This window comes from Diabrotica virgifera, chromosome 2 (genome assembly GCF_917563875.1).
Source record: "Diabrotica virgifera virgifera chromosome 2, PGI_DIABVI_V3a".
Classification (NCBI taxonomy): domain Eukaryota; kingdom Metazoa; phylum Arthropoda; class Insecta; order Coleoptera; family Chrysomelidae; genus Diabrotica; species Diabrotica virgifera.
The window spans coordinates 52,387,775-52,531,953 of NC_065444.1; positions in this window are offsets into that span (position 1 = coordinate 52,387,775).

Here is a 144,179-nt window from a genome sequence, read left to right on the forward strand (position 1 = left end):
GGCGAGGATCAGCGACAGTGGCTTGCCACGGTCGCTCGTGTGGAATGGCACGTTTAATTTACATAAGAATTTACGGGTAATCATCGGAAGCCACTTTGTGGATCCGCAGAGTAATGCTGCAGATAGTGCAGTCACTAAAGGTGGATCTGAGCTATTACCTCCGATTTCGTTCAACCTCCATCGATTTGCATGAAAATTAGTTAGTGGTTAGAGGATATCTCAAGGAACAAAGGTGATATGGTGCCAACTTGCGCTTTACCCTGAGGTTGGATGTCACCCCTTCTCGGGGGTGAAAATTATTCTATTAAAAATAACCCCATAGTTAGATAGGGGGACAAATTCTAAGCAAAATTTGTTATATGAAGTTATTAAAATAAATCAAAACTTTTTGAGTTATTAAAGATCAAAGATTTTAATTTTTCGTGAAAAAAATGCATGTTTTTAACCGATTTTTCATAAATAACTCAAAAACTATAAGTTTTTACAAAAAAGTTATTATTACCAAAATTGAAGGTAATAAAAAACGAAATAAATTTCTTGTTAACAAAACCTTTGAATGTAACTAAAAGTGAGTTATAGGTAATTGAATGTATATGTTTTTCGACGAGTACCCAAATCTAGGTATTCAAGCTTAAATTACGGGAAAATGATGCATTTTATAACAAAAACTAATTAAACATTTGTGAAAGTACTTAGAAATATCTATCAAATGAGATTCCGAATAAGTTAGATAGAATTAAAATTTATGCTCCTTTTAAAAAATTTTCAAAAAAATGTTATCGTTTTTTTTTAAATAACTCCGTTAATTTTTATGATAGCAGGTTCACCTAAAAACGATTTGAAAGATAATTCCAGGGGCTATTAAAACACGTTAAATTTATTCTTTCAAACCCATTACTTTTTTAAAAATCAAAGGTTAAATGGCCACGGTTGCATGGTTCTCGCAGCAAAATTTAAGCTTTAAACGTTTCTATCTCGGTTATTTTTCACCCTATATAAATAGTAAAAGTTAAAATATTTAGTATAGAAAAAACCAAAATTTGGTTATATATCAAGTAAAAAGTATATTGAGTATTTTTGGAGTGACTATCGAAAGAAAATTAAAATGACGATAATTTTAAAAATTATGATTTTTTTAAATTACATCTTTTTTGAAAACCGGCGAAAATTGTTAAAATCATTACATATGCTAATATAAAGAAATTTTTGTAAGGATTACTATAAATTTTAATTTTTGTGGAAATTTATAAAAAATTCGAAGAGGTTCTCTTATTTTCATCATATCTTGCTTAATTTTAATGCTATTAACTTCTTCTGGAGCTCATTTGATAGGTATACCGAATGACAAGTATTTAGCAAGTAATTTTTTTTTAAATGCATCGTTTTCCCGTTATTTAAGCTTGAATAGTTAGATTTGAGTACTCGTCGAAAAAAATATACACTCGATTACCCATAACTCACTTTGAATTAACATTAGTTTAGTTCTTTAAGTGAAGAGTGTATTTAATTTTTTATTATCTTCAATTTTGGTAATAATAACTTTTTTGTAAAAGCTCATAGTTTTTGAGTTATACGTGAAGAATAGCTTTAAAACATGCATTTTATACGAAAAAAATAAAATTTTTGTCTTTTTTACCTCAAAAAGTATTGATTTATGTTAATAACTTTATACAGTGCGGTGGAATTAGTGTGCCCCCCCCCCCCCCCGTCTGTTAACTTGTTTATTTTAAGAATATAAGCAAAACGCTCGGACAGGTCGATTTTTAAACTAACCATAGTATATTATAGCATCAACGTTTCGAACTTTACGCGATCCATCTTCAGGTGACAGGCATAACTTTGATTTGTTTAAATAGTAAAGTACATCCTGTGACACCTCATTTAACAGCTTTTAAAATACTGATTTCAAAAATGTATAATACTTTAATCCTTTTTGAGATCGCAGGCCCAAAATTTCGGTCTAACTCTTTTTAAACGCATTTATTTTTTCGAATTCTGAGAAAACTAATAAGTATTTTTAAAAAATTTAAACGCAGAATGAAAGATTAGATTATTAGCGAGGGCTGACAGTCCCTGAGAATAAAGAAAAAGTTTCTTTTGAATGATATATTTGAAATTAAAAATCACACTAAATTTTCTCTTTTTTCCACCACTGTGACTTATTAAAATAAACATTATAGGAGTTCTCAGGGACTTTGGACCATCGAGAATACTGTAATATTTCATTCTGTGTTTAAATTTTTCAAAAATATTTTTTGTTTTTTTCAGGATTCGAAAAAAATGATTGCATTTAGAAAGAATTCGACCGAAATTTTTCGCCTACGCTCTCAAACAGGATTAAAGTATTATGTATTATACATTCTTAAACTCAGTATTTTAAGAGCTTTTAAATAAGGTGTCACATGATGTATTTTCCCATTTAAAAAAATCAAAGTTATGGCTGTCACCTGAAGAGGGATCGCGTAAAGTTCGAAACGTTGATGCTATAATATACTATGGTTAGTTTAAAAATCGACCTGTCCAAGCGTGTTGCTTATATTCTTAAAATAAACAAGTTAACGGGGGGGGGGCAACACTTATTCCACCCCAATGTATAACAAATTTTGATTAGAATTTGTCCCTCTATCGATTTATGGTATTATTTTTAATAAAATAATGGTGGCATCCACCCCAAAGGTAAAAGCGCAAGTTAGCATCATGTCACCTTTGTTCCTTGAGGTATCCCCTAACTGCTCATCAATTTTCATGAAAATCGATGGAGGTTGAACGAAATCGGAGGTGAAAACCTTCAGTAACTGCACTAAGAGTGGTTCGTCTATTTTGAACCTTATAGATGTAAATAACGGAGATAAATATTTGACATAATATATAAACTGTAGGGTTTTTCCATCTAGTTTCATATTTTATCTTTTCTTGCCTAAAAGCCCCGGTTTTGGGCCAGCTGACACATCATTTGTTAATAAGCTTTGGAACACCTAACTAAGAAAAACAGCCATGCTAAAATGCTCCGGTCAAATTTGACACTACCTCCCGGGCTATAATGATCACCAACAAATTTTGTTCTTTCTAAATAAAAAAAAATGAGAATAATATAAAGATCATATATGTCTCTATACCTTATCTTAGGAATGAGCGTAGTATAATAATAGATTTAACTTTCTTCCCACCTTACAACGTATGCTGCACCAATTTACATAACCGCCAGAAACTTTAACATGTTAATTTCCTCAAAAAAGACAAAATGCATGGTTATAACAGCAGATCCAATAAGATGTAAATTGGAGCTAGAAGGTCAGATAATAGAACAAGTGATGGAGTTTAAATACCTAGGCATCACACTATCTAACTACGGAAGGCTCGAAACAGAAGTGGAAGATCAAATGAACAGAGCAAATAGAGCCGCAGGTTGCCTGAATGACACAAAATGGAGAAAAAAAAATATCGGAAAAGAAAAGAAAGGCAGAAGTTACAAAACAGTCATCAGACCAATTATGACATACGCGACAGAAACACGACCCGACACAGAGAGGACAAAAAGATTGCTCGAGATGAAAACCCTTCGAAAAATCGATGGTAAGACTCTATGGGACGGAGCTAGAAGTACAGATATACGACGGATATGCAAGGTGGATAACATTAATAACTGAGTAAGAAACAGAAGTAAGATAACAGTTATTCAGTGCTATGCTCCTACGAACACATCTCTCCACGAAGATAAAGACATTTTCTACGAACAACTAGAACAAACGACCCAACAAGTAAACAAAGGCGATATCCTAATAATGATGGGCGATATGAACGCTAAAGTTGGAGAAGACAATATTAATTTAGAAACCGTAATGGGCAAACATGGCCTGGGAGTGATGAATGAAAATGGAGAGCGCTTTACAAATTTTTGCTCCAATCATCGTTTAGTTATTGGTGGAACCATCCTCTCATATAAAAATATTCACAAGGTAACATGGACTGCACCTGGTCATACAAGAGAAAATCAAATAGACCACATCGCCATATCAAAAAGATGGAGATCATCTCTACTTGGTGTACGTAATAAAAGAGGAGCAGACATCGCAAGTGACCACCATCTCTTAATTGGTACCATTAAAATTAAGATGGCGAAAAACAAAATCACAAGAAACACCAACAGCCCCATATATAATCTAAACAAATTAAAAACGCTCCCAGGAAAACACATGTTAGGGAGGAGCTTCAAGTAAAAACAAGAGAACATGAAGTATGTAAATAGCTGGGAAGATTTGGCAGATGTTTTGACAGAAATAGTTGAAGACAAACTGGGTAGAAAAGAGAAAGATAGAAAGGAATGGATATCAGATGAAATCTGAAATCTTATCGAGGAAAAAAACAACGAAAAAAAGATGCTCCGGTCAAATTTGACACTACCTCCCGGGGCTATTACTAATTTTCTACTAATTATATCTCAAACAAATATTAGCAGTTTACTCTTTTTTTATAATGTAAAAATCTATTCTGTGTTTCACCGAATTGTGTTATGAAGGTTTTATTTCTTGAGATAAATCCAGATTAGTTTTCTTGTTATTAATCTCTAATGTGCTCTGAAATAACATTAACCGAAACTACTAGACCATGTTTCCGTGCCATAAAGCAATTCCTTTTTGAGTCTGAAACTAGGTGAACGTCATTAAGGAATTAAAGTTAACGATATCTTAAACTATTAGTTAATTCGTCGAATGGCAATAACCGAGAGCAGTGCCATTACACCCTCTCGTATCCCAGTAATCCATGTAGATTGATGATGAACCAATGTCGGCGGCTAGAACAACTCTGTCGACACTGGGCCATAATTCAGGTGATAATGGCCGTTTGAATTGCCCGGCGGCACCCCGGCCGCATTGCGATATGCCCGCACTTCGCCAAATGAACAACTCATCATCAGAGTCTCTCGCTCCCTCCCGGTCAGGATCCACCAACACTGTTGCCGTTTCCTTATTTGCAAAATTGCAACTTTTAATAATACCAAATACTACATACTCAACATAGTTCTCATATATTTTGCATTACACTCATTTAAGAAGCAAAATAAAGAGATAATGTTCATAAACATCAGTGAAACGCGGTTCAAAAAAAAGATGCTGAGACAGTGAAGGGTAGAATTCATTAGCTATTCTCAAGGTAAATATCCCCATTGGTTTTCTTATCCTCCCACTAGTGTTCGAACCAGTCAGTTCGCATAAAAATCGGAAATATGACAACACCGGATATTCAAATTCTCATACATAGTCAGATATTGGTGCATACCTTTTGAATTTATATTTTCAAAAGACGACACGGTCCTCTTAGCCAGTGATGAGAAAGAGTTACAATTCCTAATGTCCTAATTATTCCTAATGTCGATCATGAGATCTCATTCTTCCCTGTGTGACTCTTAGATAAATAAAGGCAATAACATAACTCAAAACTATGTAAAGTGTGTAGAGTAAAGATATTTAAATATTTAGGATAATAGACTAAGAGCCTATAACTTAAATAGTAGAACCTAATGGAAAACGTATGAACACTGTGCCATCACTTTTTAGTGGCACATGCGTCGACATTTGCGCATCAAACTTTTCACTTATAGACCAAGAGGCAGCGCCGAAAAATCTATTTGAATTTACTAAAGCTAGATTTTTCACAGTTGATCACTGTGAGTGTGTAGAGAAACATACTGCGGTCGGTCAAGCGAAACGTAGAACAGGGGTTACTGAGAGGGTATCAAAGTTGCTTTCCTACGAAGGTAATTAAATCCACTAACTAAGGCTGAAAATCAGTACACACATTCTAAATTAAATATAAATAAAACTAATATTTTTCGAGTTATTCGCGCTTGAAAATAACAGTTTTTCGACGAAAAAATCGACTTTTTTAGAGGGTTTTTTTGAGAATACCTCGAAAAATATGCATTTAATCAAAAAAACTTTGGATATCGAAATTGTATCTTTTAGTAACACAAACCAAATTCTTGTCCTATAATATCTTTAAGACCAATACAAACCGAGATACGGCATGTTAAAGGTTAGCTTTTTTCGTCAAATGCATAATTTGAAATATTCAAAGCCAAATAATGGGAAAAATTTGCATTTTTCAAGGAAAACTTAAATAATCTTTTTTCAAATATACAATTAGAGCTTTCAAACAAAAATAATAAAAAGTTTTTAGCATGAAAATTAAGCGACTTATAATCAAAAAAAAATGTCGGAACCTGCTTTTCTCTACGAAAAAATCTGAGAACAACCCCCTAACTACCTTCCTAATTCAAAATTGGTCTTTACATTTCTGTATTTCCTTTTATATTTATATTATCAATACACTCAAGGAGTTTGACCTATTTAGAATGCCTAATTTTGGACAAATTGGACTTTAAAGAAAAATTGATTTTTGCAATTTGGTATTTTTCACCTTTTACTTCAAAATATCTCCGAAAATACTGAAGATACGAAAAAAATTATAAACTACTAAATTGTAGCTTTTTTAATGACTAAAATTACCCTGTACATAGATTTTCATTACAGTGAATAGTTAGCCAGATATAGCTGTTTAAATCCTCTATTTACCAGCAAACACCCCCTTATTCGAGCCCTTTAAACCCGTCCAATTAAAAACTAAGGGATCTTATGGAATCTAATTTACACAGTCTTATAGCTCTTTAAGAATCCTACAAAATCATTTTTGTAGAAACTTTTTATCGCCAAAAATATATAGAATATTTTTCGAGGTATTCTCAAAAAACCCTCTAAAAAAGTTGATTTTTTCGTCGAAAAACTGTTATTTTCAAGCGCGGATAACTCGAAAAATATTAGTTTTACGAAGAAAATGTAAAACAATTTTTTCTTAGAATCCCTCTTTCCATCGAATTACATGGTTAAAATTTAATAAAAAATTCCCACCCCCGAGATGGGGTGGCAACCACCCCCAAGGTTTTAGCGTATGATAGCGGCATGATATAGAAAATGATCCTTGGACTATTCCATACCTTCTGTGAAAATTTCAAGTAAATCCATGCTGGAAGAAAAAATTGCTAGCCAAAATACTTCATTTCCTCAATCGACTATTGGGGCCGACCGACCGGCTCTGTCCCGTCATACAGCTGACCGACTATAATAACTTTTATTTATATTTAATTTAGAATGTGTGTACTGATTTTCAGCCTTAGTTAATGGAAATAATTACCTTCGTAGGAAAGCAACTTTGATACCCTCTCAGTAACCCCTCTTCTACGTTTCGCTTGACCGACCGCAGTATGTTTCTCTACACACTCACAGTAATCAACTGTGAAAATCTAGCTTTAGTAAATTCAAATAGATTTTTCAGCGCTGCCTCTCCGTCTATTACGGAGGGGATAGATAAATTAAAAGGTACTCTCTCTCACTCCCAGAATTCAATTTTTTTTTCATTTTTTTAAGTTCTATATGATTAAAAAGTAAGACGTAGCTTAATTTTAACCCACCACCCCCTTCCCTCTACCCCTATCATCAAAAACTTCATTTTTCGTTTTAATTTTTTTTTAGGTGGGATGCAATTAATTTTAAAATTCCAAAAAATTCAAAGGCATAGCTGATGCTTTTATAAAACACGCCAATTTTTTGTAGATCCGTAGGTTGAGTGTACATAACCTCAAAAAATTTTTATAATTTTTTTTTAGAAAAAAGTAAATAACTTTTTTTTAGGGATGGCTGGCGGTCTAATTTTTTTATATCTTGTGTATTTTATCAAACACTATGCTTTTATTTTTTCAGATTTTTTTCGTAAGGTTCCCCACCTTCAAAAATCCAAAAAACTGTTTTTTTGGGGGTTTTTGGGTATGTTCCCTAGTTTATAGACTTCAAAATAGATCAAATCAATGTTTTTTAAAGGTTATATGTAAATTGAAGTAACTGAGTCCTTTATAACATTTAAAAATGGGAGAACACGTTCAAATTCCCACAAACCCCCCAAAAAACAGGATTTTTGAAGGTGGGAAACCTTACGGAAAAATCTGAAAAAAATTAAAAACATAAGTACATAGTATTTGATAAAATACACAAAATAAAAAAAAATTAAACCTTCAGCCATCTCCAAAAAAAAAAATTATGGGAATTTTCCAAAAAAAAAAATTATTTTGAGGTTATGTACACTCAACTTACGGATCTATAAGTAATAGACGTGTTTTGTAAAAGCCTTAACTATGCCTATAAATTTTTTGAAATGTTAAAACTGATTGCATTCTATCTAAAAAAAATAAAAACGAAAAATTAAGTTTTTGATGGTGCGGGAAGGGGGAAGTGGGTGGTGGGTTAAAATTACGCTGAGTCTTATTTTCTAATCACATATAATTTAAAAAAAATGAAAAAAATTGAATTATGGGAGTGAGAGAGGGTACCTTTTAATTTATTTATCCCGTCCATAAGTGGAAAGTTTGATGCGCCACTGTCGACGCATGTGCCACTAAACTGTGACGGCACAGTGTCCATATGCTTTCATTTAGGTTCTACTATTCAAGTTATAGGGTCTTATCGTACCTAAAATGATTAACAAATTTCACCTATACCAGCTCCTAGTCTATAATAGAAATAAGTTCTCTTGGCTGCGATATTTACACCAATGGTTCGACATCACGGAGGCCAGTGCAATTATACAATTAGCACAAGATTCCAAGACAAGAATTCCTGTATATGGTCGCTAACCTCCGATGAGGAGACGGTACAAGAAGAAGAAAAAATATCCCAAATTATAAGATTAACTAAACAATTTTGTATTTTTTCAAATATGCTAGGTTCTTAAATACATCATTTTGTATTTTTTTCAATATATCAGTTTTCAGAGACTACTGTCTCCTTAATTAGCTTGATTTTTTCAATTACGCTTTCCAAAATAATTGCCTAATTTTTATCTTGGTCTTCCTCTTCTGTTTCACTAGATAGAGGAGTCGTGTCGTTAGTATTTTTGGCTTATTCGGCTAGTTCTGTCAGGTGGAGGTATACGTCTTATCTTAGATGCAAATCTAAAAAGTGAGTTTGCTAGGGACAAATAAAAAATGAGACATCAGTAATTATGTTTATTACTCACCGGAGGGACCGCAGACGTTCGGATACAATTAGCGTCTCTTTGCAAAGACAATGATGTCGACTTTGCAAAGTAACAAGACACTTACTCAACACACACACTACACATTACATCTGAGTTAGTGATAAGTAATACAATTACGTGGCTAAAGGTTCTAGTTCTAAACCAAGGCCAGAATCAGAGAAAAAAAATAATCATGTTTATACAGAAATGATTTAATATAAAGAGAAAAGAAGAAAATCTTTTCTAACATTGTACAAAATGTGAAAATGATACTTATGGTACAATGTATGGTTTGCTTCCTATAGTTGAATGTATTGTAGGCTTCATGCAGTTGAAAAAAAACTAGCTCCTGTAGTTGTAGTGTGGTTGTAAGTTTCACATAGGTACTTGTTTGGATATAGGCTTAATGTGTGCTGAAGTAGTTTCAGGCGGCTGTTAAGATCTTGATAGTAGCAGCCAAGCTACTGAAGTACTTATTGAAGTGGGGAAAATTTTTAAATAAGGCCAAAAAACTGAAACGAGCAACCTAGCAAACTAGCAACAGCATATACATTTTAAACATTTATTGGCTATGAGGTTATAGAAAAACAATTTTTCTTAGAAATGAGCAAACAGTAAGTGTTATCAGTAGTAATTGCACAAGAGCTCTAAAATTATTGAATTTTTCCCGAGTGACACTTTGACAGTTTTAATTTCACGAACCGAAGGCGAGTGAAATTATGTCTAAAGTGTCACGAGGGCAAAAATTCTATATTAATTTTAGAGATCGAGTGCAATTTGTTGCGATTATTTCATTTATTGTAATTTATTTATGTAAGTACAAATTAGTACAATTAAACAAACAGTTGTTATAAGTAAATATTAATTTGACGGTTGAAAGTCATCACTTTTATAATTTTTAAAATAATTGTCATTAATGTCACTGAATGTATTTTTTTGTAGCAACGAAGGACATCTGACGTTATAATATAGTTGACGACGGGAAATTATCAAAAATTATCGATTTAATTTAGATTTCTGTACCTTTCTATTGGTCAGAATCCCCTATGAATGAAATAATCAATATAATAATTTATTTTCCCATTGATTTTGTTTTAATATAATAATTATTATAACACGTATTAATTAAAATTAATCAAACTTTGGGACTAAAACATCACTTTAAATAGATGAAAGATATACATAAAAAACACATTCCCACTTCTGCATTGAAATAAAAACTTGACATGGCACACCAGAATTGTGAATTGACAAATATTTTGTATCACTAGTTAGGCTCATAAGACATTTATATATGTCAAATGAATTTCGACTCAATTCAAGCTTTCTGCTTAACCCAGGTATAACATACCAAAAGGCACCGCTAGGAAAACATTCCACTGCGGTTCAGAGAGCCCATATGAAACGAGTCTTTGTACTCTATGCAGAGTATGGCAATAACAAAATAAGAAAATCTACGGTTTCGTTTTGATTAAAATCTGTCTTCCTCCATCCCCCGATAGTACTATTTCTAGGTCTACCTGTTGTCAAGGAGGCTCTAAGGAAGACATATTTTTACCATTCCGACCGTAGATTGTCGATATAAATTAAAATAATTTATATCGCAGTATGGATAGAACGCCCTCTAACGGGGAATAAGCCAAATGAATTTCGACTCAATTCAAGCTTTCTGCTTAACCCAGGTATAACATACCAAAAGGCACCGCTAGGAAAACATTCCACTGCGGTTCAGAGAGCCCATATGAAACGAGTCTTTGTACTCTATGCAGAGTATGGCAATAACAAAATATCGGGGGATGGAGGAAGACAGATTTTAATCAAAACGAAACCGTAGATTTTTTTATTTTGTTATTGCCATACTCTGCATATAGTACAAAGACTCGTTTCATATGGGCTCTCTGAACCGCAGTGGAATGTTTTCCTAGCGGTGCCTTTTGGTATGTTATACCTGGGTTAAGCAGAAAGCTTGAATTGAGTCGAAATTCATTTGGCTTATTCCCCGTTAGAGGGCGTTCTATCCATACTGCAATATAAATTATTTTAATTTATATCGACAATCTACGGTCGGAATGGTAAAAATATGTCTTCCTTAGAGCCTCCTTGACAACAGGTAGACCTAGAAATAATACTATCGGGGGATGGAGGAAGACAGATTTTAATCAAAACGAAACCGTAGATTTTCTTATTTATATATGTCTATGGTTAAGCTAGTTATTGGGTTTGATACGAGTGATATGCAAAGAATAAATAATGAGAATAGAACTGAAATACATGAAAATTGAGATTGAAGGGTAAACATTAAACAGAATATATAGTTGATATAAAAGTTGAGTGCCAGTGCCAACTATTTGTAGAAGAAAAATAGTAAAACAAAACAAAAAGTTAACAAACGCATAAAATCAAAAGAAATTGGAATAAAATAAAGATTTGCAGAAAAGTAATAAACATGTGCCATGGGTGATTTTAGGCAAGACCTGATTGTTGGCATAGACCTTTTATTTCAAATAAGCCCATAAAAAGATATCTAATGGTGTTAAATAATACTATCTGGGGGCAAATTATAATCACCGAAACGAGAGATGAGCGATTACACTTCCAAGAAAAATGTAAGTATTATGCAGTAATTAAATTGTATGGGATGTATGGCATGTGGCACTGACTTGTTGAAACCACATGTCATCCACATCTTCTTCTTTATGTGCCATCTCCGGGACGAAGGTTGGCAATCATAATTGCTATTCTAACTTTTGACACTACAGGCCGAGAGAGTTCAGTTGAGCTGCATCCAAACCATTATCTGAGATTTCTCAGCCAGGACATTTTTCTCCTATCTATGCTGCGCCTTCCTTGAATCTTTCCCTGCATAATTAATTTTAGGAGTTCATATCTGCCACCACGTGTTATACGACCCAAGTATGGAATCCAGTATCTCCCTGCTGTTCTGTATTCTTCTTAGTACTTCCTCACTGGTTATGCTGTCTCTCCAGGAGATTCTCAGCATTCTTCGATATGTCCACATTTCAAATGCTTCCAATCTACTGAGACACTGTTTATTAAGAATCCATGTCTCCACACCACACAAAAGAACAGAAAATACATAACATTTTAGTACTTGCTTTCTAAGATTTAGGCTGAGGTCTCTACTACTACATAATATTTGTTTCATATTAGTGAATGCACTTCTAGCCTTTTCTATTCTAATTCTGATTTCTCTGGTATAATCGTTTGTTTCACTAATGTTTGACCCTAAACTCTAAACAGTTATAATTCTGAACTCGTTCTATCGTCTTATTATTTATGTGTAGATTGATGTTTCTAATGTTTTTCTTTGATATTACCATGAATTTTGTTTTCTTTTTGTTTAGTGACAGACCAAATCGTCCACATCAATATCATACAATTAAGTCAGCAAAAACTCTTTTATTATTTCACGATATCGAGCACCAGTAAGTCACTGCTTGATCAGCCGCATTTTCAAAGAAGTATAGTCAGTTGATGTCTTCAACCCAAAATTCGCACCAAACAATCACACGTTGTGAATGCATTTTTTTTTCGAAAGTCACACGTGGGTCCTAAGAATTCCAAATACGTCAATTTTGATGATTAATAAAGCCATTAAGATGAAAATGTGCTTCATAGCTTAGGATTGTTTTGCTCGAAAAATCAGCATCCACTTGTTGATGTGCAATAATCCATTCAACGAACTATTTTCGATGTGCATGGTCAACTTGATTATTAGGCTCCAGTTCTTGTATCAATTGAATTTCGTAAGCATGGAGATGCTCAAATGGAAATTTGCAGGACACAACAGCAGACAAACAGACGAAAGGTGAAATGAAGCGATAACCCAATGGAGACCTTGGGACCATAAGAGAGGAAGAGGCAGACCACAGATGAGATGGTCGGATGACCTAAAAGGATACGCAGGCACCAGATGGACAAGAATAGCACTGAACTGAGAAGAGTGGAAAAATAAGGGGGAGGCCTACGTTCAACTTTGGACAAATGAAGGGCAATAGACAGATAAAATAGAAGCATGGAGAAGCAAATCTTCCGTAACAATACGTTGTACAGAGCTTCTTAAAATTTGTAATTCTTGCCAACGACTCCGAATTGATGTTCCTGGACTTTCACCAGCATTCTCAAGCGCTGACCTAAACTGTCAGCTGTCAAACTTGTTTTGTTGTTGTTAACACTGCACAATTGGCGGCAAATTCAAATCTTTCTTTAATTTTGGGACACCTTTTATATATCGTCTCACATAAAATTATTTCAATTATGTTATGTTGTACTTGTGTATTTTGTACAGGGTTAATGAGCTAAATTAAAAACTTTGCGTTTATACATCTCTGAACTAGATTCTATAGAAACTATTGCAAGAGCTCAAATATAATTGCCGATACTTTTAATGTTCCCATTTTGATTTTTCTAATTTTTCCACTACCGGCAACGTTGCACATTAAACTCTCTTTCCGCTATATAGTCGATTGTTTTCGGACCATCGCGTCAGATATACTGGAACCATTTTCAGAGCCAGCTCGTTTAGACTGTTAGCTACGAGTCGAATTCTTACCAATAGAGTCACATTCTAACTGCTCTCGTCGGTGTCGGGTTAGTTATCTAGCCGACTTGATCCGTAGCTTTGCTACCGTCCAATTATCTGGATATACGGAGCGTTTCGATTTCAGTCCCCATTTGGGACACATTCCGGTTTGAGCCCCATTAAATATTTTGCTTGCGATCCCGGAACCTTCGGCCCCTCTTTTAACTTTATCATGTTTGTTAATTCCACTTCGTGCATACTTATGATGTTCGAAGTCCGGGAGTTTTGCATTCTGGTGGAAGTTTATTTTTGTTGTGTTGGTTTGAAAACTCCATTCTACCGAGTTTCATTGTTTGGAATATATTTTATATTAAAAACACACGAAGTGTTCATAACGTCCATGTACGCTTTAAAAAAATTAAGTTATGTTTTCATTTTATTTGTTTTAACTTAACATACAAAAAATACACTCATGGACAAAAATATGGAATATTTTTATGGACACCATGAGTTGAAATAATTGCGAAATATCTTGTTAAACTAATTATTTACAGTCCGTCTAATTTACTTACCGTTGCACGTCATTATCTACGCCAGAGATCTAAGTTGACATAGTTACCAAAGTATAAAAAAATCTGAATACATTTTAAATCAAAAAGATCACATAATTATTGTAAACTTGGATTATACAACAAAACAAATTAATATTCAATGTAAATAAATAAAAACTTAAGAAATAGAGAACAAGAATTAAGTTATAATCTTACGTTAAAGTAACTAATAAAAACAGTAAATATAAAACAAATACTTATAGTAAAGAATATAAACAAATATGAAGTGTCATCACCGCAATTGTCAAATAAATGTTACCAATTTATTCTAAAATGTCACCTTCGTTCGATTACAGTTTTAGTGTGTTCCAAACAAATGTGCTTCATAACAACGCTTTATCCATTTATACAAATTAAATGAAACATATTATTGTGTATTTCTTTAGGTTAACATCAATAGAAATCTTCAAATATTATTTCTACGCGTATATAATACAATATGTCTAGTGGCTGTTATTCCAGTGTACTCAGCAAAATGATTCTAAAAAAGAACACACCTACCGCCTAAATATTTCGTGTTGGTATCATGTGACGTCACAGGCTATGACGCGGATGACGTGCAACGGTAAGTAAATTAGACGAAGTATAGACATATGAGACAGATTTCAGTTATGGAAGCCAAATAGTACAGAACATTTGGCGAACGGTATGCCAGTTACAACCTCATAGAGAGCGTTAGTTTTGGTGTTGACGGTACATACTACATACAGGGTAGCGAGAAAGTATGGAAACATGGTAATTTCTCGGAAACCGCTGAAACGATTTTGATAGATTTTGGTGGGTAAGGATTTTCTAATACGTCCGATATTTTAGTGGTAATTACATTGTTGTCAAATCTTCAGTTTTTCTGTAAATTTAATGAACTTTCTTATTTCAAATAGAACACCCTGTATATTTTTTACGTTTTGATGTCCTTAAGACACACTGAATATTTTTCATGTTATATTCCCTATACCTAAATGCCATAATTTCGGAGTTAGTGGTACATTTATTAAAAAAATTTTAAACAAAAATTATAAAAATTAATTTTTTCGGCTCGGGTAGACATTATTTTAGATTCTTTAAATCATTGGAAACAAAAAAGGTCTTTTGTAATTTTTGCCCAGAGTTATTCGTTTCCGAGTTATAAACAATTTAAAACTGAAAAAAAATCGAAAAATAACGATTTTCTAGGCAAGGGCAGATCCAGGGAGGGGGGCCATGGCCCCCTCCGAGAATGTACAAAAAATAGAAATTTAAATATTAGCAGTTCAAATGTTTTTAGTTTCAAACACATATTATTATATTTATATTATGTAAAAAAAGGGGATAAATATGTCTTCTGAACTAGAATTGAACAAAAGCAATAACAGAAGCTTCAAGAATGATATAGAATGTTTTGTAAATCAAAATGTTGATAATTTTACAAAGTTCCAATTGTTAGATCGACCTTGGCAGCCATCCAAATCGTATGAATTTACATATTCTGTACACAAAAAGAATAAAAAAGACATAAAGACTTATACTTGGGTCACCAGCACTTAGAATAAAGTTGGTTGGTACTTTCGCACATTCAAAAGGGATTGTTTTGCAAGTATTGCGTTTTATTTTTCTAATGAAAAATATGGCCACAATAAAGGGATGACAGGCCAAAGTCTTGTCACAAAACCTTTAACATTTTTCGCCAAACTCATGGGCAAAGACGGAGCCATACAAACCTATGAAAAAACATTATACCACAAGGAGTGCGTTCAGGTAGGGCTGGATTTTCTACAAAGTTATCTCAACCCGCAAAAGTCACTCATTAAGATAACCCAGATAGACTCTCACAGGTCTACACAGATACTAGAAAATAGAGAAAGACTACGACCAATAGTAGAGTCTATAGTATAGTGTTCTTAGGTCGACAAAATATTCCTCTAAAAGGCGATCGTGATGATGGCCATTTACTTCTGGACGAAGATGCTGGACCTAGCAATGAGGGGAAGTTGAGGGGAGATTTAAAATCGCATCAGGAGATAAGACTCCTAAACAACACCTATCAACAGCATCTCCCGAGCAACATATATTAATAGCACCAGTCAAAATCAATTGATAACATGTTGTGGTGAACAAATAATTGAACAAATGAATGAATTAGAGTCAAAGTGCAAATTATCACTCTGCCATATTTGATGAAATGACCGACGTATCCCACGTGGAATAGCTTTTTCTAAATTTGAGATACATACACAATAACAACATTCATGAAGAGTTTGTCAAGTTCATTGACGCTCATGAGAACATAAAAATAATTAGTGAAAATCAAGAAAGAGGGAAACAATGCTTGACAGGAGACGTCAGGAGAAGCATTGGGAAAAATAATATTAAATGTGTTGAAAGAACTGTCCTTGGATCCGAAGGAATGTGTAGGAATCGGTACTGACTTTAATAATGATAAGTTTTGAATGTCTTAATGGCATTCAAAAGTGTGTGAAAAGTACCTTAAAACTCACTATTGTAACCCTAATTTTTAAAAATTGCCCCCAGATCCCCTGGTACCTACTTCTCCCCAAAAAAAGTTCATGGGCCCTCCCGAAAATCGGTCCTGGATCCGCCCTTGTTTTTTCGTAGCATCACATCTCGAAACTTTCAATATTTTTTATGTTGTTCTGTTTGAGAGTCCAGGCCTTTACACCGTATAATAGCTTGTTAAATACGTAGCCTCTTAGCATTCTTAATCGTAGAGGGATGCTTATATCTCGGTTGCAGAAGAATTTTCTCATCTTTATGAAGGTGGCCCTGGCAATTTCGATACGTCTTTTTATTTCATTGTTTTGGTCGCCAGTTTCGTTTATGTCCCAAGTATTTGTAACTGGATACTTTCTCAATTTGAATGCCTTTTATACTAATATGTGCTGGTTGTGTCATGTTTTTACTGAAGACCATATATTTGGTTTTTTTGATATAGATTTTTATGCCATAATTATTGTTGCAAGCAATATTTATGTTTGTAAGTAATCGTTGTAATTCTTCTATTTTTCTTGCAACTAGTACAGTGTCGTCCGCATATCGAATATTATTTACAACCTCTCCATTGATTACGATTCCTTCGTTTGCTTGCAAAAGGGCTTCCTGGCAGATGCTTTCACTTCTTTTTCACATTTCTTTCACATTTATTTCACATTTTTCACTTAATGGGTGTTTAATAAAGTTTTCTTTTAAAAAAGTACTTTGGTATTTAACATGAACTCATCATATTGAACAAAGAGCAACATTAATACCACACTACAGCAAGACACCACACCTATACGGAGTTCCAAAAATTCACAAAGAAAACGTACCTTTCACACCAATTTGCAGCAACATGGGTTCTGGCTGAGCAGCATGAGTCCTTGCGGCAGACTGTCAAAGTTCCTCCTGGACATAACACGGCCTCTAGCACACAACATCTTTTATCAAAAATTCACAGCGATTCTTGCAAAAACTAGCAGATGTAGATTAAACTATGTATAACAATATGCTAGTCAGTTTTGATATCATCAGTATTTTTATCAATATACCACTGGAGAAAGCTTTAAAAATAATAAGAGTGATGACTGATGATATATATTGATAATAAAAACTGAACTGAATGTAACATCTATCATCAGGCACGGATCTAGAAATTCATAATAGGGGGCTCCCGACCTACTTACTGATCGTTTGAAAATAAGAGTTGACAGAAAAAAATAATAAATAATAAAAAACAATGCTTATAGACTAAATACAATAGGTAGGTCCATGGCCCCGTTGATCCCCCTCTGTATCCGCGCCTGTCTATCATGGAGCTACTAACAGTTGCCCAGATAACACTTATTTTAAACGGAGGAAGGCCGCCTACACGATGAACAGATGATATCAGGCGGATTAGCAAAAACTGGCAACAATCAGCATAAAACCGTGAAGTGTGGAAACAATCTATGTCCAGCAGTGGACGTGAATTTGTTGGATGATGATGATGAATGGTTTCTATAGCAAAATTTCAGATAGGCCATTCGTTTCTCTATTATTAGTAGATACTAGTATATTCATGGAGGATTTCGAACAAAACATTGTACACAATCAAGACATACAACCCATAGTATGGTGGTAAGAAAACGAGAATCCACTTTTTTTCTGAATGTGCTAATCACAATAGCAGACACAAGATGTGTATAGCGATACGCTTTAATTACTATTTTTGCTAATTTTATTTTCTTTATTTTTAATAACTTTTCTCAAAACGAAACAACATTAGTCATTTAAAACTCACATGTAATATACAAACCATATGCCAACAAGCAGGCGCGGATCTAGAAATTCATAATCAGGGGGTCAGACGTACCGCAAATATTTTATTGTCCAGATTTAGCCATACCACTCACGATTACTCTAAGGATAAAATTCAGTCATCTCAGATACCTACGGTATCAAAAGAATTGAGCTTTGGTTGACAGAAAAAAATAATAAATATTAAAATAATACTTATAGACTAAATACAATAGGGGGTCCATGGACCCGTTGACCTCCCTCTGTATCCGAGTCTGCCAACAAGGGCCGTTGATTTCGAGAAACGAAAATGTATCCCTAAACAGATTGTATAAAATTAATGTTTTTTCAAGGAAACACTAATGGATTACGATGCCAGATTGCCACATTCTTTATGTCCACTTCTTAAAATACAAAAAGGTTCTCATCTTTTAAAAGGCAAATGCAGTAATTTATGGCCCTTCTGGCCATTATCGCAAAACCGCAAACCAGTTGATATAATAGTTGGTGGTCCGGCAAGTCAATCTCTACACAGCATGCGAACGATGCAGACACACCCTCGCTTTCGCTAACAAACAACCCTCTTTCGAGATATAAGCAAATCACCGCTTGTTTACCCAAAATATATAAATATTACTGTTCGTTGTTACACTTATTTTTAATTAATTCCGTTAACACACCACCACCGGAATATATGCAACCAAAGTCTACAGAAAACCAACCCACACCAACAGATATTTAATTTACCACTCCAACCACAAACATAACATCAAAAAGATAATTACTAAATTATTCTATGATAGAGTCCTAAGCACCTGCTCTACTAAAGTGCATTTTAGGAAGAAACAAATCTGCCAACAAATGTTTTTATATTATTGATATTCAAAACTAAAAGGAACATAGAAACAGGCGAATATCTTAAAATATTCTTTTCAGTAAGAATCATTCTTTTCGAATTTTTTATTTCTATTTTGTCTACCTTTTTCTATGACCCCTTAAGAAACAAAAACATTTTTCTTTTATTCACGAATACCAATTTCAACGAAACAGAAAGGTGTTCCCTATTAAAGAAGAATAATTAAAATGTCTAATATTGGATAATAATTCAGTTTATACTTGCCAAATAAGCACTATACAGCTTAAAATCCTTAGTTGAAACTGACTCACCCTCGATGAACAAAATCCCTATATCGTCTCTCTATTCAATACATTTTATTTATTACTCCATTATGTGGCGTGTTTCCATCTTTGGAATAGAACCATTACAAAGCATTAAACTAATTCAATGGCTGAAAGAGAGTCCAAAAATTATGAATCAACTTAAAAGTTTAATAACTGGCCCTCATGAATAAAACAGTAATTCAAAAATTGGATCCAAGATCTTGGAGATTAAAATAAACTATAAAAAAAGATAATTTCTCGAAATAGATCACATTAATAAAAACAAAAAGTCAATCAATTATAAGACAGATACAATTCTGAGAAATCAAAAACATATATAACAAATGGTTTGATAATAAAACTAGTTGGCACTGGCACTAATAGCACATGTGAGAAAAAGGACCGAAATTAGTACAGCTTCGGATGCTCGAAGGCCATTATCAATCTTTATCTTATCTGCAGCAATGCGGAAAAGCTGCACAGATGTTGTGTTGAACTAGGTTCTGAGGTTCTTTAACCAGAATGTTCTTCTTCTTCCTGGACCTCGCTTTCCAAATATTTTTCTTGCAGGATGGCTTGTAGGAGGGCATTTCTGGGATTCATTTCGCATAATGTGTCCAAAGTATTCCAACTTTCGAAATTTGATGGTGGTCAGTACCTCTCGGTTCTTCCCCATTCTTCTAAGGACCTCCTCATTTGTGACCCGATCTGTCCATGGGATTTTAAGAATTCTCCGATATAGCCACATCTCAAATGCTTCCAACTTTCGGCACATATCCTCGTTCAAGGTCCATGATTTAACACCATAAAAAAGGATAGAGTATACGTAACATCTCAACATTCTTACTTTTATACCAAGAGAAAGGTTGTGGCTCTTGAAAAACGCGCCCATACGGTTGAAGATTGATCTAGCTTTTCCGATGCGCGCTCTCTTATCTCTTGATTGTTGGTCCATTCTTCATTTATTATGGTGCCGGAATAGTTGTAGTGCCTCACTCTTTCTACAGGGGTTTGGTTGATATAGAGTTGACCTTCTGCTATTTTTTTCCTGCTGACGACCATAAGCTTTGTTTTCTTTACTTACGTTTATATTGAGTCCATATTGTTGACTATAATACGTGATTTTGTTCATGAGGACTTGTAGGTCTTCTAGGTTGTCCGCAAATAATCTGCATACCTGATATTATTTAGCCGGTGCCCGTTTAGTAGAATACCTTTTTTAGTTTCGTGCAAAGCTTCGAATAAATATTCTTTCAGAGTAAAGATTGAAAATTAGGGGGGACAAAATGCAGCCCTGCCTCACGCATAATTTTCACATATTCGGTGTGTTCACCGTCAACTCTGAGGTTTGCAGTCTGATTCCAGTAAAGGTTTCTAAATTATTTTCAGATCTTGGTTGTTAATTCCTGCTATTTGTATCATCTTGGCCTGCTGTACTCGATCAAACGCCTTCTCGTAATTAACCAGACATGCGTATACGTCGCAATTGACGTCTCTGCATCTCTGGAATAAGACTTGTATTGAAAACAAAGCCTCTCTCGTACCAACAGCATTTATGAACCAGAACTGGCCACAGACCACACTCCCGATATTTTAACACTTTTCTGTAGTGATATATATGTACAGAATATTTCAGTTTATATTGCCAAACAAACACTATCTGGGTTATAATTTCAAGTTCGAACTCAGTCACCCTCGATGAACAAAATCCCTACATCGTCTCTCTATTCAATACATTTTATTTATTACTTCATTCTGTGGCGTCTTTCCATCTTCAGAATAGAACCATTCCGAAGCGCTAAAATAATTCAATGGCTGAAAGAGAGTCCAAAAATTATGAATCAACTTAAAAGTTTAATAACTGGCCCTCATGAATAAAACAGTAATTCAAAAATTCAATGCATGTAAAGCAGGCAGCAGCGGGAATACACTTACACTCCTTCCGTTCGCGATCCTGTGGACTCGAAGGAACCAACAGGAGAATGCAAAGACGTAACTGGAATTGTATATTTAAAGGGTTTTTAAAACCATAAAATCGGTACATCACATACAAAATACCACAATAGAAACTGACACGAATATTAAAATTCGGGCTACTAAAATTATTTCAGATTTAAAGGACTCAAAAACTAAAAAAATTATGCGCTTATTCTAGCAAAAAAGCCATTGCGATTGAGTTTTTTTCCGTCCAGTTTTCCCGATATTTGTCTTTCTATAGACACAACATGGAAGGATCAGGTCATGACCGATATCAAAGTCCTGAAAGTGAGAAACTGGAAAAAACTATGCACATATAGTAGACCTTGGGCCACACTAAAAAAACCTCCCTCATGCAGTAAGGGATGCAGAGGGGGAGTCACGGGGTCATGACCCCCCCCAAACTAAAATAAATACCAATTTAATAATCCTAAAGAAAAAATAAAAACCGAGAGCTGTAAAACAAAAAACATTAGGCCCATCCGAAAAATAATTGAAAATCCACTTATCCTAGGGATGATAAGACTAAGTGACCTTGCATCAGAGAAAAGTAATTAAATCACCCTCAAGATCCATGACCCCCACAAAAAAAAAATTCTGGATTTAATTTATTATTCATTATTCATATTATTTATTTATCTATTTATTCATACCGCTAATTTCATAAAGAAAATCATCATTTATGACTCCACAATGCGCCCCTCATATGGGGGAGGGCATATGCATCATAAAGGGTCATAAAATTTATATTGTCGCAGCTAATCCTCGCAGGATTGTTTGATAAAAATGTTTATAATTAACTGGTAATATTGTCCGAGAAATTTTTAAGGGTACCCCAGTTGTCGGACGGGCCAAAGATTAGAAACCTCTATATTTACGAAACGCCTCCCTCCCGAAAATTTTCCGAAATAGAAAAATTGTCCGACTCGACATGAAGAATTGAAAAAATAAAAAATAAGTCTCCTGAGGGATGTAATATTTTTTTTAAGAGTGCGTCCACGACCTGTAGATATATATGAGTGGAACAAAATTGTAACGAATGCCAAGTCATATAATATAACAACCTTTGACAATACACAAGAAGAATGCGGAGTGATTCACCGCAATAAGCGAATTAGCGAGCTCTAAGCAAGAACACCAAACATTTCAGCAGAAATGAAAGGCCTTAATGATTATACACACATGATGAGACAAAACATCTTCTTCTTCTGGTAGCACTACCAACCCGGGGTGGGTTTTGGCTGACTACACAACTCGCCTCCATTTCGAACGGTCGTCCATAATAGTTGGGTCAGTGGGTAGCCGCATTGTTCTTAAATCTGACCATATAGAGCCTCTCCATCGCATTCGTGGGCGTCCTAAGGGCCTTCTTCCTGTGATCAGCTTGGCAAGGCGGTTATTAGGGAGTCTGTGGGACATGGCCTTAGACGCTGAGATTTAGTTTCTTGGACTAAGTTGCTCGCTCTATGCATCTGCGTGATCTCAGCATTTGTTCTCATTCGGTATTGGTTGCTATTGGGGTCGTGATAACGTGATAAGGTCCAAAGATTCTTCTGAGGATTTTGCTCTCAAAACATTTAAGTTTTATTTCAATTGCTTTGCTCAGATTCCCCGTCTCACACCCATACATGAGCACTGGCCTAATCACGGTTTTATATATTCTGATCTTTGATGCTGTGGTAGGCTCTTAGATTTAATGGTATTGTGGAGGCTATACATATATCTGTTTGCTGCCTGAATTCTCCCTTTAATCTCTTCCGTGATATCGTTATCTGCAGTGATTGTTGCACTGAGGTATTTAAAACTGTCCACTCTTTTAAAGTATGGGTTTATCGTAATATTTTGCCCTATTCTATGTCATCCCTTTTGTCTGTTGATGCAAATGTATTTGGTTTTCTCTTCTTTTACACTTAAACTAGCTTTCTTTGCCTCTGCCTCCAATTTATTGAAGGTCTCCTTCATATTGGTGGCTGTGTTTGCCACAATGTCAATGTCATCCGCGTATGCTAGTAGTAATTTTAGTCCATAATTACTGTCAGTAATGCTGTTCTAATTTGTGCTGTTCGTACTACTTTTATATATTTAAAGGGAGAGGTGACAACGCATCTCCTTGTTTCAGGCCACTGCTTATTTCGAACGATTCTGAGAGTTTGTTACCCATCCGTACTCTGGACGTTATAACAAAACATACCTGTTGTCATTTGGTAGTAGAACTGTAAAGAGTAAGTTGGTAGATTTGATAGTAGATTAGTAGATTTGTGATGTTCTACGCTGGAATAATTTAGATAATCGAATTCGAACATCCAAAGCAACATTGAGATCCAAAGTACTGTTACTTCAAAAGACTTCCGGTGGGTTATATTATGCACTACATTTAAAGTCCAACAGTTGCAATGATGGCGTCGCCAGCGCTTACCGCCAGCTTGTCATCTCTTTGTAAGCACGCATTTCCATCGACAACATACCACTATCATCTATGAGCACTGGTGATTGTTGCCGTCCACCGCAACAGAGAACAGAGTTCGAACCGGAGAGCATATATCACACAGCTCCTTACCATGCAGTACATATATCTGCAGCTTGCTTCGTCTTGCGAAAAACGCACCCCATATTACCTTTTGGTTTTCCAGAACGTGTTTCTTCTTCTTTTTCCTCCCTCTCCGATACTGTCCGTGATATATCGGAGTTTCAACCAGTACATCATCCATAATGTGCCTATTGAGCAGTTTTTCTACAACTTTCAATATTAATGACATCTGACTTATCGCTTCAGGGACTTCTTTTCCTAGCCGGTTTTGCTCTGTTTCGGTATAAAGCCAACTTAAGTCTCCAATCTTTTGTTGTATACCCCAGTCCTAAGCTAGTTCGCAGTATCATTCACAATTTTTGGTAAAGAGTTTTAAAGAGTAAATTTTTCTTTTTGTATAAGTATTGAATAAATCCCATCCGACCAGATGTCGGGGTTCAAATGGGTTTATTACCCATTTAATGGTCATGGAATTCAGTCCAGTCTGCTGTCATGTATCGGGTGCATCAATTTTTCTTAGAATCAGGAAATTCCACCCTCTCTTGATATACGATAACCAAACACCAAATAACTTACCAAATAAATGTGTATACAAATGCAAATTTATGATATCGTTATCGAATAGAGCGCCAGTCCTGAACCCTATGCAAATTGTAGGGCATGTTTGATCGATGCATTTGCAATCCTCTTCAAATTCCACCTGATGCCGCATTCATAACGTTATAATTGTTCCATTTTGCCCATGTGTCATGATTCATTTTCAAACAAATTAAATCAAAACATATAGTGAAACTTACGTCGATGTGTACCTTTAGTATATAGTATACTGAATACACAACGTATATACACATCGACATATGTACTTTTCACTTTATGTTTTGATTTAATTTGTGTGAAAATGAATCGTGGCGCATGGGCAAAGATAAAATGGAACAACAATAGCTCGTTTGTGAAGTGAAAGTTTAAATTAAGCGTTTTTAAGCATGTTTTCAAATGCCTCAAAGTTGTGGCAAAACTCAAATCAAACTCTAAACTTAATGACATTGGTTTTGACGAATAGGCTCTAAGAATCAACATTCCACAACGATCGGTTAACGGAAATGATAAATTTAATTGATTTTCGTAAAAATCTTCAAACATGGCAAAAACGCACAACTTTTATTTATTTAAGAGCCTTATTATAGGAACTGACTTCATTTGCAAATTACAAAAATTGCAGAAATATGCACTCTTCACTCTTCACCTTTAAAACGTATTTGGATTTTGGTCGATACCACAAACTGATCAAAAGATATGGAATTTTTAACCGTCGAGTTGATACAAAATTTAAAAATTGATTTCGCGCACGTGACATTTAAAATCTTTGATCGATTCAAGATGTTTCTGAGAGAATGGTTGATTCTACAGAAAAAGTTCTATACCATAATAAACATTTTTGTTCAAAATGATCTTAGCTACATTTCTTCTTCAATTTTTTTTCCTAGCCTATTCGCAACAAGCTTTCTCCTTTTAGGTGAATCCCGTGAGTAGGAGTGGCAAACATTTTTGCATCTTTTTTGGAGTCCCAGCCAAAAATGACATTCTCAGCCAATTTATTATAGTTCTTACTTAAAAGTAATACTTTCCTTCGAAATATACTATTTTAAGTATTTTGTATCAAAAACAACTTTCAGATCGGAAAGCACATTTTAGTTTTTTATCTAAAATTCTACCATTATTTCACTTATCTTAAGATCTCGAAGGGGACAGTGGGAGGACCGTAACCCCGTAATATCCCTTTGTGTACGGCTTTTCCAACAAAGGAAAATGTATTCATGGAGTAACACCGACGGAAAGTCGTTACCAAGACGCATTGTCGTTCGCCAGGAAAACTGGGCCCTCGGGACATCTCAAGACATTTTCATTTTAGTTTTCCCGATATATACTTTACCCAGAAGTAATATTCAACACATGGGGTTCGAAGAGTTGGGTGGGAAGAGGATGACCTAATAAAAATGAAGAAGTGGGTTAATTATGTTAGTCATTGGTAACTAACAAGACCGTGAATTTTGTAATACTACACAAGAAAATAAATTTTTAGAAAGTTATATTAGACGAAAAGCAAATATTTTTTGGACCTAAATTACCAGATAACGGCAGCTCTCGCCAGTGGCGCACAATACCCCTACATGCGACACTAAATATACACGAAATTTTCGATTTTCTAAATCTCACTGAATTGAAAATTGAGCCAAATCGCATCTTAAAGTTTAGGAAAAAACTCGTCCATCCATATGTCAACTCTACATTTTGGTCCAAGGGTGTGGATTTTACGGCCCTTCCCATTTAGAGTCTGTTTTTCGTTCTCGTCCCCAAAACTCTCAAAAATTTCAAAAAATTAAGTCCGATCTTTGCGGCTTCTGATAGCACTGATTAATTGATTATTATTACCTTTCCAATGTGTGTCTAATTTTGAAAATCGGTTATACCATTCAAAAGTTACCGAGCTCAGAAATATGACTCAATTTTTATTTAAAAAGGGGAAAATGTTTGTGGATATGTATTGTTGTATAATTTTTATGGGAAAATTTTAGAAAATAAATTTATATCAGAGACCACCAGATCATATATTTTCATCGCCGTGTATATGACCAAAAATTGTAAATATTATAATTTAGTTAGTAAACAGTGTTTTCGCGGAAAGTGAAATCGTTAAGGTGGTTTGTTAATGGGTTTTTTAACGGACTTAAACAATGGTGAGGGAAGATTAGAAAGTACAGTTTATTTCGCTTTGGAATCGACAATAGGACATTTGTAGATGATTCGTAGAAGGAGAGACAGTAAACAAATTTATTGAGTTTAGAATATAAGGTTTTTTGTTTAACATTTTGAAACAATGAAAGTAATTTGGGATCTTTTAGAATTTAACAAAACGGAAAAGTTGTATACAAAATAAATTGGTTCTTAAGAAATGAAAATATGGATGTAGTGGGTAGAGAGGATGTTTGTGATTGGCGGAAAAATATGGATGGAAGGGATGAGAGTGTTGAGTCTGAGTTTGAGGAGAGAAAAATGGTCACTTTGAAATGAATATCCGGAGAGTACAGTCCAGTTTTTAAAAAGTGAGAAGTCGGTATAAAGTGGTGAAATTGGCCTTTGCGAACAGAATCGTGGTGAAACGAAATCGTTGACCGAGTTGAGAAGTTAATTTCCTTGTGTCCGAGGAGATTCCTGTTTTCTGTCTAGAACGTAGTTCTTTTCAGAGTGAACTGAGAGTTTTTTTGTTGGCTTGGGTATTATTTAGATGGAAACAGCATATTTCGGCTTTCATTGCATTAGGTCATATCATCCATTCGCGGAAGTATTCTCCCATAATGGCAAGGTCTTCCGTTAGTATTGTTTCTATTCATGTTATGTTTTATTGCAGTGGCCCACTCGTCACTCTAACCACATTTCTGCGAAGTTGTCTTAGTCAGGTCCGCCATGTATAAATTAAACAGTAAGGGTGCCAAAACTTAACGTTGCGCCAGTCTATTGCTGAGCATCGCTTTTAGGCGAGCGGCAGACACCCCCAATATGACCACGTACTGACCACCTGAGAGGTGAATGGCCAATTTTAGTCATATTATATATTTTTGAATTTGGTTTATTTTGAATTTTATGTGGGGGAATATTGTCAAAATCGCAATTTTACCCTAAAAATAAAAAAAATGAAATCACGTTTTTTTGCGTTTACCTCGCTACAACTCTGATTAATTTTAATATTTTTTTTCTGGAATGTTTACAGTATATTATAGTTCTAACATTTGTGAAGATAACGGTACCTATTTCAAGCTTTCAGTCTTATTCTGATAAAGGTTATGAATTTTTTAAAGTAATACGTGCAGATCTGTGCATTGCAATGTTCAATCGCAAAAGTTGAGTGACTAAATTTGAAATTTATCTTTTTAATCACATTTATGTTAAAACATAGAGTACAAAAAAGTTTTCTGAAAAGTTTTAGATCAAAATGTATTATAAAAAAAAATAGTGCACCTTTTAATATCGGCATTAGAAATCCCCAAAATAACGCTTATTTTTCGAGATACTGACCATGGGTGGTGAATGGCTAATTTTAGTTTTACATTATGGTTTGACTTTGTTGAAAACAAAAATGAAATTTATTTTAAATTTTAGGTGGGGGAATATTGTCAAAATCGCAATTTTACCCTAAAAATGGTTATCTGATCTATATTTGATTTTGTGCTTAATTCTCCAACAAAGCTTAAAATCCTCGAAAATCTGAAATTTATACATTTTATAGTTACCTAGTTATCTATTATTTTTGAATTATTTTATGGCGTTTTTTTTCTACGTCACGGTAACTTAACTACATAGATCAGACATCCAAATCATTTTCCCAAATCTTTTGTTCCATAAATTATAAGCGTTTTTCTTCTTCTTATACGTATATCGATAACAGCAAAAAATACTTAATATATGCATTTTTATTTATAAAGTGTTACTAATTAACCAATCGTGTTCTCTTTGTTAACTATCCCAGTACTTTCTTACCTTTTCATGGAAATCGTCAAATTATTGCCACTTTTGAAAACAGATCTTTCAATTATTTTCCTTTTAATGCTTGTAAACCTTTTTTAACCGTGCTATAATCTCACCGCCGATCGTTAAAAATATTTAACAACCCATAAAATCATTCACGTAAGCCATAACAGTATAATTTAACGGCCCTAATAACTTCGGCAACGAAAGAAACCTCCAATAGAATTGTCTTATAATTAATGTATGCAACAATAGCAAGGTATCAATTCATCAAACGGCTATCTTAATGAAGGTACGTATAAAAGCCATCGTTGATAGACCAATGGGATATTATCACTCACCCAAGAATCCATTAAAGAGAAACCGGCTCTATCGTCTTTCTTTTTATCTTTTTCCTTTTTCCTCCCACTAAAACCAATGCTGCAGTTCGTTCAAGCGGCCATTCCGTTCCTTCCCTCACTCCAAATGATCTCAGACTGTGATTCTACTACCACTAAACGCTAACAGTCATTTACGTTCTGGCATGGAATCCGGTTATGTGCTACTGAAATCAATAAAAGTGTTTTCCTTCTTGTTTTTTACAGAGCGTTGGATATAGGTTTCTTTTTATATCGAATGTGGAAAAATAAAGATAAGGGTTTCGTTTTAAAAGTATGTGTAGGAATGATCATGCGCTGGTTTTATTGCGTATTATGACAAGTTGAGATGAACTGTAAAAGGGTGTAAGATCGTTTGGTCGCTCGTAAAATGTATTCATTCTGTCGAGGGCGTGACAAGAGACATAAAATGAATTTATAATTTGTTTATTATCCCACCAAATCAGAGCTTGGTGTTCAAATGTGTAGAGGGTTGCTGATTCTGTTTATGATAGAATTTTTTCTTTTTGCAAATAAAATACAAAGAGTAGGTAGTTATTTTTCAACAAATTAATAATTCATTGATAAACTAAACTATATGACATAACATAAACTAAACTAAACTAATAACTATACCTAGATACTAAATTTTTCTAAAAGACTTCTTAGCCTTCTGTCGTTCATTTTTAGACATAGGCCTCTCCCAACCTCTTCCATCAATGTCTTTTGACATACTTGGTCTAGATTTGGTAGGCAACAGCAAGTTTGTGGTGAAAAAAATTTGTGAGGATGGTATTTTACCCTAGGCATATCAAATTCTGACTGTTTTTGTTTGTTATTTTGTGTTAATATGGTTGTGTAATGTGTATCGTAAATGTATAACTTAAGTGTTTTTTTTGTAGATATATAGACGTGTGTTGTACATGCTTTAATTTTTGTACATAAATGTGTACTCTTGTATTGTGTTAACTATTTAGATGGGAAATAAGCCACAATTAAATTGAAAAAATAATTTTATTAACGTTTCGAAACCCAAAACGGGTTTCGCTGTCAGAATACAAAATACGGACGGGGTCGAGTTCGCTCCCAATGGTAAGAATTTTACCTGAACTAAAAAAGGTAGAGTCCGAATTGGCTCCCATAGACAAAATTTATTTTACCTAAACATGTCGAAAATATCACCCAGCTTTGTCACTTCTTTCAAATTTTCTCTTTTTGTTAGAAACAGGTACCTTCCTAGAAATATCTATGGGAAAGGAGGAAGACCTAACCCTTCGGTCCTAACTTAACTCTCGGGTATTAGAGTGTAGAGCGCAAACCGGCCGAATTCAGGTAAGAGCGCAAAACGGTCGAGCGCATACCGGCCGACACCGATAATTTGTGTTAAAATTGCCACATATGCCAATGTTGAACTAAAACAAACTCTAAAATTATTTGTCTAAAAGTATAATTTTCCTATAAAAAGTCTATATCACTATGTAAATTTCCTAAGCAGTATAAATATTACACGATTTGGCAACAATGTCTAATGTTTCCGCGATTATATGAGAGCCTACCCGCATTCATGCGGGAGCCAATTCGTACCCTTCTAAAATATACCTGAACGAAGCGGAGCGAACTCGACTTCACCCCAAAATACTACTGAAATAAACAAAAATGTTGTTGCTAAGTAAAAAAAATTCTTCTAATAATTTATTTAATCTGATTAATTTATATTGGCAATTCAGACGTATATTATACATTTTAAAGTAGAAGACTTTAAAATGACCAATATTTATGAGCTGCGTTCCTGGGACGTCTTTACTAAAAGATAGTTCATTCGATTACCTACATGAAATCAATCCCAACTCAAGAATATCCGTCACAAAAAAATCATAGTATGTGATCTGTCTTTAAAAAGACAACCAAATGCAACGATGACAGTAAAATTCTCGCGTTAGAGATTCCATAGTAAATCACGAGAAAAAAACCTCGTGTTACTATCCCGACATCGTTAGTATTTGGTCTTACATTTAATTTACTTTCAAAAACTAATACCAAATTCTGGCTTTAATATGTTTAAATTATAAATAATATTAATAATACATAGATATACAATAAGTAATACTAAAATATGAAATTTGTACTAATATGTACTATTTGTACTATGTACTATGTTATTGACTTACTAATCGTGGTATTTTCTTTCTATTGACTTTCTCTTTCAGTATGGGTAACCACATTCTACTGCATTCTACCGAGGAATTTGAGACACAATTGGTTTCATTTAGAATAATTAGAGCCGCTTCTTTGATTTTTCTCTTTTTACTATCTGATTCTTTCAGGACTACACTTGAATCTCTCCACTGAACTCTATGTTCATTATCCCATGCGTGTTGACATATTTGAGATCTATAAAATTCTCTATTTTTAATATAAGACTGATGTTCACTTATTCTAACGTTTAATGGTCTTGATGTTTCACCTAAATAAAATTGTTCCCATTCACAAGGTATTTTATAAATGCAATTCTTTGTTCTTTCTTGTTTATTGTTAGGTTGAGTTTTAGATAGAATAGATCTCAATGTGTTTGTTGTTTTGAACGTTGTTGAAATGTTTATTTCCTATTGTTTTAAGTTTCTCGGATAGTCCTTTTATTATGGTATTGATATTTTCCTCGTATTATTTCTTGTGAATGTTGTAGGATCCTGTTCCGTAAGTTGTTCTGTTCCATGTTGATGTTGTGATTTGATTTATAATTGAGATATTTGTAATTAAATAAATTATTAGAAGATTTTTTTTTTACTTAGCAACAACATTTTTGTTTATTTTAGTAGTATTTTGTATTTTGACAACGAAACCCGATTTGGGCTTCGAAACGTTAATAAAATTATTTTTTCAATTTAATTGTGGCTTATTTCCCAACTAAATAGTTAATCATAAAAATGCCACAAGGAGATAGCTTCAGAACAACTTGTATTGTGTGTTGCATATATATTGTGCATTCTCCGACTTCCTTTATTGAGCTATTGTTTCTATGTTCTTGTTATTGACTTCCTCTTTTAGTGGTAACCAAACCCTGATACCTACATGAGTTCTGCTGATGGGTATACTATAAATTTTTTCTTCGTTAAGTAGTATGAGGGCTGTTTCTTCGACTTTTCTCTTTCAAAGGAATAAGTTATAAAATCGTGACTGAACTTTGAAATTGAACAATTTGAACAATTTTTTGAACAATTTGTAACAATTGAAGGGTCAGAGGGAAAAACGATGAATGTCAATTTTTGGCCATTTTGCGATTTTTGTGAAAGCTGTTTGCTTAGAAGCTTAGAAACACTACTATTAACCTGTGAATGGTAAAGGGAAAAACTATGAGAATCGTCTTAAAAACACGTCACAAGATTGGGAGCAAGGGGGAAAATAATGAATATGTGACTTTGTTTCTCATTTTACCGAAAAATGCTTCCAGATAGACATTCTTCGTTCTTCCCCCTGCCCCTTCAATTGAAATCCGACGCTACTGTCTATATTTCATTTATGTACATATACATATACATACATATTCACTAATGATGACTAACAATCTAATTTTATACTCCATTTGTAAATAGCAATTAAGATCAATGATAAAATAACCACTTTTTCATTTCTTTTTTCGTAATCATCAATAACAAACAAGCTATTAATTCAACCAGTAGGTATAAAATTTATTATTCTGTTAAGGTATATGTACAATTACTATATCTCGTTCCATGTCGGGCCGGTTGACATATTTATTGTCCCACTTTTAAATTTTAATGAGAATTATTTTTTAATTTTCTATTAACTTTATTGCATTATATTTTTATTTATTACTATCAGTATATTTATGTTGGGAGAGAAGGAGTGATTTAATTGCATTATGAGATACTTACCTGTAGTTATTTATGTAGGAATGGTATAGTATCATGATATTAATAGAATTTTAAGTAATTTTAGAATTATAAAATTTTTAGAAACTATTGTGGGTGCATTAATTATTATCAATGCCAACAATAATTCTTGATTTTTTCTGACTACTTTGAAAAAGTAGTACATTTCACTCATTTTTGCGCCCTATTTTGGATTAGGGATGAAAGCTTTAACTGAACCCTCAGCGCACCAAGCTTTTTTTGCGACGTTGTTGTTTACCAAGCGGGGTCCCAAAAGACCCCAATTTGTTTAGTGACAATCTTTTGTTTTTATATTTTTTTGTTACTTTAGGCTCTAAATAATATGTGCAAAATTCAATGATAAAAGTTTTATTTTCTTAGACATAAAAAATAGTTTACATGAAAAACTGAAGATTTCACTAAAAATAAACATGTGTGTTTTAAAGTTTCGTTATTAGGTATGGGTATGTATTTATTTTATTTATGGATCCTACAATTTACAACTATTATCTTCTCTTTGTGTTGATTACAAACAAATGAACTTGCTTTTTGTCCTTACAAGTAGAAAAAACGTTTATTTTCTCTTGCGTAATCTTTATGCTCTAATTATTTTAACTCTCCTAATATCCATCGACTAATTTAGAATGATTAATGGGATGTTAAAATATCTTGTCTTTACGCGGCTACTGCAATTTCTTAAACATATCGAATTTTATATACCAACTATTGATATTGGCACTTTGCTGCTCATTCTGACGGATTTCCATTTCGATTATACTATACCTCGACTCGGGCCATAAATATCAGGGACAAGGTGTCAATGAAACCAGCTGGGACTATTTACTTCAAATTCTAAAGCGGAAGTTAAAAAAAGAAAAGACACAGGAATTGAAGTCAATCTTCTTCTTCTTCAAGTGCCATCTCCGCGACGGAGGTCGGCAATCATCATAGCTATTCGGACTTTGGAGACGGCTGCTCTGAAAAGTTTATTTGATACCGTACCATTCTCTCAGGTTGCGCAGCCACGATATTCTGCGTCTCCCTATGCTTTTTTCCCTGCCAAAGAGATCCCAGCACATATTTTATTGAATAAATAAATATAAAACAAATATTTTGAAAAGTGGTATATAATTATGTTTTACAAAGGTGAATTAAAAGACATCCTAAAAAAAATTGGGTAAAAAATTATTTAGAACAAACACTTCCAGGGGTATCTTTGGGGCCCCGTTTAATGCTCTAGGGCAGGGGCTCCCAACCTTCTAGCAACTGCGTACCACCTGAAATCTTTTGAAAATTCTGGCGTACCACCAAAAACCGGGGACACCCCCCGCCCGATCCTAATTTTCTATATATATCTACTAATCTTAAGTTGTTCTTCAATATTGGAAGACATATCAGTAATTCGCCTTTTCACTGTGTTGTTTGACAATGGTATTTTTTATATTTCTTTGGCTGCCTTTTCTCGTATCACGTTTTGGTTCATTTCCACAACGGCCGGTAGTAAAAGGCACCTATTGTGTGACCTTTCCATCCTTTGTAATTCTACATCTAGCAAGGCAGGATATTTAGAAATATTATCATATATTTTCTTTTAAAAAAAATCGATCAGCTTACCAACCACATTCGAGTGCTTTGTGTGTTGGTGACGTATCGGCACAGAAGGCTTCATGCTTTGGTTCGAAAGCGTTCAGAAACAAGCAAGCCATTGAGGAATAGGATTGTCACTATTTTCTGTGTCACACTTCACTATAAAACCACACTGTAAGTAGCTTCAATAAATCAGTGTGTTTTGCCAGTGTTAACTTACGGTGCGGAAAAGTTGACCATGACAAGAAGAACAGTGCAAAAGATCCATGTGTCTTGAAGGGCGATGGAGCGGGCTATGTTGGGCGTTTCACTACGAGACAAGATCCCAAACCGCCAGCTACGACAAAGAACAGGAGTTGCTGATGCTGTAGAGAGAGTAACAATACTGAAATGGAACTGGGCAGGTCACGAGGCTCGAATGACAGATAATAGATGGACAAAGCGGATACTGTAATGGAGACCAAGAGATGATGCCTACCGAAGCAGAGGTCGTCCACCAACACGTTGGACTGATGATCTAAAGCATTGTCGTAGGAATTGGATGCAAGAGGCACAAGATCGAAATATATGGAAAATTATGAGGGAGATTTATGTCCAGCAGTGGACCAGCGAAGATTGAATGATGTAACTAGCTTACGTGGTATTTCCGATTGGCCTGCGGTTTAGGTTTTTTAACTCTATCCTTTGAAGTCCCAGGGTTCACCAAAAATTGCTTCATCGCTTAATATGGAAGTACAACAACTACACTGACACTTTCGCAGACAGAGGCCTAGCGTAATCGCTCACCCTCGTGACGCGTACCACCTGAAATCTTCCCGCGTACCACCAGTGGTACGTGTACCACCGGTTGGGAACCCCTGCTCTAGGGTTAAACGGTCCGCTGTGCTGAGAAAGTAGCAAGTTCTCCCAACATTTGAAGCATTGTCGAAGGCAAGCAAAAATGGGTATGGTTTTAACTGATAATGTACTTTAAATTAATTTAGGGTAGTGTTGCCCAAATGCAAGACCAAGACAAGATTTAGACAGTCTTGTTCTTGGTCTTGCGCCAGTACACCTGGTCTTGGTCTTGGTATTGCGGTCCCGGTCTTGGTCTTGGTCTTGGTCTTGCAGCAAGAGTCTTGCAAGTCTCGCAGTTGCCCAATAGCCTATTGCATATCTTAGAACAACGTAACAAAGAGGTACATTTTAAGCTTGAATATCATAGCCATAGTAAAGACTAGCCAAATTAATATATATCGAAACAACTGACACCGGGTGGGGTTTGAACCCACGATCTAAGTTATCCTTGCCTATATTCTAACTAACTAAAGTTAAAACTACCTCTTAAAACCCACAAAATTTCATTTGCATATCTCAACCGTTTTTAGAGCAATAAATAAATCGTCAGTTTGTAAGAAAAATTTAAACCCCCCCCCCTATTTGGTAAATAAAGCATTTATAAAGTAAACGTTTATGAAGCAAACTGTCATTACTTTTTCGTGCAGAATTACCCATTAAAGTTTGCCATACTAATTTAAAAACATTCTTTATTGATGAAAAACATGGCTAGTTAAAAAAGTACCTAACATTTGTATTATCCAATATAAGTGAATGAATAAAAAACATAATGTTAAGAAAATATGAGGCTATAGTTGGGCTTTAATTTCAGTATGCTATTAAATGCTAGAATAATAAGTTAGCATAATGCTACAATATTCCACAGAGTGAGAAAAAACACAGTTTGATTGGTACACCCGGTATACACTGACAATAATTGACCTGCCTAGCAACAATATCTATTATGTATTACTGCGATATTTATAAAGAATAAGACAAAATATGAAAAAAATCACTTAAATTGGACAACAGGTTTAGAAAATTTGAGAAATTAAAAATGATCCGTTTTTTAAGGTGGTGCGTTAATTTCTTGGAGAAGTCTATATCGTTAAAATAATATTTCGGTATTATGTTACACGATATCCGGCATTATCTCTATACTTTTGTCTGGTTATGATACTTACAAATAATAGCCGCGCTGTTTCGGCAAATTTTGTTTAGCCGAGTGACCTCATAACAAAGGACACATCAGTATACATTATTATATTAAGACTATTATGTGTTGTTTTTGCTGACTGTGCAGCAGAAACAATACATAATAGTCTTACTATAATAAGGTATACTGATAAGATTTCTGGTTAGATTCCTAGAAAACTAATAATGAAAAAAATTATGTATGTAAATTTATATAAGTGCTAAGGTGACATATTTTTAAAAAGTTTGGATGCGATATTCAATATAACTGTATTGGTCTGGATCCCGCGTATGAAAAAAAAGTTGATTAATAGCAAGCTGAAAATTTGTTAATAGCTTAAGGGTGTCTAGTCGGACAAACTTTGATATATGGGAACACTGGAACAGGGGAAGTTTTAATTGTGGAACAGGTTAAAAATTTGGAACGGTCAGACCACGAAAACGTCACATGTATTTTGTCCGACAGAACTTACAATTGATTTGTTACCCTTTCGTTAAACTCTCATGCAAAAATGAGACTGCTATTTATCACCTGTCATAATTCCTGTCATTTGACATATTCTATCCATTTGGTGATAAATAGCAGCCTGATTTTTGTATGAGAGTTTAATGAAAGGGTAACAAATCAATTGGAAGTTCTGTCGGACAAAATGCATGTGACGTTTTCGTGATCTGACCGTTCCAAATTTTTAACCTGTTCCACAATTAAAACTTCCCCTGTTCCAGTGTTCCTATATATCAAAGTTTGTCCGACTAGACACCCTTAAGCTATTAACAAATCTTCAGCTCGCTATTAATCAACTTTTTTTTCATACGCGGGATCCAGACCTAGTAGGCGTCGCAACGCAGGAATGTTGTCTTATATGAATATGATTTGAAGACGACTATTCTCAAATCCAGGACAATTAATTTCAGAGCAAAGAAGTCGGCTGCTGAGAAAGCATGTACTAAAAAAATTTATTTTTACTTTATAATAATGACCTCTGAGTACATGTCAAATGTGTCCAGTGTTCTTTTAATAGATATTTTGACTCGATATGTATGTTTATGGTATTGTTCGTAAAGTCCAATTTTCAAAATTGTTGTTACAATTTTTTTTGCTTCTCATAGAATATCTAAGAATATAGCCGAACTTATATACTCCCTAAAACGACCCTCAGTTCTAACTGCAAGACGCAAGAGTCTCGCAGACTTAGTCTTGTTCTTGCTCAAGTCTTGCAAGGTAAGTCTTGGTCTTGGTCTTGCTAAAATTAGGCGGTCTTGGTCTTGGTTTGGTCTTGCGAATACGCAAGAACAAGACCAAGACTGCAAGACCAAGACCGATTTTGGGCAGCACTAATTTAGAGAAATTTATAGATAATTATTCGTGCAAAAATAGAAGAAAATTACAAATTCTGTAATTTCTAAATTGTAGTGTAAATATTTAGGTACTAATGAAATAATAACAGTAACATTCAAAATTTTTCTTAATAAGAAACTGAAAACATATTAGGTACATACTTTAAAGAGTAGTCAAGAATTAGATCCATAATCATAATCACTTTCATCGATATCTCCATTTGGATTGTAAATTATTATAAGAAGGTTTATTGCTTCGATGCGATATTCACGCATCTAACATTGTTCTATAATAAAAGTTTTCACATTTCGGCATCCACACTTTTTACCCAAATTGTAGGAATAAGTACTTCTTGTCATGTTTCTAAAACTGTAACCACTGTAACCGTTTCGTCCAATATAGTTATCATAGTAAGTTTGCGTATTGCCCATATATTATGTTCAATGGGATTGAATTTATAATGGTAAGGGGGCAGTTGTAACACATGTTCAAAAATTATGTATAATGTCATCTACAATAAATATTTTTGGTTTTTGGTTCCTTTTGGCAAACTAAAATAATTTCCATGTCCATGAATTTGTGGTTGCTTATTTAAAATTTAATAATGGTAAATGGTTCACGTAAATGGTCAAAACTATGCTATGGTTCACGTAAACTTAGAAGAAATTTTTCTTTCAACCATTCCACACATACCTCCATATTAATGTTTTCGTGATAATCAGCCATCAATAAATGGCTCCCAGAGAAAAAAAGTCTATTGTTGAAGATGTTCTGTATCGTTTTAATTTTGACAGTTCTAACTCTGACGTTCCTTTTTTGTTTTGAGCACATTATTATTCTTTATTTTTATTAAGCTTTATTTTTTTTTTATTTTTTATGTTTAAGTGTATGCTGGACAATTTTATACTTATGAACGAATAATAATTGTATATGTAGTTACGTGGCTAAAGGTTCTGAACCAAGGCCAGAATAAAATAAAAAAAAAACATTATTATTCATATTGATAAGGTAGAAACTTAAGATTATGAAGATAATACTCCATGAATTCTAAAAAGGAAATAGAAAAAAACAAAAACAGTAAAGAAAACGACAAAAACTGTAGTTTTCTAAAACGACCGAACCATAATTCTGCACACAAATGGATGACATATTATGGCTTTTAGATAAACCATAAATTATTCACCATTGTGAATTTATTGTTTTTAACTTAATTAAAACGTTAATTAAGAAAACTACGCATACATTAAATTAATATTCCCAACCTCTGCATATAATTTATCTAAAAATTAAATATAAACATTAAAATAATTATTATTGTTCACTAATTTGTTGATATAATACAAATATTATTCATAATGGGTACATTACAAATTTTAGTCACCATTTAAAACAGGTTTCGTCTCATTATCCTCTTTTTAATTGGACTAAGGAGGCAAAATACCTGATTAAAAAATCCCATCCGGAATACGAAACATACAAACCTTTCAAACCGAACAGTCAAATTTATTGAACAATTTAACGACAATTCAAACACAGTCAAGTATCTATATCTGTCCAGTGAATTGCGATCCCCTTACTTTATGGCCAGGCCATTGGAAATGTCCATCAGAGGCTATTTCGTTCCTCATTAAGAGCTGTTCCCCTCTCTCTTTATCGCTCACCAGAAAACGGGCAGTTGTTTCTTGTTCAGATGTAGATGTAGTATGGGTTATTTTTATTCGTTTATTGTATCCTTTTAAGTGAATTATTTTATTGAACAGATGATTTTTAATACAGAAGTCCAATAAAGAACACAAGTTATCTATTTAACAGGACGTGAGATGTTATACTGTCGCTGTTAAAATATCGTTCATGTCTAGTATTATTACCATAGCTTGTAGAGTTTAAATTTTCCTTTAAATTGACAGCTCTCGAAGTATTTGCTAGCGCTCTGCTAAACCACATTATTTTTTGAGTTTTCATATCATTAACTTGAGTGTGTTTGGTCTACTTAGAAAAATGTATAAAACTTATGCCGATAGCTACTTTCTTTTTAGTATACGGATAATTTTTATTGCTAATGAGCACGCATCATTTTCAATGATGATACATATATGATTCCCTTTTTTTGAGATGTTAAGCACTTTTTTTATTATTACGAGAATTTGATGTGTCATTCTTTTTTGTAATGAACTACAAGAGCTGAAAAGCTTATATTGGTTTAACAGACTGTGCTCCTGATTCGGTATTTGGAGGGCCAATTATTGATTTACTTTTCGTTTTGAATAACCATTTATTTTGTTTTAATTGGGACTGCAATCTAGTTAGTAATAAGATTATTGATGTTGACATAGGTATGCCCCAAGATACAGACTAATAGTAGGGGAGGAAAGTATGCTAAATTTGCAGTTAGTCGAGCGCTTTGGGGACCTATTGGGTTGTGAAGAAGAGGTCCTAAAACAAAAAAAGTTAAGTAAAGTTTTCCGTTTTAGTGGGGACTTTCCATTTTTTAATTTAATTTTCCATTTCCAACAATCGTTCTTTCCAATTATAGCGCATCTATCCATAATTTGAAACAATATCTCGAATAAAAGTTGCTTATTTTTACGTAAAGAATCCAAATCTGCAATAAAATTTGGGGGCTCCTATTTAAGATTTTAAAGTAACCCCCACCCCACCTTCGTGGAGGTCCTGTTTGGTGCCATTCGATAGATTTTTCAAAAATATTGAATACGTATATTTTGCAATTTTTCGATCTGATGTTCATTTCGCGAAATATCGCGAGGTTCGTATTTAAAATTTACTCTCCAACCCTATCCGTGAGGGGTCGTGTTTGGTATCATTCGATAGATTTTTGAAAATTATTAGAAACGTATTTTTAGGTTTTTCGATCTGACATTCATTTCGCGAAATATTTGCTTTTTTGTGAAACTTTGTAACTCACCCATTTCCTTACAAATCGTCAGATTTTTTAAATATACACTCTTTTGCATGTAGGGTAAGGATATTTGTGATACAAATAATTTGGTAATAATTTTTAATCAGATTACCACACAGTTCCCTATGCAAGCACATTCATGACTCAGCGCTAGTAAGTTGTTACGAGTGTAAGCTGGACAAACATACAGTTGAGTCCGCGAGTCTTTACCCGTGCGTCATTAATACCTGGCGAGATAAAACACACACTTTTTATTTAGCATCATTCTCTTCCACGCATGAAATTAATGACAAACCAGCTGCCGCCTGTTATTAAGTAAAGACACATGTTATTTTTATGAACCATCTAGACTCAGTGCATTGAAAAGAGATAGGTACAAAAAAAGACGATTCGGTATGTTTTCATATTTTAAGCACAATTTGTTTGACGTTTCTGATTTGTTTAATTTTGTGGCTGTCAGTCAGTTGAACTTTTTACGGTTTTTGTCGAATTTTTGCGTTTTGAAGTTTCTTTATATTACACAAACAGTTGTTTTCACAACTAATTTTATATTGGGCTTTGAAATTTTAAGGTAAATAATTATATTTAGGCAATTAATATTTTTTTTCTCTGATTCTGGCTTTGGTTTAGAACTAGAACCTTTAGCCACGTAATTGTATAACTTATCACTAAGTCAGGGGAGTAATGTGTAGTCTGTGTGTTGAGTAAGTGTCTTGTTACTTTGCAAAGTCGACGTCATTGTCTTTGCAAAGAGACGCTAATTGTTTCCGAACGTCTGCGGTCCCTCAATTAATATTCAAAACATACAAAGCTAACGTCATTCACACAGTAAAGAAATGACTGTGTTTAGATTTCCGTCAAAGTGAATAAAATAACAAAAATAAAATATGTTATTGGATTTTTTTATAAATTGTTTATTTATTTATTAATCAATAATAATAAAAGAATTTATTAAGCTACTTCAAATGTAGCTGTAATTCTGCGCAAAAATTTTGAAGCAAAACTTACATTTGTCATTCTATATATTTGATAACGTCAAATTTTATAATAAAACCCGTAATCGGAACAGTAGCCACTTTCTGTCAGTTGTTGTTGCGTGAAATAGATTTCCGACTTATTTCGTATGCTTTAAGCGATGACGCACAGGTAAAGACTCGCGGACTCAACTGTATATTACGATTTAGCAATGCGCGCATCCGCGTTTAGTAAACAGACTGTTTTGACCGTTGTGCGACAGTGGAGTCATTTCTATGGTCATTTCTTATTGAATGTCAGAGAGGGTTATATACTTATTGGAATAATTTCTGTTTTCTTTATAAAACTTTATTAAATCATTCAATAAACTTATTATCAATAAAAAAAGCTGCATTGATTCGTGATTTAGTCAAGGTAAGTTAAATTCCTTAAATTGAGGTTGATTCACCCAATTTTCCAACCACTATCACCAATATACCTTACCGTGTCACCAACTTACCTAACATAAGTTTGTATGTCAATTTGACATTTACTACACTCAAAAAAATTTAGTTCGTAATATTGATTAACAGTGATTATTGAATAGTATTTCGTTGTAACAACAATTTAATTTGTTGGTTCAACGAACTTTTAGACATTGACGAATGTATTTGGTTATTGTCACAATGATTGAATAATAATTGTGAAAATAACTAGAGTACATTAATCAATAACACTCAATTTATTCAGCCAATAACTTAGTTTCGAATATTTAATAAATAATGTTAATTGTGGCAGAAACTCACTTTCTTGATTTCGTACATGACAAGCAATTACCTTGGTTTATTGTGACAACGTACAGATTGCATTAAAACAATGTACAAATGTTGTTAATATAGAGTAATATATGATTATTGTATAGATGTAAGCTGATTGTTGTGACAACAAATGCATTAATCAATCTACTATTGCGTTTAATACCCACAATCAATGCCTTCATTGTGACAATAATCGTAGTTGTTGAGACAATAAACGTTTTGCTTGACCATTTGAAATGTAACGGCTTTTCCTTATCGTGATACCCCTAGCTTCTCTGTGTTACCATTGTTTAAGAAAGAATTCTTTGTTAAACAATGCTGTTACCTCTACCGAAGTGCCGAATAATAATTTATTTCGTTTCCAAGTGTAGTCCGTAGTAGAAGGAAGTTTTCGTGTGTCTCTTATCGTGAGAAAACTAATTAGTATTTTTAAAAATTTAAACGCAGAATAAAATATTACAGTATTATCGAGGGTCTGAAGTCCCTGAGAACTTCTATAATGATTATTTTAATAAGTCATGGTGAAAAAGAGAAAATTTAGTATGATTTTTAATTTCAAATAAAGCAATCAAAAGAAACTTTTTGTTTATTCTAGGGAACTTTTTGCCCTCGGCAATAATATAATCTTTTATTCTGCGTTTAAATTTTTCAAAAATACTTATTAGTTTTCTCAGGATTCCAAAAAAAAAGAATGCGTTTAAAAAGAATTCGATCGAAATTTTGCACCTGCGCTCTCAAAAAGGATTAAAGTGTTATACATTTTTGGAATCACTATTTCAAACGCTTTTAACCCTCCGTTAGGCGTGGTCTACAATCGTAGAGCACTCTCCTTTAAGTGGTCGCAAATTGCATAAAACTGCACATACGTCCCCATCCCGCTTAGTAGCTGTCACTAATACTTCCAACTTAGTCTTCAGTTTGCTAAACGCCGCCGATCTGTTTGCATTATTTTTTTACCATTATTGAAAGAGTACTTGTCTACAACCGTAGACCACGCGACTAAGCGCGTTCCAGTTTTTAGTTGTATATATAAAGCTAATATGTAGCCTGCTGTGTATATAAAGCTAATAACATAAATGAAAATGTTTCAAGAAGCGACTTCATTGAAAATTTAGCATGGAAACTAATCAAACAGCAAATTGAATATGGATCAACTATGCCTTCCCTGCTAAAAGAACTTAGACGACGAGCTCGCGTACTGCTCGGAGTTACTCGAGTCGTACCTCCTTCCCCTGATATTCCAACAAATTACGTGGGACGATGTTGTATTTGTGCATGAATTTGCAATATGTCAACAAGAAGGGCATGCCAAAGATGTGACACATTTGAATTCAATGATCATTTTGGGCAGGCGCGGATACAGAGGGGGGTCAACGGGTCCATGGACCCCCCTATTGTATTTAGTCTATAAGCATTTTTTTATTGTTTATTATTTTTTTCTGTCAACTCTTATTTTCAAACGATCAGTAAGTAAGTCTGGACCCCCTTATTATGATTTTCCAGATCCGTGCCTGATTTTGGGGATATTTGCACTGAATGTTTGACGGACTAAAATTGTGCCACTTTGACCATTTAATAGTTTTGTTCTTTTTTACTTTTCAGTTCTATTCTTTATTACTTATCCCTATTGGTCATTCTATAAGTTCAAAGATAAAAAATATTTGTGTTTTTTAATAAATTGAGCTTATTTTTGTGACCATTTTCATTTACTTGCGAATAAAGACCCAAAAAATCATGACCTCGTTTTTAATTTTACCACTGTCAAAACGAGAAAAGCCAAGGAACAAAACATAACTAATATCAAAGTGCGAACATAAATAAACATGTTGTTAACCACTAATTTGTTAATTTTGTCAAAATCCGGTATTATACGACAAAAAACTATTCGTCTACAATCGTAGACCACGCGCCTAAGGTTGTCAGCAATAACGATGCGCCTAACGTAGGGATGAGCTGTCACATGACGTACTTTCCCGTTTAAAAAAATCAAAGTTACGCCTGTCACCGGAAGAGGGATCGTGTAAAGTTCGAAACATTGATGTTATAATATACTTTGATTATTTTAAAAATCGACCTGTCCGAGCGTTTTGCTTATGTGCTAAAAATAAATAAGTTAATAAGGGGGTGGGGGAGTGTAACACTTATTCCAGTGCACTGTATAAGTGAAATCATATGAGAAATCACACAGTGTAAAGTCCATTAGGTTAAGGACAAAAAAGGGGGATTTAAAAAATTATTATTAATCAATTAATATCATACAGTGGGCTAATGTATTCAGTAATTATTAATATAAAATACGTTCATAGTAGGAATGAACGAAACTGATTGTAAGAATGAATAGAATTGCTTGTAAGAAAAACCGTATTTATTGTGAGAATGAACGGAATTAATTGTAACAATAAACGGAAATAATTGTAGGACTTTTATTTCGGACCCCCTTTAACGAACTTCCCTGTATTAAGAGCCAGTATATGGTAGAGCTACATTTACAGGGTACAAGGTTTCTCCCCATATAATAATCTGACGCGCTCGAGTAACTGCAAAAATCCCCGCTTGGGCTCTTCTACCATAATGGAATAATTTTATTAAGGATTCCTATCCTGCATATTGATAATCGTAGTGTCATTATTTTTGCTTTTATCCCTATGCAGTCCGCTTCCTAAAATTGCTCCATAAGTTTCTATCTTGCGTCATACCAACATTAATCCTCTTTTATCCATTACTCCACTTGAAAAACCGTATGGTTAGATGCCTGGGAATGATTTTGTGGTGAATACTCAATAAAAAAGGATTTAACGATATGTGAAATATATGAGAGATATGAATTATTAAATTCTGACTAATGTTCAAGCGTAGAAAGAGAGAACTAATAAATGTAGTAATTAAGGAACAAGCTATGTTGCATCCTGGTTATATTTGGTATTCCGGTTTTTCTTTAACGTTATTTTTTTGAAACATTTTATATTGAATGTATCTATCGTGCTACTCATCCCAAGCTTTATATTATTTGTAGATACTCTTGAGGGCATTGCCTTTTTCTTCATACTAATTAAACCCTTTCTATTGTTTATTGAATGCCTATTGTATTCTAAATTTGTAAACTGTATTTTCCCCCTTTATTCCCAACTGGTTCAAGACGAGCTTAACCCCACACTTTGTACTACAATTTTAATCAATTTTGAGACACTTGAAGCGATCTACCCCATTCTTTTATCTGCGTATATTTATCTAAGCTCCTCTTTTATTTAAAGATAAGATAACGTGTAACGTCATCGCTCGGCTTTAGCAAACGACTATGGATCCCGTCAAGGAAGTGGCTAAAAAACTTCTAAATAAGGAGTTTCATTCAGTTTTTGTTTCGAAATTTTTCAGAAAATTAGAGTACCTACTTATAAATTCTAGGATGCATAAACTAAAGCAAATAAAATATTCTACTATTACAATGGGGAGATTCAAGTATAATTTTAGAATGAATTAGTCTGAATAGTGCACACTTTTGAATGCCATAAAGACATTCAAAACTTATCGGCGGTCGTTTCGTCAAATAAGGCAGAGTAATACTTTGCACTTTGAACCTGATTCATTATTTGTTCAATTATTTCTTCACCACTACATGTTATCAATTGATTTTAACTGGTGCTACTAATGTATGTTGTTCAGGAAGATGCTGTGGATAGCTGTTGTTTAAGAGTCTTATCTCCTGATGCGATTTTAAACCTTATCAATTCCCCTCATTGCTAGGTCCAGAAGCAGAAGGCCATTATCACAGTGGCCTCGAAGCCAGGCCGCACATCAAAGAAACATGAAACGTACATTACGTTTCACGGAAATAAACCACTGCTAAACAAATATACGTCCGGCCATTTATGAAACTCTCCGAAAATAAAAATGTGTCATGAGCATGAATCACACTCGTTTCATTGGTAGGCGGACTTTGAGATTTGTTTAGCAGTGTTTTCTTTTCATGAAACATGTTTTTCGCTTCATGTTTCATGTTTTTCGTTTCATGTTTCTTTGGTGTGCGGCTTGCCTTAGAGGAATACTTTGTCGACCTAAGAACATTATAGACTCTACTATTGGTCCGTAGTCTTTCTCTATTTTCTGGTATCTGTTTAGACCTCTGCATGATTGTCTTTTAATGACTGACTTTTGCGGGTTGCGATAACTTTGTAGAAAATCCAGCCCAACCTGAGCTCACTCGTTGTGGTATGATGTTTTCATGGGTTTGTATAGCTCCGTCTTTGTCCATGAGTTTGGCGAAAGATGTGCGAAAGTACCAACCAACTTCTTTGTTCTAAATGCTGGTGACCCAAGTAACGTCTCATTTTTTTATTCTTTGTGTGTACAGAATATAGAAATTGATACGATTTTGATGGGTGCCAAGGTCGTTCTAACAATTGGCACTTTGTAAAATTATTATTATTATTTTGATTTACAAAACATCCTATATCATTGTTGAAGCTTCCGTTACTGCGTTTCGTCAATTCTAATCCAGAAGTCGTATGTATATCTACGTTTTGTACATCTTGTGTTTTAAACTACAAACATTTGAACGACATATATTTAAATTTATATATTTTTAAATTCTCGGGAGGGACCATGGCCCCCATGGCCCCCTCCCTGGATCCGCTCTTGCTAGGGGATAGGGATATCCCATATGTCAATCAACGGTTGTGGCTTTGTTTGATATTATTAAACTTAAACACTTGTACCTGTCTGTTCCTTTGATTTGTTTACCTTCATCAATTTCCAGCTGATTTATTTCTGTACTCTTCGTTGTTAGGTATTCAGTTTTCTTTAGGTTTATTTTCATTCCATTCTTTGTATGTTCCTGTTCCAGTTTTCTTCAATACAGATCTCCAATGCTGATAACCATGCTGATCGCCAACATCTAGAACAAAGAGATTTTGGTGGGTGCAATATCTGTTGTGTGTGGTATAGTAAAACTTTCTTAATCCAATCAAATTTAATTTGATTCCCTTTTGTCACACTATTCTTCTATCTAAGTAGTTTCATGTACGTATGTCACATGAATTCGTTGTTTACAAACAGACGAATACAAAAGAAAACAAAGAAAAATAACACAAAAATAAGAGCGGCAAAAAAATGGAGATAAAGGATAGATGTTCAGACATGCAAGAACTAGCAAAGATACATGACATGCGTAATATGCACAAAAAAGTTCGTGAAGTGGCTGGGAATTATAATAAAAAAACACTAATACTCTAGTAGATAATGCAGGAAAAGTTATTATTGATAAACCAGAAATACTTGAAAGATGGAGTAATTATATAGCTGAATTTTTCCAAGATACCAGACCAAATGTACGAAGCAGTGTAAATCAAGAAGAACCTGAAATTTTAAAATCTGAAGTTCTTCATGCAATAAAATCAGTAGTCCAGTCGGCAAGTACTTTTAGCGACGAAAAATTCCGAAGTTAATGAAATTTTAGGGTGTTGTTTGTACATGTTTAGTGATGTCAAATCCAAGTTTTCGACCTCGAGGAGGTTGTGGAAAATTTTTGGCGGCCGAAAAACCTCGAAATTTTCGGACTTGTTTCAGTTTGTTGCTCATAACTCTAAAACGGCCAATCCTACGTGAAAAGCTATTATATAGTAATTTAAAGAAGGCACAATTTCCCGTCGATCAAAAAATAGTCCGGAATCGGTCCAATAGATAAACTTTAACGGGCGATCAAAAAATGACAATTTTTTCTAATTTTGTTAAAATCTGGCATATCCTCATTTTCAAAGTGCTGTAGCTTTACAACATCACTCCCAATTGCCTACCCCCCTCCCTAAACGTTGTAGAGCATCAACAGGAGAGTTCAAAAACAACAAAAATTTAAAAATTGGCCTAATTTTTCAAATTTTAGATACTGTTTTCCTAAAATTGGCATTTCTCGAAAGTAGCTCCCACTTGGTTTTATGCTCTTTCCTGGGGCCTATTCACTCCTATAACCCAAGATCGTCTCTGATACCATTCCGCAACCGTTACGTAAAGACCTAAGGCTGTAATAAGGATTTACCTTTGCATGTAGGTGTACTCGTATATGCGGAGAACCAGGTCATACCCAAATGGTAAAAAATGTAATAACTTCAAAACAATTCATTTCGCTCAAAAAGATTATATTAGTAAAACTATTCACCTTAAAACTATTCAGTAAAAGGTCATTTTCCTACTGAAAGGATCAACCTATTGTTGCATAGAAAACAGTTTCAACTTATACCTGTAAAAGATAAGTGAACTTTTAGTCTGGGAATTCCTTTAAAATGTGTTAAATTTTTATAAACAATAGCCATTGATTCAAGTGTTTTTATTTTCTGGCAAATAAAATGAAAATTTCCAATCAAATTAGTTTTTTTTTCACATATACATTTTGGATATTTTTCCTCTTATTCAAAACAACACTAACTTTTACAACTATTTTATTTTAATTTTATTTTTCTTTTCGTCATAACATCAGTCAGATTTTAGTAGTATTTATTAAATAATATTGACAACCGTTATAAAATATACATGAATTTATTAAATAAATGCAATAAAAGTAAGGAGTTTGAAGTTTTAATTTAACTTGAAAATATGAATCGGGTTTTAGGGTCCTGCACTGAATGTGTTAACTCTGCGGTATAATATTTACGTGTATTTATATTTGTATATATTATCAATTCTATCAATAAACCGCAAAATGTAGGTGCAACCTTATTTTTTTAATCACTTTGTGTATCAAATACAAATTCAACTTAAATATGTTCAATCAGTTTTTATTTATACATCAATACATTCGTTTTTGTTTCATTAAGAATTGAAGAAAAAGTATTTAAGAAATTTTCAGCCTTCTTTCAGCTTTAGAGGCGCATTTTTCGCTCAAAGCAAGATATGTTGCATATTCATAACCTTCTATCTTTTACCGTAAGTTTGATAGAATGATTTTACATTAGGGAACCAGTTCAAAAAACATATTAAAAATTGGAACAACGGGATTATTTCTTAGTTAACCCATTTTTTACGCTATTTGCACTGGCCTATACCTACAGATATTTTCTACTAAAGGATAATAAATCCTGACCGATGAAATATCCTGATAATATGGATACGGTAGATTTAAATACATATATCTTCAATAATCCTACATACATAGGTAAATCCTTATTACGTCCCTAGGTCGATACGGAATGGTATCAGAGACGATTGTGGGTTATAGGGTTGAATAAGCCCCAGGAAAGAGCATAAAACCAGGTGGGAGCTACTTTCGAGAAACGCCAATTTTAAAAAAACAGGTTCTAAAATTTCAAAAATTAGGCCAATTTTAAAATTTTTGTGGTTTTTGAACTCTCTTGTTGATGCTCTACAACTTTTAGGGAGGGGGTAGGCAATTGGGAGTGATGCTGTAAAGCTACAGCACTTTGAAAATGAGGTTATGCCAAATTTTAACAAAATTAGAAAAAATTGTCATTTTTTGATCGCCCGTAAAAGTTTATCTATTGGACCGATTCCGGACTTTTTTTTTGATCGACGGGAAATTGTGCCGTATTTAAATTACTGTATGATAGCTTTTCACGTAGGATTGACCGTTTTAGAGTTAAGAGCGACAAACTGAAACAAGTCTGAAAATTTCGAGGTTTTTCGGCCGTCAAAAATTTTCCACAACCTCCTCGAGGTCGAAAACTTGGATTTGACATCAGTAAACATGTACAAACAACATCCTAAAATTTCATTAACTTCGGAATTTTTCGTCGTGACGCCCCTTTTCCACAACATGCCGACCGGACTACAGGCAACACCAAGAAAGCAACTCGACCAGACAACATTCAAGCCGAACCCTTAAAAATCATATAAGAAGACCACACGAGTGTTCTGGGTAAACTATTTAATGACGTGTATGTATATTAGGAGAATATACAAAAAATTATGGAAATGATGGCAGGAGTAAGTCTAAAAATCGAGGAACAATCAAGAGAACTTAGCGAGATGCGTAGAGAGCAGAAAGAATATAGAGATGAAATAAGAGAGCTACGCCAGGAGAATCTAACATTAAGAGAAGAAAACACGAAACTAAAACAGGCAGTTTATCAAATAGAAGAACGGCTTGAAAGTTTAGAAAATCAAAAAAGGCGGAAAAATATAATTATACAGGGATTGAACATAGATACAAATGGGCCAGATATCCTAAAACATGCAATGAAAAATTGTATGCAGACAGAATTAGAAGTAGATGTACAAATAGAGAAGGCTCCGAAGTTAGGAGAAAAAGTTTGTCTGGTTGAGCTTGAAAAGGAAGAAGATAAAAGAAAAATCATGCGAAACAAAACCAAATTGAGAAATCGAGAAAAAGGTCTAGTTTATATCAACGATGACCTATCAAAGAACGACAGAATTGTACAGAAACGTGTCAGACAAAAAGCGCAAGAACTAAGAAAGGAAGGGAGAAAAGTGAAAGTAGGGTATAAGAAAATATATGCCGATCATGAAATATGGCGCTGGGATGGAATGAACCAAACGTTGGTGGTAGAGACCAAAGCAAAAAACTAAGCAATAGCAATGAAAGGAAACAAATGACGACGAAAAATGCAAAGAATAGGATTACGAACTATGGAAATAAAACAAATCAAGACAGCAATAAAAAAGAAAAGCCGAAAAATGACAAGATACAGTTTGCAACAGAGATAAATAAGACGGAAACGACGCAGGCAATGGACACGGCAATAAGTAAAGATAACAAAAAGAAAACTAAAGTCAACTTGGATACATGGAATGTAAGAGGCACATACGAAACAGGAAAACTCAAAGAATTAATTAGAGAAATTAAAAGATATAATGTAGAAATAATAGCTTTACAAGAGACAAAACAATTGGAAACAGAAATAGTAGAAATAGAAGACGTGGTATTTTTTAAAAGCGGGGGAGAAACCAGAAGGTTAGGAACAGGTTTTATAATACAGCGAAAATGGAAGGAAAGAGTAATGGCATTCCAACCAATATCAGATAGACTATGCACAATAAGATTAAAAGGGGACAAACGAAACATAAGTATAATAAATGTACACGCACCGATTGAAGATGCCACAGAAGAAGAAAAAGATGAATTCTACGAGCAATTGGAAAGAGAATATGATAAATTACCAGGGTTTGACATCAAAATAATAATGGGAGACTGCAACGCCAAAGTAGGAAGAGAGAATATATACGAACACATAATAGGGAAATATAGTAAGCATGAGGTGTCGAACGATAATGGCCAAAGAATAATAGGCTTTGCAACAGAAAGGCAAATGGTAATACGAAGCACACAATTACGCCGAAAAGATATATATATAAAGGAACGTGGATTTCCCCTGATAAGAAGACAGTAAATCAGATAGACCATATTTTAATAGAGAAGAAGCATGCAAACAATGTAATAAATGTAAAGAGCATGAGAGGAGCGGACTGTAACTCTGACCACTACCTGGTGAGAGCAGAATATAAAATCGAGCATAACATAAAGCGAAACAATAAAACAACAGAAAAAATTGGAAAACAATTTAACATAGGACTACTAAAAGATAACAACACACAGAAGAAGTATGAACAGGGAATAACCAACAGACTAATCAGGGAACAAGAAACGTCAAGCCCAGACAAACAGTGGCAAAATATCAAAGAAGCAATCTTGGACACAAGTAGAGCAATCCTAGCGAAAACCAAAAGAAAACACAAAACAAAAGATTGGTATGATGAAGAATGTCAAGAAGTAGCAGAAGCAATAAGAAAAGTAAGACTCAAAAATCTCACAAATGACGAAGAAAGCACTAGAGAAGAATACAGAGAATTGAGAAAAATCATGAAAAGAAAATGTAGAAGCAAAAAGAGAAAATACAACGAGAACAAACTGAAAGAAATAGAAGAAAAATTTCAAAAAAGAGAAATAAGATCATTCTACCAGGAAGCAAAAAAAATGGAAAGAGGATATCAAAAAAACAACCCATATATGAGAGATGATAAAGGGATGTTGCTAAATGAGCCTGAAAAAATAATGGAAAACTGGCAAAATTATTTCACAGAACTGCTAAATAAGAGCGAAGTACAAAAGGAAACAAACCATGAAATTGAAGATGATCAGATAGCAATAGAAATACCCACAGAACAAGAAATAAAGAACGAAATAAAGAGCTTGAAAAATAACAAAAGCCCAGGAATAACAGATATATCGGCCGAAATGATAAAATCAGGAGGGAAAAGACTACAGAAAGAGATATATGACCTGATAAAAAGAATATGGGAAGTAGAAAAAATGCCAGAAGAGTGGACCATAGCAAGAATATGCCCTATACATAAAAAAGGTGATAGAATGCGATGCGAAAACTACAGAGGCATCGCACTATTAGAAATAGTTTACAAAATCTTGGCACAAAGTATAAGAAAAAGGCTAAGTCATTATTCGGAAAAAATACTGGGGGAATACCAGGCAGGTTTTAGAAACAACAGATCAACGACTGACCAAATATTTGCCTTAAAAGAAATACAGACTACCTGTTACGAACATAAAACAGTACTATATGCTTTGTTCATAGACTTTAAGCAGGCTTACGACACAGTAAATAGACAGCAGATGTACGAACTGATGAAAGAATTGGGGATACCAAGTAAAATTGTCAGGATGATAAAGATGACGATGGAAAACACAACAAACGAAATAGCTTGGAAAGGGTATACATCCAAAAAGTTTGAAACCAAGGAAGGATTACGACAAGGAGACCCACTATCAACAATGGCATTCAATCTAACATTGGAAGGAATAATCAGGAAAAGCAGAATAAACATGCAAGAAACGATATTTAAAAACGGCCACCAATGCATAGCATTTGCAGATGATCTGACGCTATTAGCATCAAGCAAAAAAGAACTACAAAAGTTAATGAAAAACATAATAACAGAAGCCAAAAAATTCGGACTTAAAATAAATGAAGAAAAGACAAAATATATGATAATGGGAGAGATCCAAAAAGAAAAAGAGAATAACATCATAGTACAAATAGATGGAGAAAAAACATACTCGTTTAAAAGAGCCAAAGAAATTATTTACCTGGGAGCCAAAATAGATGAAAATGGTCATGAAGAAGGGGAGATAAAGGCAAGAATAGCTAAAGGAAATAAAAAATATAGAGCATTACGCACATTATTGAAATCCAAATACGTATCAAGAAAAACAAAAATAAGAATTTATAAGACTGTTATCTGACCTACAGTAACATACGCAAGCGAAACATGGGTGCTCAAAAAGTCAGAAACAGACCTGTTAGAAAGATGGGAGAGAAAAATGCAAAGAGCAATATATGGAGGTGTGAAAATAGAAGGTCGGTGGAGAAGAAGAACCAATAAAGAATTGGAAGAACTATATCAAGAGCCGACGATTACGACGACGATCAAAGCACAGAGAATACGATACTTGGGGCACATAGAGAGAATGGGAAGTAAACGAATGCCAAAAATGGTACTTTCACGAAGACCAATACAAAAGAGGAGGAAAGGCAGGCCAAGGAAAAGATGGAAGGACAGTGTATATGAAGACTTGAAGAAAAGTAACATTGAGAGATGGAAAGAACTAGCATTGGACAGAAGGAGATGGAGAGAGGTTGTCAAGGAGTGTATAAAAAGACTGAAGTGTATTTAAATAAAATTTATAAGTTATGTAAGTTATATTAAGTTATTTACTATATTATTTATGTAATCAGAAATGTAAACATTTTAGCCCTAGGCCTACAAGGCCTGTTGCGCTTAATAAATAAATAAATGTATATTACAGGGCAAATATCTGAGGAATGGCTTAAGTCTGTTTTTATAGCAATTCCAAAAAAGCAGCGGACAAAACATGCCACGCTTGTAATAGTCGAGGAAATGAAGCATTTTGGCCCGCAATTTTTTCGTCCGGCATGGATTTACTTAAAATTTTCAGAGAAGGTAGGGAATACTCCAAGGATCATTTTCTATATCATGCTGTTGTACGCTAAAACCTTGGGGGTAGTTTCCACCCCATCTCGGGGGTGGGAATTTTTTATCACATTTTAACCATGTAAATCGATGTAAAAAGTAATTTCAAGAAAAAAATGTTTTTTACATTTTCTTCGTAAAACTAATATTTTTGAGTTATTCGTGGTTGAAAGTAACAGTTTTTCGACGAAAAAATCGACTTTTTTAGAGGGTTTTTTGAGAATAACTAGAAAAATATTCATTTAATCAAAAAAACTGTAGATATCAAAATTGTATCTTTTGGTAACACAAATGAAACATTTTCTATAATATTTTTACGACCACCACAAACCGAGATAGAGCATGTTAATCAAAAAAACTGTAGATATCAAAATTGTATCTTTTGGTAACACAAATGAAACATTTTCTATAATATTTTTACGACCACCACAAACCGAGATAGAGCATGTTAAAAGTTAGCTTTTTTCGTCAAATGCATAATTTGAAATAATCAAAGCCAAATAACGGGAAAACTTTGCATTTTTTTCAGGAAACCTTACATTATGTTTTTTCAAGCATACAATAAGATCTTAAAAAAAAAATAATAAAATTTCTAGCATAAAAATTGAGCAACTTATGATCAAAAAAAAAGTCGGTACCTATTTTACTCTACGAAAAAAACAGTGAAAACAACCCCCTAACTACCCTTTTAACTAAAAATTGGTCTTCACCTTTTTATAAGTCCTTTTATATTTATATTATCAATGCACCCAAGAAGTTTGACTTATTTAAAAGGCCTAATTTTAGAAAAAATTGGAGTTTAAAGAAAAATTGTTTTTTGCAATTTTGCATTTTTTATCATTTTCTTCAAAATATCTCCGAAAATACTGGAGATACGAAAAAAATAATAAACTACTAAATTGTAGCTTTTTTAATGCCTAAAATTTTTTTATGCATAGATTTTCATTATAGTGAACAGTTAGCGAGCTATAGCTGTTTAAAATATCTATTTACGAGCAAACATCCCCTTATTGAGCCCTTTAAACCCACCTCAATTAAAAATTAAGGGATCTTACAAAATTTAATTTACACAGTCTTATTACTCTTTAAAAATCCTACAAAAATGTTGTTGACAAAACTTTTTGTCGCTAAAAATGAAGGAGCTATGTTTATAAAACTAAATTTTTTTTCGATAAATTCAAATAGTCCCCTTATAGAGCATTTTCAATGTATGTACCTATATAATACCACAGAGCCGGTTCGTATACTGGATGACTAAAAAGCTATTTGTATGTGTATTTTTATATATTTGTAAATTCGTATTTTTGTGTAAATAAATGTTTTTGTAATTTTTAATTCTACTTTTTTGCTGTATAGATCATAGATCTATCAAATTGTCTACTTGTAAAAATTGCAATGTTATTAAGGGTGGTTTTTAAGGGTTGAAATATTATGATGTTATATCCTAAAACATAAAACAATCATTATTTAACCAGTCAAAACCAAATTTTACTTATATTAAAGTATATATATGTTTTTATATAATTTTTTACAATAAGGTTAGTTTACACCCCTAAAAATAATCAACGCCCTTGAGCATGATATAGAATATGAAGTACAGGGTAAGATGATCCTAACCCCAAATTTTTATGTAAATTGATGCAAGCCGAAATTATTCTTTTAGGATAAGTAAACTTTTCATATATAGCTCCAACAAGGGTGGTTTCAAAGGTTGAAATATTGTGATATTACATCTTAAAGCACAAAACAATCATTATTTAACTAATAAGAAGCAAATGTTGACAATATTAAAGCTTAAAATGTTATTTTATGTTTTTTTACAATTAGGGGTGGTTTTCACCCTTAAAAAACCAAAAGCGTACAACGGCTCAATATAGAAAATAAACTACAGGGTGAAATGAGCCTAATCCCAAATTTTTGTACAAGTCGATGCTGGACGAAAAAATTGCGAGGTTTTGCCATTTTTCCAGCTTCATTTCCTCGACTATAAAAGTGTGAGATATAATTGCATAGATGAATGCTCCGAATATCCTGAACAGCAATGCAGGCCTACGGAGCTATATGAAATAGGTCAAATGTCGATCGTGAGTTACTGAAAACTAATAAAATTTCATACCTAGGACATGTTCTTAGATCAGACCCGTACAGAATCCTTTAGCTTATCATGGAAGGGAGAATCGAGGGAGCAGGGGAATTGGAAGGAAGCAAATGTCATGGCTCAGGAACATTTGCGGTTTTACAGGGACACGCAGTACCAAACAACTATTCCGTTTATCTGAAGATCGTGAACAACAATAATTGCTCGTAATAATTGCCAACGTTAGGGGAAATATGGCACCGAAAGAAGAAGAACTGTCTAACAAAGTGTCCTCTATACATCATAGTAAAATGCAGGTCTTATATACAGGGTGTCCCGAAAATATTGGTCATAAATTATACCACAGATTCTGTGGTCAAAAATAGGTTGATTGAACCTCACTTACCTATACCTAATACAATAATGCACACAAAAAAAGTTACAGCCCATTGAAGTTACAAAATGAAAATCAATTTCTTTTCATATATCGAAAACTTTTAGAGATGTTTTATTGAAAATGGACATGTGTCATTCTCATGGCAACAGCATGTTAAAAAAAATTAAAGTGGTGCACCCCATAAAATTGTATGGGGGTTTTGTTTACTTAAACCCCCCAAACTTTTGTGTACGTTCCAATTAAATTATTATTGTGGCACCATTAGTTTAATACAATGTTTTTAAAACTTTTTTGCCTCCTAGTACTTTTTCTATAAGCCAGTGTTTATCGAGATATTTTGAATATTTTTGTCGAATCCACCACATATTTGGATATGGTTAAGTACGATTATAGAGACTTGGTATGTAATAATCTGAAAGTTTATTTGTAATTTACATTTTCAGGTACGTATATTTTAAAAAAGAAGCCACATCCCGATAAAAGGTGATTTATCAAAAAATACTAAAAGTAAAAAAGTTTTAAAAACACTGTGTTTAACTAATGGTACCACAATAATAGTTTAATTTGAACGTACACAAACATTTGGGGGGTTTAAAGGAACAAAACCCCCATAAATTTTTTATGTAAATATGTATATTAAAAAAGAAGCCGCATCTTGATAAAAACTGGCTTATCGAAAAATACTGAGGGACAAAAAAGTTTTCAAAACGTTGTGATTAACTGACGGTACTACAATAATGAATTACTTGGAACGTACACAAAAGTTTGGGAGGTTTAAGGGAACAAAACCCCCATACAATTTTTATAGGGTGGACAAATTTTACTATAATTTTGTTTTAAGATGTTCCTGCCACAATAATTATACGTGTCCATGTACCATCATACACCCTGTATAGTGCACTACTTTTTTTGTACATAAATTACTTACTTTAATACAGTTTACTTATAGTCTAAGAGCTAGAGCCGAAAAATCATCGTCATAAGTAATATGGAGTTTGGCATGTGAAATATGTCTATTGTATATTGATAATTATGACCTCTTTCAGGCTGACACCTCAGTGGATACAGGAAGTGGCAATAAGGGATGAAAGGGGAAAGTTAGTGTAGTCTTTAAAGGTTTTCACCTCCTATTTTGTTAAACATCCATCGATTTGCATGAAAATTGGTGACTAGTTAGAGCATACCTTTAGAAACAAAACTGATTTGGTGCCAACTTGCACTTTTACCCTGGGGGTGGATACCACCCCTTCTCGGGGGTGAAAACGATTTTATTAAAAATAACCGCACAAATCGATAGAGAGAGAAATTATAAGTAAAATTTGTTATATCATGTTATTAAAATAAATCAATACTTTTTGAGTTATTAAAGATCAAAGATTTTGTAGCGTTCCGCTACGTTTACGAGTAGCCACTCCCGACAACCGTAATAATTAACATCGAATAACAAAAAGTTTACCTTACGATCGAGGTAGGAAAATGAAAACAGAATTAGTGCTAGCTAACCAACGACTTAAGAAGGTCAAATAAAGACAAATATGTGTTGGAGAAAAACCGGCAGACGTCATACATAAAAGAATAGGAGAGATTCAATAAATCTATTTTGGAATTGCAATTACAAAGCAAGCTAAATATATCTGTAAAGATATAATATACCTAAAATGAACGTCTGGTAAGTGATTTTATTTTAAAATTTCTTTTGGAAATTTAGGAAACACATATATCAAAATGAATAATTTTATACCTTAAAAAGTCAAATCTAGCAAAGCTACTTTTAGAAATATATTACTTAAGTAATAATGTAATTTCATTTTGGATAAATGACCTTCCCATTTATGTGGAAGAATATGTTCGGTTATCTTTTGTAACCGGTCTGTCTCACCTTGTATCCAGGAAAAAATTTCTAGATACCTAATGAGAACCTCTCTTTTTAGCCGTACCTAGAGAATTATAAAATACAACCAAGCTTTTAATATCCCACAAAGACAACTTATATGGAAAATGCACTAAGAATAACATTCCTATTAATTATCCGGAACGTAAATCTTCCCCAAGATGTGTATACTCATAGAGCCGCTTACCGTCTGATAAACCGGCACGTCCATAAGCCAACACTTGGAATTAGAGCTGAAGGAATTTCATCTAGATTGGAACAAAGATAAGTGTACTTAATTAATGTTCTCATTTATAGACCGAATTGTGTTCCGCAATATATTATATATTTATTGGACATTTGTTGTTAAGTACTAGATGATTTTTTTAACTTCCCTTATCATATCTTTTACTATCGGTTGTGTCTACACAACAAATAATATTTTGTCAATTTTTCATCTAAATCTCAATGCATGTAAGGGAACATAAGTACTTATAGACCTAAAGCATTGGTCTCTATAGGGTTCATTACATAATAACTTAGGTATTGTGGTAGATAATATACAAGTATATTAATACGGTCTTATGAAGAATATCATCTGGTTCTGTTGACTAGCACTCACTATTGTTTTTCTGTCTCTTTATTGTTTGTATCTGAAAGAAACGTAAACTCATAGAAATCGTTAAATCGTCGGAAACTTTGACGTTATCTGCTTATATCTTGGCAACCAAAATTTTAACATTACCCATATTCATTATTTATATTATTAATTAAATTTTACTATTATATATTCATCTTGCAAGCAAATGTTTTACATTATTATACATTATTTATATTTTTAGCTAGAAATTTTACATTATATATATATATATATATATATATATATATACATTAGTTACCAAAATCTTACTTTACATATATCTAGATATTTTTTTTACACAATAAAAATAAGGTATACCTATTGGGTTTGTATCATTTCACCTGCACCTGATATCTCTCAACTATATGGGTTCATATAATATTTTATTTCAGGATTAAGTTATTTGGTTTGTTTATATCTTTCTCCTTATTTCTCTCTCTCTCTCTCTCTCTCTCTCTCTCTCTCTCTCTCTCTCTCTCTCTCTTTTCTAGTCTCCCACACTGTTCTATCAACGAAGTAAAGGCTCTAAAAGGCATTTACTTCTGGCGCCCATCTTTGGTTTATTGATCATAGGTCAGTTCTTTTCTTTTTAGTATTTCATTACTTTTTAATTTTTCTGGTTTCTTCCATTATCACTATCTCTTTCTTCCCTAAACAACAGCACGAAAATAAGCCGATCTCCACTTCCTGAGCTTTTACGTCTCATCCTCATCCTCATAAATAATTTGTTATCTTCATTCTAATTTTAACTTGTTAAGCCGTTTCTCACTACCCCTTTCTTTCATCAATCAAATTTTAGTACAAAAAAAAATATAACCCTACTATAAGGGTTACAAAGTGGCGAGCCCATCGTGGAGCTGTTGTTTTTCATTTAGGTGGTGATTTAGTGTTAGTTACACTACATTCTCTTATTCAATTTGGTTATTTCGAATTATCACTTACAGTTTGTTTGTTGTTTTGGAATAAAAAAAAAAAAGAAAAAGTTGATAGTAGCAGTGTATCATTTTGTTTTTTTTTTGAGAGGGTATACAGGTGTAAGGGAAATTATTTTTGAATTGAGGATATAGCATTAATAGTTGGGTGGTATACGAACATAAGTTAAAAGGTAATATATAAATGTTTATTGAAGGTGACGTTAATATTTAATAAACTGAATCTTTACATTTTTATACGTTACATATTTTTTGGTATCTTATAATTATTATGATATCCTGTACTGGCACTTGTATCCACACAATTATATATTTTGGGTTATAGGTATATGTTTATTAGGTTCTGATTTCTATCTCAATTTTAGATTACTGTATGCGATTAAATTTGCGGGCTTTGTGCCAGTTGTAAAATTTTTTTATTGAGGTTATCTATCTAAACTTCATTGGGGTGTTTTGTCTTGATACTGAAAGTTTCTTTTTTAAAATGTCCACTTTTAAAGTTGATCATTTACTGGTAAAAGAGTTAGATTACGAGCTTAAAATCCGAAGTATTGATGTTACTGAATATCCTACCGTCGAGGCTAAACGCAAAATATTGCGTGGAGCTCTGCGACAGGAGAAGGAAAATAGGAGTTTTCGGCAAATTTCTTCCTCCTGTATTCCCTTTGACAAACATAAGGAGGAGATTGAGGACACACTGAAAGACCTTACCCAGAAAATCGGGATATTCAGGGGTACAATACTGGATCCTACCTTTGCTAGATTGTCGTCTAGAGTAGCTCATTATCTGAACGAGTAAGTCGCTTAGAGTGTGATACCGATGAACAGGAATTATACCAGAAAACCGTCGCAGTCAAAATCTTGGATATTGAAGGTGACCTCGATGCTCGGGGAAACCCAGCTGCTACCTCCAATCCAAATGCACCCATACACAATGCGTCACCCTTCCCATTTTCTAAATCTGCCCAAGTTCATAAATGGGGTATTTCTTTTTCTGGTACAGGTGATCGTGATACTGTTGTCGCTTTCTTAGAGAAAGTTGAATGTTTGCGAATCTCTAGATGTATTCCAGAGGATGACTTATTTGCAGCCTCCGCTGAGTTGTTTACCGGTCCTGCGTTCACTTGGTTTATGAATAATCGCTCTAACCTTTCTTGCTGGAAAGATCTGGTGCAAAAACTTAAAGCTGATTTCCTACCATATTCCTACCAAGATGATCTTTTGGATGACATTAAAAAGCGGAAACAACTCCAGAATGAACCCGTTACTATGTTTATCAACAACATCCTTGGGTTGTGTAGTCGTCTTGACATTCCTCTCACGGAATCCGAAAAGGTAAGAATCATCATGAAATCTTTGTTACCCTCATATCACTCTCAACTAGCTCTTGTAGAAATCCGTAGTATCGACGAACTTACGGAAAAATGTAAGCGGTTAGAAGAAACATTTTCTTGGTCTAATCAACCCTCAACTGTAGTTTCGTCTCGTCCTTTCCCGTCTTCTAGTCAGAATTCCTTTTCACGAAATCGATCATGGCAAAATAAAGTACCGAAACACAATGTATCTACCGTTACCTCCACGATCGTATGTTGGAATTGTTATACTCAGGGACATGCCTTCTCTGCATGCCCAAACCCCAGATTGCGTCCCTTTTGTTTTGGGTGTGGCCTTGAAAATACCACTAAACCCAACTGTAGGAATTGTCAGGGAAACGGTCGTTTAGAGGATTGTACCCTGAGCCCTCCTCTGACAGTCTCTCCATCAGGGAATTCCGTAACTTCCATAAACAATACAGGACTCAACACGCCAAGCCCTCCCGTACCTTCTACCAGTCGAAAAGGGAAAGGTATTTCGTCCAAAAAGACAACAACTTCAAACAACAACCTATCTCAAGATTAAGTTTTCTGAAGCAGACACCCTTTAATGTCGAATCAGATAATGATAGTGTTTCTTTCTCAGTATCTTCATTAAATCTCCCATCTCCTGGTCTCGAACAAGAACTTAACTCTGCGTTAATTCCGTTACCTTTACCTTCTTCCAGAAAAATTAAGGAAGGAGATACCTGTCTACCTATATCTCAATTTTCTGGCAACACCATAGTGATTGATAAAACAACCTTAGATTTAAATTCTCTATTAGTTAGGAAACATAACGATAATCGTCCGTATCTCCCTATCGAAGTATTAGGTCAATCTTGTTTAGCACTTCTGGACAGTGGTTCAAACATATCTTTACTAGGTTCTTTATCTCTTCGTTTAATAGACAACGATAAAGTCAAAGTTAACCCGATTTCTTCTCTTCAAGTATCGACTGCTGATGGCACTGTACAACCCATCACGGGAAAATTCGTAACAGAAGTATCTGTAGCGAATATACGCAGAAATGTTACTTTTTATGTTATCCCCTCAGTGCAAAATTCAGTTATCCTTGGAATGGACTTTCTTAATGTTTTTAATAGCACACTTAACTGCTCTGATTTTTCTATGTCTATATCTTCATTTAATATTTCGAGCTTGAATGCCGTACAAGATTTTTCTAGTTTATCAAATGAGGAACAAAATCAGTTACAAGAAACTATCTCCAAGTTTAATTCTATCTCCTCTACGGATAAGTTAGGCCGTACTACCTTGCTTTCCCATTCTATTGAAGTGAATAATCCCACACCATTTAGGCAATACCAATATCCGATACCCCAAGCGTGGCAAAAAGATTTAGACCAAGAGATTGATGAAATGCTTAAACTTAATATCATCGAACCGTCTACCTCTTCCTATAGTAGTCCATTATGGCTCACGAAAAAAAAGAATGGATCATTTAGGGTCTGTTTTGATGGACGTAAGTTAAACAGCATCACAGTAAATCGGGATGCTTACCCGATCCCTCGAATTGATATTATCTTGAGCAAACTTCAAAACTCGAAGTTCATATCGTCTATAGATCTTTCAAAAGCTTTTTTACAAATACCTCTTAGTACTGAGAGTAGGAAATATACCGCTTTTGCCGTCAATGGTAAAGGATTGTTTCAATTTGTAACAATGCCTTTTGGGTTAGTATCTGCTCCCCAAACTATGTGTCGTCTCATGGATATAGTAATAGGTCCTCAGTTAGAGCCCTACGTGTTTTATTATCTTGATGATATCTTGGTAGTCACCCCGGATTTTTCTACTCATATCGAAATTTTGAATAAATTATTTGTCCGGTTAAAAGAGGCCAATTTAACGGTTAATCTTGATAAATGTCAATTTTGTCGACCAAGTTTGAAGTTTTTAGGCTATATGGTTGATAACCAGGGTCTTAGGACAGACCCTGAAAAGGTCGCCGCTATAAGAGATTTTCCCATCCCAAAAACTACCACCCAAGTTCGCAGAATTTTAGGCATGTGTGGATATTATCGTCGGTTTGTTCCGTCTTATTCTACCTTACTATCACCCCTTACTGATCTTCTAAAGGATAGGAAAAAAGGCCAAACGATTATTTGGACTCCTGAGGCCGATGAAGCGTTTAGGCGCGTTAAAGATGCACTAACGAGCGCTCCAGTCATGATCTCACCTAATTTTAACGAACATTTTTATCTGATGACCGATTGTTCTAACACCGCTTCTGGTGGCGTGCTATTTCAGGTGAAAGATGGCTCTGAACACCCAATAGCTTATACAAGTAAGAAACTGAATAAGGCGCAGAAAAAGTATTCGACTACGGAGAAAGAACTCTTAGCTATTATTCAGGGTTTAGAAGCTTTTCGTTATTATTTAGAGGGTCGTAATTTCACGATAATTACGGACCATAGTTCTTTGGTATGGCTTCACAGCATGAAAAACCCTTCTCAGAGACTTTCCCGATGGATATGTAAACTGACTGCCTATTCGTATAAGATTGTCCATCGAAAGGCAGCCGGAGTAGTGGTTGCTGATGCTCTTTCCCGTGTTTTTGATATTAATGTTTTAGATCTATCTTCGTTAACTCCTGATGCGTGGTATCAAAATATGGTCGATAAGGTTACTCAAGACCCACAAAGATATCCCGATTTTAAGGTGGAGAACAATGTGCTGTACAAACACATTTTAAGTCCTGTTGAGGTATTATCGAATATGACCGAATGGAAAATAGTTGTACCTACGCCAAACAGGGAAAATATTTTGCGTATGTGTCATGACGAAGTTACTGCTGGCCATTTTGGTTTCTATAAAACTTACCACCGTATTGCTGAGTTATATTATTGGCCTGGCATGCGCAAATCCATTAAAAGGTACATCTCTAAATGCATAGTTTGTGCTACTTGTAAACCAAGTAACTTACCACAAGCTGGTCTTATGGGTTCTTTTAGAAATATTAATTTCCCTTGGCAGATGATTTCTCTCGATTTAATTGGTCCATACCCTCGTAGCTATACAGGAAATACTTATTGTCTCGTAGTAGTGGACTATTTCACCAAATTTCCTTTGGTTTGCCCTCTTCGGAAAGCCACAGTCCCAGCAATTATTAAGTATTTGGAAGAACAAGTATTTTTAGTATTTGGTGTTCCTCAAATTGTCTCCTGTGACAATGGGCCCCAATTTATCTCGAACGCTTTCAAGACTCTTATGTCCAAATATAGGGTGCAGAAGATTTTCTACAATGCTGCATATCACCCTCAAGCGAACCACTCAGAACGTGTAAATCGTAGTATTGTTACCGCTTTAAGGTCTTATACATTTGAGGACCATAGGTCGTGGGATCAATACATTCATTCTGTTGCCCAAGCCATAAGGACTTCCACTCACGAGGTCACTAAATGTTCTTCCGCGTATCTTAACTTTGGTCGAAATGTTCCTCTCTCAGGCGATTATTTTGGTTTAATTTCCGATAATGCAACTACTTTACCACAAGTTTCTGAGAATCTTCATCGACTAGAGGATCTCCAAAACCTACCCCCTATATTTGCCGATATTCGGAAGAGATTGAAATCTTCTTATTTACGTTCCCAGAAATATTATAATTTAAGGAAAAGACCGTTACGTTTTTAGCCTGGAGACCGAGTCCTAAAACGAAATTTTGTGAAATCAAGTAAAAATGATGCCATAGCGGCGAAATTTTGTCAGAAGTATATTCCATGTACGGTTTTAAAAGTCATATCGCCTCTTGTCTATGAACTAAAAGACAATTCGTCCAATAAACGAATTGGTCGTTTTCATGTCAAAGATCTCCTACCTGATAAAACAGTCATGGATTCTGAGTCCTCGACCTCAGAGGATGATTAGGTATTAACGTGCGTTCTGCATTAATTTTGGAACCTTTTATCGCAGTCTGCAACTTGCTAGTTTCCTAAAAAAACTCTTATTTTTGCTATTTGGTAATTATTATTTTTACCTCTGCTCTTGATTTTACCTTTGATAGTTAAGTTGTTCACATATATTATGGCCTCAGCGTTTGCACAGGGAATGTCATAACATTTGTCTGGTGTAATAAATGCATTATACAGGGTATTCCATTATTATCACTTCTCAAAATATTAGACTGTTATAGGTAAATTGCTTTTAAATATTGTCTTTTCACTTTTATTAGTAAATTTTGTTGTATATGGGTATATAGGTGTATCTAAGCATAATACGTGGGTTCGAATTCGTTGATCAAATTCCGGACTAGATCGTTAGCGGATTTCGTAATCCATGCTATATTTTGTGATGGATGTACTTTTACCTGGAGTCGCTATGTGGTGAATATGGTCGTTGACCATCTTCGGTTCTGTAGCATAGATTAAGTCTTCATCAAGTTATACAATGGATTTTTTTTCTTGTACAAGGCGATAACCCAATACCTTTAATATTAATTTCGTTGATGGTTGTTATATCAATAATTTTGGAAAATACATTCATTAGCTGTTGTTTAGTGACTACTCTAATATTTGGTTTTCGTTTTCCTACGCATTGGTCCACTATAGTAGTCCAGTTCGGACCTCTTCTGTCATTGATTTTCGGAACTGATCTATAAATATACGGTTTCAGATGAAATTGTTTGATTTTGGTTCTTAAATTTTAGTTTTACCTTTGAGAAATTGTAGTTAAGAACTTACTTGTGTTGATGCTTATACATGTGTTAGTATAAAAATACACTGATTATCAAACGTTTTGGTATATCGTACACTGAAATCAGCTGTAGCCTTAGGCTATAGATTTATCGGATACAGGTATTAAGTTAGGTTATCTTTAGGTTACCTTTCAATGATTATTACCTGTGATTATATTAAGTCAATTCGGGAATAGATTATGAATTATACTGACGGAACCATATTTGGATGGATACGATAATGGCTATCCATTTGTGGAACTGTTTTGTTTGTCCATTTTTTGTTTTGCTGTGCATTCTTAACTACCTGGTTTATATCTGCATTGGATATATAATATATTTAACTTAGCGTATCGTACTTCACTTTATCTTATCTTATCTTATCTTACCTAAGAGAGTTATGTTACATCTCTATTTCCTTACCTTAAGTTATCTTTGATACCATGTTTTGAATCGGTTGGAGAATATCCTGGTTACTCTCGGTTGAATATGTCAACAATAAATTTTGTGTTCATCTTTGGATTAACTTAGGTGCTAATATCCAAATCGATAGTGAGTCCGATAGTGACTAAGGCCAAATTTAATGGTTCTTTATGTAGTTGGGTGGATACTTTGTTTTAGTCAGGAATATTTTTTTCTAGTACCTTTAGTTCACGTTGATAACAATTTGGGGTTACGTGTAATCTAAGCCTTTAATGTGAACGATTTAATAAGTTTAATTGATGTGAGTAATGGTACAGCAAGAATAACTATTAGTAAACTTTAAGATACCTAGTATACGGTTCATTCGTAAATAAAGTCTGGATGCAGATCATCAGACTAGTCCTTGTCTACGTTAAGGAAGGAAAAGTTCCTTTCTCGCGATCTCCGTAAACCATACCGGTTCCGGAATCTTGGGAACTTACCTTGATGCACCCTTTTGTTGGATCCACACAAGTGTGTCATACTTTTGTGCCCGCACTCTTCCATGCTCGGAAGCATGAGAAGTGTTGCCTTTTATTTCCCTTGTGTAAATATGTGGTATAATGTGGATGTTTACCCACTTTGAGCCAAATTCAAAATTAATGTTTTAGGTTAGGTTAGATTAGTTAGTTGATGTACTCATCCTATCTTTAACTTTGTGGAGTGGTTGTGACAGTAACTACAGCTACAACTGCAAGGAGCTACTACTCCTGACCCATATTAAAGTACTAACCCTGCCAAGAATAAACTTCGTTTTGGTTTTTGCCAGAATAATTTTCTGAAGGAAAATTATATCGAGTGGAGGGGGAATGTAGCGTTCCGCTACGTTTACGAGTAGCCACTCCCGACAACCGTAATAATTAACATCGAAGTTTACCTTACGATCGAGGTAGGAAAATGAAAACAGAATTAGTGCTAGCTAACCAACGACTTAAGAAGGTCAAATAAAGACAAATATGTGTTGGAGAAAAACCGGCAGACGTCATACATAAAAGAATAGGAGAGATTCAATAAATCTATTTTGGAATTGCAATTACAAAGCAAGCTAAATATATCTGTAAAGATATAATATACCTAAAATGAACGTCTGGTAAGTGATTTTATTTTAAAATTTCTTTTGGAAATTTAGGAAACACATATATCAAAATGAATAATTTTATACCTTAAAAAGTCAAATCTAGCAAAGCTACTTTTAGAAATATATTACTTAAGTAATAATGTAATTTCATTTTGGATAAATGACCTTCCCATTTATGTGGAAGAATATGTTCGGTTATCTTTTGTAACCGGTCTGTCTCACCTTGTATCCAGGAAAAAATTTCTAGATACCTAATGAGAACCTCTCTTTTTAGCCGTACCTAGAGAATTATAAAATACAACCAAGCTTTTAATATCCCACAAAGACAACTTATATGGAAAATGCACTAAGAATAACATTCCTATTAATTATCCGGAACGTAAATCTTCCCCAAGATGTGTATACTCATAGAGCCGCTTACCGTCTGATAAACCGGCACGTCCATAAGCCAACACTTGGAATTAGAGCTGAAGGAATTTCATCTAGATTGGAACAAAGATAAGTGTACTTAATTAATGTTCTCATTTATAGACCGAATTGTGTTCCGCAATATATTATATATTTATTGGACATTTGTTGTTAAGTACTAGATTATTTTTTTAACTTCCCTTATCATATCTTTTACTATCGGTTGTGTCTACACAACAAATAATATTTTGTCAATTTTTCATCTAAATCTCAATGCATGTAAGGGAACATAAGTACTTATAGACCTAAAGCATTGGTCTCTATAGGGTTCATTACATAATAACTTAGGTATTGTGGTAGATAATATACAAGTATATTAATACGGTCTTATGAAGAATATCATCTGGTTCTGTTGACTAGCACTCACTATTGTTTTTCTGTCTCTTTATTGTTTGTATCTGAAAGAAACGTAAACTCATAGAAATCGTTAAATCGTCGGAAACTTTGACGTTATCTGCTTATATCTTGGCAACCAAAATTTTAACATTACTCATATTCATTATTTATATTATTAATTAAATTTTACTATTATATATTCATCTTGCAAGCCAATGTTTTACATTATTATACATTATTTATATTTTTAGCTAGAAATTTTACATTATATATATATATATATATATATATATATACATTAGTTACCAAAATCTTACTTTACATATATCTAGATATTTTTTTACACAATAAAAATAAGGTATACCTATTGGGTTTGTATCATTTCACCTGCACCTGATATCTCTCAACTATATGGGTTCATATAATATTTTATTTCAGGATTAAGTTATTTGGTTTGTTTATATCTTTCTCCTTATTTCTCTCTCTCTCTCTCTCTCTCTCTCTCTCTCTCTCTCTCTCTCTCTCTCTCTGTCTCTCTTTTCTAGTCTCCCACACTGTTCTATCAACGAAGTAAAGGCTCTAAAAGGCATTTACTTCTGGCGCCCATCTTTGGTTTATTGATCATAGGTCAGTTCTTTTCTTTTTAGTATTTCATTACTTTTTAATTTTTCTGGTTTCTTCCATTATCACTATCTCTTTCTCCCCTAAACAACAGCACGAAAATAAGCCGATCTCCACTTCCTGAGCTTTTACGTCTCATCCTCATCCTCATAAATAATTTGTTATCTTCATTCTAATTTTAACTTGTTAAGCCGTTTCTCACTACCCCTTTCTTTCATCAATCAAATTTTAGTACAAAAAAAAATATAACCCTACTATAAGGGTTACAATTTGTCTGTTTAAGAGCACATGCGTGAAGTTACGGATGATAAAAAGAACATATAAATTATTGTATGTTACTAAAATATTAATTCTATATTATTTCGATATTATAAATTTAGCAAAAGTGCATTCGAATATGTCAAATGTACCCATTATTGGACACCCCCAGTTTCGGGACATATTAAGTTTATAATGAAAAAAAAAATTAAATTAAATATCGAAATAATATAAAAATAATATTTTGCTAACATACAATTAATTAACATGTTCTTTTTATCATCCGTAACTTCACGCATATGCTCTTAAATAGACAAATCTTTGATCTTTAATAACTTAAAAAGTATTGATTTATTTTAAAAACCTGATAAAACAAATTTTACTTAAAATTTGTCCCTCTATTAATTTGTGGGGTTATTTTTAATAAAATAGTTTTCACCCGCGGGAAGGGGTGGTATTCACCACCAGGGTAAAAGTGCAAGTGGCACCAAATCAGTTTTGTTTCTTGAGGTATGACCTAACTAGTCACCAATTTTCATGCAAATCGATGGAGGTTTAACAAAATAGGAGGTGAAAACCTTTAATGACTGCACTAACTTTCCCCTTTCATCCCTTATTGCTACTTCCTGTATCCACTGAGGTGTCAGCCTGAAAGGGGTCATAATTGTCAATATACAATGGACACATTTCACAGGAAAAACTTCATATTACTTATGACGATGATTTTTCGGCTCTAGCTCTCCGTCTATTATTTACGTTACTGAATATAAGATACATAATATGTATGTGTCTTTAATATAGCCTGCTCAAGACGTTTCTGAAAATAAAACAACATTATCCTCAAAGTTCAAGCGAGCTGTTTTAGTTTAAATCCAACGATCATTCACCTTGTCCGCCCCTTTCGGATCTACGTTCTAGTTTTACGTCTATGCATTGTCTGGACCACCGTTTTCCCAATTTTTCCTTTTCTTTGTGTTTCCTTTTCGGTTTGTTCAGCTCGCGGATAATGTCTTTCCTTTTTTTAATCATTAGATACGGGCCATTTACCGATGGCATTTTAGACGCATCACATACAACTGCGACTCTATTTCTTTTATCTTCGCGTTCTCTTTTTAGACATGCAGGAGGAGGACTTTACGGTTAGATGAATTCGAGGGGAACCGTGCACGGGAAATTGTCTCGGAAGTTCAAATTAAATATGTGACGACTGGGTTTCGTGATGTCTGGTTTATCAGTGTGTGTGCATTATTTTCTGTCATATTTATAGAAAACAGCACATTAGACAAAACAGTGTCAAATTCGCATTTTTTAAAACGTTTTTATATACTTGGCTTAGTCTTTGTTACCATCTCCGCAAATTTTATAATCCATTTTAAACAGAGTTTTAGGCTACCGAGGCACCTGAAAATTTCAGAATAGCTCAGAACTTGCTAATAATGCAATATTTAACTGCTATTTTTGTTCAATATCTTGACCATTTTCAACTTTTTGACAAAAAGATAAGGACCTAAATTTTTGCAATTGCGATCTCCTATAATTTCTTCTTTGCAAATTCTTTCGTGCAGTCGATATTTTCCTAATTAAATAGGTTTTAAAAAAATTAGTTCAAGTGTTATCGTTATCGATCTAAATAAGGTACATATGCTTCTGGACTGGCTACGTGAACGTATACTACAGTAATTAAGCAAAATTCAAATTCAACAAGGTATTATTTGATAGGTAATTGGCTTCTCCAGGTCTGCCACAAAGAAAATACCACAACTAAAAAAATTAATATTTGAGAAAAGTTTGGTCAGTTTTAAGTCAGCAGAATGTACTTCTAGCTTTAACAGTAAATATGATATACGACACCATTGAAACTGTTATTAGGTTTACCTACCACTGTAACAGATGTTTATAACTGGAACCGGCAAGTAGAAAAGATAACAAAAAGCGCAGTGACAACTCTTAGTGTCAGAAGAATGTGTAGGAAGAAATGGGAATTAAGACCGGGCCATGCTGCACTGGGTGTACAGTACAGCATAGTGATCAAACCTTCAATAACCTATGCAGCAACGATGTGGTGAAGTAAGATACTTCAAATAGCTGCAAAAGCTTAACTAAGTAAGTTGCAAAGACTTCCGTGGCTCCATTGCATTTGATAATATAATGAGATGCAAGATTGGGAGCCTATACAATTGGAAAGAAACAGAGCATATTAGTATCACAAGAATTGTGACGAATATCTTTAATGTGAAATCGTTTCTAATGACAAAAAGATACAACTTAAAGAATCCATCCCTCTCTATTTCAGACAGGGGTGTGGAGAAACCAAGACTACCACAGTCAACAAAGTAAGATCTAGTATGTATACAAACGGATCCAAAACTGAAGAGAGTGTAGGAGCAATAATGTACAGCAAAAATCCAGTAATTGGCGAAAGTTTTTATTTGGGAAGGAATCACACCGTTTTCTAAACGGAGATTTATATGATACTAAAAAATTTAAGGAGAAGTAACGAGATCCATAAAATAGAAAGCAAACGCGGACCCGGAAGAAGAAGACACTCATGGCTTCAAAACTTACACCAATGGTTTGGACTAATATCGATCGAGTTATTCAGAAACGCCGCAAACAAAATTAAAATTGCTATGATGGTAGCCAACATTCGCAACGGACAAGGCACATGAAGAAGAAGAATGAGATCCATATAATGTAAGATAGTCAAGTGCCACTGTAAATACTAGCGTATCAGGAGGTGACGTCCACACTCGTGTGGGAACAAAATTGAGCTTGTGTGGATACCAGGGCATAAAAGCTAACGAAAAAGCAGATCAACTTGCTTAAAGAGGATTGACCGGATCAAACGGATCGGCAGCGACACTGAGAGTACCAAATAATGATGTAGTACGTAGGGCTGTGGAGAACTGAATCCGAGAGAATCATGAAAGATATTGAGACGGAATCCCAAAATAAATACATTGGAAAGTCTTCAATTGTGGACCGCTTACACAAAGAACAGATGAAGTATTCCATATCGGCACAAACAAACTAAGAACAGTAGGAGGAATGTTGACCGGTCATACACCAGTAAGTGAATTCCTGAGTAAAATAGGCATTTACAATGGAGACCTTAACTGTAGACTCTGTGATAAGGAACCAGAAACTGTGAAACACGTATTGTGCGAGTTCGAGGCACTGGACCGCAAAAGACAGAAAAAGAAACCCTGGTATATCTAGGGCGGGTCTAGGACGTTTCATCGCCGCCAGTTCATCGCCGCCGTTTCGATGCCGCCAGTTCATCGCCGGCCGATTCATCGCCAGCCGTTTCGATGCCGCCGGTTCATCGCCAGTCAGTTAATCGCTTACTGATATATTTCCGAATTTTCGACAGTTACATTTATTATTTATTTTTAGTATTAATTAGGAAGTCTAGGAAATGCGAGATATGACCATTCCCGTTGCCATACTTAATCTTTTAATAGACTTTTAAACTTTTATAATATAAAATATAATTTAACACTACAAATTTAATACTGTTTAGTATCAAATTTAGGGGAAGTAGGAATAGAACAGTAAATTAATATAATAATATTTTTTATCTATTTATTTGTCATAAGTTTTGAACTGAATTTAACGTCGTGTCGTGTCATCTCCCATAATACAAGATCAACTGACTAACTGGCGATGAAACGGCCGGCGATGAAACGGCCGACGATGAAATGGACTGGCGATGAACCGGCGGCATCGAAACGGCGGCGATGAACCGGCGGCGATGAAACGTCCCATTCCGTCTAGGGCACACCATAGCACCAGCATAAATTTGAAGGGAATTAAAAAGGTCTGGACTGGGTGCAAGAAGTCACAATGAACATTAAACATAATAAGCTTAATCTTTGGTGATACGAAGATCTTCGATCAGAGAAACCTGGTTAATAAAAGAATAACCCGTTATGTATATTTTTGTTAGTCTCACTGATCATTAAATTTATTTAACATTGCTCAATTATTTTCGTTTTATTTTAAATGTTTAAGTAAATAAATGAGTTGGTGTTCAACAAAATGTCAGAACCTGATCATGACAACAAAAATATTTTAGAGCTATCTGCGCAGACATAACTGTTTATAAAAGTATTTATAAAAACTTTCGAATGCCTGTGCAAAAATGTCCTTTATTTCCTGGAAGAAAACAAAATGGAGTTCCATTCCTTCGAAGTCACGCGTCGGTCGTAAGGATGTGAAAATTGCGCCGTTTCGATCCTTTCAAATGAGATTCAATGAGTTAGTTTCCGGCCCATATTTCTGCTCCGGATTCATATGAAACTACGTGCGAAGTACATCTAATATCACTTTATACTTGGAAGGGATTAGAAGCGTCTTCCTCAGGGGATAACCGTTCCTACACATATTGTTTAAAAGGCATGTAGCGTTAAAACGTAGAATAATTTTATTAGTCACCAGATATTATCTGTAAATATAAATCTTGCAATTATTGGATAGTTTTCTCATATAATACATATTTGAAGCAGTTTTACACTAAATATTAATGCTTTTATCATATTTAGTCCTGTCGCCAGGAGGTTACAACGGCCTTCTTAATTCAGATGGAGTTACCCAAGTTTTTTTTATGTATTTTGGCCCGTAGAACACGAATTTTTTGGGTAACAGTTGATCCGGATGTCGATAAGATTGTTATAAACAAAGAAGTTGAGGAATTACATAACAGCGATTTCTCGCAAAACAAAACATTTTTTTGTATTTTTTGGGTCATTCTAACCAAAAAATGTTAATACAAGTTTTTTCGTAGGATGCATAGTTTTCGAGATAAACGCGGTTGAACTTTCAAAAAATCGAAAAATTGCAATTTTTGAACCCGAATAACCTTTGAATAAAAAATAAAATAGCAATTCTGCTTACCGCCTTTAAAAGTTTGAGTCAAATTGTATCTGTTTTGAATATTTGCATTGCTAAAAATTTATTTTTTGATTGTTAAAAAAAGCTATAAACACATAGTGTTTCCCGGGCCTAATACATACGTTTTAATGCATGCTACGTAGAAATAGCCCCGTTTGCACTTTTACCTTTTCTACCTACTCGTTCGATTTTAAATGAGAAATCATTGAAAACATCACTCAAGCACTAGGTGTTTATAGCTTTTTTTAACAATAAAATAATAAATTTTTAGCAATACAAATAATTAAAACCGATATAATTTGACTTGAACTTTCAAATGCGGTAAGCAGAATTGCTATTTTATTTTTTAATCAAAAGTTATTCGGGTTCAAAAATTGCTATTTTTCGATTTTTTGAAAGTTTAACCGCGTTTATATCGAAAACTATGCATCCTACGAAAAAATTTGTAGGAACATTTTTTGGTTAGAATGGCCCAAAAAATACAAAAAAATATTTTGTTTTGCGATAAATCGCTGTTATGTGATTCCTCAACTTCTTGGTTTATAACAATCTTATCGACATGCGGATCAACTGTTACCCAAAAAATTCGTGTTCTACAGGTCAAAATACATAAAAAAAACTTACGTAAGTCCACCTGAATACATGAGGCCGTTGCACTCCCCCTGGCGACAGGACTAATTATCATCATCATCAAGGCTTTTCATTTCGGATGGAATATTTGCTGCTCTTACTGTTCTCTGATTCGCTTATTGCGGTGAATCACTCCGCATTCTTCTTATCTACTGTCAAAATTTGTTGTATGTCTTGGATTTCGTTCCATCTTCTGGTGATGGTTGCTATAGATAGTTTACTCCCTAATCGCTATCATCCAGACTCCAGAAGTCTCTCAAATATTTTCTTGAGCGATGATCCAGTTCTGCCAAATAGAGCAGTCCAATGTTTCCAAGTTAGTGTGATTTGCATCTCCTCTTTTATACTTCTTTTTTTCCTGGAAGCCGTCTGTTATAAATCTGTTAGACTGCAGCCAATCGGCTTATTGTACATCTTCCATTCCCTGACGATATCTATTTCAGTATTCTGTAAACCTGTACTAGCGTTATATACAGATCTAATGGATGGGTAGGCACATATTTTTGAATCACTTGTCTCCAAAACTATAACCTGGTGGGTATGCAAGATATTATGATTGTCTGTTTTAAGTTATCTTAACCCCCTAACAAGGTCCAAAATTAAAGAAAAAAATTGAAACATACATATATTCAACCCAATAAACACGCTAGTAGTTATAGTCCTGTCGCCAGGGGGGGTACAACTGCCTCCTTAATTCAGATGGACTTACCCAAGTTTTTTTTATATATTTTGACCCGCAGAATACGAATTTTTTGGGTAACAGTTGATCCGGATGTCGATAAGATTGTTATAGACAAAGAACTTGAGGAATTACATAACAGCGATTTCTCGCAAAACGAAATATCTTTTTGTATTTTTTGGGTCATTTTAAGCAAAAAATATTCCTACAAGTTTTTTCGTAGAATGCATAGTTTTCGAGATAACCGCGGTTGAACTTTCAAAAAATCGAAAAATTGTAATTTTTGAACCCAAATAACTTTTGATTAAAAAATAAAGTAGCAATTCTGCTTACCGCATTGGAAAGTTTAAGTCAAATTATATCGGTTTTGATTATTTGCATTGCTAGAAATTTATTATTTTATTGTTAAACAAAGTTATTAACACCTAGTATGTGAGTGATGTTTTCAATGATTTCTCATTTAAAATCGAACGAGTAGGTAGAGTAGCTACAAGTGCAAGCGAGGCAATTTGTACGTAGCATGCGTTAAAACGCATGTATTAGGTACGGGAAACACTATGTGTTTATAGATTTGTTTAACAATAAAAAAATTAATTTTTAGCAATTCAAATAATCAAAACCGATATAATTTGACTTAAAGTTTCAAATGCGGTAAGCAGAATTGCTACTTTATTTTTTAATCAAAAGTTATTCGGGTTCAAAAATTGCAATTTTTCGATTTTTTGAAAGTTCAACCGCGGTTATCTCGAAAACTATGCATTCTACGAAAAAACTTGTAGGAATGTTTTTTGCTTAAAATGACCCAAAAAATACAAAAAGATGTTTTGTTTTGCGAGAAATCCCTGTTATGTAATTCCTCAAGTTCTTTGTCTATAACAATCTTATCGACATCCGGATCAACTGTTACCCAAAAAATTCGTATTCTACGGGTCAAAATATATAAAAAAAACTTGGGTAAGTCCATCTGAATTAAGGAGGCCGTTGTACCCCCCCTGGCGACAGGACTATTAGGAAAATTGAGGGAACTTAATGCATATAAGTTATTATTTATGTCTTTTATGTAGTTTGGGCTTATCTTTTTTATGTCTATTGGTTGGTGTTTCATTGGAAGTTCACCTTAAGGCAAATTTCCCCTCCCAAGGCAAATGTCTGGATCCGCAAATGCCAGTGACTTGTTATTTTGTTGAAGATACCAGTAATTTCCTTAATTTCTTGTGGAGATTGAAGCTGTCGTCGAATTTATATAGGTTTTCAGCTTCTGTGCCAAGTGTAGTCATCCAGATCTCCTTCACGGCTATAATTTCTTTACAAATTATGCGGTGTATCAAAAAATATCAACTTTACCATTACGAAAAGAGGAATTAAACTTTTGATCCAAATGCAGTTATATGTAAATATAAAATTTTGTAAATGATCTGGATTTAATAGTCATATATTTCAACGTCAAAACTGTGCAACTAAAATATTTAAAAGTATTAAAAAACGGTGCTACTATAGTATGCGGTCTACCCCGAGGATCCGGTGTCTGTGCATAAAACTCTATTATAGTGATGATATTGATGATGAAAATATAGCGATATATAGATCGGAATCTGAAAATTCCTGAAGGATCTGCGCAAAATAATAAAATAAAAGAAAACCCTTGTAGAAAAAAATATTTAGGTATTCACAAGTAATAAACATTTGGAGGAAAATAAATAAAAAGTGAAAGGGAACTAATAATTTACAAAAAATGCACCCTAACTATTTACAAAAAAAGTATATGTAACCTAATTATCTACAAAACGATACAGCCTAATTATTAATAAAGAAAAAACTGATGCACCTTAATTTAAGACAAAAGGCAGTTTAGACCAGGGCGCATCTGTAAAAATGTTAGTACATTTGGATGTTGAGAGATAACTCTTATTTTTTACAGAAATGGCTTGAAAATAACTCATATAATAATATTTGAGTTATCCTTCCACTCAAAAAGGTCCGGAACATTGTTTAAATAATCAAAATGTCAAAAAATTAAGGAAAAATTCGATTTTTTTCTTTGTTTTTTGATTATAACTTTAAAAGTATTCATTTCCTAGAAAATTTGCGTCAACATAAAAGTTGCGTAATTAAATTATCTACAATATGGGATTAGCTACAAATTTTAGCAATTGTCGCCCTTGTTGCAAAATGGCAATAAATGCGCAAAAACCATAAAAAAACAAGTATTCGCATTTTACATTTTTCAAACATTTATGCTACACTTAAGACCTTCATATTCCACCTAGAAAAACTATATGATACATTAAAACAATACTGTAAATTTCATTAAAATAAATTTAACAGATTTTGCAAAATAAATTTTGCAATCCAGCTTTCGCAAAAAAAAATCATTTTTTTTAAATGTTGCAGGACTGAAAATAAAGCAGACAGCAAGTTAAACTGTTTTTTACGTATAGAAGAATACTGTACCTTTTATTTGCGATTTGCAAAATAAAAATCGGTTAACCACCACGGCGTCATGAATTTTTTTTAATAAACATTAATTTTTGGTGCTACCTTTTGGTGCTACCTGCAGGACAGCGGATGCGTTTGCTCTGATTGGGCATTCCAATGACCTTTGATGATGATTGATAAATTATAATTTTTAGTACATTTCGATATAAATAAATAAATTTGTTTATTGCAAAATAAAAACACTGTGTCTTTGAAATAACATTTTTTTAGTTTATTATTTTTAAACATATGCAATTGTTTAAACAATATTTCACAAACAATAATCAAATTAGTTTGATTTTTGTGGAATTAAAATATTAAAATACAACAAAATATAGAGTAAGAAAATAATTATATTAGATAAAGATATTAGATATTAGATATTAGATATTAGATAGATATTAGATATTAGATATTAGATATTAGATATTAGATATTAGATATTAGATATTAGATATTAGATATTAGATATTAGATATTAGATATTAGATATTAGATATTAGATATTAGATATTAGATATTAGATATTAGCTATTAGATATTAGATATTAGATATTAGATATTAGATATTAGATATTAGATATTAGATATTAGATATTAGATATTAGATATTAGATATTAGATATTAGATATTAGATATTAGATATTAGATATTAGATATTAGATATTAGATATTAGATATTAGATATTAGATATTAGATATTAGATATTAGATATTAGATATTAGATATTAGATATTAGATATTAGATATTAGATATTAGATATTAGATATTAGATATTAGATATTAGATATTAGATATTAGATATTAGATATTAGATATTAGATATTAGATATTAGATATTAGATATTAGATATTAGATATTAGATATTAGATATTAGATATTAGATATTAGATATTAGATATTAGATATTAGATATTAGATATTAGATATTAGATATTAGATATTAGATAGATATTAGATATTAGATATTAGATATTAGATATTAGATATTAGATATTAGATATTAGATATTAGATATTAGATATTAGATATTAGATATTAGATATTAGATATTAGCTATTAGATATTAGATATTAGATATTAGATATTAGATATTAGATATAAGATATTAGATATTAGATATTAGATATTAGATATTAGATATTAGATATTAGATATTAGATATTAGATATTAGATATTAGATATTAGATATTAGATATTAGATATTAGATATTAGACATTAGATATTAGATATTAATTATTAGATATTAGATATTAGATATTAGATATTAGATATTAGATATTAGATATTAGATATTAGATATTAGATATTAGATATTAGATATTAGATATTAGATATTAAATATTAGATATTAGATATTAGATATTAGATATTAGATATTAGATATTAGATATTAGATATTAGATATTAGATATTAGATATTAGATATTAGATATTAGATAATATATTAAATAAAGATTGGAAGAAATTTTGGTGGAAAACAACTTGTGTGAATAGAACACCGCGCTGTCCTGCGCGTAGCACCAAAAATTAATGTTTATTTAAAAAAAATCCTGACGCCGTGGTAGTTAACCGATTTTAATTTTGCAAATTGCAATTAAAAGGTACAGTATTCTTCTATACGTAAAAAACAATTCAACTTGCTGTCTGCTTTATTTTCAGTCCTGCAACATTTTGAAAAAATGGTTTGATGAAAACTAGATGGGAGAATCAGATAGTGGAGGACCTTAAGAAAATGAGAGTCAGAGAATGGTTAACGAGAAGCAAAAACAGAAACGAATGGAGGAAAATTGTAGAAGATGCTTAGTCACACAACTAATTGTTAAACCAAAATGTTAATGCGGATTGATTCACAATCGGAAGAGCCCAAAGAGGGCGGCAATCACTCCGCTAGGAGTGTAGGTAGATGCCGTGACGATGATGATGATGATTCTTCTATACGTAAAACAAAATTAACTTGCTATCTGCTTTATTTTTAGTCCTGCAACATTTTGAAATAATGAATTTTTTTTTGCGAAAGCAGGATTGCAAAATATATTTTGCAAAATCTATTGAACCGATCTTAATGAAATTTACAGTATTGTTTTAATATATAATAAAGTTTTTCTGGGTACAATATGAAGGTCCTAAGTGTAGCATAAATGGTTGAAAAACGTAAAATGCGAATACTTGTTTTTTTATGTTTTTTTTTTCGCAATTATTGTTATTTTGCAGCAAGGGTGACAATTTTTAAGATTTTTAACTAATCCCATATTGTAGAAAATTTCATTACGCAACTTTTATGTTAGCGCAAGTTTTATAGGAAGTGAATACTTTTAAAGTTACAATCAAAAAACGAAGAAAAAAATCGAATTTTTCCTTCATTTTTTAACATTTTGACTATTTAAACAATGTTCCGGACCTTTTTGAGTGGGAGGATAACTCAATTATTATTATATGGGTTATTTCCAAGCAATTTCTGCAAAAAAATATAAGTCATATCTCAACGTCCATCTCAAAACAGATGCGCCCTGGACTAGTCAGTAATTCAAGACTCAAAAGTCATGCCGGCTCCTTAATCAAGAAGATTATGGTGTTTTTTTATATAATATATGTATTGTTATATTTCTATTTGATATAAAAATTAAATTTTGATAATTATAAACAAAATTCACTTTAATATAAAATATTTTTAATTTTCTCAACCTCGGGCATATAAATTTAGAACAACCTGTATACAACAAATTGTTATATTTAATTTTAAGAAGTGATTAGAATAAGCGTACGAAACTCGGAACAATGTGCTTAGATAAACAAAGTGAATGACGCGTACCATTATCGTTTTTCGCGGAAGGTTTCGATCATTAGCCTATGCTAAATAAGACTCATTTGAAAGAGAGAATAGGTCATTAAAATTTGTAAATAGTTAGAAAGTATTTTAGAATGGGAATTAAATATTTTCTTTTGAAATCCATTAAGCATATTTAGAAAGATTAAAAATTGGTTTTGAGGGATATTACGAATGAGAGTTGGTGGTGGAAGATTGATTTGTGAATCTGGAAGGGATATTTAGAAAGTAGGGGAATGGATGAGAAAGTGAGATCAGAATGTTTTGAGCTGTCGAGAAGTGAAGTCGAGTAGTAGACGGTAGTGTACGGAGAGTGAGAAAGCCGGTATAGTTCCGTGAGTGTGGAGTATCTATCGTGGAACGAGAAGTAGGCCAGGTCGAGAGTAAAAGAACCTCCTTGAGCCCAGAGTGTCCCGGTAGCTGATAGCAGTTTCGAAAAGGGTAGAACACAGCATCACGACAAAAGCAGGAACGAGAGCTATTCGAGCTAGTTTTTCAAAGGAGAACATCACTGGAAGCCAGGACGAGGTTTGATCGCAGCCAAGGATAGCAGGAAAGGGTCTTGTGTGAGGACATTTTCAGTTCACCAGGAAAAGGTCAGTCTCATTTGTTTGGACATGAATGTATGGGTTTTTCGTATTAAATTCCACATAAAAAATTGAATAACATAATCAATAATATCAGAAAAGCTTCATCAAACTTAAATAGAGTTGTTCCTAATAACTCCTAATAGTTAAATGTTAATAAAAACTTTCAATTGAAAACCAAAAGGAAATAAGATTCCCATTTGTAAATGTTATGTTTAAGAATAATAAGAAATAGCAAATATTAAGCATTGATTGCCTTTTAAATAAAATAAAAAATATTTTGATTATAATTGTGACCCATATGTGTATTTTTTTTACTCTTTTCTTTTCTATCCCGATTAGGAACCATTAAGAAATATTTAGAAGCCACGGAAGTAAGTAATTAATTTATAATTCGCCCTGAGATTGAAAACATATTGATATGTGATCTGGTTAATTAATTGGATTAGTATTAATACATTGATTAAATTAAGTAACATATAAGAATATTATCTCATATCAATAATAAAGATCACATCAACTGTCGTCCAACGTGGAAAGCATTGTAAAGTATTTCTAGTGGCAAATTTGAAGGATAGAAAGAGTAAAGCCGGTATTTGAAAATTTATATGCCTGTGGTAAAAAGTGAGATACTTACATTTGATAACATAAAATTTTAGATCTCTTTAGGTACAAATTTTACATAACTGATTTAATATTTTATTTTTACGATATTTACATTTGATATATTTATTGACAATTTATAATATTTGGGTAAAAAAAAGAAAAAGTCGTATTGGTAACATACTAGTAAAATTTCATATTTGGCGGGGATAATACTTCTTGAAAACAAATGTCTGTGACAAGAAGCCAAAGCAAGGATAACAAAAAACAAAAAGAACATTCAGACCAAGAAGATATTTTAGACACGACAATCATGGCATCAGAACAGCAAGAATTATCAGGAATAGATAAATTATTACAAATGATGCAACTCCAGTCACAAAGAATGGAACAGAAAATGGATGAAACACAACAAAAACTGGATGACAATCAAAGAGAAACAAAACAAACAATGGAGAAAAATCAGGAAGAAACATCAAAGAAAATGGATAAAGTGGATCAAAAAATGGAGGAAACACAACGAAAAATGGATGAAACACAACAAAAATTGGATCAAAAAATGGATGAAACAAAAAGAATAATGCAAGAAAATCAGAAGGAAACAAAACAAGCCATAGAAGAGAACAACAAGAAAATGGAGGAACGCATAGATAAGTATGAAATGAAAATTCAAGATAAAATAAAGGAGTTAACGAATGGCCAGAAAAAGGAACTAGAAAATTTGGAAAATAAGTTGGAAAATGCTATTCAAGTAGACAGAGAAGAAGTGGAAAAAAGAATCACAGAAATAGAAAAACAAGTCACCGAAAACCGGACGCAACAAAATGTCGGAGAAAGAAGAGAAATGGTTATACATAGCACAGATGACGTGAAGATAAGGTTTGGCGGGGATGTAAGAAGATTACACCCAGTGCCGTTCATAAATAGCCTAAAAAAGAAAATACAACACATCGGAAATTTCGATACAGCAAAAGAAACTATCAGAAACCATCTCAAATATGAAGCAAGCCTATGGTTCGATAGTAAAGAAGAAGAATTCGGCAATTGGCAACAATTTGAACAAAAATTTTTGAATTATTTCTGGGGAAAGGTCCAACAATTGGAAATTAACAAGGAATTGCAAAATGGGAAATACAATGATAGGATGGGTGTATCAGAAAGGACATATGCTTTGCAAATTTACAATAATGCAAAACATTTACAATATAATTACTCATCGGAACAATTAGTCGAACTGATTGCAAGACATTTCGAGGAAACGCTGGAAGACCATATCACATTGCAAAATTACAAAGACATAGATAGTTTATGCCAATTCCTACAAATAAGAGAATCACGTCTAAGAGAAAGAAAATCAAGAAGGTCGCGAGAAGATTACAGGCCCCGAGAAACACAAGATTACAGAGATAGAAATCAAAATAGGAGGGACTATACAAGACGAGATTTTAATCCCAGAAGGGAAAACGAAAATAGAGACAACGGAAGAGGAAATTATGAACAAAGAAATAGGCAATGGAATGAGGACAGAAATCGAGAATACCAGAATAGAAACACCACACGCTCAAATCAAGAAAACAGAAATAATGGTAGACAAAATGAACAGGTATATCGAGAAAACCGAAACAGATCCGACAGACCAAGAGAAAATAGAAGAGAAGTAAATAATACCCAGACAGATGAATATGACGGAGAGAGACATTATGACGAAAATATAAACAACGATGAGCAACCGGCGTCTTTTCACGACGGCGCTCACTAAAAACCAAAAAGCAAACAGGAATCTTTTGTCACCCCAAGGAGTTTATTAAATTGGCAGGAAACAACGAAAAGAAAAATGGAATTAATTTAAAATTTGTGGATGGATTTATCAACGAGAAACCAATTAAAATTATGATAGACACTGGATCTGAAATAACATTGGTCAACAGAAAACTAATAGAAGAAGTTAACTTAACAAATTTAATTTATAAAATACCTAGGGTAAATTTAGTGACACAGACATTGGCCGAAAAGATAATAAAGAAATTACATGAGGACAATGGGCATATCGGTAGCAGAAAAGTTTGGCTCGTTTTTAGGGAAAATTACATCAGCCGACAGGATTACCGCATTGCAAAGGAAATTACCCAGAAGTGCGTTGTATGTCAAAAATATAAGAGTCGGAATTTCAAAAACGAAAATGTTGCCAAAAATATTGAAGCCCGAAACAAACTAGACATTGTAGCAATAGATATGTTAAGCGATCTAATTATGACCACTAAAAGGAACAAACATATTCTGGTAATGGTGGATGTGTTTTCAAAATACGTAAAATTATATAGTTGCCGCACCACAAAGGGGGAGGAAATATTAAGAAACCACAAAGGGGGAGGAAATATTAAGAAAAATCGACAATTTTATAGCCATAGTAGGAACACCAAAAAAGATTCTACTGGACAATGCAACGTATTTCCGAAATGATCGTTTCAAGGGACAACTTCGAGAACGAGGAATAGAGACAAATTTTGTCAGCATCAGGCATCCACAGAGTAATCCTTCGGAACGATTCATACAGGAAGTGACGAAATTTCTTCGCATTGCAACAGATGGTCAACATCGCCACTGGGACAGGAAAATGGCGGAAATAGAAAGGTATCTAAATACAATTCCGAGCACAGTAACAAAAGAGACCCCAGAATACATCATGAAGGGTGTACTGCCGATAAGGCCATGGGAAGACCAAGAGCCAAAAGAATATCAACAGGTGATTGAAACCGTACAGAGAAGATTACGGCGAAGCATCGAAAAATATATCCAAAGACAGGAACAAAATAGAAAAAGAAGACCAGTGACTTTCCAAAAGGGTGAAAAAGTACTCGTGAGGGCATTACGAGTATCAAATCTTCCTGGGGGCATTTGCGCAAAGTTGATGCCTGTTTTCGAAGGCCCGTACATCGTGAATAATGAAAATGGGATAAATAGTTATGAGTTGAGGCACAGGAACTCGGAAAAGATCCGAGGAATTTATAATATTCACGATGTATACAAATATCACGAATAAAAGACAGAATTACATGAAGTAGATAGTAAGTTAGGATATAAGACGTAGATTAAAGTAAGGAAATATACAGGGAGTTGGTTTTGCCTCGAGAAAATTTATTTAAAAATGCAGATAAATTTTATCGAATACAAGGCGGGGATTTGTTATATTTCTATTTGATATGAAAATTAAATTTTGATAATTATAAACAAAATTCACTTTAATATAAAATATTTTTAATTTTCTCAACCTCGGGCATATAAATTTAGAACAACCTGTATACAACAAATTGTTATATTTAATTTTAAGAAGTGATTAGAATAAGCGTACGAAACTCGGAACAATGTGCTTAGATAAACAAAGTGAATGACGCGTACCATTATCGTTTTTCGCGGAAGGTTTCGATCATTAGCCTATGCTAAATAAGACTCATTTGAAAGAGAGAATAGGTCATTAAAATTTGTAAATGGTTAGAAAGTATTTTAGAATGGGAATTAAATATTTTCTTTTGAAATCCATTAAGCATATTTAGAAAGATTAAAAATTGGTTTTGAGAAATTGGTTTTGAGGAATATTACGAATGAGAGTTGGTGGTGGAAGATTGATTTGTGAATCTGGAAGGGATATTTAGAAAGTAGGGGAATGGATGAGAAAGTGAGATCAGAATGTTTTGAGCTGTCGAGAAGTGAAGTCGAGTAGTAGACGGTAGTGTACGGAGAGTGAGAAAGCCGGTATAGTTCCGTGAGTGTGGAGTATCTATCGTGGAACGAGAAGTAGGCCAGGTCGAGAGTAAAAGAACCTCCTTGAGCCCAGAGTGTCCCGGTAGCTGATAGCAGTTTCGAAAAGGGTAGAACACAGCATCACGACAAAAGCAGGAACGAGAGCTATTCGAGCTAGTTTTTCAAAGGAGAACATCACTGGAAGCCAGGACGAGGTTTGATCGCAGCCAAGGATAGCAGGAAAGGGTCTTGTGTGAGGACATTTTCAGTTCACCAGGAAAAGGTCAGTCTCATTTGTTTGGACATGAATGTATGGGTTTTTCGTATTAAATTCCACATAAAAAATTGAATAACATAATCAATAATATCAGAAAAGCTTCATCAAACTTAAATAGAGTTGTTTCTAATAACTCCTAATAGTTAAATGTTAATAAAAACTTTCAATTGAAAACCAAAAGGAAATAAGATTCCCATTTGTAAATGTTATGTTTAAGAATAATAAGAAATAGCAAATATTAAGCATTGATTGCCTTTTAAATAAAATAAAAAATATTTTGATTATAATTGTGACCCATATGTGTATTTTTTTTTTACTCTTTTCTTTTCTATCCCGATTAGGAACCATTAAGAAATATTTAGAAGCCACGGAAGTAAGTAATTAATTTATAATTCGCCCTGAGATTGAAAACATATTGATATGTGATCTGGTTAATTAATTGGATTAGTATTAATACATTGATTAAATTAAATAACATATAAGAATATTATCTCATATCAATAATAAAGATCACATCAGTATATATATAATAGTAAAGAAATAAGTTTTTTGTATATTCCTAAAAATGTTTATTATTACTCAGCAATAAACATTTTGCCTACAAACCCTTCTGAGAAAAGATTATGATGTTGTTAAGCCGCACAGATAGACCGTAATCTACAACAGAAACGCGACGGTACACCGCATACTATAGTGGCACCAAAAAAACACCATTTGCAGAATTAAAATCAATTGTAGGATATTTACACAAACACTTACATCAACCACTATTACCACAATATATTATAAAAAAACATAAATTAAATGTCCACAAATTATTCATACATGTATAAAAGCCATCAAGATTTTCGATTATTCTAACCGATAATGTCTTATTCACATGATATCCGCCCATTCACCCAAGACTCATTTTTTTATTCTCTCCGGGCCACAAATAAGTCCTCTGAAAGCATTTATAATATGCTAACAAAACATTCCCAATGAAAAAGTCTCATTCGGTTGTACAATGGCCGATTATCATCATTATTCCTAATCTAAATTATCTTTAACGTTCTTCAGAACGAGTCGGCTTGGTGAGAAGCCATGGCTATAATATATAAAGTTGCAGGTAGACGACTGCGGGTAGGTTTTTTGTAAACGGGCTCTATCTGGCACTTTCAATGGTTTGTTTGAGTTACGGTCCTGTTTTTTGTGTAAAAATTATGCACGTATGTCGTAAGTATCGGTGAAGCCCGAGATACGGCAAGCTGCAGGCGAGATCGGAGAGATAATATCTTTTGTTTAATTAAGGAAAAATGTGTGATTAAGATGAAAAATTATGTATGAATTTGGTTAGTTATTGGTCTGCAGTTTCCAATTGGCAATGGTTAATCAACATTAAGTTTGAAATCGTTTTTCAGTTTATTTAGAAGTTAAATAATTTCCGCAGATATTTAAAAAAATATATTTTCCCACTACTATTAATTTTCTTCTTTTTGACTTTCCCCAATGTGTTCCAGTAAGTTGTCGTTCCATCGTTTTTGTGGTCTTCCCGCTGATCGTCTTTCTATTGGGAACCCACTCTCGCTGTCTTTATTACTCTGTTTGTTATCATTCTCCTTATATATGATCGATTTATTTTACTCTTCTCTTTCTTACCAATTCCTCGATGTTCTCCACTTTGCACCTCCATCGTTTATCTGTACTTTTAGCTCTGTCCTACAGTGCCTTACCATAAATGTTTCTAAGGGTTTTTATTATATTTTTTTTTCAACTCTTAATTTTAGTAGGATTTTGTAGGATTCTTCTTTAAGTGACTTGGTTAATTTTTTGCGTAAAGTAATTAATGTTATTCTTTTCTCCTAATAAGTGGTACACATATAAATCTGGTGAGTGAAGTAACGTACTAAATCATATATAGCCGATGTGCCTTTTGTTTCTTAGGTAAATGAACTTATAATAAATGCATTTACTTTCACTGCATTAATATACTATATTATTATATTGGCTGGTTTATAATATCGAACAGTAAAAGGTAAACTTAAATAAACAATAAAAAATTACTGGGTTAAAGGGCTGACTAATTACATGGATTTATAATCGAGGATTTTTAGTGTGGACTGTACTAATATCTCTGCATATTTGCACAATGAAGAATTCAAAACATGCAAAATTGTATGTAAATACTTACCCAATTCCAAGCATTGTTGTCACTCCTGATCTGTAAATTAAAAATTGCTTAATACCACAGATATGTTGGAAGTATCTTTTATAAAAACAAAAAATTATTTTTTCCATTTTTAAGAAATCAAGTCACAAATCACATACATACTCTCAGTAATTTTCAAACGGAGAGTAATAATAGCATTTACATGACTTTTTTTTAATGTGCCATTCATGTATGCAGTGAGCATTTGAAATACTCCATGTTGTTTTCAAAAATTTATGTTTTGACTACCACTATCACTAAAAAAATCTACAGAACTTCTGTGAAAGTAATGTCAATTAAATAATTTCGGATTTTGCAATTTTAAGAAAAAGACAATGTTTTTTTTCCAATATTTCCAAATATTTGTATTCCAATTGTTTGTACTTCATTTTGCTTCTTTATTCTGTATTTCCCAAATAAAATTACGAAAATTTCTTTTATTGTAAATTTTCTCGTCAATACTTCTTTTTAAATTTGGCATTTGTATTAAAAAATTTCATTACAACAATTTATAAAGTTCATACTGTTGAATCACCCATAATTCTTATAATTAACATTATACACACACCGGCAAAATTAAACGAACTCCTTAAAAGTGGGACATGTTTGATGTCTCGAATCTCCTCAACCAGTTGTCCGATTTGGGTGATTTCACTTTACATGCCTGAAGCAAAACTTTTATTTTATTAATATTTTTATTTAAAAAAGGTATACTACATTCATCTCGATAAACTCAACCGTTTTCGAGATAAACGCATTTTAAATCTGCGAGGCAACATAATTTTTTGCATAATATCATTGTAGTTGCATCCCAAAAATATCTTAAAACCATAAATATTTACAAAAATGTATCGCAAATTTCTTCAAATGGAATTTGAGACGCTGACGTAAATAATGCCAACAGGCACAATTATTATGGTTTCAAGTTTATTTTTCGGGTCTAACTACAATGATATTATGCAAAAAATTATGTTGTATCGCAGAATTAAAATGCGTTTATCTGGAAAACAGTTGAGTTTAGCGAGATAAATGTAGTATACCTTTTTTAAGTAAAAATATTAAGAGAATAAAAATTTTTATTCAGAAAGTATGTTGAGTGGGGGATATAATTGAACTTATTAAATGAGCGCTAAAAGACGTATGTGGCGCCCTCTGGGTAATACATCATTTTTGGTGGCGAATTTAAATTTCTCATCCCAAATAAACCCCGCTTGCCAAATTTCGTGTTGTTATCCGATGCCTGTCACGAAATGATCAAGAATAAATAAAATAAAAGTTTATCTTTGACACCCTGTATTTCGATTACAGTGGAACCTCGATTATCCGTCTCTTCATTAACCTCTGTTAACCATCAGGGTCCGTACGTAAGTTGTATTGACTACATATAAGCAAAAATTGGGTCATCAATTCATTTTGTTTGAGCATTGCGATAAGCCAAACGAAATTTGCTGAAATGTAGCAGTGCGGTAACAAATGAAGTTATGGCTGAATCAACTGTTTTGTTTTCGTTGACTTAAGATGACATAAACGAATCGTTAATTTGTGATAAGGACGCAAACGGCTATCGATTGCTGACAGATGATGAAATCATTGAAATGGCAAAAGAGGCGGATGAAACAGATTCAGAAGCTGACACAGACTCGGAATTTGATGGTGGCGATGTCGATGATGTTATTGCAACTGACTAAACTGACAAAGATTTGCGTAAAGAGGCTAGAGAAGCTGCATCACACATGCAACAATTCATCGAGTGGTATTCTTGACAAGAGGAAGCCAATAAAGTAGATTGCATAATCTTATGCGGATTAAGAAAACTGTGAAGCATCAGTAAAAAAATGATTTCAGAATATTTTAAACCAAATTGACTCGTTTGTATGAACAAAAATTCCTCTTATCTTGTAAAATAAAACATATACTGCGTAACTTGGAACCATATGGGAAACTTTTTTATTATCAATTTTACAAAAAAAAAAGTCATTCTTTATAAAGTGATCTGCATAGTCTAAAACCTAAGATGCAATCATCAGATATCAAATTTTGTCAACAGTATACGAGGTATGTCAAAAAATATGAATTTCGCTCAGGAGCAAACTACCTTTATATTTCAAAATATCAAAAAATTTTATTACGAAAAGTTATTTGTAATTAAAAACCATATTCAAATATGCAATAACAGCCTTCTACTTGAAAAAAAAATTCTAAAATTTTCCTAAATTACCGATTCCGAACATCATTTTTATTTATTAGACATGTAATAACTCTTTTATTAGTAATTTTAGGAAAAAAAGTTATTCTTCATAAAAATCTGTGCATGGTCTACCTCAAGATGCAACCATCAGTTATCCAAGTTTGTTAATTTTATACGAGGTGTGTCAAATAATATGAATTTAGAAAGAATTTAGAAAGAATTTAGAAATTCATATTATTTGACACACCTCGTATAAAATTAACAAACTTGGATAACTGATGGTTATATCTTGAGGTTTAGACCATGCACAGATTTTTATGAAGAATAACTTTTTTTTCTAAAATTATTAATAAAAGAGTTATTACATGTCTAATAAATAAAAATGATGTTCGAAATCGGTAATTTAGGAAAATTTCAGAAATTTTTTTTTTCAAGTAGAAGGCTGTTATTGCATATTTAAATATTGTTTTTAATTACAAATAACTTTTCATAATAAAATTATTTGATATTTTGAAATATAAAGATAGTTTGCTCTTCAGCGAAATTCATATTTTTAGACATACCTCGTATACTGTTGACAAAATTTGATATCTGATGATTGCATCTTAGGTTTTAGACTATGCAGAGCACTTTATAAAGAATGACTTTTTTTCGTAAAATTGATAATAAAAAAGTTTCCCATATGGTTTCAAGTTACGCAGACACCCTGTATATGTAAATAAAATTTGAGAGTTGTACTATCAATTTTCAATTTTTTTAATGTTCTGTTAACCGTCTTTTCGATTATCCGTCATACCCTTGGTCCGGTGCCCTGACGGATAATCGAGGTTCCACTGTATTATCAACTTTCGTACTAAGGTAAGTTAGCTTAAATGAACTTATTTTAAGCCCAGGAATCTAAGGTTAAGCTATGGCCCATTCTTTACCAAACACCCTGTATACAGTGCTTTTCAGATAAAACTATCCACCTTAAATAACTTTTGAACCGCTGATTTGTAGAAAAAACGTAAAAATACGTCAAATAATACTTGAAGGGGGAGAAATTATGTCATATTTAAGCTTGTCGGGAAAGTCAACCTCTCAACCCCCGGATCAATCCTTTTAAACGACTTCCACCTTTTTTTATTTGATATTTGGATTCTTCTCTTTGTACTGATTTAAAAAATGTATAACTTGATGCTTAAAGTGATTAGTTTATGAGAAACATAAATACAAAAGCCAGAAAAGTGGATTGAATAAAAATTATTTTTTAACAATTTTATAACATTTAGTTAGAATGAACATTTCACTACCAAAAATTTTAACAATAATTATTCAAACTTTCAATAATAAACAAACAGTAATTATTCAAACAAAGTAATTTTGAATAATTTTGTTAAAATTTTTGGTAGTGAAATATTCATTCTAAATGTTTGTATCTAATAAAATTGTTAAAAAAATAATTTTTTTAAATCCAGTTTTCTTGCTTTTATATTTATTTTTCTCATAAACTAATCACTTTAAGCATCATGTGTTAAACATTTTTGAAATCAGTACAGAGAGGAGAATTCAAATATAAAATAAAAAAAAAGTGGAAGTAATTTAAAAAAAATTAAAAGATGGTGTCTTAAAGGTGAGAGGGTGGCTTTCCCGGCAAGCTTAAATATGTTATGATGTCTCCCCTTCAAGTATTATTTGACGTGTCTTTGCGTTTTTTCTAAAAATCAGTGGTTCAAAAGTTATTTAAGGTGGATAGTTTCTGAAGAGCACTGTATATGTAAGTAATGTTAACCTTAAAATTTTTAACGAGACATTTCGGAACAGAAAGGTATATTTGGTCTTATAAAGAGGAGGACCTTATCTTCTTTTTTATTCTTCTATATATTCCAGCACATTCTTAGTTACTCTTACTTCCATCCTCCTATTAATTCTTGCAACTCCTCCAATATTCCATTTTGATGGATTGGTGGTACTTATTTTAGTTGTTTTTTAGTCCAGGGCGCATCTGTTTTGAGATGGACGTTGAGAGGTGACTCAAATTTTTTTGCAGAAGTTGCTTGAAAATAACTCAAATAATAATATTTGAGTTATCCTCCCACTCAAAATGGTCCGGAACATTGTTTAAATAATCAAAATGTCAAAATATGAAGGAAACATTCGATTTTTTTATTGGTTTTTTGATTATAACTTTAAAACTATTCATTTCTGAGAAAAGTTGTACTAACATAAAAGTTGCGTAATTAAATTTCCTACAATACAGAATTGGTTAAAAATTTAAAAAATAGTCACCCTTGTTGCAAAATAGCAATAATTGCGAAAAAAAACCATACAAAAACAAGTATTCGCATTTTACGTTTTTCAACCATTTGTGCTACACATAGGACCTTCATATTTTACCCAGAAAAACTTTATGATATAGTAAAATAACACGTAAATTTTATTAAGATCGGTTTAACAGATTTTGCAAAATAAATTTTGCAATCCAGCTTTCGCAAAAAAAATTCATTTTTTTAAAATCTTGCAGGACTGAAAATAAAGCAGATAGCAAGTTGAATTTTTTTTTACTTATAGAAGTGTACTGTACCTTTCATTTGCAATTTGCAAAATTATAATCGATTAATTACCACGGCGTCAGGAAATTTTTTAAATAAACATTAATTTTTGGTACTACGCGCAGGACAGCGGTGTTCGATTCACACAAGTCGATTTCCACCAAAATTTCTTCCAATCTTTATCTATTATATTATTTTCTTACTCTATAATTTGTTGTATTTTAATATTTTAATTCCACAAAAATCAAACTAATTTTATTATTGTTTGTGAAATATTGTTTAAACAATTGCATATGTTTAAAAATAATAAACTTTTATTCTCTAAGTTAAAATATATGAACAAAGAAAGTTTTTGCTAAAAAAAGTGTTATTTCAAAGGATAGAGTATGGGTTTTTATTTTGCAATAAACAAATTTATTTATTTATATCGAAATGAAATAAAAATTAAAATGTATCAATCATTATCAAAGGTCATTGGAGTGCCCAATCAGAGCAAACTATCCGCTGTCCTGCGCGTAGCACCAATAATTAATGTTTATTTAAAAAAATTCCTGAAGCCGTGGTAGTTAATCGATTTCAGTTTCGAAAATTGCAAATGAAAGGTACAGTATACTTTTATGCGTAAAAAAAAATTAAACTTGCTATCTGCTTTATTTTCAGTCCTGTAATATTTTGAAAAAATGAATTTTTTTTGCGAAAGCTGGATTGCAAAATTTATTTTGCAAAATCTATTGAACCGATCTTAATGAAATTCACAGTATTTTTTTAATGCATCATAAAGTTTTTCAGGATGAAATATGAAGGTTCTAAGTGTAGTATAAATGTTTGAAAAACGTAAAATGCGAATACTTGTTTTTGTATGGTTTTTTTCACAATTATTGCTATTTTTCAACAACGGTGACTATTTTTTAAACGTTTAACTAATTCTATTTAGTAGGAAATTTAATTACGCAACTTTTATGTTAGTATAACTTTCCTCGAAAATGAATACTTTTAAAGTTATAATCAAAAAACCAAGAAAAAAATCGAATTTTTCCATTTTTTGACATTTTGATTATTTAAACAATGTTCCGGACGTTTTTGAGAGGGAGGATAACTCAAATATTATTATTTGAGTTATTTTCAAGCAATTTCTGCAAAAAAAATTTGAGTCACCTCTCAACGTCCAAATGTACTAATATTTTTACAGATGCGCCCTGGTCTATTTTGTAATAATTTTGTAATAATTTGTAATAATTTCTAAATTGTGTTGTCTTTCCTACTACATAGTAACTCTCAGTACTTGATGCGGGGTTATTTTTGTGCAAATACAAAAAATAGTATAATATATACATATATAGGTACATACTGCATTTCCTATCTACGCATGTAAGTTTCAGAAAAATACAGCTCAAGAGAAAGGACAACATTTACAACTATTTAAATAAAGGTCCTTAAAAGAGTATAAAAACATTAAAATTGAAAATTCTATTTGTGTGTAAATTTAGTAACTGAAAAATAATCCAATAATACATGGAATCTTAACAATGCTCGTCTACGACCACCTTTGAAATCATTGGAACATCCTGCACCCCCTATTTCTATAAAATTTCACAAGAATAACTTCAAGCTCCGCTGACTCCGCCAATTCAGATCGAGCACAATGTACCCAAACATAAATCAAGAAATAAAAAAAAGTAGAGCGAGAATGAACGGAAACAAAAAAGAAGGAGACTCACTGCAATGTAATTTGAACCATCTCTATTATCACTAGCTTCATCTTGTAGGGTTTCGGATTGTGAGAACGTTTTCAGGTGTGTTTTTAGACGTTCACTTGTTTATGTTTATGACTTGAGGCTACTTGATGTCTTTCTGGCAATAAAAGTGACAGTTAAGAAGGTGCGATTCATTGAAACGTCAAAATAATGGACTGTTTTACGGCCTTAGCCCGTGTCCTGTAACTTGATAATGGCTGGACAGTCGCAAAGTTTTCTTTAAACTTGGATTTATTGATGCTTAGTTTAACAGTTTATGTAGGTGTTTGTTGTGGGGAAATGGGAATAGTATATTAAAGAGGTGGTTAATAAATCACTAGGATACAAATACGAAAAACAGTATTACGTTGCTGTACATGATCTTTATGGACGTGTTAGGTCATTAATCGTAAAATACTTAAAATTATTGATTAATTATATTTCGGATTTGTTTTCATTTTTTACGATTAAATTACGTTTTTTTTATTTACATTCGTAATAACTGTATTGGGAATAGGAATAAAAAGTGTACAGAAGACGTAGACGTTACTGTAGAGACTATCACGAAGCGCTATACTATGTTTACGACCGTTTAATAACATATAGTATTTTTACTACAAAAGCGATATTACGTAGGTCAACATTTTTGACGTAAGAGAACTGTCAAAACATTAGAATGTGACTTTTTATTATTGCCATGTTTATTATAAACAGGCAATCTGTCGCCTTTCATTATTGCAACAACAATTCTTGCTATAACTATATTCACAGACACTGATAATGCGCAATTTGGTTAATGCGGAACACTTAGAATCAGATCAAAAGGAAATAATAGATGCCCTACTAAATGAATATAAACAAATTTTTGTTAAAGATAAATTTAGTGTAGGCAAATTGAAAAAAATTATGAAGCATTCAATGACAAACAGAAATATATTACTATAAAAGACCATACAGTTGTTCAATATTACGATTACGGTTGTTCAATATTAGATAATAAAATTATTATGATTTATTTTCCTATTATTATTTATTATATTTCGGTAAATAAACTGCGTGGTGTTCACGAAGTTTTTTAATATTCTAATGGAGACAAAATTCCAGTTTTAAGTTAAAACTATCACCCTAAAAAGCGCCATTCCGGAAACTTTCCCAAACTTTTAAAATACTTGTTAAGTCGAACAAACATTCCAATGCAAATAAGTAACTTCAAGTTATTCATGAATTTTCTATCGTATCACAGAGAAAAGCTGAATTGGTTTTTCCAGTTTTAAATAGCAATTACAGTTGCAACTTTTAATCTACATAACTCTCTTTAATGGCGGCCATTACAGTCGACGGGAAAACTCAGAAAGTTCTCTATTCAAAACCCAAAAAAAGTTAAATGAAAATTCTACGTTTGAATTTAGTCGATCAGCTATACGCTGGTAAGTACTCGTATTATCATTGGTATAAGTTATAGTTCTAGGAATTTTATAATTGCTAGAATATTAATAAGACAAATTACTAAATATCCTTAAAAAATATTTATGACTAGGGATGCTGCATACACTTGTTTTGAGAAACTGAGATCATCATTTGTGATTCTGTGGAATCTTCTTTCTTTCATGAATTGTGGACAATCAAGCAGAATATATAACAATCAGAGCAGCTGGAGCAGACTGGTGGTGGTTCTTTTGTTATTAGATATTTGTGTGATCATCAACCAAAGAGAAATAGATGCCTTCCAAATGTGGACTTTTAGAAAAATGTTGATAATATCATACTAGAACATCGCATAAAAGTTTCAATTTTAAAGCAACCAAAGGTCAACAAGACTGTCAACAAAAATAGATCAATCCTATCTCAGATATTTCGGAGTATAAATATATTTCGGATATAAATCAATGACAAACGACCGCGAGGAAAGCTTTCCCCACGCTAGGTAGATCAAGCCAGAGAAACTATTGACCATAGTCTACAATAAGCTTTCCTAGCAACCCAAGACAGAGAATTTTGAAAGTCCATGATCAGACAAACTTAGACATGATGTTAATATATAATTTCATTGGATACGAATGGAACCAATATGTAAAGGAATCGGGTACTTAATACAATCTTCCTTACTCTGAGTTTGTATTTAGTTCAAAGTAAAGGGAGTCTTTTCAATCTTTATTACAAGTATAAATTTAATAATACATACAATTTTTCCTTCGATTTCTGGTTCAGTAAGTTGGAATATCTGTCTGGAATTAATACACCATTATTTATATTCTTTAAATCCTGAACAAGCGCTAAATAACTAATTTTTTATCGAGAGTAATTTTTTGATGGTTTTTGTGAAGTTAATTTTGAGAATTCTTCCATATCTCAAAATTTTACTAGAAGTTTATCTAAATGGTTATCATCTATGATGGGTTCAGATGTTTGTACGAAAAATTATGCATTTTTTATGTTTGTTCTTTTCTTGAACAATGTTACCTGCAACAATCCATCCTAAGTGAGTGTCGTGAAGAACAGGGAGAATATTACCTAATTTGTAAATACCTTCTTTTATTAGCTCATAGTATACATCCACACCAAGCAGAAAATCAATTTCGGATGGTTCGAACAATCTACTATCAGCAAGAGTTATATTTGCAGGTAATTTTATAGAGTTAACATCTATTTGCACCTGAGGTAATTTACAAGAAATATTTTGAAGAACACCACATGTTATAGGAATTGAGAAGTTATTACACCGAGAGTGTATAACAATATCTGCCATTTCTGTGGACAATATAGAATTTTGAGAAATGCCAGAGATATGTAGACTTCCTTTAAAGGTAGGGCAGTTAATTTTAGAAATAAGATTTTTTGAGGCAAATGAGTTTTGACTTCCTGAATCAAGAACAGCCTTTGCTTCAACATAAGTTCCGTTTTTTGTGTATATTATTACATTTGCCGTTGCTAACAAGACATGAGTGTTTCTAGAAGACCACGCTGAGAGGACTGCGGAATTTTCATCTGGTGAAACATTTTCAGATGGATCGTTGGCGTTAGTGCGTGGAGTAGAAAGACTTGATTGCTGTGATTGATCAATTTGCAAATGCTGGTTCCTACCAGGTTGCCAATTATGGGAGTTGTGAGAGTTCATACGATTTGTCTGAACTGGAGGGTTTTGATTTTGATTTGATCGTGAGTGGGAGTTGTGAAAATTATATATATGGAGACTTGTGTGGTGCCTCTTAGAATAAATAAACCATCATTGAGATGTACAATCTTTTAGTGTATGTTTGCTACCTAAACAATTGTAGCATAGTGAATGAGTACGAATCAAATTATTTTTATCAGTGTGAATCAAATTAGAGAATTTTTGTCAGGGATAAATTTTATGATCAGCAATATTACAATACAAGCATTTTAAATCACGTGATATCTGAGTGTTTTGAATTTGAGAGTTGTGAGAATTTGAGAAATGTGAATGTAATGAAATTTTGAGTTGTGGTTTAGTAGATTGTTTAGTTTCAGTAGAATTAAGATCTTCTAAGGCATTACACCTAGCTTCCAAAATTTTATAAAGTTCAGCTAAAGTAGGCAATTGAGATCTATCTCTATTGGTTTGATAGTCCCTTTTTGTACCAAAGTCCAATTTTCTTACAAGAATGTTAACTAATAGTAAGTCCCAGTTATCTACTGGACATTTCAAATTTTTTAAGGATTCTACGTTATTTCTTATTTCGTTTAGAAATTCTCTTAAATTGTGTGAATTGCTTTTAACAAGTGGTGGTGTATCAATAATTAAATTAATGTGAGAGTTAATTATAGCTAAATTATTGTCGTATCTTTTTTCAAGAATTTCAATAGCTACTAAGAAATTTGCATTGGTAACATTAAGTGAATCTATTAAAGTTAAAGGTTCTCCTTTTAAATATGATTTAAGATAAATAAATTTTTGAACATTAGTGAGACTTTGGTCTTCTTTGATTAGAGAAGTATATAATTGGTAGAAAGGGATCCATTTTTGCAATTCACCTTGGAAAATGGGGATTGATATTTGAGGAAGCTTAATAGCTGAATGTGAATTTTTATTTGTATTACCGTTCTTAGGCGTCAACGCCCTTCGGTAGGGATCTATGGGCAAGTATCACCGAGCCGCAAGCCCTTATCCCTTGCCGTACTGCTCCATTATAGGTCGATCAGATGCCCGCCAATTCCAGTCTAAGCGCCAGATTCATATTTAGAATTTTATACAGGCGCGTTAGCTTTTTGTTTTTCCGATGTCCTGGGCTGGGCTTGAACTCACATACCTCAAGGCGAAGTGAAGTGTGGGTCAGCAGTCGCACTGAGCTATCCCATCGAATTTTTATTTGTCCGACTATTAATATTAAAAAAACCATCAGCATGACCTGATGGCTGTGAAATATTTGCTAACTTACGCCTTATTTTGACCAAAGTTTGACAATACAGATCTTCCAACTTATCTCTGTCCTCTACATCAAGTTTTTGTATATCTAAATCTTCAATATGGTCTTGAGTCAGACAATATTGCTCAAAGTTATGAATCAAGTTATTTTCTTTAATTCTTAATAAATATTCATCATTTTGGTTATTTAAATTGTTTTCTACTCAATTTAGTATTCGCGTTATATTTGCCTTGATGTATTGGCGAGATTTCTTTTCATCTTCCATAATTTTAGATACAAATTATATTAAAAGCGTAAACTATTACAAAAATACAAAATATTTTTCAAAAATAACAGTTACCTAAAAATTAAAAATAATTTAAATCCCACCTCTACAGCTGGTAATGTGAATATGAAGAAATGTCACTTTTGACACTTTTGAGATTTGAGATTTTTCACTTTTATGTCAATAAATTACATCTATTCATCGAGTATTACTTGAAATATATTATTTGTAAATATTCTGGAGCTTCTCGGGTAAAAAGGATTATTATTTCCTTTTCGGGAATCGAGATTATTATGTACTTCTTTTTTCGGGAATCAGGATTATTATTTCTTTTTCGGGAATCGGGATTATTACCTTGTTTTCGGGAGTTTAGCTTGGACAATCGGCAATAAAATTTAAGGTTTCTTCGTGATTTGTGTACCTATTTTCAATATTATTCCAACTATTTTTGATTCGGTTCGATATAGGGCCAATGTAAAGTTGCGTGTTTTAATAACGTAGTGATAATTTATAACGAGTAACGAGTAATGTAACAGAAAACGAAAATATCTGTTGGAAGTATTCCAACACAATTAGTCCTGTCGCCAGGAGGGGTACAACGGCCTCCTTAATTCAGATGGACTTACCAAAGTTTTTTTTATATATTTTGACCCGTAGAATACGAATTTTTTGGGTAACAGTTGATCCGGATGTCGATAAGATTGTTATAGACAAAGAACTTGAGGAATTTCATAACAGCGATTTCTCGCAAAACAAAACATTTTGTATTTTTTGGGTCATTTTAAGCAAAAAATATTCCTACAAGTTTTTTCGTAGAATGCATAGTTTTCGAGATAACCGCGGTTGAACTTTCAAAAAATCGAAAAATTGCAATTTTTGAACCCGAGTAACTTTTGATTAAAAAATAAAGTAGCAATTCTGCTTACCGCATTTGAAAGTTTAAGTCAAATTATATCGGTTTTGATTATTTGCATTGCTAAAAATTAATTTTTTTACTGCTGAACAAAGCTATAAACACATAGTGTTTCCCGTGCCTAATACATGCGTTTTAATGCATGCTACATAGAAATTGCCTCGCTTGCACTTGTAGCTACTCTACCTACTCGTTAGATTTTAAATGTGAAATCATTGAAAACGTCACTCACGCACTAGGTGTTTATAGCTTTGTTTACCAATAAAATAATAAATTTTTAGCAATGAAAATAATCAAAACCGATATAATTTGACTTAAACTTTCAAATGCGGTAAGCAGAATTGGTACTTTATTTTTTAATCAAAAGTTATTCGGGTTCAAAAATTGCAATTTTTCGATTTTTTGAAAGTTCAACCGCGGTTATCTCGAAAACTATGCATCCTACGAAAAAACTTGTCAGAGCATTTTTGCCTAGAATGACCCAAAAAATACAAAAAGATGTTTTGTTTTGCGAGAAATCACTGTTATGTAATTCCTCAAGTTCTTTGTCTATAACAATCTTATCGACATCCGGATCAACTGTTACCCAAAAAATTCGTATTCTACGGGTCAAAATAAATAAAAAAAACTTGGGTAAGTCCATCTGAATTAAGGAGGCCGTTGTACCCCCCCTGGCGACAGGACTAAATACCTATTACCCTTTGAGATATGCATAACATCATCGCTATTCTCATTGCTTAATATCTCAAATTCTCAAATTTTAGGACAAGTTCTCTCAAAGGTTTTTTCAATTGTCACCATTTAACGTACTCTTGATCAGATATATTCTAGCAGGTTCATTGTTATTGCTTCATTTTCCTTTTTATTCGTTTATCTAGTTTCTTCCCAGCCTCCAAAATAATTCTTTGCTCTCATCCTCGGATTAAATATTTAGCCCATCTCCATTTTAAGATAAATATGCGATGTCTTCAAATTAAAATCTGGAGTGGTTCTATTCAGTATATAGCAGTGGTCGGGGAACCGGGGTAAATTACCCCAAATGGGGTAAAAATGAGATTTTTGGGGGTAAAAATGAAACTTTTGTGAGTAAAAAGTATATATTTTTAATTTGCTATTTATAAAAAGAGGCGATTTTGTTTTTTTGCTCTTCGCCATGGGGTAATATCAACTTACACAAAAATATTGTGGGGTAATGATGAAAAAGTTCCCCGATCGATGTATATAGTGAAGAAACTCATTTTGTACCAAGTTTTAAAGAATGACAAGGTGGAGAAACTATAGGGAAAATTAAAGTCAAAAATCTATGGTATACTGATGACACTGTTATATTGGCGTCTTCACCAGAAGAACTGAAACAAATTATGAATAGGCTGAGCACGGTGAGTGCGGAATATGGTTTCAAAATAAATATACAGAAAACAAAAGTAATGATTATAGATAGAATCAAAAAACAACCAAACAGAGATACGAAACAGTACATTATGAATGTATTAGTTATTTAGATTCCGTTATAACTAACAGTGGAGGATACGTATACGAGATCCGTCGACGCATCACAAAAATATGAAGGAACACTGAAATTACAAAAAACACAAAATTACGCCTTGTTCAAGCATTAATATTTCCTATCGCCACCTACGCTTCAGAAACATGGCTCATCAAAAAAAGCATCGGATTCGAAGCGTATAAGTAATGGCATTTGAAATGTGAGTCTACCATAGAATGTTGCACATACAATGGACCTCACATAGCACAAAGTATTCAATACTAAGAACTTAATATAAAACTAGACTCACCACAACTAACAACCAAAATACACTAAGCTATTTTGGACATATAATTATAGAAGAAGAGAAGGCATGAAACAAATGATAATTAAAGGCAACGTATCGGGCAAATGATCCATTGGCCAGTGGAAGATTGATTGGTTACCATGATTGGTTACTTATTCTTATTCTCGGAAGCAAAAGAACACGCACAGGAGAGAGGTAATTGAACAAAAATAGTCAAACAAATTACATTATGTCTTCCGTCTTATCCCAAGCATATTAATTATCTTTTCATTTTTCCTTGGGTTACTTTCAGTTTTTCTATGTTGATTTTTTTAAAGACCCGGTTTCGAAAGCGGTAGTGGTTGTGTGAATACTTTTGATTTGTGTTGTTTGTAAAAGGATCTTTAAACAGATTATAAGAGTCTTTCGATGTAATTTGTATCTTTCGTTTAGTTTCCTTAGCTTATGTTGGTTTCCATAGGATGACTGTTTGATCTAAATACACATAATACATGACAATCACTATGTTTTCTCTTCCAATGTGTAGTTTGCGTGGGTACTGTTAATACTGTTTTTTTTTTATCTGACATTTTGTTGTGAGGTAGTTGCCATGAAACACCACTCTTGCAGGGAGGGTGGGCGAGTTTTTAATTCAGCCGCTTATTGTGAGTACCGACGCTGTTTGAAGCCGCCTGCCCCGGGTCCGAGGCTTCTAGGTTTGCGATCTTATACTATCCCTAAATTCAAAGGGTTGCCAACACCGCCATCTTCGCTGCACCGAAAGTATTCTTCGTCGCCTTGGATGCCGTCCTGGACTTCATCCGTGACCCTGGACAAGGGACCCTTAGCAGGTGCTAGCTTCCCGGGTCAAGAAGCTCCTGGAAACTGTGGAGGGCAGGGATTGATTCATTTTCCCTGATAGGATCACCCAATAGAATCCAAGGGACTCCAAAAAAGTTCCTACCCGATAAGGTCACGTAGAGAGACTAAAAGACTCCAGATGGCCCAGAAAACTAATTGACTGACGTCCAAGAGAAGACAAACGCAGCAGAGGAAGACCACCAATACGCTGGATGGACGACATTAAACGAATATCCAAGAAATGGCAACAAGACGCCAAGAACCGTGGAGAGTGGCGAAAACTGGGAGAGACCTATGTTCAGCAGTGGACAGAAGAGGTTGCATGATGATGACTGTTAGTACCAGATGAAATTATTATAGACCACCATCCTCGTGAGTCGTTTAAGGCGTAGTACTAATCGAATTCCAGTAAATATATTACTCTGTACCTGATCTAAGTCAGCTCCTGATCTAAACCACCAACAAAACAAATGTGCCTTTCTGCCGACTGCTTTTCCGAAACATATTGGTAGTGTTTGTTGGTTTATCTCTACGATCGGGGGACAACCGTTATTGGGTTTTTCTAGTTTGTTTTTAAATTAAAGTTAATGCACAAGTTTTCATTAAAAGATTAAATCGAACGGTGAGGGCAACATTCGAAAAATAAATATTTAAACGATATTTTAGCTCTCAAGATGAGAATTTAAAGTAGTATTAAACAAGGTTACATACAAATAGAAGATCAGTAAATATTGCCGTACGTAGGTACATTGCAGAATGTCTAATGTTCTCATATAAATTAACTAAAAAAACAAGAATAGGAAAAATCAAGCAATCAAATTGAAATACATAATATCAAGTTTCTGCCTATAATAATTCACCTTTCCACGTCTTTTTTTTACAAGTTACATAATGTAAATTAACTACGTTATCCATTGTAACACCATTAAGAATCACCCCTGTGTTTTATCCACTCCTCTATGATTTCAGAAATGACGTTTGAGTGTTTTATCCACTCCTCTATTTCTTCTTATATTTTTACATCCAATCGAATCTAGATCCAAAAAAAGTTAGTTTAGTATCAATTCCGTTCTGTCCAGTCAGTGGCGTACTGAGCATGGTTCCGCGGTTTCCGCGGAACCAGGGCTCTAACCCGATTTTTGCTCCTTTTTTTCTAATTTGATGGGGGCATTTTGAACTACACAAGTACATACTAGTGTAACTGCTTAATAAATTTTTATTTTTGTGTAGGTACAATACTTATAAATAAAAACGAAGAATCGGGGCTATTTTACCACTAGGCCATTGAGGCCCCTTCCTTGTGCCCGCATTTTAATGGGGCCCTAAAAGATTCAAAAGAAAATTTTTATTGCAAAAACAAAATATATTTTCAAAATTATTTCATTTTACGAACACGAAATTATATACATTAAATGAACAATAAGAGAGTTATATGCATAAACCATAAAATGTTCTTAACATAAAACTGCAATAAGGGTAGGTAGATTGCCTTGTCGGCAATGTCGCCATTAATATCAATAAGCAAATTTGTTAAACTTGTAGACACCACTCCGAAGGATTAACAAGGGGTAAGATTAATAATAGGTATTGTCACGTTTTGTCATGATATTGATTCAAAATTTAATAGTTAGTTAGATTTTGATGCCGCTTTCTGCAAAGATAAAGTATTGCTTGTTCGTGTTATTTTTCAATCCTGTGATTTTTAAGTTAGTTCAGTTAATTTATCCATTATTCATTTAGTCGTTTTATTAAATTTCTTAAAAAACCTTTTTTTATTTACTAAGTAATCGTTTCGTTATTATCATGAGTTACAAACATTTAAGTGGCAGTGAAAAACGAAAAAAGCAAAAATTCAGAGAACAAGAACGGTATGCACAAAAAGATGTAATATTATCATATTTTACATCCCACAACAGTGCGCAAAAAGGAAGTTCGTAATTCCATCCTGTTGCTGATCAATTTATGGTGATTAGTGAAAGTGATAGTTAAAATAAATTATGTGATGAAGGGAGGGTTGCAGTCAAAGAGAATGATGACTCCACTGTTGATTTTCAAGCGACTTCACCTTGTACAAGTACATCTCCGCCAGCTGCTATAGAAAACAACAATGTAAGTAAGTCTTTCCTAGCGATATAGGGGATTGACCAAAACATTTAAATCTTGAATTTCAACAATATTTTATAAATAATCAACCGAATCAAAACATTGATAAAATTTGTGAGTGTGTTACACAATTAGATAATAATAAAACCAGACATTTGCAAAGTGCGATTTTTTATAAAACGAAAGCTAATGGGGAAAAATTCTTCGCGAATGGTTAGTGTAGAGTCCTAAATGTAGCCGTGTTTATTGTTACGTTTTTAAACTCTTTTATACGAAAATTGTTCTTCTATCTTCCGATGGGTATAATGACTGGAAAAATATCAATAGGACAGTTATTCAGTAGCTACGCCACTGATTGCCATACAAATACAATACATTTAATGCCAGCGCTTGAAAAAAGAGAAACTGGACATGTTTTGTTAATTTTTCATGATTATTGTCACTTTTATAAACTATGTATAAACGTTTATAAACTTGGTTCAATTACTACAAACTCGTTTCAATATTAGTTAAGTATCTTATATTCAGAAATATTTTCAGAAATATGACCTTACACAAATTTCTTCTAACTGTGAAAACAATTGGAAGAGCACGAGAAAGACAATAAAACGAGCAATATTTTTAACAAATTTCCTATTATGATGATTCCTCGCGTTCACCCGTGTACCCGACTCATCTCAGAAGCTTTCAACAAATCCATTCCAAAAGCCATTATGGCACTCGCAAACTCTGAAAATTCAAAACTTATAGGAGGCATTCTTGTTTAATATTTGCGTAAGATGAGATAAGTTTGCGTCGGAGTTTGCAGATAAACGATACTGGAATTTAATTTAGGATATAATTTAGTGTGTTAATTAAAACTGCTGTTTAATTAGAAGTAAGGAGGGTGAAACATGGCGGCGGTGCCTGCATGCAGCTGATATAACTTTCGGGAAATGGAAGTTTGGTTTAGAAGTAGAAGGGAGCTCTTGCTACCGTTAATGCCGTTGTGGTTCGTTGCAGATAACGTATGAGCGAAACGTTACTTTTGATCATAATTACTCTTGCTTAAAGTGACAGTTAAGTTACTTAATTTTTTAGCTTTTTACTTAAAAAGCCATAAAATGACTTCAACACGAATTTCATTTCATTTTAAAGGTAGGTTAAATATTATAAAAACACATTAGAATAATTGAGATTGATACTACGTCAAAGAGTTATGTAGATAGATCGGAGAAAAATGTTTTTGTTTTTTTTTTCTTTTTTGGGTATCTTTTAACTGACATTTTTAGTACTATAATAATTCTTTTGTGGAGTAAACATCGAGAATTACTTATTCCTAGGCCTGTTAAATCCCCTCTACAAGTTATTCACAAGTATAATAACAATAACAAATAAACTGGAAACAAAATTTGATTTTTACTTATCTATGGAACAGGCAGGTGTTTTGCCTGTTCCATAGGCAAAATTTTGGTACTACGTCCATTTCTGCATCAAACATATCAAATAACAACACCTTCATAAAAGGGATTATAACAAAATCATCGAATACAACCGACCATTGGTCCTTGCTTTCGTAGTCACCTGAAGTATCGCCGAATCTTCAAGATTTCTTAGACCGATCACGTTACTAATCAGGGTGTTTTATTAAGAATACAAAATGAAAAAGAGCCGTTAACCACAATAAAAACAACTAAAATCGAAAGTTCTCGGTCACATCATGAAGAACAGCGTGAAATATGGACTGCTGCAACTAATCCTGCAGGGAAAAGTAGTAGGAAAACGCGGACCAGGAAGGCGAACGATTTCCTGGCTGAAAAGTCTATGTAGGTGGTCCAACACAACAACCACAAATCATTTTCACAATATTTTCTTAATATATGCTAGCGGTAAATGATAAGGCATTCCATGGGGGGACGGTTTCAGAGTTAGAAGTTTTACAGGAAATTAAAATGGTGAATAAAATCGAGCATTTACAGGGCCAATTCGGTGAAATTCAAGAGCAGATACAAAGTTCAAATCAATTACAAATATTAGACGACAAATTTCAAGAACGAGAACAGTTTCATAACAAATATTATTCGCTAATAGCGGTTGCACGGAAAATCATGAGTAGCGATAAAGCTAGTGAGCGCTAGAGCTGCATAAGAATTCATATACACAGCATTGTATTAAACTAAAACCCATTGAGTTACCAAAATTTGATGGTAATTATAATAATTGGTTAGATTTCGCAGATCTTTTTGAATCCTTGGGTTTGATTTTAGCGACCAAATGGCTAGTCAATCGTCGCCCAATAAATATACCGAAGTAATAAGCTACCTAAGATAGGGATACAAAAATGGGAGATTATTTCACAAAACCGGCAAAAGTGGAGCAAAATAGTAAACCTGGCCAATAGTTAGGTACTTAGAGTTGTATAGCGAATAAAAATTGTTATTTTATTAAAAAATGACATATATGATGAAATATGGAACACAATCAAAGAGTTGAAAAATTCAAATTGTTTTAGCATAAAATATTACAACAGTTCATTATTAGGGACGAAAGGTAGAGCTGCTATGCTATAAGTTTATGAAAAGGGAGGTAGAGCAAAACCAAAGAAAAGATGAACGGACTGTGTTGCAGGGCATTTGAAGAGGTGTAAATGAGTAGCTAAGAAAAGTAAGTAACAGCGACCAGTGAAAAAGCAAACGCTGAGAAAGAAAAGAAGCGAGGAAAGTTCATTAAAATGAAATGAAAAGAAGAATAGAATATGTTTATTGCTTGTTCAAAAATTCAGGAGACTTCATCTTCTTCCACTAGTTCCTTGGCCGTATCGATCGTTGGATATAATGTTGGCTACCATATTCGCTATTGTGACTTTATTGAAAGCAGCTCTGGATACTAATGTAGACGATTTTTCAAACCAGTGTCTTAGCCATGATGTTCTTCTTCTACCAGTACCACGTTTACTTCGAATCTTTCCCTAAATGATCAGATGCAAAAGTTCATATTTTTAGGATGTCTCATATTGTGATCGAGGTACGTACTCCAGCTTGCATATCTATTTCATATTGACCAGTTGTGTTGCTTGGTTCAGCCGTCTAAGAACCTATACATTTCTATCTGAGGGTCTGTATACCCTAATCTCAAATGCGTTCAAGCGGTTAAATCGTCTACTTTGGTTTAGTAAAAATCGTCATATCTTTAGACTAGATCAGTAATATGTATATTTATTCGGTACCAAATTCAAAATAGTTTTAAGTTTCTTAGCATAAATATTAGTTCTTTGTCATTTCGTTTTATTTAATATGAGTTGAGACCTTAGTTCAAATGTGTTGCTTATTTAAAATCGATTAAACATTTTCTACAGCCTTTTACAGAATCAATGGATTCGACATGAATTTATTTTCTCTGTCAGGAAACACATAAGACAGCAAGAAAGTCCCTGTTCTTTCAATTCCCCTTAGAGACATCTGCGTTTTACATCCCTAAAAATCTAATTTGAACCGATTTGATTTATTTTGGCGCAAAGCGGTTTCTGAAAGTTAAATCGATACGAGATTTCGTTACAAATGCCATGTTTGGAGTTGCAACTTTTAAAGACTCTTTTCTATTTCTAACTTCATTGTTATGTCAAACTCTAAGACATATAATATATTTTGTAACTACTTACTTTATTTGGTGGGAATAAATCACAATTTAATTTTAAAATACTTTATATTTGATTTGAAATATTCCTTCTTTTTCTTGTAGTTCCTTCTCCTATCGGTGGTTGGCTATCATCACGGTGATGCGTACCTTATTGGCGGCGGCTCTGAAAAGATCTACTGAGCTGCAAGTATACCACTCTCTTAAGTTTCTCAGCCAGGAAATTCTTCTTCTACCTGTGGATCTTTTCCCCTTAATTTTGCCCTGCATTATAGCATTAATATCTCATATTTCGCACCTCTAGTAATGTGGCCCAAATATTCCAGCTTTCTTCTTTTGATGTTCTTTATCATCTCGCAATCCTTTTGTAGCCTTCTTAACACTTCTGCATTCGTAAGTCGTTGGATCCATGGTATTTTCAGAATCCTTCTATAGCCCCACATCTCAAATGCTTCATTTTGTTGTCTACTTTTAGTGTCCAGCTTTCCATTCCATACAACAAAGTCGAGAACACGTAGCATCTTAAGGCTCTTATTATCAGCTCCAGAGGAAGGTGTCGATTATCAAACATTTTCTTCATTCTTATAAATGCTTCTCTTGCCATTTTGATGCGTGTCCTGATTTCTCTACCTTAGTCGTTGTTTTCTGTTCCACAGATTTCCAGATATTTGTAGTTATTCACTCTTTTTACTTGTTTTCCCTCGATATCTAGCCCTCCTACTGTGTGTTGCTTAGAAATAATCATGAACTTGGTTTTCATAAAGCTCATTTTGTAGTCCATATTTTATACTGGCTTGATGTAATCTATTTACTAATCGTTGCAGTGCTTCTAGACTGTCTGCAAAAAGCGGTGTCGTCTGCGAATTTTATGTTGTTTAAGATTTTTCCGTTTATTGATATACCCTGTTCTTCCTTTGATATTGCTTCCTTAAAAATAGCTTCATTGTACAGATTGAATAACAATGGAGACAACACGCAACCCTATCCTCTCTACACCTACCACCTCTTTTGCTTTTGATTTCTATGGTTTCCGTTTAGACATTTTCGACTTTAACCTTTGCTTTTTGGTTCCCGTACATATTGACAATAACCCGTATATCTCGACTGTCCACATTCTTTTCTTTTAAAAGTTCTACGAGTTTCTGATGTCGTACTCTATCAAAAGCCTTTTGATAATTTATAAAGCAGACATAGAGATCCTGGTTCATATCTAGTCGTCTTTGTGCGAGAACGTTAAAAGCGAACAGAGCCTCTCTCTATATCTTCTTCTATTTTTTTGTATAGTCTTCCGTGTATTATTTTGACGAATATTATAAGTGTGTGGCTTATTAAGGAAATTGTTCTATACAGGGAGCATTCCGACGCATGTACTGACTTGGGTAGTGTTATGAACGTGGACAGCAACCAATCATGGGCTATTACTGTGTTTCCATAACACCTTGTATCCAAGATTTGGCTAGTCTTCCTCGTCTCCTTCTATTACTTTGATTCACTGGCGAAGCGTCCATGTAACCACTGTTACCATTGGTACCAGTTAAAAATCTTACAAATAAATATTTTATGACTACTATGAAATAATTCCATTTATATTTTTACCAACAGAAATATTTGTTAATAGAACCTAATTCAGTAAATAGCCAACTAGACGCACGAAAATATTGGCGAGATTATGTGAACCGTTGCACCTTATATGCTGTTACCACTTCTGGCTGTGGTAACGCAGGAGGAACCTCGCTATCGCTCGGGACTAGCTCGTTTCTGAAAAATTTTGAAGGAGTGACGGCTATAGAGACGGCGCGTGGGCACGCTGTGTATATCAGTATTGTAACCATTTTAGATTGGTAACGTTGGTTTAGTATCTATTACAGATTACAGTGTGCGTGCATTTAAACATGGAAGAGTGTTGCTGCGTATTGCGTAATTGATCAAATACTTGAAAAGTAATTATCCTTGTATATTTTTTTATATATAATTTTGAAGAAATAAATGAGATTATTAAAAATGGAAGAATTAAAATATAAACAATAGTTTTCACAATCTGTTCTTTTTCCGACTTGTTCATTTTTTTATGTTAATTTTATGGTAGAATAGTATGTTTAGTTTGTTTAATATTATTTATTGTTATACCTATTACAGATACATAATTACATACATATAATTTGGGAATAGCGATTTGTTTAATTTTATCTCACAGGATTGAAAACAAAAACTTATATTTGGGGAGTTCAAAATAATTTTGTTAATGTTGTAAGATTTTTTTTACTTTTGGTTTTGGTAACACTTTAGAAAAAGTCACGCATCGCCACTGCTTTGATTTTATTACATATCTCTTTTTGGCCATCTGTTGTCGTCCATCCGCTGTACGTGTCTATACCATATTAACTGTCTAGTTTCTATTCTTTTAGAAGTTTTATGTAATACTCTATCTGTTTTTCTTCTAATTTCAGTATTAGGTATACGTTCTGATCTTGATATACAACAAGCTCTTCCCAGGTAGTCCATTTCAACCGTGTCAACGTTTTTCTTTCCTTTTGCTGTCGTTTGCCAACATTCTGTTCCATATGTAAGAATAAGCTCTATAATTATTTGTAGATTGCCATTTAAATTTTCAAAGTAGCTTTGTTGGACCAAAGTATCGAATTCAGAATTTGAGAACTCTTCCTGCCTTGTTGCACTCTATAATCGATATCTCGTTCCGTACTTTACTGCAGATAATACTTCCCAAATATTTGTATTCGTTGCACCTTTTCATTTGTCTAATTTCCAAATTCTGATCTTCGCCTTCACTGGCTATTCGCATATTTTCAGTTTTTGACATATTCATACTCATCCCCTATTTTTCGTATTCATCTTTGAGCTTTCTAAGCATATAATCTGCATCTTCTTCAGAGCTTGTAATTAGTATTTGATCATCTGCAAAGAATAGATAATAGTTGTTAAGCTTCAACCCCATTCCCGCACATTTTGTCTCAACTGGTGCAGTGCTTCTTGCTTCTTGTATGTATATTTTGAAAAGGGTAGGGAAAAGACAGCATCCTTGTCTCAAACCTTTCTTTACTGTAAATACTCTTGAGAAAGTATTTCCTGTTTTTACCGCGCTTTAAGGACTTTTATAGATGTTCAATAGTGCTATTAGATATGTTTAACTAAGATCCGTTTTCGTCAAGATACTTAATAAAAGTTTTAAAGGGACAGGATCATAAGCTTTCTCCAGATGTATAAATACCAGATGCGTAGGGAGGTTTCGAGCTGTTCGTTTTTCAATTACTTGTTAAAGGGTAAATGTGTTGTCCACGCACGATCTTCCTGCTCTGAATCCGCTTTGTTTTTCAATTTCTTTACACTCCTCTTCTATTCTTCTTTTCAATAAACAACCATATAAGCTTATTTTTGTTTTGAGGATTTAAATAGTAAAATTATTTTCATTAAATACTCAGTAATATGTACTATGTTAGCGTAGGTTAATATAACGCCAACATCTCCATATTTTTGGCAAAGAGTGTACACAGCAAAGGCGTAGCCGCCTCTTCATTTCGTTGTTTGTTTTGTTGGCAGTTGAATTTGCATTTAGAGTAGGTACAAACTTCCCGACAACAAAGTACAGTATTATTCTTAAAGTTTGGGTCTATTTGATTGTCTTTCTGCTTGCCTTATTGAATATTCAAAGTGGGTTTAACACAGCGATTCGCTCTGAAATGCCGGTATATTTTGTGGGAAATATTTGAGATGGTCGTCGTTGTTATTTATGAAGGTTTTATTGCAAAACGCAGAGAATTAAGATTGCTAGTCCTCTATATTAAAACAATACTTCCGTGGTTTACAAAGAATGTCCCTTAAAGAGGAAATACACCATTCAATTCGGTTGAACAATGTGGATGATTCAACTAAAATGAACCGTGTATTTGTAACGAGACATCGTTACTCAAACACATTCATATTTATTCAGAAAAACCTTAATAGTATGCAACCAACTATGCATTGGGTTGTTTTGTGTGTGACATAAAATGGTTACAAAATGGGAATATTTTGGTAACATTTGAATTGGTAAGTTGGCAGTCTGCCGAGGATAATTTCCGCGAACTTGATTGACATAAGTCAAAAGGGGTGGCGAATTTTCACTCTTTCCGATGACTTTCTAGAGAACACATCTCCAGTGGCCGGTGATTTCAGAATATAGTTTATGTTAGAAATTGGTTTTTTTAGGCTGAGTTACGTTTGGGAAATATGGTTTTTGTTTTGTGACGTTAGGAGAAGAGTTTGGTTCAAATTTTTCAAAAGGCACCGGGTAAGTAATAAAATGTCATTCCGAGATATTTTTTCTCATTTAAAAAAATAACCATATAATCATTCTCAATACCATATTTGTATTATATTAAAGGAATTGTTACTCTTCAATCAACAGATTTTCCATACTTTAATATCATCATCGAATCTATGTTCTCTCCAGTTAAAAATCCTTATAATTATATTTCCAGTTCAATTAATTTCGGAAATCAATGACAATCTCATTTGCTTTTATATTTAATTCTGTAAACTAATCCTTTATTGCAATATCAATATTTTACTATTCAAATATTCCCTTAAACGTGTCTCTTAAATGCCTTGAGGACCAAGGTTATAGAAGGTCAACAATATACTTCAATGATTGTCACTTGTTGCTTAGTTTTTATGTCATTTCTTATTATAAGGTTTTTACACCTTTTCTTATAGGCCCCATTTCATGTGTACTCAAAGGAAACAAGCTGATCGAAGGTTTTTTTGTTTTCTTTTAGTCACTGGAGAAAAGAAGAAGATTGAGTGAAAATTTTGGTAATTTAGTTGGTAATGGAATTAAAAATCATTTTGGGATATTGGTCACTTGTTGGTTATGGTGTATTATGGAACGAAAGGATGATTTTCCGGTACTAGAAGTGTACCTCCTTGTCGGTGGCAAGTACCCCCAAAGGGGTACCCCCTAAGTAGCTAGGGTTGGGAAAACTGGAGGTTAACTTGGCTCTCCAACCATCAGCGTTGCAGTAGTTTGGGGAAGAAATGCGCTCTCAATCCTTGAGGAGCGACAGGTTTTTAAAACTAAATTTGCGTATCATTTCTTTTTAATAATATCTTTCAAACTTTTAATTTTTTTTGTCAACTTTTAAATAACCTTAATAATAAAGAAGCGAAAGCATCGATTATTTCAGGATCCAAATTTCTTTGCGTATGTGCGATCCATCCGCCATCTTTCTAATGGAGTATATGTAAATGCTATTTCTCAACGTTACAACAAAGAAAGACAAATGACTGTTTGTTTTTTTTTTTTTTTTTTTTTTGTTTTTTATGGCATTGACTTGGGTGTCATTTAGCCAGTCACAACTTTTTTTTTTTTGTTTTCTGTTCATACATAAGGAAGGCAATGAGGTCCTTAGAGTTCCATAGCAAACTCTTCTACAGCTCTCTACTCAGTTCAAAAGCTGGCCGCTATGGACTGTCCAAGTTGCTCACCACATTTTCCATTATGTATCTTCTTCTTCTTCTTCTTCTTTTTTCATATGTACATAATATACCAAATTATCAGGATTAACAAGTTTAGAGATTAATTTTAGTTTCACAGATAAATTTCATTAAACAATCATATATATTCTTGCTGTTCAGAGACAATAGATAGGATACATTGAAAGGTGGAAAAACATTACATTTTATTAAATCTTGGATTAAATTATATGTGCATGGAATATATTTTGCGCACTCAAAGAAAGTATGATTTAAGTCACCAACCTTCTGACATTCTGTACAAAGATTTGAATCAAAAACTTTAATTCTTGCTAGATGTAGAGGGAAACATGCATGTCCAAACTTCATTCTAATTAATGTTGTTATATATCTTCGAGGTACTACGTAATTTTTAAACCAATATATATTTGGAACAGAAGGTTGAATCAGTGAATACTGAGATTTGGATTGTTTACAAAGATCTCGCCATGATTGACTCCACTGATTTTTAACTCGATGCTTAATAGTGTTAACTAAGTCAGATATGCAAAACTTACGATTATGTGAAGTACCATATTCAATGGCTTTTTTAGCCAACCTATCAACATATTCATTATGCGTTAGTCCTATATGAGCCTTAACCCATAAAAAGTTCACTCTTCTTTTATTTTTATGAATTTCAAAAAGGATTTTCTTAATTAGTAGGATATAAATATTTGAATTGTTATTGGGAAAATCTATAGTTTGAATAGCAAGAAGAACAGAGAGTGAATCGGAAATAATTGTTGCAGATATATCTTCTGTTTCTTTAAAATATTGCAGGGCCTCATAAATTGCTATGGCTTCAGCACTGAAGATAGAAAAATCATGGCCTAACTTAAATATTTTTTCTGTTTTAGTAGCAGGTATGAAAAAGGCACATCCAGTGCCAACTAACGTCTTAGATGCATCTGTATATATATTTATAGAATCTGGCCAATTATCTAAGAATGTTCTTAAGATGTTAGAGCTAATATTACTGTTTTCATGGTAACTTGGTTTTACTAATTTAACTGTATGTAAAAAAGAATGAAAATCTTCGAGTCCAAAACTATCAATCATGTTATAATCACAGTCAAAATTTAACAGATCTCGAAAAGCCTCGCAAAGGGGAGGAGAGTTCTTTAGCTTCCAGTATTTATTAGTTAAATCCGCTACATTCAGCTTGTTAATATTTTGGTAAAGACCGATATTTAGGTAACGAATTTTCATTAAAAATTTCTGGCTGAGATATTTCCTTCTATAATTGAGTGGAATTTCTAAAGCTTCTACATGTAAAGCTTTATTTGGGGTTGATTTCATAGCTCCCAAACAGATACGGAGTCCTAAGTTTTGTACAACGTCTACTTTGTTTAAAATATGTTTAGAAGCTGAGCCATATAGAATACTACCATAATCAATTATAGATCTAATATATGATCGATAGAAAAGCAAAGAAGTTTCAACATCAGCTCCCCACCAGATCCTTGAAACTGATTTAAGAAAATTTAGACCCTTATTACATCGATTTATCATAAAGTCAATATGTAATTTCCAAGTCAATTTACGATCCAAAATCATTCCCAAATACTTAATGGAAGAAGCAAATGCATAGTCGTAGCCATTAAGTTTTAAATTCTCTATTTTTGGGATATTATGTCGAGTGAAAATACAGACAGTAGATTTATTTTGAGCTATTTCGAATCCGTTTTGATTGAACCATAAATTAACACAACATTGAATTCGTCTTAAGGTTTGAACCGAGTTATCATAAGTTTTGGCCTGTGAATACAGGAGAAAATCATCAGCATATTGTATTATTTGAAATTTAAAAATGTCAGTAGGGACTTTATGCAAATCCGCAGTATACATATTAAACAAAAGGGGACTCAATACTGATCCCTGTGGTAGTCCTAAATTATTATATCTAGGGCCTATCAGTTTATTATAATTAGTTCTTAGATATATCTTTCTGCAGGAATAAAAATTATAAAGAGCTTCAGCCAACTGAGGCGGTATATGAAAATGTTTTATCAATTTTTCCCTTAAAATGTCAAGACTGACATTGTCATATGCACTTTCAATGTCTAAGCATATAGTAGGTAAATAGGTGTTGTTGGAAAATGTGTTTTGAATATCTGTTACTAGTGTAGAAAGTGCGTCTAAAGTACCATATCCTTTTTTATAACCAAACTGAAAATCTGGAAGAAGTTTATTTTTTTCTACCCACCATTCCAACCTGTGTTTTATCATTCGTTCTAGAGTTTTCAACATACAGGACATAAGAGAAATCGGTCTATATGACTGAGCCAAATTTGAGTTTTTACCTGGTTTTAATATTGGTAAAACAATTACATCGTGAAATTGATCAATAACTGATTTATTGCTGATTACACAATTAAAAATATCTAACATTAGAAGTTTGGCAATTTTAGGGAGATGTTGAATCATTGGATATTTAATATTATCAAATCCTGGACTCGTGTTATTTCGATTTTTTAGAACATATTCTAGTTCTGTAATATTAAAAGTTTCTAGTAAAAAATGGCTTTGCTTTTCTGGAATATAATTATGAGTATTAGGTGGTTTAACAGATGGCGGAGCAATTTTATCAAAGATTTCATCCTCTAAGTTGTTATCCAAATTGTATGCATTTGGAATTGATTTTCTATTTAGTTTTCTGGCTTGCTTCCACAACGTTGTAGTTGGAGTATTTTTGTTTAGAGAAGACACAAAATCTTTCCAACTCTTTTTAGCTATCAATTTTAGATTCTTCTTAGTTTTAGCCATGCTAGCTTGACACTTTATATAATTATTAAAATTAGCATTTTTTTTATATTCTGTCAGTGCTTCTTGCCTTTCTTTAATAATTGTATCACATTCTGTATTCCACCAAGGTGGGGAACAACGAATTTTATTTTTAAAAGTTTTATATTGCGGGATTGAAATGTGCGCAGCATGATTCATACTATCTATTAGAAAGCAATATTTATCAGATGTACTGTCCATTTCGTAAACACTATTAAAAAAATTTTCAACTGAGGTTGTGTATAGATTCCAATTGGCTTTTCTAATGTTCCACTTACTTCTGGGTATAAACTCTTCAGTTGTAGTACTATCTAATATTTCCATATTGATAATAAAATGATTAGAGCCTAGTGTGTCAGAATGTATGTACCAGTGGATTTTATTAGCTATGTCAGGAGTAACAAAAGTTACATCAATTGCTGAACTATTTTGATCTGGTCGAGTAAGAACAGTAGGCTCGCCATTATTTATTACGATAAGGTTGAGATCATCTGCAGTATTAATAAGCTGTGTTCCAACTGTGTCATTGTAACTAGATCCCCAAATAGTATGGTGAGCATTAAAATCTCCTCCTATAATTGCTGAATTATTAACTTGCGAGAAGATGTTTGTCCAATCATTTATTGAACTTTTACTTTTAGGTGGTCTATATATAGATAAAATATTCAGATCCTTTGTTTTATATTTAATTGTTACACCACAAACTTCTATTTCCGTGTTGAAATTAGAGTTTAAATTTAATTCACTAAAAGTAATTGAATTGTGGATGAGAATAGCTACACCACCGAAGCCATCATTTCTGTCTTTTCTAACCAAATTATAATTTTTAAAATGATAACTAATATCTTTTTTGAACCATGTTTCACTAATTAGGAGGATGTCTATACTTTTATTATTTAAATAATGCATTAAACTACCTTTGTTTGATATAGCAGATCTGGAATTCCACTGACTTATTTTTAAATTATGTTGTATTGACATTATGAATTAATTATGAACTGTTCTACTTCTTTAATAATTATTTTGTTGTCTAAGGTTTTTATGTCTTCTACTGTATGAATATTTTTTAAAAAGTTTATTATAAATGTTGCTACAGATTTAGCTAGTTCAGTTTTATTTTCGATATTATTATTCGGTGTATAAGAATTAGTTGGCAAAGGTTGAGACGGTCCAAAAGTGAAGGGGAACATCGGTTTATGAGATGTTGATTCTAAAATAGGTGAATTTGCTTTTCTTTTCTTTCCTGAGTGTTCATTTGAATTATTTATATTAGAGTTTGATTGAGTCAAAAATTGAGATCTATTAATTTCTACAGTTGGCCGAGTCGGACCAAGATTTTTATCATTATTATTAATTGGTAGGGATGGAAATTCTTTTTCATTATTATTTAAACAAGAGAAAGAGTTGGGACTGATGAGTGCCGAAAAGGAGTTTTCACATATTAATCTAGCTTCCACAAAAGTAGTTTTTTGTTCTATCATAATATTCTTAATTTTCTTTTGTTTTTCATAAAATGGACATTTTTTTGATATTGTCACATGTTCGTTATTTTTGCAATGTATACAAAACATACTTTTTTCGCAATGATGGTCTTTATTTTTAATTTCACCGCACTGTATACATAGTTCCTGTGTACTTCGGCATTGCCCTGAAACATTCCCAAATTTTAAACACTTATAACATTGAACAACTCGGCCAAAAAACTGTTCAACAGAAAAATATACTCTATTAAAGGCAACATATTTCGGTAAAATATTGCCTTCAAAAGTTATAATTATAGTTTTTTTGTCCACATATTCAATTTTATCTTCTTTTTGTACCCTACGCTTAGTCCTATATATACTCAAAACATTAGAAGGAGTTTCGATGTTATCCATGAGATATTTCACATCATATCTAGTGTCAACGTCTTTCACCACACCTTTTATTTCTAGTAAATGACTAGGAATATATGCTTTCAAATTTTGTTCTTTAAGTGAGCTGTTATTGACGAGATTATTTGCCTCTAACCGAGAAGTAAGCAAAACTTTTACACGGTTCCTACCTATACTTTTAATTTCTCGAACATTCGTTAACTTTAATTTTTTAAAAATAAGGTGCCCAATCGTCATTGCATGTAATTTTCCCAAATTAAGATCATCACCAATCCTTTCAATGTAAACCCAAATATTATCAAGATTATACTTATCTGAAAGCAAATTGAATTGTTTAATCTTCGGTCTCGCATTTTGTCCATCATCTTGCATATTCAATTCCATTTTACTAATAATATCACCATTATCCGCAGTCACTCGCGTCACAAGAGACGTCCCTGACTCACTTTTATCCCCCATTTAGGGGGAAATAAGTTTTAAACCACTATATACTGAAATGTTTTTGTTTATAAACACTAAATTAATTATTAACCACTACTTTATCTTCCAAAAAACACCAAAACTTTTATCTTTTACAGGAGCAGATTAAAATATCAACATCAACTTTGACAGTTATTTTGACAATTGTGACTATTTGTTGAACGTAAATATATTTTTAAAATTTTTGTGTTGTTAAGTGTTTAAAGTTTAATAATATTCAACATAGCTTAACAAGAACGTCAGTTAATTTAACATTATTATAGATTTTACTTGATTAGTAATGTAGTGAAATTTCTTCATATGTGTATGCATATGCATACTTAGATATTATACTAGGTCCTAGGCGAGGTTTAGAGGGGTTTCACCTTTGCCATTTTACTAATAAGGGCCTCCCGTCCTTTGGGTTCCCAAATTTTTAATAAAGAATTAAACATTTTAAACATAGCTATTTGGTGTTTTATTTAGTTTTCAATAGTTATTTCCAGTAATGCACAGGCAGATGCAGATCCATATGATTTTTTAAGACAGCTAATGGAAAAACTTATGAGTGGAAGAGAAATACACATATTTATTGATCTTGAGAAGGCATATGGCAAAGTTGCCAGAAACCTATTGGTACTAAGTAGGAAATGAGTGCCGGCTGAATATGTGAGAGTGGTGCAAGACATGTATGAGATGGTAACAATTAGAGAGAGCGAATGCAGGTGAAACTGGAAAATTTTTGAGAAAGCAGGGCTTCATTAGGGTTCCATGTTAGACCCGTATTTATTCTCATTCATGCTGGGTCAGAAAACAGATGAAATTCAAAGGGAGATCCTTGGTTGTAGCTGGTAATGTTGTGTTGGTAGGAAAGTCTGAGAGAGAAGTGGAGGAAAAACTAGATCAGTGGAGACAGGCGCTGTGATATATCCAGGCGAATTGAATTTGCTTCAGTACAACCAGAAGTTCTAGAAACCTCAGATGCACAGAAAGAAATCCAAGGTGAATAAAGTCATAGCCTCAGCCACAGAGTTTCCTCGTGCAGTTGAAATATCGTGGTGTTGGAGGTCAATAGATATTCAAAGAGATTCCTCAAAAGGAAACAAAAAAAGTTATCAACCTAAGACAAAGTTATTAGAAATTTCGAAAGTATAATTCTGTATTGAAGTAAAAAGGTATTGAGTCAAAAATATCGATTTTGACAAGTTTTTTAATTCGAAAAAAAAGTAATAGAGGTCGATAGAAATTTTTATCTCTATTTTGAAATTAACTATTAAATTCAACTAAGCATTAAAAATCCATCATATTTCATCGGTTTTTTAACGTACAAAACTTAAGGTCGTATGACACTATGCATTTTCTTGTATCGTTTCTGATATGTCAAAAAAATGCATAGTGTCATGCAGATACAAGAATTTGTGTCAGACAAAGATTCTTGTCCAAGAACTGCGCCAATTTCTCCGCAATGAGCAAAAACGTATAACCTGCTGGTAAAACATCTAAATGTCATAATGGCGGCTTAAAATGGGATCATGTAATTTATGTCTTGCTGAATTTATTTGTGTTTTTGTAGGTATTATTTATAAATCTTTTATTGATACTTAATATATGGACTACCGTTCTCCGCTAAAAACCATAGGTATATTTAGCTCGTAGTAAAGTTCAAACTATGGCTTTTATAGTGTTGCATAATTTTTTAATAGAGGAAAATACAATCGTTCCTAATTTGGATCAAACTGAAGATAATTCTAATCCTAATATTTTAGCACAAAATATCAAAAAAAAAAAAATAAAAACACAAATATGTAATCAACCTGAAACAGTCAACGTAAAAATTCTGGTTAACATTAAAATGTTAAATTTATAAGTTTTTAAAAGTTTATAAATTTTATAAAATCCTAAAAATCAGCTGTAGACGCAGTACTACCATACCAATGTAACGTGACAGGGTGGCAAACAAAATTTCGACCAATCACGTGCCGAATTACATACCATTTTCGATACAAGATCTTGCATAGTGTCATACAGGACACAAATGCACGTACAAGAAACGATACAAGAAAATGTATATAACTTTCTAATATCAGAAACGATATAAGAAATAATACCAGAAAATGTATAGTGTCTTACGGCCTTTAGTCAAAATCGATATTTTTAACTTAAGGCCTTTTTACTTATCAGTACAAAATGGGTTGTATATGGGGTAAAATATGGGTTATATTAAATTTTACAGAAAAAAATACAATTCATATAAATCAGATTAACTTAAAAAACACTAATCTAAAATATAAAAACTAAAATCTACAAAAAAACACTATAGTTTTAATTATTACTCTGTTTCTCAGTGTAACCAAAATTTGACTAATGTTTTGAGCTATTTGTTCATTACTTTTCTTAGTGTAATAATACGTGGCAATCCGATCATTATCCGACCGAAATTTGTGCCCCCTGAATATCAAAGGAGCCGACAGGTGCTTTCGCTTCTTGTTGGGTGCTGTATTCTTTGATAATAGTTTAACTTCACATTTCTAAAAATATAACTGACTTAATAATATTCAATATTTTCTGTAAATTTTTATCTTTTCACCGTTTATCATAATTATTTGAAATAGTCAGAGGGTTGTATAACTCATAATTGTGAAGTCGTTGTGCACAAGGGATCATTTGGGATTTACTTCCCTAGTGTATTACATTTGTTTCACTTGGATGTGTTCCGTCTGAACAGATCAATCTGGTAATATACTCAGCTTTACCACTTTAGATCCGATACGAAATTGTCAACCCATACTGTAACCAATATTAATATTATAATTTTGTTCAAGTACATACTTATTGATACCAACTACCTGTCTTGGTCTAATCAATTAAATTAATATTTTTTCACTGTAAAACTGCATTGTCGACAGGAGTTGACCATTATAGTACCTCAAGTTAGTTTAGTTAGATTGTGTAAAATGGTATATAGGGGTTCTATGTATATTTTTAATCAAATCTGGTTGTACATAATCATATGTTTTTATTACCCTAACTTTTCTTATAACTATATAAAGTATTTGTTAAGTGCAGCAGTATAAGTCACTCAGCGAAGTATTCATTCAATATTTCCCTGGCGCCCAAAACCTCCTTCTTTAATATCTTCTCTGTCAGTAGGTCTATTTCCTTTAATTCGTTCCTATTTTAGCTTATTTTCTTTAATATTCAAGTTCTTCGATAGTTTCTGTCTTTAGGGCATGCAAATTGGCCTAATCCTCTCCTGAGTCCTGAGTCCCACTTTTAAAGTCTTTTGCATATCCAGCTAGTCTAGCTCCATCATACTTCGATAAATGATCCATCACAATCCGTCATTAATTCGTTACATATTTTGCAATTCAATTAAAGCGTTCAACAAAATTAAACGTTGAAATGAATTGAGAAAATTTCTACTTTTGTTCAACTTCGTTGAACAACTGGGATGATTCATCCACATTGACGCCTATATACAAGTTTTGTCGATTATGTTCGATTCAACCGTTTATTTCATTTTGACTTTTGCTGTGTGAGCTTCGTACTTTATTACAAGAAATACGTAATAATAAATTTCATTTCAGCTCACTAGACTCACTAGACTTGATAGGGTGAGAAACGAAGATATTAGGAGAGAAATGGAAATCGATCTAGATATAATAGACACAATCGAATCCAAAAGACTCAACTGGTATGGACACCTTCAGAGAATGCCCGAAAGTAGATGGCCAAAAGAAATAGAAAAATGAACTCCACCCAGAAGAAGAAAACGAGGTAAACCAAGACGATCCTGAAGAGAAGATGTCGAAGATGCAATGACCGACAGAGATCTAAAAACTGAAGATTGCTTCGACAGAAAACGCTGGAAATTAGGATGCGAGAAGCGGCGTCAGCTATAGAAGACTCGCTTATTATATTTGATTTCATTTAATAATGGTGAATAGATGAAAAGACGAACAGACTCCGATGTTTCTCGACTTATATAAAAATTACGAATTAAATCATCCACATTGCTCAACTGAATTTAATGAAAAATAATTGAAGCGTGTATATGTATGCTATTCAATTTGATTGAACAATTTAATTGAATCATCCACATTGTTCAACCGAATTGACTGGTGTATTTCCGCCTTTAGCCTTATTTTATCTTTAATCCACAAGAAATTTGGTCAGAAGTGTTCAGAGAGATGTTTAAATTGAATTAAAAGTTCTGTTTTGTGGACATTTTTTTAGTAGGTAATTCAGTAAGATCATATTAAAAATAAGTGAGCTAAATGACGGAGTTCCGTATGATGACGGTGGTAAGGGTTGCTACAATTATTGGTACTAATTAAGTTAATTTGTACTCTAGATACATCTTGAAACAGTATTTTATTTTATAAAATTAGTTCAATTACTTGTACACAACATCGAACGATAACGGCTAGCTAATTTAGCTAACTTAAACATATACAATAATACTACAAAGATTCTCCTTCTATTTAGGTACTGGTATTTATACGTAAGTATTAATATCCAAATACTCGTGAACTCCCAATGTCAGATTATGTTTATATTTATGTACAGCGGCCACCGTTGATGGCGGGTCGCCCACGTTTTCTCAACTGTCATTAATACGCCTAACTTCACGCGTAACTTTGATACGAGAATTATAAAAAAAAATATGCATTGAAATCCAGATCCCGTAATTTTTTGAGCATTATAAAGTGAGTACAAATACACACATAATCTTTTTTTGTAAGTACACCTTCAATTTTCCGTGCACTTCTCGTAGACTGTGTTACCGACTGTATTGACAGTTGAGAAACCTAGCGTGCCCGTTGATGGCCAACAATAAGTTCTACTCAACTTGCCCTAACCTAACAAGTTTAGGTTAGGGTTAGGGCAAAATAGAAACTTATGTAGAAAATAATTAGGAAAGCTTACTCCATATAGGCATAAAGGCAATAACAATGATGATGATACTGTTGTATGCTTTTATAAGGTCGAAGAAGAACAGATATATTTAAATGCCAAAAACCAATTAGCTTCTTACGCTGCTTAGGCTTCAGTAGTGCATCAAATTTTTTAAGTTGAATTATAAGATAATTATCAATGCCATCAAAGATGTGGCATTGCGACCTTTTCAGATCTATTGTAGTCCTAGATAACATTCTCTAGCCTGGCCCTTTTTAAAAAGTCTGATAGCTTCGAGACTGATTCTTCCATGTAGATATTTCCGGTGGATTTCCTTCTCCTAATGCAAAGAAATGCACATTTGCCAGGCTGTCACCCTGACATAGAATATGCGCTGCTGTTTCCTCTTCCAATGTTCTGTAATGAACTGTTTCGCCTACCTTTGTCCTGCTGAATTCATCCACCATTCCAAAGATTTGTGAGCTACCCACTTTCTTGTAGCCGTTCTTGTTACTGCCTTTGCAACGCCGCAGAAGGGATCCGGTTCAACGAATGGCATTGATGAGCCTTGTTTGGCGATTTCATCTGCTTTTTCATCGCCCTTATGACCCTCGGCCCCGGCTAACGTAACCTTGCTACGGTCTCCTAGTTTATTTAGGGCACACACACAATCTCATACTAGCTTAAAATTGACATCTACAGAACTGAGTGCCATAAGCGCTGCCTGACTATCTATGAAAATGGCAGCCTTTTTATTTCTTCCACGCAGTGATGGATTGTCTTTTTTCCGCCTGGAAAACTGTGACATCCTTAGATAGACTTACCAGGAAATGTATCCATTGATTTGTCCTTAATATGCCGGCTGCCACACCTTCCGATGTTTTGAGCCATCAGTGTACCAGGTAGTAGCAGCTTATATGGGTACACCTTCCTTCCAATCTTCCCTGCCAGGTATATTAATTGTGAAATTATTGTTAAAGCTATATCTCGATCTCGGAGCTATTGCATCGATAAGCTGCACCATCACAATATCGGCTTTTACCTCCTTAGCTTTCTGCTGTCAGCACCATGCACCTAGCTTATATGTCGCTGACTATGCATTAACCTGCACATCACTGATCTGACTTCGCTCTGTACAAAGATATGAAGTGGTGGTATATTCAACAGGACTTCCAATGCTGCTGTAGGAGTTGTTTTTATGACCCCCGTAATACACAGGCACGCTAGCTTTTGTGTATTACCTAGCAGCCTTATTGCTCTAACTTGCTGTGTCTTTGTCCACCACGTCACCGATCCATAGGTTATCATTGGCCTAACAACCCTTGTGTATAACCATACAATCATTTTGGCGTTAAGCCCCCAATTCCTACCACACATTCTTCTACATCTGCCCAAGAACATAGTAGCTTTCTGTATGGTTTTCAGGATGTGAGTATTCCATGTAAGCCTATGAACAAAATAAACCCCAAGGTATTTTGATTCTTTAGCAAATGAAATCTCTGTTCCTCCCGGCACCAGTGGTTTTAGGCCTTGTAGTGCCGTATTTTTGGTGAAGTTGACGATTTGTGTTTTCTGAGCATTGACTATCAGAATTAACTATATAATGGGTAAACGTGCCCCTGACAACGATTGCTATATCGTTAGCATATTTTAGGCAGCAGATGTCTTCTGTGGATAGATTTTTGAGGAGATCATCCACCAGGGTTGTCCAAAGTAGAAGTGACAGAACTCTTCCTTGTGGACTCAGAGTGGATATTACTATCCTATTCTCCAGGGATGCCCTTATCCATATGTGACCACTATTCTAATTACTGTTTTGTAGATTTTAAGCTTAGTCTCACGATTCAGTAACTTACTTTTCATTAATTCTGTGTATGCATAGAAGCACTTATTATCGCTAAGAATCCGTGCTTGTATTTTTATTACTTGAATGGAATTGTTGTTTAGTCATTTATTATTGAGCTTAAGTAGGGAAAAGTGTAGGCATATTCGTAGGTATGGTTGTCTACCTTCAGATTCTCATGTTGATTCGACTTTTTGCACTCCATCCATATTTTGTTGTACTTCATTACCTACTAGTATACATTATAATAAACGTCTTCCATTAGTATAAAAAAACTATTCCGAATTCAATAAAATGTTTCAAGTTGATGTTGGTAGATCCATTTTGTAAATTTCCCTTGTGCTCTGTTGGAGTCAAATCTCCCATATTTAAAAATAATGTAGGTCGTAAAAGTTAAAGCAAAGAGAACATTTTGGATATTTGCCTTGGCCAACTCACCGTTAAACAATGAGTGTAAAGTTCTCGAAGTACGGTAATATACATAATTCCTGGTGAAACTTTTTAAACCATAAAATCCCGTATTTATGTAACGTTCCCTCTCTGAGCAAAGCATAATATCAGTATTTGAGTTAGGTTTCATATAACCCTTATTTATTGCCTCGTTTCGATATATCTTCCAAATCCTTTCTGAAACGTATTCCAAGATTTACAGTTACTTTTCGTTTTCCTTTTAAATCGCTGAAACTTTTACCGTTTCGGTGCCGAATCTACTGAATTGAATTTTAGAACGATGGGAATTTTAAAAGTAAGAATTGCCTCTATGAGTGGAACTGAATAAAAATTTAAAATGTGCGTACATTTTCAAAATATAAAACATTTTTATTAAACTACTATCAATATTACTACTATCTGTACAATCTGTAGTAAGTGAATGACTAACAAAAGACGACGAATATTTAATTGAACAAACCCCTAATTCTAAACAGGACATACAGTGGTGTTAAAAAGTCCTGCATCACCTTACCAAATACGCGGTCTAGCGTCGATTTTTCCTTGTTCAGCATACTTCTTAATGACTCTAATTACTGTAGATTGATTACAGTTTACTGCGGATGCTATTTAGCGACTAGATTTGTCGTTTTTATAGTGAAAAATAATTTCAAAACACTTTTCGTTCGATAATTTAGTTTGTTTTGTCTGGGATGACATTTTGACCTTTTTATCAAAAATCAAAGTGCGAATAAATGTGTTAGGGTAACTACAGTGTTTATATAGTCAAAATATGTGGCAAATTTGTCATTAAGATTCAATTTAATAGTACTTTAACGACTTAATAATCACCTCATAATTTTCTCGGATTATGGGAAATCCCTTCAATCAGATTATTTTAATCTTTCTGTAAAATTTTGAGCTAGTAATTAAAAAAACCTTGGTAAGTATACCGATAATGCTAATTACAAGCACAAACTTAAAATGAATTAGCGAAAATATGAATGCGTTGAATGGATTACAACACCTTTTAAATACCATTGACACAGTGGGAAGAGAGTTTTGCCTAAATATAAACTGTTCAAAAACAAAATACATGGTATTTAGCCGTTTGGCCCATCAAGATTCACGGTTATATGTTGATGGTCATATAATTCAAAGAGTACCCAGTTTTAAATATCTTGGTTGCCATATTACTGAACAACTAGATCCAGATAAAGAGATAAAATGTAGAATCGAGATAGCCCGCACGACATTTTTAAAAATGAGGTCATTCTTCTGTAATGATACCTTGCAACTTCAACTTCGAAAGCGCATGATTAAATGCTATATTTGGTCAGTCCTCTTGTATGGTGTCGAAGCATGGACATTAAAAATATCCACCATTAACCGTTTGGAGGCCTTTGAAATGTGGCTGCACAGACGTATACTGAAAATACCATGGACGCCTATGCTGACAAATGTGGCAGTCCTTAAGAGAGCAAATGCTACCCGCGAGCTGCTTGATAACATCAAATATAGAAAGATGGCCCATTTTGGACACGTAGTAAGGGGAGACCGGTATAATATTCTTCAACTTATTATGATGGGTAAAATCGAAGGACGCAGAGGAATTGGTAGAAAGCAGGCCTCTTGTTTGAAGAATATCCGAGAGTGGACAGGAATAAAGAAAGCAGAACACCTATTTAGAATAGCTCGAGGCAGAGACAGTTTCGCCATGTTAATCGCCAACGTCAAGGGGACTTGATAGGGCACGTTAAGAAGAAGAAGCGAAAATATACAAAAAACTTGTGTTACACCTCAAAAACTATAAGGCGCTTAGGTGATGCAGGAATTTTTAACACCACTGTAGATCAATAATTTTTGGCTTATTCCCTATTTATTCCCTAGTTATTCCTAATGTATTCCTTTTTTTACCCATTTTGCATTACATTATCAAAACCTTGAATTAGCCATGTCTGTCTGTCTATTCGTAAACACAACTCGTCTGTTATTACAATAGAATGACAAAAATAGGTGTGACCAGATGATGTTCCTGGGGAAGTATGGAGAGCATTGGGAGAGACAGGAACAAGGTGGCTAGCAGATCTATATAATATAATTATGGAAGTCGGACAAATGCCAGACGAATGGGGAAGCAGTATACTGGTACTGTTTTGTTTTACAAAAACAAGGGAGGTATACAACAATGTATAAACTACAGTTCTATAAAACTGCTTAGGCACTTTGGACAGATGCAATTTTCATTATAAGGCAGTTGATGGAAAAATACAGGAGTAAAGAAACAAACGCTCATATGGTATTCATTGATCTTGAGAAAGCATATGATAGAGTTCCTCGAGAGATTCTGTGGTGGGAACTCAATAAGAAAGGAGTCCCTGGTGAATATGTAAAGATTGTGAGGGATATGTATGAGGGAGTAACGACTAGTGTTAGGACAGGTGTGGGAGAGACTGATAAATTTCATGTGAAAGTAGGATTGCACCAAGGCTCTGTGCTTAGTCCGTATTTATTCTCATTAGTTTTGGACCAAATAACAGCGAAACTACAAGGTAGCATTCCATGGTGCCTAATGTATGTTGATGATGTAGTGTTAATAGGAAATAGTGAAAGAGACTTGGAACAAAAACTGGAACAGTGGAGACAAGCTCTAGAGGAAAAAGGTTTAAAACTTAGTAGGACAAAAACAGAGTATTTGGAATGTTCATTTAAAGATGGAGTTACTACAAATAAAATGGTACCTTTGGATGGTGAACTGATTGTAAAAAGCAATAGTTTTAAGCACCTGGGATCGGTATTACAGAGTAATGGAGAAATAGGTGGAGATGCATGCAGTAGAATTAGGGCTGGATCGATGAAGTGGAAAGAAGCGAGTGGTGTGTTGTGTGACAGAAAAATTCCAATGAAGCTGAAGGGAAAATTCTATCAAACAGCCATAAGACCGGCTATGATATACGGAACTGAATATTGGGCAGTGAAGAAGATAGAGGAACAACGAATGCATGTGGCGGAAATGAGAATGCTTAGATGGATGAGTGGAGTGACAAAGAACGATAAAATTAGAAATGAGTATTTGGGGAAGTCTAGGTGTGGCACCAATTGATACCAAAATGAGAGAGGATAGGTTAAGATGGTTTGGTCATGTTCAACGTCGAGACGTTAATCACCCAATACGAAGAATAGCTGAAGTGCAGATTCCTGGAAGGAGTAGGAGAGGAAGACCAAAGAAGACCTGGGGGGAGACGATAAGGCAGGACATGTTGGTAAAGAGCATTGACATTGATATGACCCAAGATAGAATTGTGTGGAGAAATGCAATTAGGGAAGTCGACCCCGCATAGGGATAAGGCAAAGAGAATGATGATGAGGTGTCGAATAAGGTGTCAAAAGAGAATTAACCCAACTTACATACATAAGCTTTATTTGGAAAGCGAGATCAAGGAAAAAGAAGAACATCCTGGTTAAAGAACCTCAGAACCTGGTTCAACACAACATCTGTGCAGCTTTTCCGGGCTGCTGCAGATAAGATAAAGATTACCATGATCATCGACAATATATGTCACGGATAGGCACATCAAGAAAACATAAGCCTCGATCTGTTAAGTATTTAGTTGACCGTATTATTAGAAGCTTCCGACATGAGATACTACGACTGCCACCGTACCATCCGGATCTAAAGGCTATTGACATAAATTCGGCTGCACTTAAAAATTTCGTTGACCCAAGAAATGTCAGCTTCAAATTAAATGACGTTATGATGGGTCCGATGAGTCTTTGATATATTTCTTGTTGAAGAATGAAAAAAAAATATGATTTGATAAAGTCGTTTTAATATATAGACAAGGCGAAAACGGCGGGTTCGTTGGGAAAAATATTCCCATGAGATTTTTTTGCATAATTACATTCGTGAGACATCCCAGAATAAGGTTCAAGAAGTCGCCCACGTGAAAAGTGGGCCAATTTCTTTTTTTATCAATTTTTTTTAAATCAAATTGCAAAAATCAATATTTTTGGCCCGGAAAATTTTTTTTTAGATTTTTTGGACCATTCTGGATAAAAAAGGTCTCTTTTAATTTTTCTCCAAAGTTGATCGTTTTCGAGTTATAAGCAATTTAAAATTGAAAAAAACCGAAAAATGGCGATTTTCAAAGCTTAATAACTCGGTTAAAAGTTATTATTATGAAAGTCAGAAAGTGACTAAATCAAAGTATAATACCCCCTACAAGATCCCGAAGAAATTTTTGTCATTATTTTATTACTAAGCTGTTATTTTTAAGTAATAATATTGAGCGCCATGCATGTGGTAGGCGGCCGTAAATGTGAGTGCAAGTAAGATGCACAATTGGACTGCCGGAGTGGCATCTCTCTCGCACTCAGCATTTACGGCCGGCTACCACGTGCATGGCGCTCAATATTATTACTTAAAAATAACAGCTTAGTAATACAATAATGACAAAAATTTCTTCGGGATTCTGTAGGGGGGCATTAAACTTTGATTTAGTCACTTTCTGACTTTCATAATCATCATCATCATTCTCTTTGCCTTGTCCCTATGCGGGGTCGGTTTCCCTAATTGCATTTATCCACACAATTCTATTCTGGGTCATATCAATATTAATCCCCTTTACCAACATGTCCTGCCTAATCGTCTCCCCCCCCCCCCACGTCTTCTTTGGTCTTCCTCTCCTACTCCTTCCAGGAATCTGCACTTCAGCTACTCTTCGTATTGGATGATTAACGTCACGACGTTGAACATGACCAAACCATCTCAACCTATGCTCTCTCATTTTGGCATCAATTGGTGTCACACCTAGACTTCCCCTAATATATTAACTTTTAATTTTATCCTTTCTTGTCACTCCACTCATCCATCTAAGCATTCTCATCTCCGCCACATGCATTCGTTGTTCCTCTTTCTTTTTCACTGCCCAACATTCAGTTCCGTACATCATAGCCGGTCTTATGGCTGTTTTATAGAATTTTCCTTTCAGCTTCATTGGAACTTTTCTGTCACACAACACACCACTCGCTTCCTTCAACTTCATCCATCCAGCCCTAATTCTACTGCATGCATCTCCATTTATTTCTCTATTACTCTGTAATACCGATCCCAGGTACTTAAAACTATTGCTTTTTACAATCAGTTCACCATCCAAAGATACCATTTTATTTGTAGTAACTCCATCTTTAAATGAACATTCCAAATACTCTGTCATTGTCCTACTAAGTTTTAAAACTTTTTCCTCCAGAGCTCGTGTCCACTGTTCCAGTTTTTGTTCTAAGTCTCTTTCACTATTTCGTACTAACACGACATCATCAGCATAGATTAAGCACCATGGAATGTTACCCTGTAGTTTCGCTGTTATCTGGTCCAAAACTAATGAGAATAAATACGGACTAAGTACCGAGCCTTGGTGCAATCGTACTTTCACATAAATTTTTTCATTCTCTCCCACACCTTAACACTCTCTCATACTTTCTGACTTTCATAATAATAACTTTTAACCAAGTTATTAAGCCTTGAAAATCGCCATTTTTCGTTTTTTTTTTTCAATTTTAAATTGCTTATAACTCGAAAACGATCAACTTTAGAGAAAAATTATAAGAGACCTATTTTATCCAGAATGGCCCAAAAAACCTGCAAAAAAAATGTCCGGGCCAAAAATATTGATTTTTGCAATTTGATTAAAAAAAATTTTTAAAAAAAATTTGGCCCAATTTTCACGTGGGCGACTTCTTGTTCCGAATGTAATTATGCAAAAAAATCTCATGGGAATATTTTTCCCAACGAACCCGCAGTTTTTGCCTTGTCTAATAGGATACCTTTGTGTCAAAAGATCCTATATTTGATGCAGTATTTGATCAAATTATAATTGATTTGTATGACGACGCCGAAACAGTGATGCTAATGAAGATATTTTATAGCTCGAATGGATTATGGGGCGACCAAGAACAATATATGTCGTTGAACGTAAGATAAGACTGAAAAAACTGGATATATCAGAGAACGTGATAGTACCTAAATACTAAAGAATCGAAAAAAAGATGGAAACAAAATGAATGAAGAATCAAGAAATAATAAGTAAGTCATAGAAACAATTTGAATGGGGAAAGGCGACGAGAGAAAGAAAAGCGTCGCGAAAGAAAAAACATTGTAAGGACATGAGTGCTCTTTAAAAGGCCTACACACGTCCCGACCTGACTACCCGACAGTCGAGTCTGACAACGTATAGGGTCTGCCCACTGGAGCGTATGTAGGTTTGTCGTGCGACAAAAATCGGTCAGGCCGACATTCCGATTTGGTAGGATGGCCGTACATTTACACACTAATTACGTGTTAACTATGCTAACGCCTATAATATAGAGTACATAAACTACCTGGTGCTGTATATTTTAACATGTTAAATGGTTTGTACTCCCAATAATTATGATGTTAGAAATGAAAAATACGGCTAATACTTATAGGTACATTTACGCCAGTCAATGGAAGCAAGAATAGGATATTACCTCCGGCCTCCGAATTCTATCCTAGTGCATGGATTTTAATGAAATTTTGGGCCTAGCCTCTACTTATCACCTAATTCAAAGTCTACCCTATGTCGATGTGTGATTTTATCTTGGGGATGGTTCCAACCCCTTCTTAGGGGTGGAAAATTTTTTGGTTAAAATTACCATGGAATTAGATAAAGAACCTAATTCTAGGCAAAAACTGTTCTATATATTTTTTTTAAAACTCGATACTTTTTGAGATATTCGTGGTTGAAAATTGGCCATTTTCATTGAAACATTGGCCTTTTCGAACGGTTTTTTGCGAATACCTTAAAAACTATGCATCTAACTAAAAAACTATATTAAACATGTTTGTAGGATATAAAAAAATAAAGAGACACTTGCCTTCATAAATCTTCTAGTTATAGCACAAAAAGGATATGGTAGGTAAAAATAGTTTTTTTTTTGGTACATTTTCAAATTGGTGTATTCAACTTGAAATAATAGAGAAACGGTCGATGTTAGGTGTATAATGCTACTTATATCCTTTGTACTGCTTGAAAAGACCTTTAAAATGAGATATATTAAAGGTCCATTACATTAAAACTAAGCGAGATATGCTGCAAACAAAATTGATAGCCAATGTATTTTAAGAAAAAATGAGAAGTAATTTTTACCCCCATCCACCAAAATGTAAATGCATCGTTTTCCTTCCACAATACCATTTATTATAGTGTTATTTCTATGTTCAAAAAGTTGGACTGGTTTAAAATGAATGGTTTTTGAAAAAAAAAGATCAAATTATAGAGAGCATTTTTAAGTTTTCTTAAAAATCTTCCTTTTTCTCCATGTAACTTGAAAATGATAAGAGATACAGTAATGAAAAATAAAAAGAAAATTTTTATCTAAAAAACCTCTACATTTTTGTGTGATATCTTTTTTTCGTATCTCTTATCTTTTTCGAGTTACATGGAGGAAAAAGAAGATTTTTAAGGAAATTTAAAAATGCGCTCTATAATTTGATCTTATTTTTTTCAAAAACCATTCATTTCAATCCACTCCAACTTTTTGAACATAGAAACAACACTATAATAAAAAGTATTGTAAAAGGAAAACGATGTATTTAAATTCTGATGAATGAGGGGTTAAATATACTTCTCATTTCTTCTTAAAATACATTAGTCATCAATTTTTTTGCAGAATATCTCGCTTAGTTTGAATGTAATCAACATTTAGTATTGCTCATTTTAAAGGTCTTTTCAAGCACTACAAAAGTTATTAGTATCATTATGCACCTAAAATCGACAGTTTCTCTGTTATTTCAAGTTGAATACACCGATTTGAGCATGCAGCAAAAAAACAAACTCTTCTTACCTAACGTATCCCTCTTTGTATTTTAACTAGAAGATTTATGAAGGAACAAATCTCTTTGTTTTTATATAACCTACAGAAATATATAATATAGTTTTTTTGTTAGATGCATAGTTTTTAAGGTATTCGCAAAAATCCGTCCTAAAAGGTGTCTTTTTCAATGAAAATGGCCAATTTTCAACCACGAATAACTCAAAAAGTATTGAGTTTTCAAAAAATAATTATAGAACAGTTTTTGCTCAAAATTAGATTTTCTAGCCCCTTCCGTGGCTATTTTAACCAAAACATTTTTCACCCTCGATAAGGGATGGGAACCACCCCCAAGATAAAAGCGAACATCGGCATGGGGTAGACTTTGTTTCTTGAGCTATTCCCTACTTGCTGTGAAAATATCAAGTAAATCGATGTAGTAGGATGGAATTCGGAGCCAAATACGCTCATTGACTGCCCTAATTATGTTTAGAAAAAATATAAGTAAAATAATAATTTTACGTATAACATTTACCATATTGGTAATACGTTGTTTATTTCGTTCTTTCCGTATTCACTAACATACAAATACACAAATTTAAAATTATAAATAAAAAAATCAATTTGCTTTCACTAAAACATATACTTACTGGTATGCGGGATAAAAAATTGCAACTAGGTTTCAATTCAACAAAGCAAATAGTTGGCTACTGGCTACTGACGTTTTGTGGGGTAGTTTGGTCGGGACGTGTGTAGAGCTGACCCCGACAAGGATGGTTGGGAAGTTCTGTCGTGTCAGGTGGTCAGGCCAAACATGTGTAGGCCCTTTTTACCAGTCGCTTTAATAACAATACCATCTATCTCATTAGTGTTGAATTTATGTAGATGAAAATTCATGTGTACCTAATTGAAAAAAAAAACGTACCATTTTAACACTCTTTTTTACTGATGTAACAGCATAGTAGTTAAGACATCTATTGTAAAATTAAATACTCTGTAATGTCTCTTACGAAAATCTTCTTCGTTTGTTTCATTTTATTGGCATGCATGTTGTAGCGAAAGATGTCAAGTCAGCGATATTCTAAAGAAGTTAAAAAAGCAATATTGGGTTATATTTTGTTTTATTATTTATAATACAATTACAATAATTGTCTAAATATATATTAAAATGTAGATATAATAAAATTATACAAATTTCAAATTACAAATAATAATTTTGACAAAAACCATAATCACAACTGAATAAATAATGATCATATTCTGCCATAATAACTGATGCCAAATAAATTAATCAAAATACTAATGAAATTTGAATATAAGGCCATCAAAAAACCGGATGCACCCATTTTCAATCGCATTTGGAGGAAAATTGACCATTTTATGTACTACAGTTATCATATACTACCCACAAAATTTAGCATAATAACTGCTAGATGTTTTGATATCTGCTGTATTGATAATATCGATTCTTCGCTAGTTCACACCATACATAGGCAGGGCCGGTTGAAGCGATTATGAAAATCCATAATCTACTCCCAAATTCTCTCCTAAATACACCCAAAATTCAAATTCACGATCTCTTGAAAGAACTGAGATAGCAGTTTTTGTTTTAAAATGAGATAATTTGAATATTTCTTTCAATATTGTCCTTAGTCACTGTCTGAATTGTCTCAATAATTTTCTACTTTAAAACGGTAAGTAGTTTTCGGTTTTATATACTTTTCTTATTATTTTCTTCTTCCTCGTCAGCTGTTCCATTTTCTTCAAGTCGTTCCTGAATCCTGAACGACCTATTTGTTCTATGGTGGGAGTGGCGGGACTTCTGAAGTATCAAGTACTTCTTCAAGATATTCCTTGTTGTTGAAAAATCTGGGAATGTGCATTGTAAACAAATACTGTCTTCACGGTTTTAATTATTTCATTCATTATAAGATTAAAGAATTAAGGAGCCTTCCTGCCTTATATTTATACCTATGTCCATTTTCTGTGTCTTTTTCATCTATTCTGGCCTTCATTTGGTTCTCCATGTATCGTATATACCTTAAAGTGTTTTAATGATATCTAATGTCATGTGGCTTTTGTATAAAAAGTGAATAACGTCCATCAGACTTACTCCGTAAAAGGCTGTTTTTAAAAAATCAAGCAAAGGAACGTCTGTCGATTGTATTCTAGTGCATTTTCCGTGAGTTGTCTTATATAACCAATATAATCTTCCACTTCTGCAGTCTTGTTTTTCACCTTAAAGCGATATTCTCTATTCTTCTTTAAATATCCGAATTAATAAGTTTATTTTCCGTTCTTTGTATCGATGTCTTTAATGTCTACTATATTTCTTATTTTTTGGCTCTCATAGATCTCCAGATTTCCTCTTGTAATCCATCGAAGTCATATTCCAGAACTTTTAAGAAGCGTTACCATTGGTTTTTGGTTATTCTAACAAGCCTATGTGTCTCATTTCAAATTCTCTTATGGTTTTCATACGAATGTGTTAACGTATTATTCCTACATTCCAGATGTTTTTTTTTCTTTGTATTTTTCTTTTACTTCCTTACCGAACCATGGCGTTTTGTTGTGGAATTTCTTATTCCCGTTAAGAGGATCGGTACGTATTTTTGGCTGCAATGCTATTCAAATGGGGATTCATTTTTTTCGAATCCTGAGAAAACTAATAAGTATTTTTGAAAAATTTAAACGCAGAATGAAAGATTACGTTATTAGCGAGGGCCGAAAGTCCCTGAGAACTTCTATAATGTTTATTTTAATAAGTTACAGGGGTGAAAATCTAAGAGAAAATTTAGTGTAATTTTTAATTTCAAATATCTCATTCAAAATAAACTTTTTATTTATTCTAAGGGACTTTCGGCCCTCGGTAATAATGTAGTCTTTCATTCTGCGTTTAAATTTTTTAAAAATATTTATTGGTTTTTTCAGGATTCGAAAAAAATAAACATAATGCCGTGGTAATATTTTCCAAATCTATCTTTGTCTTACAACGCACTCAGCCGAACATAATATTGTCAGCATATATTGTCAGTCAGACACTGACAATCAGTGACAATTTTAAATTGTTGACATTGCATCGGGAATATTTTGAGTTATTGATTAAATATTATTGATATATAGTGTATTTGATAAATAATTTATTTAAGACGTGAACTTAATAAAAAGTTATTTATTGTGTATTATTTGTGGAAGATCCAAGCAGAGAATACATCAGGATAATATATTCTGTGATCCAAGTATTTTGTTGTTAAAGATGTTCAAAATTGTAAGCGTTCCATAACAATATATTATTAAAAAATCACTTTAACACTTTTCCTCTTTTCTCGATTGAGTATTAGTTTTTGTTGTACAAATAAATTATTACAATCACTGAATACATAGTTAGTGAAAAAATTATCACATTTATTAACTGAATTAATAATTTGCAATTAGAGAAATAACAGTTATCCAAGAACATTCAAACGCCATCTCTTTAAATTAATGATGGCATTTTCAAGTAGAATGACATTCTAGTAATGTTTACATATCCATACCAGTGTGAATTTTACTACACGTAATTTGCCGTGTAAAGACAGAAAAAGTAGGGATTCACTTAAGGATAGCCTTAAGGCTATGGGTACATAATTCCCAAATATTTTACGACTGTCCCTACTCTTTCTGTCTTTACACGGCAAATTACGTGTAGTAAAATTCTCACTGGTATGGAAACTGCATATGTAAACATTAGGTTGACAGTGACATTGTCATTAGAAAGGTAGAGATGGCTATTTCGGTTTTGTTCAGTTTTTCAATGTTCTTGGATAACCTTTACTTGTATAAATGATATGATTATTTTTTCACTAATTATGTATTCAGTGGTTACCATTATTTATATACTATACAAATAGCAGAAAAAGAAAAAAAGGTGTAAAGTTATTTTAATAATGTCCTGTTACCATGGAAAGCTTAGATAAGGTTTGAACATGTGAAGAACTGCGTTGTATAGTATTATTACTCAATTGAGTAATATTACTGAGTAGTATTACTCAATTAATTTATAAAGACTTTATTTATTTCTTTATTAGCGCAAATTAAAATATGGGACGTTGTTACAAGAAATGTGTTACTGAAATGCGAAGAAATAGACGGTTAGCTCAATTGAAGTAAGTACTTTGTTACATAAATCAAATTAATTACTTTTGTATTTTTCAAATTAATTTTAAATTTATAGTGAAAATATGATCTATAAAATCTATCGGTAAACCAATAATTTTCGCATTAAATTTTATTCTCGTTTAAAGGAGTAAACTATATGTTGGATTGTTGGAAGTTTTGCCGATTGTAGATATGTTTGTGGTCATATCAAATGATCACATCAAATGATTTATTACTATGATCACTACAAAGCGTAACGCCAATCGTGATGGAATTAGTTTTCCATGTGCTTGTGATTTGTGAATTCACATTTTTTACGTACCAAATTATTAGAATTGTACATGAGTAAAAATGAGTGACTCAGATCCGAAGCGACAAAAAGTTACGCGAGGATAAAAATGAACAATTGTTATTTGTTAATCTTCTTCACAATTATTAAATTTTATTTGATAAAAGAATGACCCCAAAAATTAAGAACCTTCTTCTTAGTTTGTAAATTTTTCTATGACACATAAATGCTGCCATATTGTAAATTGTAACAAAAAAATTCCTACGCCGAAGACGTCCACCCACCAACTTCACTTAAACGGAAGCAAAATACTACTAAACAAGCACACACTTCAAAAGCGTAGTACATTCTTCTATGTAGGCTGGTAAATAGTAGCAAATACTACGGAGAAAAGCAAATGCTTTTTAAGTGTGAAATCTTCGAAAATGTAGTACGTACTTGAAGCATTAGCATTTACTACATTTTATGCCACCATGGGCACTTTACTTTATAGCTAAACTCGTACCTATTTACGGTTATCGGAACAAACTCTTATAAAATAATACTTTTATTTGAACTTTAATGAGTTGAAATACTTGGATTTTCCATAAATAATATATACCTAAACAATAAATAACTTTTTATTAATTGTACGCCTTAAATCAATTATTATTTTTCAAATACACTATCAATACTATTTAATAAACAACTCTTTGATTGATTTTATTATCATCGTAAAAGCGTTAAAAAGCAGTAGCAGAATGAACTGCTATATCAAAATAGCGGGTCGGACACATCTCTACTTGTCACTGTCTTGAGCCTTGTCATAACATTATATTCGAATGAGTGCGTTGTATGAAAAAGATAGCGAATGTTCGATTTCCACGGACATAGTGTCCATTTTTTTCGAATCCTGAAAAAACTAATCAATATTTTTAAAAAATTTAAACACAAAATGAAAGACTAAATTATTATCGAGGGCCGAAAGTCCCTTAGAATGTATAAGAAGTTTCTTTCGAATGAGATATTTGAAATTAAAAATCACACTACATTTTCTCTTAGTTTTTCACCCCTGTAACTTATTAAAATAAACATTATAGAAGTTCTCAGGGACTTTCGGCCCTCACTAATAACGTGATCTTTCATTCTGCGTTTAAATTTTTCAAAAATGCTTATTGGTTTTCTCAGGATTCGAAAAAAATGAATCCCCATTTGAATAGCATTGCAGCCGAAAATACGTACCGATCCTCTTAAGTGTCTTTTCGCTGAGAGATTCCTTTGCAGCATTTAGAATATTTGTTTTTAAAGCAGCACAGAATTTTAAGATTAGATTAGGATACGTTTAACGACGTATCAGTGTCAAGTTTCTCAACTAGATAAGAACGGGTAAGACAATGAAGACTTGATAGGAGATTAAAAGACAAGACACATCTGTAAATAGCATACTACTGGTATAAACCATCATAGAAAAGAACGAGAAAGTTAACATGGAAGCCGATTCGGTATAAAAAATAGTTAAGTAAGTAGTAAAGAAGAGAAAGATGATGATGCGATATTGTTTCTACATATTGTATATATTTGACTAAAACATTTAATTTGTTGGGCAATAAATTAAAGGTTTACAAAACAAACTTTCTTAATTAAAGACAAACCTTTAATTGGGAGTTATTGGAACACCGTTATATAGGAAAAGCGAGCTCTGTAAATGACTTTAACCAAAGACGAAATAATTTTGCAGTTATTTAAACCGATATTCACGTGTACCAAAACGGACCTGCACGAATCGAATAGCCGTATATTTTTATTAGCCATTTCGGAAGCCATCTATGTCACATCGGCGCACATGTGACCCCAGGTTGCATTCATAAATGTTAAAAAAGCTCCCGAAGGTAATCTCGAAAAATGTCATCATGCCGTAAATTTGAATTTATTATTACGCGCTACTGAAAATACACACAACATAACAATGCATTCTACTTGCTGCTTTCTAATGGCCTCCAGTACATTAATATACAGATGCATACTGGGAGTAATAAAGAATTAGATAATTTAGGAGCAGGAATTGTGGATATAATAATTTTCACCATATTATAACGTTTAGTAATGTACCTAACAAATTAAAAACATATAATTATTTAAAAAGATATCTGTGTTATTTCGTTTTAAAGATATGATTTAAAACTATAAACGAAAATAGTGCTTTTGTTAAAACATATTAGACTTTGAGCCCACAATTTAAAGAAATTGAGCACATCCCTTATGAGACTTTTTTTATTCAGTTATTCATGTCGAGTCGGACAACGTTTCTATTTCGGAAAATTTACGGGAGGGGGACGTTTCGTAAATATAGAGGTTTCTAAATTTTGATGCGTCCTACAACTACAAAATTATTATTCAATCATTATTCGGCAAAGTTGTCATATTTCGCCGCTACGGGCGCTGGCATAGTTTCGTGTATCCCCACCATGGCCACGCACGGAGTGTTAAGTATTTATTAAAATGTATAGAACACGCCACTGTTCATGTCATAACTACTGTCACATCGCCATTGTAAAAAAATAGAATTGATTGTCAAACTACAAAAAAGGCGTCATGTACTTTTAAAATAAAAAATATTTAATTCAGATTAGTTTGTCCAGAACAATAAAAAAATAAGAAACTAAAGTGTCAAGGGGCTTTCCCTGTGTAATAGCTCCATACTAATGGTCCTTCTAGCCTCGATACCAGTGGAATATTGGTAAATTTTGGACGAATTTCAGTGTCGCTCCAGCATCATATTCAAACAACGTTAATTGGACAAACAAACAATTCACAAACTCATTTCACGTCGCTCATCGAGAACTTCAAAGTCTGTGAGTCAGTTTTTACCTAAAATAGTGCTTTCTTATCTGATCATAAATAAAAGTTTTGATAATTGTCATATTTGAGATCTGAATTTGCAATTTTTTCTTTGTTTTTTAAAACATTAGTAAATAACATAACGGTAATAAAATTAAATTAATAATTTCTGTATTACATTAAAATTAATTAATTCATTTCTATAAAGCTTAATAATTTCTATACAGTGTGTACAATTCTGTCAAAATCAACTTAACTATATTTAGTAAATTCGTAGACAACTTTAATACAGCAGATGGATCTGTTACTGAGTTGCAAGCTAGATTAAATAATGCAAAACCTTTAATACGCGAATTTGAATATATTCAACGTGAAATCGAAGCATCTTTGGATCAAATTTCCGAAGAAGAAATAAATTACCGCATAGAATTCAATTCATTGTACTATTCAACAATAACAAATGCTCAACTAATAATTAATAAATCTAGTTCTACTTCTAATCATAATTCTTCTTCAGCACAGCAATCTACAAATATTGTAGGCATAACCAAGTTTGGTTGGATAATACCAGGCCCAATTCTTCAATCATCTTCTACCACTACTTAGTGCAATCTATTGCACGGTGAAATGTGTTCTGATCGTAATCAATTCAGGGAACTAGAAGAATGCAATGCTTCCAGCTCCAAATCTCTGTCTTGAAGCGTTTTGCGAACAACTGGAGCCGGAAGGAGGCCAAAAATGAGTCGAGCCACACACGTTGGGCGGCAGTTGAAGCGTTTTACATGTCTGCTCATATGGGGACAAGGAAAGAACTAACTATAAAAATATTGGGGGGTAAGAATGGGGCTAAAGAAGAAGAAGCAGACACATAAAGCCTCGTTGCGGGACGGCAGCTCATTTGTTGTGCGGGAGCTAGGTCGTAGATTCGTTAGGGAAGGGGAAGGGTGTTAAGATGACTAAACTACCATAACCAAATACTAAAGGGTACTTACTCTGACTAGAGGATCTTTCTACTATTTAAAAAAGGACGCCGTTCGAAACAAATCCCGTGGTTCATATTTGGGTACTTACAGGACATTTGGGCTACACTTATGGGTACCAATTGGGGGGACAATCATCATTGATTCCTCTATGGGGTTACACTGGGCTACTTTATCTCTTCTTATTCTAAAACTTTCACAGTTGCATTAGCTATCTGTTAATAAATTTTCAAAAGGGTTATACAAGTAAGAGAAATAATATGGTACACTTTCACAAACATTTATTTAAAACCTCAAACTTATTGACTTTACTACAGGATAAAAAAAAACTACAAAAATTTTACATTAATTCCGTACAAAAAATCTTCAATTTTACATTATTTTTCTTGAATACAACAAAATTTAACTTTGTTTAGCAGTGTATTTCAACGATTTCAAAACAAACACAAGATTTGACGTAGCTGTCAAATGTCAAAGTCACTGTCATTTTATTTTAATTACATGATATGCAAATTTATATTCAAACAAAACAATTTTAAACAACTATCGTAGCAAAACTTGTAGGACTTTTAAATATTATATTACGGGATCTTTAGATATCAAACTAACAACAAACGTTATTACAAGAAACTTTTCTATTTTGAAAGCGACTATTATACTTTTAAACTCTTTACCAATAAACTTTAGTATATTATCCTCTTGAAATTTAACAAAATTAGCAAATGTATCATACCTTTATTTACTTTCACACGGGGTACACAAACAAAAACAAACGGGGTCATCGACCGGAGGCAGGGGAGGACATGGCTTCAATCTTCAATTTCAGGACAATGGGGACTTGGAGACTTCATTTCTGGGAACTGGAAACAAAACATCACGGAACAGGAACGACATTTCTTCGATGAAATCGGGGCTTGACCATCATACATAAGACAGGAAACAATGGGCAACAATGCCGGTTTGTAGAACTGCGTGTTTGACTCTCAAGAGGCTTCGATTTTCCATTAAATCCATCACTATGTGGAAAAAAATCCTCTCAGAGCACTCACCACACATTCAGATGTTCACAGCGACCATTCTACATTTTACCGGCGGGGAACAAAGGGACTACGCCCTACTTCAAGCGAGTACCAGCCGAGTAGATGCTATCACCTTGGGACGTAAAGCTGGACTCCATTGCGCTTCGCTCTGAAGCTACAAAACGGGAAAAGTACGACGAAGTACCGAGCGATTTTGATCCTTAGGGATGCTTACATGACTAAAACACGTCACTTTCGGTTGGACCAAACCATTTTTTGAAAGGGGGTTTCAACATTTCTTCTAGAAAGTTAATCTATACATCAGCACTTCTTACAAATTGTAACACATTGAAATATTGTGCAATACTT